The sequence below is a fragment of the Diadema antillarum genome, unplaced genomic scaffold (assembly GCF_040938485.1).
Source record: "Diadema antillarum isolate AM-2024a unplaced genomic scaffold, OU_Dant_1.0 seq00001480_RagTag, whole genome shotgun sequence".
Lineage (NCBI taxonomy): Eukaryota > Metazoa > Echinodermata > Echinoidea > Diadematoida > Diadematidae > Diadema > Diadema antillarum.
Window position 1 is genome coordinate 375,307 of NW_027272219.1, and position 144,179 is coordinate 519,485.

The window sequence follows — 144,179 nt, forward strand, 5'->3', positions numbered from 1 at the left end:
CAATTAATTTGTATCCCCTGAAAGTGACCAGTCCATATTACTATTATTAACAAAATCAGACATCTACAGCAAACTTGAAAATATGAATGATGTACTACTAACATAATAAATTGCATTTCAAAGAGGGGGAAACAGATATCAGGGCAATTTTTATACCTAGATGCATGGCAATGCCATCTATTGCCAAGAACTCTTAACTCTTGCCAAGTGCATGAACAGTGTGCAAACTCTTTTGCTACAAAAACTGCATGATCAGCATGTTTACAGCATCTATCCAACTTTTTGCCCACTAAAGTCTCGTTGACTTTTGTGAGAGCGGGCGATAACAGAATTGACTGGTCAATAATGATGACAGTCAAAACTTGGGCAATGAAGAATTAAAGATACTCTGCACAGATGTCTGATACAATTAATAATGAGATACAGCGTATATTGAGAAAGACCGTTACTCATTCAACTGCATTTACGTGCAACTGTTTTCCTTCTGTTCATGCAATTCAGTGTATATGAATGACTGTCCAAACTCCAACTAATGTGCTCGTAAAACCAAGAAAGACCCATCCATATTAAAACAACTGATTCTTGGCAATGTCTTTATTGGTCATTCTTAATGGCTCAGTACTGAATCGGCATCAATAAATAGTAATGACAATGAGATTCAACATCTTCAAACATATTGACCCACATGAATTTCACAAAGGAAGTTTAAACGACATCTCATGGTTCAAATTTAGTCCATCGACCATAACAAGCTAGAGACAGACACACATAAACGTCAGCATGCATTCCTCATGGGAAGTTTGTTGGCTTGCACAAACAATGTGTTGAAAGCATTTACTCAGTTGAAATTTCCATAATCCATGGACTAAATCTAAACTACCTTTGTCAGTTCTGGCCATCACCTTCAAACAAAACAATGTTCACAGAGACCAATACCTATTCCACTGAGCTAGTTTCATGCTTTTCTCAAGAATCAAAATAATTGTCCTAGAGGCAAAGCTCCCTAGTAAGGATGATGACCACAAATTATAATAATATAATCAAAGTTACAAAGCAACCATACATTACATTCAAGCTAAAGCTGTTGTTTCATGAGTTGTTCTTCACATGAAGTCAGTTTTATTTTATTTTTTTTAATGCTGTAAATAAATATGCATTGTTCTGATCTTAGAAAGAAAATATGTATCAAAGACATTCTTAAAAGGTGCTAGAGTGGTCCAGTACAGTCTAGAGGAAACCCCCATAGTTGGGACTGAATACTCACAAAGCAATCTGTGCCAGAGCAAACTATGCCAGGAAGCATACCACTATGGACCACCTTGCAGTGTGGTCTAGAGCGTGCTGTACCAAGCCATAAAATGGGATTTAATGCAACCATGCCAGAACAGTGCCCCACTGAGTTTGTATACTATTTACATGGATACATTAAGAATGTGTGTGATGTAAGTGGGTAATGATCAACAATTTCACAAAAAGAATTATTACAAGCTCTGTATTATGTAATTCATCTTGTCCTACATAAAAAGACAATGTAATTTGTCACCAGACGTTGAATCTGACTTAATAGTCAATGAACAAAAAAAATTTTGTCCAACAGGTAAATCGTGTGTTAAAGTACAGTCCAGTAAGAAGGATTTAATTATTCAAGCAGCCTATAATTAAAAAAAAAAAAAAAAAATCTTGTATTAGTCAGATTAAAATGAAAAGTGCACGGAAAAATAAATTAAACAACATAATATACACCAGCTGGTATGCCCTCTTTTCTTGTAAACAATGGATGAGCATTCACAAAACTTTGCTTGAATGAGCGAAGTGTGTATCAGCTGTCCAATTGTGGCAAACTTCAGAAATAGAGACTCAAGGCTTTCTGAACCGTGCCACTATGGTTCAGTCTACATTGCTCTGGTTCGTTCTGGCATGGCATGCTTTATTTGAGACTGAACGTACCTTACACGCAAATGATGAAGAGTGACAAGAAAATTTGTGAGGTCATTAAGCTCATCAAAATCATACACATCATGGAAATATTTTGTTTTCCTTGAAATAACTTTGACAATGGTGCTTGGCACATTTCTAATATGTTATATCTAAGCACATGATTATATTCTTATACACATTAGAACATTATCTTCATTTTGCAGAGGACTCAACACAGAAACATCAGTACAAGTCAATAATGCCAAGGTAAATGAAAGTGAATAAATTGATAACACAATCATGCATACATCGCCATTGGTACATGACTGCAATACATACAGCTGATTTTCTTTTTCACATAAATGTATACTTAGGCATCTCTACAAAAAATCAATAAAATACATAAATATAGCAATATACTCACTGTTACATCTCTGACCACAGACAACAGCATGAATACAACAAATTTCAATACGCACGATTCAAGGAAAAACATATTTCACATAGTGTAGAATAGATGAGCAGTGTAATTCAGCTTCAATTGGAGAATGCATTTCATACTCCAAACATGATTTACATCAAGCCTCACAAGACAAAGATAAATTATGACAGCCTCTTCAAATGACAGTGCACTGTAAACAAACTTCATGAATAAATATGGTCTGAACTTTTTTCGTTCATCTGAAGTACTGTGAAATTCTTAACCATGCAACCTGTAGTACTTTTGAAATAATATCTCAAACCTATCTACCTACATATCTACCCTCTCCAGCTATTGCACAAGATGGGTGGAAAAGGACATTTTTGCACTTCCCATAAAGTTATTGACAGATGGTGAACATATTGGTTCTTCATCACATAAACTAACAAAGTGATGCCACTGGAAAAATATGTAAAGATACTTCCAAAAGAAATATGGTAGGTAAACATGGCGAGGCAGTTTAAAATGTAATTCAGAGTTGACTTTTATCTAAAGAGTAAAATTCAGATATCCAGAAAGGTTAGAGTTTCATTAAAATCAGAACTAAAATAAGAAAATAATCGCATTCTCAAAGAGTCGCACGTTTTTATCAGACAGTGATATTGGTCCCAAACCATATACACAAAGTAGCTTGAGGTAATGACGTTATCCACTCTTTTCAAGTAGTTTGCATGTTCACAAATACATCATATCATGTTTATAGTCCAAAATTATGCAACTACCCTCCCCTTCCCCCACAACGAAATACAATGTACATGTAGTAATGCTAGATTTTGCAACACAATAATTGTTGTATTTTGTAAGACTGATGTGTGTATATACACGGCTCGACCCAAATTTTTTCCTCCAGCGGCCCATTCGGAACCACCAAAATCTTTGCTTTTGAAATTTTGGTGGCCCAAAGTGATAACATAAAGATTCATTTTGAATTTTAGTAGCCTGGTCACACCACCAAAAGATAGCCTTTTTGAAAATTGTTTCTCAATGGGGCATGGTGATAGGGCTACTGCTAGTATAGAACCCTAGTTTACATGTGTATACAGCTGTATATACAATGTATATATATTTCACCCTTTTTCTTCTTCTTCTACTTTCTTTTTTCTTTTTTTGCAGGGGCAGGTAAACAGTCACACTATAAATCATTGCAAAATTAGAAAATACGCAGTGCTTTTTATCATCTTTTGTTTTGTTTTTGTTTTTGGGGTTTTTTTTTGTGATAAGGGCCATTTGGCAAAGATTGCTTGTAGATCAGTGGGAGGCTTGTTGAGGCAACACCATTGCCTCAACTAGTAATTACATATGGTTGCTATTAATACCACAGGCTTATGACAACATGTGCAACTTTGGAATGCCACTTTTTTCTTATTTTAAGTCTAATTTTGATGAAACCTATTTGATAAATTCTATCTAGCAAAGTCAACTTGAGCATGGCAATGAATTGCACTTTTACAGAACTTTCCTGAGTGAGGTACATTGTAGCATCACGTTTTCATTGAGTGTGACTGGGCAAGGCAAAGAATCCCAAGTTGTACAGTCACGATATTCCAAATGAGACTGAGTGTCCAGTTTTGCCTGGATGACCATCAGCAGGACACCAATAGCCAGGGGTCCATTTCATGAAGTTATCACATAAAAGTCTTGACATAAATCTCAGAATGGCCCAAGTCACTCACATGCAGCCATGAGAGAAGTCAAATCCACTTTATAAAGTCTGTTTAATATAAGTGTGTCTTATGAGCGAAAAGTCTCTCATAAGACTTTCATGAAATGGAACCCAGGTCAACAGTGTCTTACATCATACCACATAATATATGTAATATAGGACGCTAATACAAGGGTTACACTGCTCTACAAACACCCATTATCAAATACTAATGAATTACTGATGGTAAAGAAAATGACTAGAATGTTTATCGGTATTCATGGACAAGCCTTCTCCTTCACTTGTTTGCGGCTTAAGATTTCACTTGGTAAGAATAGCAGGTGAAAACCAGTAATTGACATGGCTGTTCATATTGAGCATAAATGTAGTTACATAGAATCAAGGAGAACTATATATCAATATGTCTTCAAAAGGCTAAATAACTATAGCATTGAATGAAAGACTATAGATTTCAGGAAGAAAACAGATGCTGCACAGGGCATTATACTACAACATTTACTGAGTATCATGAATGATTTTTGACATAAGGCCTACTCTTAGTAAATACTATTACCATGGGCAATAACATTATGCTTATATACAACCAATAAATGGAAGAACATTTTTGAATGCAGAATGGAAGAGATGAAAAAGGCAAGGCATGTTATGAGTTCTTTTTTTTCTGCTTTCATGGTGCCTATTTGAACAAATTGAGATCCTGTCCACCTATGAATGCTACGTGCCAAGTTTGGTGAAAATCAATCATGGAGTTCTCAAGAAGAAGCTGAAAAAACATAAAAAGTTTATGGATGACCCATGATGCATGCTGGATACCATAAAATACACGACTGGAATAGCTCACTTTAAATAAGCCTTTGGCTCACTCGGATTAAAAAGGGTTGCAAGCAACAGACTGTGTCAGGCCATCCAAATTTAGCTGAAGAGATAACTCCCTTAATACAATTACACAATATCTGATGTCTTATGCCAATATTTTGTGTTGCAAAATGAAGAAAAAGATGAAGAGACAATGAGATCATGCAATAACTTTTCTTCTGAGTTGGAATAATTCTGTTTCTCCTGTCATTAGATGACATGATGAAATAGCATTTGGCAATTTAACTGAATCTACACTGGAAACAGGTAAAATGGAAGACAAGTGTCCGAAAGTGGAGAAAACACAAAAACTTTGTTAAAATATCCACCAAGCATAATTGTAATGGGTAAGAACTTGTGACAAATATCTGAGGAGGCATGACCTTGGAAGACTACCACAGATTCCTTGGCTCTGATAACTATCACAAAGGACTGTACAAGAAATTGTCTTTGCTCTTTGCAATGAAATAAGAACGTGTCTCATACAATGTGCCAAGTGACAACTGATGTTCACCATGAGCTAGTCAAAGCTACGCCAAGTTTCCCATCCACTTTGTGGTGATTGGACTCCATGCCCTCATGGCTTCAACTGTTCATCCTTGCCTTCCCCTATAGTGCTTCACACGTCAATGCCCTCAAAGTACTACACAGTGTGGCTCCATGAACTGGTCTCTTTCTCATTTTGCTAGGAGCAATATGATTCTTCATTCCTATCTTGTCATCCCAGTAGCCACTGCATCTGCTATCAAGTATTCTCAAGAACTGCCACAAAAAAAAACAACTGTGCCACGTCTCCCGCCGACATCATCTCCATCTCGTCGCCCCTAGCAACAGCTAACTTCCCCCAAAAGGTTTTCTTTCATGTGTTCCCATATTTCTTCATGGTAGCTTCCAGATCCTGGGTCTTCCTAGCCAGCATCTTGGTGACGAGTCTTTGGTGGGCCAGCGCCTCACTCCTGTCATTAAGCTGTTGTGTCAGGAGAAGAATCAAGAGACGTTATGGGTAATACTGTAAAGCATGACATATTCGCGGTATGAATTTTTCGCGAATTGGAGCCGATGGCCTTTTTTGCGGCATGAAATTTTCGCGAACTCCCACTGGCATTCAATGCAAATAATGTAGACAAGAACTTTTGCGTGCATTTTAATTTTGCGAATCTTGGCGTTCGCGAAATTCGCGAAATTAAAATGCACGCGAACATTCCTCGTTTTACAGTAGTAGGTTGTAGAAGAAGACCAGCGGATTATCATGGAAACAGAAGAACTCAAGGCTTAACAGACTGATTGATTATTCAGAATATCTTTTGACCTATCAATTCCAGTAGAATTCCCATTCATAAATTTTATGTTTGCAGAGCAAAATCAAATGTGATGTTAGGCAAGTATTGAGAAAAGATTCATGGAAAAAAGACTGAACATGGACGTCATCTTTTCCTACATTATTTAACATCATTGTTGTGCACACAAGATTTTTTTGTTTTGTTTTGCTTCGTTTTTGGTACTGCTTTTGATTAAATATGTGAATGAAGCTGGTCAGCTAGCAGGGCAGAAACTTCAGTCAACAAATCAGAAAGAGAGGCTGTTATTTCTCTCACCAAATCAGCCATGTTCCTGATCAAATCTGGCATGGGCTGTGAGACCTGGATGCCCACACTCCTCGTGGAGCCATGGTGGTCTTCGTCCAGTTCGTCGACCACCAGTGCCTGGATATCAATCGTCTCCTTCAAGAGGCGGCCCAGGGCTTCCGGTCCAGTGTGACCTTGGCATAAAGAAATGGGGAAAGGGAAGCAATTTAGAAACGCACACACTCACACAGCATGACTTCCTTTCCAAAAGTTTGATAATACTAAAACCAATGTACCAGTTGACAAATACTGTCAAAGCTGTTATTTTCGTGTGCAGATATTTTTGCAAAAGAGGAAGTCATAACATATTTGCGAGATGTTGTTTTTGCGATTTGACATCTGGGCTATCAAAAGTGCACTAATGGCTGTAAAAGTTTAATACAATCAATATAAGTTTGCAATATTTTAATGTGTTGTTTAATTTGCAGCTCAACAGCGATTCGCAAAATTCATGCAAAATTAAACCCTCTTGAAAATAACAACTTTTACAGTGTTCTGAATCTGCAGCCCCTCACCCTTTTGAATTGAATAACAAAGAAGAGAAAAATCTCTTGCCCCTCAACCATACTTGGAGCAGTAAGATACCTTAACTAGTTCTATCCTTCCTTCTGTATCATACAATCACACATCCTCCTGGAGTAACTTACTGCTGGAAATGATATTTCTGTAGTTCACTGATCCTTCATGATTGACTTCAAGAATGTCTCATAAATTGTCATCAACACATTGACATTTCAAGCAGGATTCCTGGGCCAAGCAACGACAAAATCCTCTACCAAGTGTGATAAAATCCTCAACCCGTAAATACAATGACTCTGGCAACCTTCATTGGGGTAGGGAGACCTTCAACTTTATTCCAAGCAGCGAAAAGATGCTGAGATTACCAAGCGCAAGATATAATACTGTAAAAGTGGATATTTTCTTGCGTAATTTTTCACGCTTGGCTGGGTAAGAAGAGTTTCGCATGTTTTAAATTCCTCGGAATCAAGACACCAAGTACAGAAACATTATGGCAAGCAAAAATATCTACATGCTTTTATTTTCGCGCTGGTTTCTGGTTGCGCGAAATGCACGAAAATTTCCACTTTTACAGTAAACTGAAGAGAGAAAACAAAAATAACATGATTGACATTTTGAATGACTCTGTCCATCAATACTTTTGAAAAGTTGGTATTCTTTGTGCCCATTTGAACAATTCCTTCTTTGGAAAGGCAGCAGAGCTCCTCTCACCATTCTTTGGTTCAGCTTTCTTTATCCAGGACAGTAGCGGCTTCCGCCTCTTCCCGTTCCTGTCTGCCTCCGTGTTGGTGGCCGACGAGTCTGCCAGCTGCTTACCTATAGATGAATTCCTGTTGAGCTGCTCCTCAAAGGCTTTCCTGAATGCGTCGGCCACGAGGTATGCATCCTGCAGCTCCTCCGTCAACTTGAACTTCTAGAACAACAAGAAAACATGAACAAGGTGGAGGGATGTGAACGGAGAGATTCCCTTCCTGCACAGCGTTAGCATGAACAAGTGATGAGTAGATAAACATTTCTGTGGCAGAGTTTATTGCTGACATGCTCCAAAAGGAGTGGAATGAGGGCAGTGTTTGTGTGCATTGGATTCTACTGAATGGAGGTCATGATGTAAATTGCTTTCAGCAACACAACAGTGCCATATACAAATCAAAACATGAGCAAAATATTTGTGACCTGCAATCTAATAATTAAAAACAAAAAAAACAAAAAAACACACAAATGAAACCAGAACCCAACTTAAACCAAACAAAACCACGGTACAGCTGTATGTGGTAAACAATACAAAGCATTACTTGTTGATCATAAATGAAATCAATATTGTTCATCAATAGGGCAACTGTTACACATGAATTAAAAAAAAGTAAATGAAGCTCGGGGACTTCTGGAGGAATCCCATACCGAGATGTTGACCCAAACCAACAATAACATACCACTGGTAGAGCAAAAATGCTCGATCATCTTAGAGCCATCAAAAGGTACATTGTATCTCATTCCTGGTCCTGGGCATTAACCCATAGAGGACGAGTCCCAAGTATACTCGGGCACGGGTCTATGGGAAATGCGTGTTGTAGCAAAATCAGCCCATCCTCAACAGGTTAATGGGACATCTATACCGTTATAAACCTTTGTCTCCCCTTCCCCTCAGAATGATCCCTCTTGTGTTTGGCTAAAATCTGATTCTTGCTATAAGGAAGACATTTTAAAAGTGAAAATCTGGGAGTGACCCCAATTATGATTTCATATTCCCCCAAAAGATAGTATTGTTGAAATTTCATGTTCAGTCCAAAGATGATTTAGCATAGCAACTTTGGTCAGAGAAAATCTCGATCACAACAGCATCATCTTCAAAGTTTATAAACTTCAGTGTCCTTTCCTCCACTGGAATATTGGTAAAGAGCTCAGTCAGCACAGAGTACCAATTTTTCTTGTCCTTTTTTTTTTTCAGATTGAAAAACTCCAATGGTTTACTTGTTTGTTTGTTTGTTTGTTTGTTTTTTTGGGTTTAACCCTATTCTAACTGGGGGGGTCAAATTGACCCTCCCTCGACGTTTCGCGCCACAATTCCGCAATGCGCAAAGATTTTGCCGCATCATTTCACAACTTTTTTCATTGAAGTCTCCTGCAAATTTTGAGACCAAATTTGCGACGTCCGGGTACACCGTTCTGAAGTTACATAATGTTTTGCATATCGTCGATGGGGTGACAAGACCTCGTATCTCAAAAATGTCAAAAATTTTTTTTTTTTGCTGAATGGTGAAATAATGGGTCAAGTAATGTCTTGGCCAAATCCCAACTGTCTTACTCCAAAAATGAAGCCACCATGACATGTCAAAGGAAAGGCTTTCCCATTCACTACAGTGCTTTGGCCGCCATGTTTTTTTGCTCTCCTGAACATTTGTCATTTTTGAGATACGAGGTCTTGTCACCCCAGCGACGATATGCATGTCAACCCCAAAACAGCTCAAATTCATGATATCGTGTGCAAATCCAATGCAAATTGTGTTTTTAGGTTAAATTGATATAAATTAGATTATTTCAACTTTTAACCATTGAAATTAATCAATTCTAGTGTAGATAAGCCTGAAAAAGTGCCTGCAACAAATTTTGGCAAAAAAACAATAGAAAACAAAAGGTCGAAAAAACAACAAAATACATAAGAAATTAACAAAACAATAAAAAACAAAAGAAATTGATTTTGATTGCGCTATTTTTTTACATGAAAATTGTTTCGATATGTCTTGAGGAATTCTGACACAAAAATTTAGCAATCCTTCAGTCTTTTTGATGGAGTTATAGGTGAAAATATAATTTCATGCACAAATTTGCATAATTCATTTATTGAAAATAGAAAGGAAATATTTTTCTATTGTATGACCATGTAATCTTGTAGTTGACATCCAGCTCTATCTTTAAACAAAATTTCGCAGCTATCGCGCGATCGGTGGCCGAGATCTGAAGGGGGGGTCAAATTGACCCCCCCCAGTAAAAACTTGGTCTCAAATAGCCCATTTAGAATAGGGTTAAATGGAGATGACATGTGTTTCCTGCAGTAAGACAAGATCTGCTCAGAGGCAACTATCTCACCTCATCCTTGATGACGCTGCTCTCCTTTTTAAGGAGAGCTGCAGCCCTGGCACATTTACATGGCTCCAGATCATTTCCTCTGCACAGGCAGGCTCCAAGCATGGCAAGTTGCTGAATGAAAGCAGGCAAAAAAAAAAAAAAAAATCTAAATGAATGACTGAGCAAATAAATAAAATGTTCATCAAAGAAACAAATTAGGGCTCTACCATCAAGAACAACATGATGCAAACAAATTGCCAAATTCAAGAAAACCTTGGGTAACCGTATTCTCAGGCTGGGGTTTACTGCAATAAAAAAAAAAGAAATCCTGAGCTCAAATCCCATCTGGTGCATACTTGAACATCCATTGTTCTTGTACCATTTTCAACTAATATTGTAAGTTTGTTGATCAAGTAGACAACAGTTATATTCAAACTCATGAAGAAAGTCACTACCATACTTTCTGGAGATGTAATTCTGTTTTTTAATTCTAAATCTGAAGTTTGGAAGCATGAAATAACATGAAAATACTTCTAATGTGGTTTTTCTTCTTTACTACTCAAGAGTCGCAGAAAGAATATGCTTAAAAACAAACAACAGTACATCGAGTCAGTTTTAATAGTAACATTAAACATTTATTGCTTGATCATGAATTTTGCCATGAAAATGAATAGAATGTACTCAATCTGTCATCATAGAGCCCCTCTTCTAAAAAATGACCATAGATTAGATCTTGTGTCACTCATCTCTCTTGGTTAGAAACATCCACTTTGGATGATTTTTCAAAGGAAGAATCTTTGCTTCTCAAAAGTCTGACCTCAACTTGTCCTGTCCAGCAATCCTGTCGGGTTCTGTGATGCAAGGTTACTGTTGATAAATCCAAGCCTTATCATCTACTATCTATCAATCTATCTATCCATCTATGTGTATATTTTCTTTCTTTTTAAGTGGAGCATAGTTCTCTTGCCTGCAGATCTGTCCATTTTGCTCTAAAATGTACTAGACAAATGCATAAGAAAAGTGTGAGATAACACTGTAATAATTCAATTTCAGTTGGGTTACAACGAAAAATACAAAATATCAGCCTAAAAGGTTCACTGGAAAAACTACAATCTCAGAGCTTACCTGATCGTGGTTGCTATGTGAAGTTTTGTATTCAAACATTATTACATACGATGACGCCCAGTAATCCGGCCATAGCAGTATCCATACCGTGAGTGTGAATTTGCATAGCTGCATACAATTCAATATTTCTGTTTTCAGTACGACACAATGCGATCATTAGGCTGCGTTCACATAGAAGTATACGGTATTCGCTATTCGCTATTCGGGCACCCAGTACACCATCATCCGCACTGTCAACTCACCATCCCATGCAGTGAGGATTTCTTTCTCCTACATCCCAGCAAATCTTTAATATCAACAATTTCTAAACTGCATCAGAATGTCAGTCTACATGCTTATTTTTGCTAAAGGGCAAATCCAGACCAAAATTGTCATTATTTCATAAACGAGACACGGTATACGCTGCAAGAAAATCGAACAAGCTCGATTCCCACTATGCTATACTATTTGCAGCTATTCGGTACTTTCGAATAGTGCCCTCCTATGTGAACCGGTGTTAGGAAATCCTATCGTTCGATTCAAGCTATTCGCGTGCCCTCGAAAACGAGCACCGAATACCCGAATAGTATACTTCTATGTGAACGCAGCCTTACTAACAGCTAGTAGCACCCTACATACCCACTACTAAATGGGGAGGGTGCTTCATGGATAAAAAGTCAGGTACACAGACTTTTATTATTTCACACTTTTGATCTCAAAATACTCCCAAACAAGTCATTACCTTAACAATTGCCCCAGCTGAACAAGTTTCTTGGTAGAGCCTTCCAATATATTGCAAGCAAATTCTAAATGGTGAAAGATGCATTTTGAGCCCATCTGAGAACTACCATATATTTTAGTTTTAAAACTTACCTCTGCAGCAGCATTGTGGAGGTAGGCCTCATTCTTTGGTGAGAGGTGCCTATCATATTGCAGTCTTTCACTAACATCCATCATGGCCATGAGTTCGCTCCTCTCGCGGATCAGAGCTAAAAATTGTGAAATTTTAATAGAAACATGCTGAATGAAATTCAAAGGAAACATATTTTCTGAGCTTTGTATGTACAAAGAAAAAAACCAAAAAGTAAATATTAAAAAACAAAACAAAAAAACCCCCACCATAATACAAAAGACAACAGCAACATACATGTACTAGCAGGCAGCCCTGCCTTCATATCTTCCTCACAGCTTGGTGACATTCACAATGGGCATTGCACTGCATTAATTAGTCCTCTTGAAGAACCACTACCCTAAATTCCTGCTGACATTGTATGTAAAGATGTTGTCCACAGGACTAAAGAGTTAATCATCATATGGCAGCAACTCCAGTACATGGCACACTCTTTTCACTCATTTTCTTTATTAAAGACAATGAGCACACCTCAGTTTGGATGTCATCCCCTAACTCTTACAAAACAGCATAAATAAACATGATTGTTCTGCTGGGAAGTATCAAAAAAGAAAGAAAGAAAGATAGGAGCATGTCTGATCTGAGCGTGACCATTACCCATCTTCTCTGCATGGAGTCGTCTGACCTCATCTGACCTTGCGTGGAGTGTAGCGAGGAGTGTGGCGTTCTCCATACTCAGTCTACCAGGAAAAAAGACATGCCATCATAGGGGGTGAAGGTAAATTAAATTCTGTTCAAAGTAACATTTATTTCTTTTGCAGCAAAAAGAGCTGCTGAAAACTGCATATCAAATAGAGGTGAGCTAATTATGGTGTAAAATGGAGTCAAAAGGGGCCTTAGCTTTCAATCCAGCAGAATCTTTGTCAAAGAAAAAATGACTCAGAAGGAGGGAAAGCAACCACATAATATAAGGACTACACACAACAAGCGCAGACAAGCAAGGGCTAGGGACACAGAACAAAGAAATCAAAAGGGGTGGGTTAGAAGACAAAGGGTTAGGGTTGCCCCCTATGATCCTTGGGATCATCACTGGCCCACCTCTGCCTTTCTTCTGTTCATCCTTTGCTTTAATCCCCCTTCCATACCTGCTTGGCTCCCTGCCTTTGACTTCTTACCCATCCCTTCTGTTTTCTTTGTTCTGTGTCTCTGGCCCTCCCTTGTCTGTGCTTATTGCATGTAGTCCTTTAGTGATTGCTTTCCCTTCTTCCCTGTCATTTTGCCTCTGACGAAGTTTCTGCTAGGATCAAAAGCTAAGGCCCCTTATGACTCCATTAAAATGAAAATTCATATGAGAATTTATGTACATTGAAGAGGATGCAGCACGTAAAAGAAAAGGTGAATCTGTGTCAGTTAACCTGTAGAGTATAGAGTAGTCCCAAGTATTCAAATTAATGAAATTCTTCCGTCGAGATGTTTTCTTTGCAACTGATTGAAAAATTGCCCTACATCGACGTAAATTTAAGCTAAGTTAATTTGAATAACAAAGCAGTACCCGCTGCATGCGATAAGGATTAGAACCAACACTTGCTGTCGGGCGAAAGCTCAGTGGTCTAGTGGAGATGACGCCTGTCCGGTGATCAGGAGGTCGTAGGTTCGAATCCTGCTCGAGTATGTACGCCCATGATTTTTTATCATGGCTACTACTAAAACACTGATCAATTCAGTGCTTATTTACGTCGATGTAGGGCAATTTGTCAATCAGTTGCATAGTCCCAAGTATACTCGGACAAATGTCTATGTGAAATATGTGTTGTAGGAAAATCAGTCCGTCCTCAATGGGTTAAAGGTCCTATACTTGTGTCCTACCTCTTCCATTCCCACATTCTTAACATCAAGAGCTGATAAAAGTCATAATTTCTTTATGGTCCATATGAAGAAGTTTCAGTGCTTTCACCAACACTGCGTAGCACAAGTGCATTTATATAATGAATACCATGATTACCAAAGCACACAACTACACATGATATACTAGTAGTCTCTTATGCTTTTGCCTGTGATATGATTTCATAATGTGGAGGTTGTACCATCATATCTTCACAAATTTCTTCTGAGAACTACTAGTAGGGGCATGTGAGGAGGTAACTAGTATAACATGCATGTGTCTGACTAATATAATCTGTTCCTTCACGCATGGTTGTGATGTACAAAATTAAATTTCATGCCTTCATTCTCATCTCACACTGCAGGATGAATGTGCATGACATTAAACAGAAATATGCTTGAAAAGTAGAAATAAGAACAAATAATGCATCCGGCAACACTTCATGGCGGAGGTATAAAAAAGGCCACATGTTAGCTTTGGAATGCTTGAAGGAAGAAAAGAAAGGAAAGGCATAGAACAAGAGTAAGGCTGGGAAAGGGCACTGGAGGGTGATAGAGTATGGAGACATAAATATTATATCAACAAAATGAGAGAGAGAGGGGTTAAACTGTGAAGAATGATTGGAATCACTGAACTATAATTAGCCATGATAATGCATATCTACCTGTCAAATCTCTCTGACCATGTCTGCTCACTCATCATGAACGTACTTGACTTGGCGTCAAGTTCAAACTGAAGTGCGTTCACCTCCTGCCAAAGGACACAATTAATTCAAACGTGTGTGACATTGAGAGTCATAGCAGACAGTGTGGAGAGAAACCATACAATCATGGTAAACTGAATGAATAAAACTCTGAATTGGCACATCTACACAAACACACGAATATTCACACACACCCACAAACAATTGCATCACATACCAGCACTATACACAGAGATCCATATCATGCTCACCCTTGCAGAAATATCAAAATTTACAAACTTTAAATACCTGCTGTCATTTTTCTTTGCTAGTGCAGCATAAAGAGGTTTCAATACAAATGTATTCAATCTATGATATCACATTCACCCTCCAACAAAGTACTGGTATGGTCTGGGAATGGGTCTTGTGAGCTTATAATCTTACACTATGTCACCAGTCAGTGCAATGCTATACATTGTTTGCTTGCTTGCTTCTTGTGTAATTTTTTAACCTGTTAGCCTTTTTTTTTTTCATATAAGCTTGTCATTGTTATTTACAAATAGATGCTGAGGTAAACCAAGTGACATTAGCTGTTAATACTTGGCTTGGCTTAACATCTTTGGAACATGCATTGGTCTAGTTTAGTTTCCTACCACCAGACAACACGCTACACATTATCATTGTGTACAACATTCTGTGCACACGATGCCTTAAATGTTGATGTTACATAAGCAATCAATTTTGGCAACTTCTCTTTGGATATCCCACTTGACGACTGAATGCTCTGATAATCTATCATTGAGCAAGAACCTACTGGAAACTGCAGTTTAACTGTACTGAATGACAATTCAGAACATGGAGTCCCACACATACATCTCTGTGTGCGACTCAAATTTTTACATTTACAATCATTGTGTACAACATTCTGTGCACACGATGCCTTAAATGTTGATGTTACATAAGCAATCAATTTTGGCAACTTCTCTTTGGATATCCCACTTGACGACTGAATGCTCTGATAATCTATCATTGAGCAAGAACCTACTGGAAACTGCAATTTAACTGTACCGAATGACAATTCAGAACATGTAGTCCCATACATACATCTCTGTGTGTGACTCTAATTTTTACATTTATAACGGTGCAGGTGAATGCAAGTAGTATTCGGCACAGATCTCTATCAAAACTAAAATAATATTTGTGATCCCAAACACAATGAGAAATATATGACTGGATTTAAACATTTTGTCACTGATCTGGACTCATCACATTTTATATCACATAATTTTGTTTATTTTTCATGATATTGTTTATCTATTCACTCATGACTACTGATTTCTCAATAACCGGTACTGGGTCAAGCTATGACTGTAACCAGAAAAGCTTCACACATCCTTTCCATTAATCTTGTCAACTGGTGGTATTATAGATTAGACTGCGAAAACTCCTGTCCTTAGAGTGTATTTGTAAAGGTATGTGACCTTACTTTATAGTCACTGATTTTTCCGTACCTTTTGTAGAGTCTTGGCCTGATTTTTGGCGACATCAAAACTCTTCTGCTTCTCTGCATTCAGAGCAGCAACCTGTGAAGGACATAAATAGAAAATTAGAGACCTGTACTGAGGAAAAAGTAAAAAAAGAAGTAAAAAAACAACAACAAACAAACAAGGATTTGATAAGACACTGTCATCTATTGCCCTTCTGTTACCTTTCTCTTTATACATCATATACATGAGAGAGAGAGAGAGAGAGAGAGAGAGATAGGGAGAGAGAGGAGTCAGAGTATATGCTAAAAATTCACTGGAATTCAGTTAGCACAAATGAAAGTAATAAGGTGTCATATACTGAGTACACACAGGATTAGTTATTATAGCACATACAGAGTTAGATTTGGCAAATCTTGACTTCCTGTATAAGTTGTTCTTTTCACGAGGGTTTAATTTTTGCCAATTTTGCGAATCACAGTTGAATCGCAAATTTAACAACACATGAAAATGTCTCCATGTGTTAGGGTAAGTGAATTTACCAGGGATGATATTGAGGTCTGTTGACAAAATTGGAAATCAAAATTTTCAGGTGATTTTGATACATGGAAAAAGCAAAATGAGTATAGACTTGAGAAAAATAGAATATGAAATCAGAATTAAATCTACAGAATATCATGCCTGATTTACATTTGCGTTGGCGTCAATTCGCAAAAATGTCTCGCAAGAATGTCTATGATCTCCTCATTGAAAATGAATAAAATAAGCTAAAATATCTGTACACGAAAATAACAGCATATATACAGTACATTGTATGTAGTGTTGAGGAAGACATACAATTGCATCTTATGGCACCATATATTCAAATGATGCATGACTTATTGTGGTTAAGTGAGATTTGTGGTCACTCTAAACTCTGTGAATAAACAAATTTCTGTCCCAGACTTCATCATCTCTTACCTAATGTTTGAACAAGAAATCAACTCAACTCTGTGCACAAGAAATATCTTTGCAATAGATACACACATCACAAATATAACATACATTTTAGCAGCTACAGTATGCACATACCATTATGTGGCTTTAAAAGCAAGTTCCTATCCCAGCTTTTAGAACTATAACAAAGGATTTACGTGCACCTCAATTCATACTTTGAAAGTCTGAAAAAAAAATGGGCTCAACCACATCCAAACTCAAAATTATGCCTTTACATTGCTCAATGAGCATCCTTTTGGCACAAAGGTTGCAAGCTTGTTTTGCAGCTTTGTAACCTCATAAAGGAAGCAATCCTCACTGAATGAAAGATTTTGAAGCACAAGACAAGTACAACACAATTCGCTATCAGCACAAAGTCACAACTTTGACAAATGGAGATGTTTGTAAGAAATATCATGATATTATGAACATGGTGTAGGCCTACTACTACACATCTAGATAAAAGCTGTTAAAATGGTGTTAGAATGACACAAAATTGGCACAATGTGGTACATGCGTGTTTACAGATCATTGTGATATGTTGTGTGTTAAATTACAATGACAGAAGCATGTTTGAAATAGACATAACAACAATGACTCCAACCTGCAACATACATTGTACATGATAGCAATGACTTCAGACAGCATGAATAATTGCTCAACTATGGCACCTTTTTCAGTTGGGGTGAAAGAAGGTAATAAATTTCTCTCTGGTACAAATGAAGCACCTACACAACTTCAAGAGCGGAATAATGTAGCAGGGATGGTCTGGAATCTGGAATACTGGATCAACTACAAAAAACGTCGCTATGGCGACTGGTATGCCTCCGCCATAATGCATGATTCTCCTAATAGGTCTATAGTACATGTGGACAATGTGTGATTACATTTTCACAAAACTGGCAAAATATTAAAATGACATGTTTGTCACAAATGTGTTGAATGTTCACCTTCCTTGACCTAGGTTTAATTGGATGAATAGGAGAGCATGCATTTGGGGATTTAAGGACTTTAACTTGACTTTGACCCTTTCATAGTTTATGCATAGTAATTTTCAAGGTATGGAGAAAAAGTGAAATATCTGTATTGAATAGTAAATTGTTTCCATTTTCATCTGGTCTTTGACCCTAAAATTCATAAGAGAATCACTGTCAGGCAGAACATGCATAAATATGTGACCCGCTACAACAAAATGATCCTAAAGTCGGGCGAGATCGATTATTTGAAAATTGCATGACACAAATCCCTAATCTTTCTGCTTTGAATTGATACATAACACATCATATAAAAATAATCGGCTGCGGAGATATCGATGTTTAAAAGAGAGCATGTCTATATGTCTGGGAAATCACTGTTTCGAGAAAAGCGCCCTAAAAGCTCTCCTTGCGACACAATCACGATCAAAGGACACGCAAGTCAGTTTTCACCTCCGAACAATAGAAGGTAAGCCCTAGCAAACCCCGAAATGCTCATTCAAACACAGCGTCGGCGGTCTCCTCAGCGACCAATCAGTGACCAGGATGGCAGGAGAAGCGGCTGGGCATAGCGCACCCCGCCAGCACGCACCATCGACTGGGCAGTGTGCGAGCTTCACGCTTCGGTTAGCGGCAAGCAGCAATCTGACCAATGAGATCACTCTGGTCGTTGTTAGGGGCGGAGCCTATGTGTGGCGCTCACTCCAAATGTTCAAACCAGTTTCTGCTTCGTTGAAACGCCAAAAAAACATGGCCCAGAAAAACGCTATTTTTTGGTCTTTCCTTTCATCATTTTGCTTCAAAATTTCGACAGATAATAGAAGACATGTCAGACTCTAATAATATGTCAAATTCAGAAAATCGTAAGTTTTGACCAATTTTGAAGCTCTGACTTCAAACTCGATTTTCACGGCTTCGACCGTGCGCGACTTTAGGACCATTTTGTTGTAGCGGGTCACATATGTACTAAGTTTCAAGATAACTTGAACCACTTCCGAGATATGGAGGAAGAAGTAAGTTTTAATCTTTGACCTTTTTGGCCAAAAATACAAAGCTTCCCAGAGAATCTCTATTTGGTTATACATGCATACACCAAGTTAAAAAAAAAAAAATAACAATGCTGGCATTGCATAGATATGAGGGAAATAGTAAAATTTTGAAGTTTTGCCCTTGACCTTTGACCCCTGACCTTTGATCCCACGAACCCATATTCCCTAGATAATCACTGCCAGTCAGTACATGCATACATACTATGTTCCATGAAGATACCTTGAACAAATTCCAAGATGCGGAGAAAAAAGTGACATTCTAACATTTTTACTTGACCTTTTGACCTTTGACCTCATGACCCCAAACTTTCACCAGAGAATCTTAATTGGGTAATACATGTATACACTAAGTTTCGAGAAATTATCTTCAGGCATTGCATAGATATGGGGGAAATAGTGAAATTTTAAGCATTTGACCATGACCTTTTGACCTTTGACCTTGAGCATGTGCACCCAAACATTGATAGGCACAACTTCACCCACTTATACACATACATGCCAAGTTTCATTAAGATACCTCGAAAGGTTTTTTAGTTATGCTGTCCACAAAGGGAAAGACGGACGGACGGACGGACAGACGGAAGGACAGACGACCTGAAAACATAAAGCCTCCAGCACCACTTCGTGGCAGAGGCATAAAAACAGCCACAGTGGCAGAATTCCTCCAAAAGTTTTTTATCAGGATTTTTCCTCCAGCATGCATAGTACTTTCAAAGTGTAGACCTACTTTAACAGGTTCTCATCAGTTTTTGAAAGAGGATATCAGAATGCATAGATTCATAGGGCCGCATTGTGCAGTGAATGTTATATGAACTGATGAAGTGGCAGAACGATTTACAGTAGGGTACACATCAATCTTCCTCCTTCAAAAGCACAGAAAATGAGCAAAACTACTGGGATGAGTGGGAGAATCCTGTCTGGTTTATTGCACATCATAACCATTTAATCCTGGATTAATTTTTGCATAATTCTGACACTGAGAGAAAACACAAAATGAACCATGTGAATTCTCCCTTATTACCTCCACAAAGGAAGGAGGCTATGTTTTCATCCCTGTTTGTTTGTTTGTTTGTTTGTTTGTTTGTTTGTTTGTTTGTTTGTCTGTCTGTCTGTCTGTGTTCAAAGTAACTCAAAAAGAAGAGAACGGATTTGAATGAAATTTGCAGGAAAAGTTGATAATGATACAAGGAACAGATGAGTAAATTTTGGTACTGATTCAGGAAATTTTATGGATTTTTGAAGGATTTTTTCATCTTCTGGCAGATATGGTCAATGAACTTGGGAGTTCAAGCTGAACGAATTTGAAGTTTGCATGTACACGCGCATTAAAGCGCGGTCTCTGAGTGGGGGAGGCGCCACGCAACTGGAAGCTGATGACATAAACAATTAAGGCTTCTGGGAAATGGGCTGATTTTCAGCATGTATGGGTGAGTGCAAGTTATTATTCTTTATGGAAGAACAAGATCAAGTGGTGGAAATTAGGTGCTTGGCAGAGGTCTGCGCTCTCAAAGTGCTTTTGTACTTGCATATAAAATACCAGAAAATCAGCAGCAAGGGAAGCTGTACTCCTAAAATATAGTGCCAGAGATATACCTATGTCAAACAATACTACAATCAGGCCTTGCTTTGTGGGTATATCAAACCAAACAAAGCAGGTAAAGTATATTCACGCCCACATACCGGCCAGCTGTTGACACTGTCAATATATGGAATCAATAATAGGAAAAACAAACACTCTTACAGGTCTATGCAAAAGCCGTGATCTACAAAAGAATATAAAGTAGAGATCAAACGACTAAGCTATTAAATGGGAATCAAGGAAGGCAAATGTGTGTAAAACCAGTAACAACTGTCAGTCGAGCTTCTTGCAAACATGAATTTTGATGGAAAAGCAAGCCAAGGTGCATACATGAAGTGGTATGAGGATGAAAATGTTTAATTTGATGCTAGCATACATTCCACAATGGGTCAGCAGTGTTCATACTTACATGGGAAAACTGAATTTGCATGCATGTAAAATGAATGAATAGAAAGGGAGTAAATTGTTAAAAACCTGAATACAGAACATATCATCATCCCACTACAAATATTATTACTTGTCAATGATACATAAAAAGGAAGTGGGACACTTTTTTTTTGTTACAAGGATGATATAGCCTAGTTCAGCAGAATCTCCATCAAAAAGATAAAAAAGAACAGCCAATGTACAGGTCAATCTTTCTACACGAGGATTTGGGGTCAATTTTTTAATGTTTTGAACGTGTCCAAAATCTTCGACATGTCTCTGCAAATCCCTATGAATAGCTTATGAATACAAAGAAATTCAAACTTGTTACAAACTATTCTAGTAGTAGCAAGGGATGTGAATGCATCTCCAAATTTTCTAATTCATTGGGCATTCATTTGGCATTCTCTCTGATGTGATAAGGCCTTTACCTACACAGCAAGTTTTCAGGTTGCCAGGAGCACCCTTCACTACACTATGTGAAGGTATGCATGTATTTTAAAGGTAAGGCATGATGAGTGATCATCTTGTTATGCAACTCTGATGTTTGTAACAGCCCCTGCAACAAGTCTTTAATAGTTTTATAGTAGTACAAGAGAAAATACAGATATTTTAGGTTAAGTCAGGATAAAACTTGGTTTATCCTTTTACATAATTTGCTTTAAAAAAACAACAACAACACTCTGACATATCTACAGTCGTCCATGCCTGTCTTTGAATGTATAATTTTATACTTTATTTATAATGTATCATGCACTTTAATACAATGTGTATTTTGTTCTTGTTCTATTCATTTTCTCTTCAATTTTTGTATCATGAAAAAGTTGAAATGAATCAAGTGAAATGAAAAAAAAAACTAGAAATGTCGCTCTGGCGACTGGTATGCCTCCGCCATAATGCATGATTTTCCCAATAGGTCTAGATACATGTAGTACATGTGGACAATGTGTGATTACATTTTCACAAAATTGGCAAAATATTGAAATGACAAGTTTGTCACAAATGTGTTGAATGTTCACCTTCCTTGACCTAGGTTTAATTGGATGAATAGGAGAGCATGTATCTAGGTATTTAAGGACTTGAACTTGACTTTGACCCATTCATACATTTAGGCATTGAGTAATTTTCAAGGTACAGGTGTGGAGAAAAAGTGCAATTTCTGAATTGAATAGTAAATTGTTACCATTTTCATCTGGCCCTTGACCCTAAAATTCATAAGATAATCACTTTCAGGTAGGACATACATAATATGTACTAAGTTTCAAGATAACTTGAGCCACTTCCGAGATATGGAGGAAAAAGTTAGTTCAGCACTTTCACTTGATCTTTGACCTTTTGACCTTTGAGGCAAAAAAAGAAGAAAAAAAAAACTTCCAGAGAATTTCTATTAGATTACACATGCATACACCAAGTGTTAAAAAAAAAAATAACCATGCTGGCATTGCATAAATATGAAGGAAATAGTAAAATTTTGAAGTGTTGCACTTGACCTTTGACCCCTGACCTTTGACCCCATGAACTCTACATTCTCTAGATAATCACTTCCAGTCAGTACATGTATATAATATATTCCATAAAGATACCTTGAACAATTTTCCAAGGTACGGAGAAAAAAAAAGAAGTTTTAATATTCTTACTTGACCTTTTGACCTTTGACCTTTGACCTCATGACCCAAACTTTCACCAGAGAATCTTAATTGGGTAATACATGTATACACTAAGTTTCAAGAAAATATCTTCAGGCATTCAATAGATATGGTGGAAATAGTGAAATTTTATGTATTTGACCATGACCTTTTGACCTTTGACCTCATGACCCAAACTTTCACCAGAGAATTTCAATCGGGTAATACATGTATACACTAAGTTTCAAGAAAATATCTTCAGGCATTCAATAGATATGGTGGAAATAGTGAAATTTGATGTATTTGACCCTGACCTTTTGACCTTTGACCTTTGACCTCATGACCCAAACTTTCACCAGAGAATTTCAATTGGGTAATACATGTATACACTAAGTTTCAAGAAAATATCTTCAGGCATTCAATAGATATGGTGGAAATAGTGAAATTTTATGTATTTGACCCTGACCTTTTGACCTTTGACCTTTGACCTCATGACCCAAACTTTCACCAGAGAATTTCAATTGGGTAATACATGTATACACTAAGTTTCAAGTAAATATCTTCAGGCATTCAATAGATATGGTGGAAATAGTGAAATTTGATGTATTTGACCCTGACCTTTTGACCTTTGACCTTTGACCTCATGACCCAAACTTTCACCAGAGAATCTTAATTGGGTAATACATGTATACACTAAGTTTCAAGAAAATATCTTCAGGCATTCAATAGATATGGTGAAAATAGTGAAATTTTATGTATTTCACCTTGACCTTTTGACCTTTGACCTTGAGCATGTGCACCCAAAAGTTGATAGGCACAACTTCACCCCCTAATACACATACATGCCAAGTTTCATTAGGATACCTCAACAGGTTTTGATAGTTACCTTGTCCACAAAATTCATTACGGACGGACGGAAGGACGGACGGACGGACGGACAACCCGAAAACATAATGCCTCCGGCACCACTTCGTGGCGGAGGCATAAAAATTGACAATGCATCAAATCAAAAAGATGGCTCTGCTGCAGTGTGCAGCACATGGCATATTTAGTTTTCATTGTGCTTTGTATCTAACCTTGTCACAATTCAGACAGCCTGATTACAATAGCTGAGTTATATATAGATTTCTGGCCACACATTGATAATAGGATTGCACCTGTTAACCTGAACATTTGTCGCATTCCTTTTTGTAGCTTCTAGGAACTTTTTTAAGTCTACAGATTTTGTCTTTGTTTGCTTACTTGTTCGTTTGTTTTTCATGAAACAGCAATATTAGATAAAGGGGTGATGTTGTTGCCTCACAAGTCTTGTACAGGCTTGCAAACTACATTTCCTTCTAAAGCAACTTCAAAAATATATGCATCCTTCCCCTCATTATTATATATCACAGTGCTCAATGCATTCGAACATAGCAATTCCGCAATAGCAACTGAATAATGCCAGCCGTGGACTACTCACCTGACTTTGCAGAATACGGATGGCGCGGTACTTGCTGTCGAGCTGTGACCTACATGCATCCAGCTCGCTCTGCAGAACTGCCACTTCCTACACCAGCAAAAAGAAAAAAAAGAAGCAAATGTAGAGTTGGCAAATTAGGGGCAATGCTTGAAGAAGGGGCTCACCCCCACGAAGCACACAACAGGCATTGTAAAATAGATTAACTGGGTAAAAAAAATATATATAAAATACACAAACACACACATTAAAATACAAAACAAAAACAGATTCTGTTCACAGTAGGGCAAAGTCATAATTTACAAGTTGATTTAAAATGTATTGATATATAATGGTAAACTTAAAAAGCAATTACTTCTATCATGACACTGATTTTCCATCAAAGTTGATGACTTATCCATGGCCTCTACCTACAGTTGAACCTCTCGTATCCGGACAAGTCAGGACCGGGGCTCATCCGGATAAGGGATTTGGCCGGATACGGGAGACTCAATGCTTTATACATGTACATATACATACACATGTACTGATGTAGCCCGTTGTAGTACCACATGTAGTAATGTGTATACTGCAACCTTTTCATTGTTACACTCAGTAACAGACCCCAAAATAGAGGTTCGTGTTTGCAAGAATGAAATCATTTTCTTTTATAAATTCTTGAGATGATTTACCTAAATAATTACATGTATTAAGAAATGTATCAAGTAGATCTTGAAAATAAACTGTACGAGTCGACGAAATTACGCTTCAAAATGCGATGATTTGGGGATGTTTGGGGATGTCAAAATGTCTGAAGGTAAGCAATTGGGAAGGAAACTTGATGTAATGTATGTTAATCATGTTGGAAGTAATATGTAATTCATGTGTTTGTGTAGGAGTTCTCAAGGAGATGGGAATCCCCCTTTCCTCCCGTAATTATCCAAAAAAAAAAAAAAATTACGGCGAGATTGCGTCCGTATAATAGAGAGATCCGGATAAAGGGAGGCCGGATAAGAGAGGTTCAACTGTACTATCCCTATCTTCTTCTTTTTTTTTCAGAGTACAAGAAAATTTAGCAAGCACAAACAATAAATCAGCTTTGAAAATATGAATATTACATAAAGGTATCACTTAATAATGTCTTAAGTGATGTCTTCTTTTCAGTTTAAGCCTCAAAAAATAAATGAACAATTCAATGAAGTGTGTAACTATTTAAAACCTCAATTCTGCAGTAATCTGCAACTATCTTTTTGTACACCGTCCTGATACACTGCTTCATTTAAAATCACGATATTCATAAATTCAGAATACATACATGAACACTAGATAGACTGTATAATGGCTGACAATCTTTGCAGATGAAAGAAAAATGCATATCCAGAAGGTGCATAATTACATTTTGGCTTTAAAATTTGGAAAGTCTAATGCACTCGTGTTCCAATGAACACAGTTATGACAAAATTCTGATTACAATGAAGTAAAAATTGGGGCCGCAACGTTATCCACTCAATGTGATTTTATGATTCATTTGTTCGGTTATAACGATATTTCGATATCAACAAAAGAAAACTGCCGATCCCTACGACTTTTTAATAATGTATTCTATATTACTGTATTCTAAAATATGCAAAACAAATTTAAGAGTTAAAACATTAGTCATTTAAAACCCAATACACTTTCATATCGTACTTTGGATGGAAGAAAAAATGTTATCATGGTAGAAAATACAAAAAAAAACCCCAACAAATCAACTGGTTGACAGCTACGCTTAATATCGTGCTCAGGTGACAAAGGGAGACACACTATATGGGGAGGAATGGATGAAATGAAGTACCAGAGAAAGAAGTGAGATAGGGCAGTGTTTTCACACAAATGCCAGATGTTGTGAGAGTTTCAATAGCACGCAAACCAGAACACGAACAAACTGAGTGGCACGTAGATATTGATTGACTCAAAACCATCTGGAAAGCAGTACGTAACTTAAGAATGCTGCATTATCAAGAGCACTCACACAGACATATAGTATTAAAGACAAAGGGACTAGAAAACACACACATACACAGATACAGAAAGATACACACACATACACAGACTCAGACGTATGTCCAACGTAGGCACACAAGCATAAACATAAACACGTAGACACACACTCATACATGCGGATGCACAAACAGCCTCACATACAAGCCCACATACGCCAGATTGATTGGAGTGGTTCTGAGAGCCTCACGACCCGGCTTGTACACACTCCAGATTTCTTGCAGCCCATCTATCACTCCTCTTTGTGACATGACATAATAATCAGAATGGTTCCAGAGTTTGTCCAGCAATTCCTTACTTCTGTTGTCGTTTGCAAGCGGTTGACGATGGACTCCTGAACGGCAAAGTATGAAGCTGGTATGGCTGAACCTACATTTCACCAGTCAAAGAGAAAAACATAAAAAATTAAGAGAAATACATGATGCCAGTCAGCAGGAAATTTTTCTTGACCAAAAGATAATGTATCACATATCATGACAAAATAATGACCTCAAAACAGTTTGACTGAAGACTAGTCTAGGCTCAATAAATCAACCTGAATTATTCACATAACCCTATGCTGGCATACACTGTATGGAACACTACTACTGAGAGGTTGATAATATTGTTGGTTCCCCCCTACCATTCTAAAATGATAACATGAACAGTTTTAACCCGTTCCTTCCGCAATTCTTTGAGTGCCTTAAATGCCCCAAAACGAGATTCTTTCTGCCTGTCAATGGAGAACGGACAGGGTGGTAATCCACCTGTGTGAAAGCAGTCAAGCAATGCATTATATCCCTTTTCCATGGTCAACTACACATGTGCCATTGAACAATAAAAATATTGATCGAGTGCGAGGTATGAATAGAGCGTGCGCTGATGGGCTCATAGACTCTTTTGTTCTACACAAAACCAGGCACTTGAATGGGATGACTGGGGTCAGCGAACACAGAAATCTACTCGAGCTCAGCTTTCATCGCTATGTATTATGTTCGTGAGTTTTATATCAAAGCAGGCGCAAACTAAATCAGAAAAAAAAGTAATAATGCTGTGATATACACATTTTTCCAACAGAAAGAGGACATACATTGTATTGGGATAGAATGAAATCTTATCTTTGTATCAAACCCATTTTTCTGGGCATTACAACACAAAGAGACATGAATTTAGGCCACGAAAGTACGCACTCATGTGTTCATCTTGGGAACCTGGTATACCAGGTTCCCGTAAGGAACGGTTACAGCCAGGCAACAAAGTGTACCTGCATGCATGTCATACTGTAAAAATGAACATTTTTGCTCATTTTGTATGACATGAAACTAGCATGAAAATAAAAGTGTGTGGTTGTCTCTGCTTTTATAATTTGTGATATGAAATTTCATCTGTTTGATTTGTGATACCAAATACAAAAACGTTAAATTCATCTCACCCGGCTGAGTGTTGCAAATTATTAATGCGAGAAATTCCACTTCTCTCGTCTGCTGCGTATAACCAAGAAAAATTCAGACAGCGATAGACAGCCATAATGCTTGTCTAGACTTTGTTCTATGCTATGAAAACTGAATCCTATGAAAAGGGCACACAGTACACAGAAGCTTCATCCATATTGTTAACTCAAGAGTTGTGTTGCACCCCCTTGTGTAGCAGCATGCCTAGCAGAGCACACTACATGCATAACACACAATGTCCAATTGGTTAGATTTTAGCCAAATATTTACACAATTACATTTACTGTGATCTTACTTGTGTATTTACACAAACGCACGTGCACACACACAAAAATCAAATAAATAAATTATGCATCTATAAATCAATCAAATATATAGTACTTGGTTTTTATGCACATTTAAGAACTAATATCCTTTAGTTCAAGAAACAAGATAACATGCTTGCACACAAGATAAGAACAAATATCAATGCCTTGAGGTTGACACAACATTTGCTCCTGTCACAATCGCCCTGGCCTCATTTTCTCCATGGACTTAGGGTTATGGTTGTGATAGGGTTATAGGCTTAGTTTGATGTGAGGATAAGGATTAGGGTTAGGGTTATGCTGGTGAGTAGAATTTATGATCTAGTCTTAGTGTGCAGAAAGGACAGTCGAGCAATTGTCGCAGGAGCAAATGTCATAGAATTTGCCTCAGGACCACTTCATCTATCTGCCTACAGTCAGAAAAATCCTGTGGCATGGCAGTTTTTAGCCATAGTACTCATCCAAACTTTGTACTGTTTGTTTTATGATGTATATTGCAGTACCTTTGACTTCAGGGGTATTGCTGAGCTGTTCCTTCTTTTGTAAAAAGTCTTTCATGTGTCTGTCAAACAGAGCTCTCTGCTGCCTCAGCGACGTCCCTAGTGGTACCCCAGCGAATGCTGGAATGTCCTCCTCTCTCTCACTCCTGCCCACGCTGTCATCTTTGTGCAGAACAGAGCCGAGGCTGCTACTCCTTGTGAGTCTCCGTGTAGAGCCGCTCACTTTCCTGCGCTCCTCCTTTGCCGGCCTTCGCTGGCTCTGCAGCAGAGCAGCGCACCCGACTGTTTTCCCTGCTTTACGTGAATCCCCAGCCTGACTGAGGAGGCTCAGATTCTGGGCAGAGACTCCATTGCTGGTTTGTTCTAGGTGGCCTGCACACCGGGTGGGTAAGATGGCACCTGGTTTAAGGCCCTGTCCAAAGCCAAGATCCCCCTCCTCTTCCATATTCATTGCACCATGTGGTATGTGTTACAGAAAACGAAGCTTTTAAAGACTTAAATACAACGCTCACCAGAAAATTGGTTCCCTCCTTTCATAATATGAGGATTCAATATGCGGCAAAAAGTCAGTCGGGCTGCCCAATGACATTGTACCGGTATGCTATTTGACTGGATAAATCACGACTGCATGTCCCTTCTCTGCAATCATCTCCCTCGGACAATCTGCCTGACCTCTACGTTTCATGCTTTCTGTTCCTCCACAAGCATGAGTCTGCTGTTTGGATTCACTACGAAGTCTTCTGGCTGTAGTATAAAAGGTTTGGTAAATAAGAATGATAACTCCAGTTAATGACATTATAGAAATAGGAAAGACTTTGCTGCTACATGCGGTCAGTCATCATTCAGGACTAAGACATCAAACATCATTTATCTTTTTTTCTTTCTTTCTTTCTTTTTTTTTTTTTTTTTTGGGGGGGGGGGGGGGGACTTTGATATTACACTTTTAATACATTATTAAACTCTCAAGCATTCCAGCACTTTGAGTTGAGTATTCTGTTCCACTGAAAGAGAAATGATGACAAAACAGGCCATCAGATCACATTACCGAACCAAGAAAAATTAACTTTGAACTTTACATGCACAACTGCATGCAGGAGATTGGATAATTACAAAGTGTAAATAAAAACATTACGTCAATTAAGAATATCATAATCCCATAATGACATGCGACACTTCTTAAAACTGAAAATTTTTGTTCCTCCAATTATTCTACGACTGTAAACTGCATAAAATTCCTGATTCTTCAGCCATCAGTCTTATCACCTTTAATAATTTCAGATTTTCTTGGCTCCATGTCTGCAGCAGCCTTGTAATGTGGTGATGGGTCACACTCACATATTATTATAATCCTGGGCCCACTGGGGCACTTCTTGTACACAGTCACGGTTATACTGAACGATTCGCATTCATGCTGGTCGCGGTTTAAGAGACAGTGTATTTTATAATACAGGACGTGCATGTCACACTCACAGGCATACCAACTGTATCTATAAAACAGACCAGCATACAATTACATAAGTAAAGAATATTAGCTTGAAAAGATCTCCTAAGATCTTTCTTTCTGATTTTTTTTCTCTAACCCAGTGCAAGGAGTGGGGGCAGCACCTCCCTTCACCCCACCCCTCCATCCCTTCCTCCACCCTCCTACCTAGCTCATTTAAAAAACAAAAAAACAAACAAACGAATAGAAGAATCATTGAGATTATCTAAATTATGGACAGGCACTGAAGCAGACTTGTGCATGGAGAAATACTAGAGAACATCTGAACAGAGTGTAATTTTACCAGAACATATCTCATACTGACTCATGATTTCCATGGTTATTGATAGCACACCTTTGTTGACCCGTCATGAAGAGACGCGCCGCGCCAGTACGGCCGTACCGGTAGTGTAATGTGGATCTTGCCCCGAGTGCCCCGCTCCTTTCGAGTGCAGGTTCCGACACAAATTTCAGCGGCTCTCATCAAGGCCTGCCTTTAACATAAGTGACGGTGAACAATGATTCAGCCTATACTATATGCCGTGACGACGCGATTTTACTTTATTTCTTCCGCATAGAGTATCCACATGACACTACTGACTGGGTGCTTTCACTTCAAAGAGATTCCAGCCTGTCAGGGGTGTACCACTGTCCCTCCCTGCCCAAGCCTGCACGTATCATAGTCATACACTCCATTATCATGCGTAGGATCTTTGGTACAGTCAAAGAGATTACAGACTCCCAGGGTCCGTCGATCGCCGCAGTGTGGTGTCGGATACGATGCATACATACTGGTAATCTTGTATACCGTGTGGGTGGCAGCGAGTGTCGTTTCAAGGGTGGGGTGGATCATGGGCGCGGAGTATGAACTGGCGTCAAAAATTGCGGCAGTGCAGGCTGTTATTACCCTCACGCTTGAATGACATGCAGGTGGTGGTATGAGGGCATAGAAAACTATGTTTCGCAGATATGGCAAATTATAAAGTACTGGGAAAAGTTAAGAGGATTTTATATTTATTTGATGAAAATCGGTTTTGAAATGGCTGAAATATCCGAAAACAAAGTAAAACAAAGTAATCCTAATGAAAGGTAGGTCCCACCTACTCAGTGTTATAGGATTGCTTTGTTTTGGATATCTCAGCCATTTCAAAAGAAAGTCTCTTCTAATAAACTTTGAAATCCTCTTAGAATTATATGCTCTTTCATATTTGATTAAAAAATTCTCATTATCCAAAAAAAAAAAAAAAAAAAAAAATCATCACAGAACGTTGGAAACCTCAACCCCAATCTCAACCGATGGAACTGTACCCCTTTAACCAAAGAGTATAGGCCCTATTACGTGCCCTGAACATGTCTGACCAAGGAGGTTCAAGAGATCATCGAGTCACATCATATTCGATGTCTTTCATGGCAATTGATTTTCGCCCTTCCTATGGTATACTTCCAAAAGATGAGTACAATGGTAAAGAAACGGATATAGAAATTGCGCAAACATGTGCATTGCTGCAATAAAAATCAATAGGCCTATTAGTCGAAATAATAGCTATGACCCTACCAATCAATTTATAAAGAATCACATATTATCAGATGATATAGGATTATGCCATATCAGGGGCCTGTTCCATAAAGAGTTGCGATTGATTTTACGCTCGATTTATTAATCCTAACTTGATTAATCGAGTGGAAGTTCGATATTGAGTGTAAGAGCTGTTTCATAAAGATCTCACACGTGACGTACGCTTAATTTCAAGAAAAATCAAGAGTAACTTTCAGTATATACATGTATATATTGAGCGTTACTTGCGATCAATCGCAAAGTTTTCTATGAAGCGCAATTGCGATTGATTGCAACTTATACGCCCAATGTTTATGAAACGGGCCCCAGTTTCATTTGTCGGAATTGATCTCATTGGCTTGCATTGATCTGGAGACTCGGTGGCGACCTGATGGCGAAGTATGAGTCTTCGCGACCAGTCTCCGCGACCAGTCTCCGTGACCTCTCCTGGTGGGTCTCCCGGGGATTTGCGGGAGAATCAAACAAGTTCATTTTTTTTCTCACTTTTTCCACTTTTTTTTGAGTGTGTTGAGTCTCCATATACTCAGTCTCAGTCTCCAGTTGAGTCTCCATATACAGCAAGACTAATCCGAGACGTGTTTGAGAGTGAGACCAACCGGAGACTGAAGAGACGTTTCACGGCGACGTCTTCGCGACGTCTCCACGACGCTGCCAAACCACGCGTGTCTGAGCGCGTGCTGGCATCATCAAATCGCCCTCACTTCATGTGCTGCCTGAGCATTGCCGAGTAATAGTATAAACTGCTCCTTGTACTTCATGCCTGGGAAGAGCGCCCATCTTGTCTTGTCAGGGGAACATATTACTCAAACCCCAGAGTTTAATCATGTAGGCCTAACTGCCCCGGGTGCACGCCACGAGACGGACACCCACCCATATGCATGATACACTTCAAACCAGTCCTTTTCCCTTCTCAAGAACCAATAGAGGTCATTCATAAAAAGGGGGTAACTTCTATTTTCAAATTACAAAAAAAAAAAAGTTATACGTATTTGTACAGGATCGCATTTTCTGGCTCATACTGGTTCTTTATTTCATGAATGTAAAACATTGAAGGTTTTTTATTTGAATATTATTCAAGTAGCAGTAATTACTATGTTTAAATATAATCATGATCAACTTCCATCATCGTTTAATAACATGTTTAGGTTTAATACTTCTGTCCATTCGTACCCTACTCGTATATGTAGAAATTTCCATCTTTTGAATCCCAAATTATTAGTGACACATAAATCTATAAGACATTCGGGTCCGGACATTTGGAATAATCTCCCGGACAATATAAAGTCCTGCAAAGCATTATTCTTTGAAAGCTTCACTAAAACGATATTTGATACAATCATATTCTCCAAACCAGTCAAGATAACAAATATTCATGGTAAATGATTGTCATTTTTTTGGCAATCTCTATTTCTTCCTTCAACTGCATCTTGCACTCACACCTGCAACTGCACTGCACTCACCTGATCACTTTCCTCCAAGAGAGTTGTGTCGTTGGATAGTCCTTTTTTTTAGGCCTACATCCATTTCAAGCTGAATCGCTTATACGATGGTGGTCTCCTGCATTCAATGATCTCTGTTGTTTACTGAAAAATACTGTATATTTCATTTTTATGTTTCTGTGTATATCTACATTGCTCAATGCAATCACCTATGTGTATCTATTTGTGTGTATACTGTTATCGATTTATTTCACTGCACTTGCTATTCTTTTTCTTTGTACTTTTTGAAATTTGTATTCAAATTGTATCTGATTGAATGCAGAAATAAAAACAAACAAACAAACAATAAAACTGCATAAAATATGCATCCTACATGCATTAATTGCCAAACGCACCCATGGTCCATTCGCACTGCCAATGAAGAAAGGGGGATACCATTGCACAGCAAATCTAAGTGTCGGTAAATTGTTATCATAGATGAGAAATAGAAATAATAAATAAAATACATTGTATTTTGTTAACTAATGCGTTTTCATGGTTGAAACCATCCGGGGCAGCCATAAAAGCTGAGACAAGAAATCCTCGAATGATCTGCTTTATGCAAGACAGATACCACGAGTCGTTCCACTGGCTTGGAAGCAGCTCTTTGGTTTATCTTCTTTACGCCATTATGGTACGAAGATTACTGTATATTCATTGCATCAAATGATTTTGAAAGGGTGAATGGATTCTGTCCCATTCTCAAATATGAAATCAGGGGGTGTGGTATAGTTAGTTGCTTGACAGTTGCACTCAGGAACAAATAAGCTTTATTGTCTCTGTGAATAACAGTGTATTATCGACACCCAAAATGTATTATAGCAGAAGTTCATATCCTCAAAAATTGTTGATGTATATACTCACACAATCATTAGTATTTATTTCCAGACATGGAAAAGCTTGTTAGGCATATTTCCTCTCAAATCTAAAAAAAAAAGGTACATGTTAAAAGAAAACGAATGAAATAATACTTAGCCAAATAAAGACCCCCCCCCAAAAAAAAAAAAAAAAAAAAAAATCGGTGAAAACCTGACCAAGAAGAATTTTTTAAAATTAAAGTAATATTATTATTGTGTCCATGGTGTCCATGGCGTAATTGGTCTGGGTTGAATAATTATTATGAAGTAATAATGCATGCCATCAAATTTCTTCAGGAGTTGTAACGATTAAGGGGAGTATAATATCGTCAGTAATGTATAGTTGCCGAATTTACTAATGGAAGAATGATGAGGTGGTGGCATTATCCAACATGTCCAATTTACATCAAACAAATCGTGAGTGTGACTGGTACCTAACTGGTTTCCGAAAACAAGTTAATTTGACTCATGATTCCGTTTGTCTGTTTTACTTTTTAAAAAATATTTTTCTTGTAATGGAGTCAACTTGAACATCAGAAGTCGAGTTGCTCTTGTCACATTTTATTCCAATGTTCCACTAGATCCGTCAATAAGAAACAAAAAATATTAGCAAAAGTATACAAGATCTATTCTTTTCACTGCAGCAGTGGTAAGCTCGATATCGATGAATAAAAAAGGCATTTTATTCATTCATCTACTGTTTGTTGTGATTGTTATCATCCTTAACATTTTTGATATTTGCAACCATCCACCTCCACAATGTGAATCATTTCTTTTCAGAGGCCGCAGACTACTCGTATATACATTGCAGGCTAATTACGCGTGTATAAAGGGAATGGAGGACCCTTCAAAAAATCCTTGTATGTTTTTGTTTTGTTTTGTTTTGTTTGGGGGGGGGGGACTGCACCACTTTTACACTAAAATTTTATCAGCACTAGACAAAAAATAAAAATAAAAAAATAAAAATCGCCAAACATGATGCTTGTTTGTGCCAGGTTGCATCCATAGTCAACCAGACCTAATCAAAACTCGTGAGAGGACACCACGACATTTTGTTAGTGTCAGTCAGTGTCCGGCGGCGGGTTCAGGGGGGCCTGCATGTTTCATCGATATAAAGAAGTTGCGATTGATCTTACGATCGGTTTATTGAGTGAGCGTACCTTCGATGTTGAGCGTAAGTCGTGTTTCATAGGGACACTCACGTTTGATTTCAAGAAAAATCAAGCGTAACTTTCAGTAGATTGAGCGTTAATTGCGATCAATCGCGAAGTAGTTTATGAAACGCAATTTGCGATTGACAGCAACCTGAACCAAGGAGCTTCTGCAACCCGAAGCAACAGGCTCCTGTAATGTTGTGTCAATTTACGTAGATGGCGCTTTTGAGATCCGAGTGTTGTATGGAGGTGTATCCTATTACCGAACGATTTTTGTTTTATTGCTCCAAACGGGCAACATTATGCAATAATTCAGCCAGAAATATCCTTATAGATAATTGAAGTGCTGATGACTTTAGCTGTAACGAAAATACTTGAAAAATAAGCCAACTTCTAGAAAAAATCCGTATTTCAAATAACCCTTCCACAAAAGTTGTCTCTTTTTACCGACGCAAATCGTATTGTATTACCGAACGTGCGCCCTCTGTATGGAGAAAATTGTACATTGTATTTTCGGTCAATGTTTATTAACGCAGGACAACGAACATCGAAATTTTAGCAATTATTACGTAAATTTGAGGTAAATTACGTTTTGTTTTGTTTTCTGCTGCAGTTTAGCAATTTTCGGCACTAGCTTCCCCTGTGAGATAACAGCGCGTAGTGCAATGAATGCGTATTCGAGTTGTTGTACGCGCTCCATTGACAAAGCACGCGTTCGGTAATAGGATACCGTTCGGTAATAGGATACCTGCCCTTACTGGTTTGTGTACGAGACATAACAGATCTCTACTCTATTGTGTAGAGTTCTCAACATTGAGAAGGGAAATCTTCTGGAACGTTTCGTGCGCATGTGTAGTAGACAGGCGCATGTTGTGCAGTAGACAGAGAGATTTTCGCGCTGACGCCATCTGGTAGCAATCGTTAAAATGTCTACTGCTGGGATGAAAGAGAATGAGAAAGGCAGTTACAGAAAAAGGGGTGTGATGATGATGATGATGATGAGGATAATAACAATGATAATAGTAATAATAATAATAACAATAACAATAATAATAATGATAATAATAATAATGATGATGATAATAAAAACTTACGCTGATTTGTTTCTTTGGTTTTATTGTCTAGTGCAGTATACATTGCAAATAAATGTACACTTGTAAATCGTGTTCCAAGAGATTTTATCTAGATGCTCTATTTACACTCAGCCTGAATTGTTGGTTTGTCTCCTCGCCTAATTATGATTTTGTGCGCTATACAGTATGTCATAAGTCACACAGAGCATGACGATGTGATAAACTTGTTCCCTGCAACTTTTTTTTTTCCTGGATGAAATCGATATTTGTGCTTTATTTGTGGGTTTTCAGATTCTTAAAGAGAGATAAAGAGGTACGAGAAAGAGAAAACACTGTAAGACAGAGAAATACTGGGTGTCATCAGGGAGGTGAGACCTCTCTAGTGTCAAGGTGTGCTTGTGTGTAAGCGTGTGTCGTAATTGTAAGGGTGCGCTGATTCGCTCATCAAAAAAAAAAAAAAAAAAAAGTTCCATCAATGTCCTTCCGGTAAAGGCAGTACGATGAGGAGAAGCAGGAAAAGAACGTATGGAAAGGAAGAGCTAGAAAGAGAGGGAGAGAGGGAAAGAGAGAATGAATGGAAAATTGTTACATAGAAAGTAAAGACAAAAATTTTAAGTGAAATCATTCACATGTCTGCTTTGATGGTGGAAGATGCCTTTCCCATTTTAAAGGTCGTATTTCTCTTTGACAAACATCATGAAATTCTGCACGGTTGAACAATGACTTCATTTGATCAATTCATAACTTTACTTAGCATTGATATTTTAAGTATATAACTAATCATGAACATCATATAATACTTTGTATATTCCGTAAACTTTATTGTATTCTTGACATTCAATATTCAATGTTGTGTGTAAACATACCGTCCCCTCTAGCAAGAGGCAAAACACTCTGTCCCTCGGATAGGACATAAAATGGAGGTCCCGTGTTTGAGAGAGTCACAGCTCATGCACGTAAAAGATCCCGCTTCATTCATTCATCGCAAAGAGCAGGGTGTCTAACCCGGTGAAGTGGTCCCACCCCACATCCAACTGGACCCCATGGAAGACCAGCTTAGTGTATAGCTGAATATGGGCTATCCAGCCATCTTCACAGATGGAAAATGAACAACAACAACAACATATTGTATTCATGTTTCATCATTTTCGTCCTCGACATAATAATAACAGTAATAATAAAGGACATTTATATTGTGCAGCTACTATAATGATATACTCTACTGCGCAGTACTAAACGCTCATATCATATCTCTGGAACCTACATCCTTATACAAGCTTTGCTTTTTAGTAGGTTCCTCAATCATATTACACATAACTTATATGTCCTTATTCATTCATTTGTGCAATTTTGTTTCAAATTGACTGTTGTGTTAAACTTTTTTTTTTCTGAAATAAAAAATGGAATATAAAACTTGCTGTGTGAAATGTGGAATATGGAACAAGAATAAAATAAAAAAAAATCAGCTTTCTTTAGGTTTATCTGATATCGTGGAATCTTGCGGTAATACACCACAGATTTAAAACAGAGAAAAACTAAGCCAATGTCACTCAAGAATATCCTGCCCTCTTTACCCAAAAATAACGGTTGGACTCACATTTCTTTCTCTCTCTCTCTCTCTCTCTCTCTTTGGGGGTTGTTCTGAATAAATGTACTTGAAATATATTGTATTGCTATCATGAAGGAAGTTTCCGGTTTTATTATTCTGAAGAAAACTCTGAATTACTTACCTCTGTTATAATACCAGCTTATGAAAGGAATCTATCAAATTTTCGGGGTTACAAAAGGGACACATGAACTTTATAGACAGAATGAAAACACTCTTGGTTAATTCAAAATTGTATTGAGTAATTATCCATACAACATCACCACACAGTTTGCATGTTATTATCATAAAGATCATTGAAATGCATGTACATGTATACACGACATATTATTATTCACCAGGCAAGTCCTTGGAGAATTTTGCTCAAGAAATTGTCATCTTTCCATCACACCTCAGAATGTCTCGGAGGGATAGTTTTGCACGAACTCCATACTTGCAAAACTTTAGAGGATTTCAGGAAGTTTAATCCCGTGGCTACAACTTAAGAATCGGTTGTGAATTTTCAGGTGATTTATGTGATATATGACATGATATATCACATTAAGTGTGATACACCTGCTGTTGTCTATTTTATCCATAGCAATCTCGTGATATGATTGTACCGTTTCCTTATACTTTTTGCGATGACAGAACCTAGTGACGAATGTATGCTCATCCACTAAAAATAGATTGGCTCCGCTTCTCTAGACCCTGATTGGTCAAACTATTTGACAAATGGGTCATATGATTTAGGAACAAGATTGTGATTGGCTGCTGCACTAAACACAATCGTGCACGTAAACACTACAGCTCTGCAGGGATGCGATTATCCTTTGTTGTGTTGGACATTTATCGCCATGTAGAGCGTCGGAACCGAATGTGAAATCCTGCGATCGTTTTCGGGCATTTTTGCCCCTATCAGTCATCCCCACATCATCAGAATCAAGATATTGATAACCTGCTAACCCGTCCACCTGGAAAAGGTTCATTTAATTCCCCAAACCCAGTAAATTCTCCTCAGAAGACCGTGTTTCTTCGACACCTTGATGCACTGTCTTCATCGGCCTGAATGTTTTGTAAGTGTTCCAGTCTGACGCCATATTGACAACCTTCCAGATACTCAGTAACGCATAGAACCTTTCGCTTAGAATTGCTTAGTTAGTCCTTCTCTATACGTATGTATGCAGTCGCAGCTTGTCACTGCGTCCTCTTAAAGCTGGAAGCTATGTATCAATATATGTTATACTGGTTAATTCTTTTCAAACCTGACTTTTGGCTTGATATAGATGCCGACGAGTGACTTCCTTCCCATATCCCGATCCCGTGGCCGTAATCCGTGTACTTGCTACGCTACGTCTACGTCTCTCGACTTCATCCCGCGCCCAGCGACTTCCCGTAGAAGGCTCTCTGTGGCCTGGACTGGATGGACAAGACTGCTGTGTAACTGTGTGAGCCCCAAGATTTCAAACTTGAGTGGTTGGTCCTACAGTACAACGATAGACAGAGTCGGAAACTGGTAGAGTTTGTTGTGTCTTACTGATTGGCTTGTGCATGCTGTGTAAGTAGACTCGTCGGTAACTGGCCGATGAACGTCTATTGACGCCGCCTTAATTCCTTGTCTGAAAATGCCTCCCAATCCATCAAAAAGTATGGCACCAGTACAAATTCACTCACCGAGCCAGAAAAGGCAAAAGGCAAATACTGTAATAGGGCTTGATGCAACTACTAACACTCATAGAGAGAGGATAAATCTGAATGGCCAGATGGCTGCAAAAGACAGAGGGCACAGCAACAGAGATGGCCGGCCAAATGCTAGTAGAGGGTCTCCAAAAATGGCTCAAATTTCAAACCAGAGACAAAGTCCGACAATGCCACCACACAAACAACCTATCAAGCCTGCTGTATCTCCTTCAAAGTCAAGCCAATATGCAGGAAGAAAGAGCGTATCTCCCGAGGTGGGGTCTTATGCCGGCGCCAAATTCAGTGAAGCTCCAACTCCAGACAAGTTGCCTATGCCTCCGTCGCACTGGTTGAGCACTTTCTCCATGCCAGTGAGGGTATGCAGAGCCAGTGGTGTGACTGCCAAAAGTTGTCCTCCTACCTTTAGTGCCACAAATGGACAATCACCATTTGATCAGATGGCTAAAGATCTGAAAACTCTGCTCAAAGTTGAGTCTTAAAAAGAATGGTTCCAAGTACACTGTAATGGCATTTCCTACTTTGCCACTTGATTTACTGCAGCTTTTACAAAGAGGTGTTTCATGCTATGATTTTAAGTGCTTTTGTATGCCTGTAAAATTTGGAAGTAAGTGGTATTGTAAGGCCAACTCTTGCTATGTTTTGTCGAGAGATCGCCAATTAGCAAAAAGACTTGTGGAGAAGTATGTATGGTGATGTGAAATGTGTGCAAATGTTGACTGTTTTGAATTTGTCACTGTTGACTACAAAGTATGAGTTTTCATGAGTGAGCTGACATATAATGTAGGCATGAAAGCTGGTGCATTGTTGATGACTACAGAATTTGATTCACTCCTTTAAAATCAATGGTTTTCACCTCAATCATTTTTTCTACCTAAACCAGAAATCTTTAAAATCTGTCTCATCTACACGGATGCTTCGGGACGATACTACTGTATTTCAGATGAATTGAACTATACTCTACAATCGTACCTTCCAAACAGGCTTTTTATGGTCTGCATGGTTAGACCTTCTGCCACTTTACAACTCAAGAATGGTTTGTTTGTTTGTTGTTGTTTTTTTTGCATTGTCAAAACATCGCAGCACCAAAGGAGGAGCATAGATTTTTTAGGAGTGAATTTCATTTGTGTCATTTGCAGTGACTATGTGTTGTGATTGTGTAGGTGTGAGATATTTTTAAAGTTTGTGTGTGTGTGTGTGTGGGTGGGTGTGTGTGAGGGAGAAAGAGAGTGAGTTGGTGTGAGTGTGTATTTCTGTTTGTGTTCAAGCACAAGGGAAGCAATGATCAGTAATCTTTTTAATCTTGATATTAAAAGAGGACAGTTTTGCCAATGTGGACATGTTGACTCGCAAAGAGTTTTACATGACGCATTGTTCTTTGTACTTTTATACAAAATTACTGATTTGTAAGATTGTAATTATGTACAAATGCATATATTGTACAAATTGAAAATCTTATGTGTATATTGGGAAGGTACTAAAATATATAGAGAGCCTGGTACAAGTAGCAAGCCCAGATGGAAAATGCAAATTTTCAAAGACACTGCATTGCTAGTTGATTGAATAAGAACAGTGCTCTTAATCTTTCACCTGTGCAAATTTTTTAATTGTCACTTTGGAATTATAACTTTCCCAGACCATTCAAAGCAGCAAGTTGATAACTTTTGTTCTCCTGTTTTTATTTTAAGTATCCCAGGACACATTATATCACCCTCAGTTTCAGTGGTTGTGCATCAGTGCATGTATTTGTATGTCTTTTAATTTTTCCTCTCATGAATGTTGATAATGGACCTAAAAAAGTCAACACCTTGAAAAATGTGTGCTCATGGCTCAGTGGCATCTATATGTCTGTTTAAAAGATTCCATCCCCTTTTGATTTAATGCTTACTCAGTCCTGTCATGCTGGCTACATGGCAGTGTACATTATGCCTAGATAATGTGCCATGTGCAGGCAACCATTGTATGTTCACTCAGCTATACAGTGTACATGTTTCACACCATTCTGTTGAACATGTAGCAAACAAATTTTGCTATTAGATGAAAGTTAAAAAGAGCGCTGTTCTTATTGAAAGGTATACACATTTGAGAGTGAGGGAGAGGCATGTAGAGAGAGAGAATTTTGTAAATAATTGGTGATGGTGCACTTCAAAAGTGCCAAAGATCACCTGCTTTTTAGATTGCCTCAGCATGCAACCTTGATTTCTACAGATGAAATCATGAAGTGTACAATGATGATCATAGATTCTGAACAGGGGAGTAATGAAACAATATCACTTTTATGTTGAGTATGAGTGCACAATTTCTGGAGTTTATTTTGTATCTGAAATAGTACCAAAAAACTGAGGCAATCTAAAAATCATCATGTCAGTTGTAAGCCTTGTCATCATTGAAAACAATCAGAATTATTAACCAATGAAACTTTTACGTGATTGAGCCATTTTCAAATTATCCAAAGTTTTTTTTTTTTAGTTTCACATACAAGAAAAGATGCTCTGTGAAAGTGACAAAGATGATGACAAGGCTTCCAGTGCAATTTATGTGTGTGTCTGACAGTCACAACATGACAGCACATAATGTACATAGAAAACAAACTATTTTTAAGTATCTTTATACCAGTGTCAAAGTGGTGCTAACAGCAAAATCATGAAGGTGTTTTTTCACTGCCCAAGTGATATGATCTCAAATGTTTGCGCCCTATCTGTGCACTGTGTGTTTTCCTGACAAGTTTTGATTTATCTGGATTGCAACATCATGACTGCTTTTACCCTTACTAAGAAAACTTTTGAGACATAAACCAAATAAGAAAACACAAGTACACATTGTAGTTCAGAAAAAAAATGTAGACTTTCGTAAATCACATCAGTGTCTATGGTAGAAAAGCTGATGCTTGGAATGCATAGCACTCAACTTCGCGTGAATGATAGTGATTCATATGATTTACTCAATTATAAGTAAGCCAGTACCAGCTACGTATACAATACCACGTTGCTTGCAGAGCTGCAAATTTGTACAAGCTTGTACATGTAGTTTATATATTTTCTGCCTCTTATTTACATACCAACTGCTATAACAACACTACAAAAGTACTCAGATGATTTTTTTATTTTTAATGCCAAAACTTGTGAAACAGTGTTAAAATCAGATCCATTCCTTTGAACCTCCATCCCCATAAATGAATGATTAGGAAAAATGTGAATATTCAAAAGTGGTGTGTACTGTTATTTGTCAGTGTTTTCATTCATAGGAATGTAAAATTAATGTTCAAAAACGTAGCTAAATTAGCTGTAGCATGACTGATATCAAGCCATGGCTTGCCAAACTCTTAAAGAAGCATGTGTCTCAGGTGCTTGTGAACACTTGCTGGTAATGTGATTTTGGTTACAAGTCATCTCGGTACAGGGTCATTGCCTGAAATAGCTGAAAAATTTCCCTGGTTTTTCTTTTTTTTGTGTGTGTCTGCTTTTGTCCTTTTTTAAAGCAGATCTACAATGTATACAAATTATATTTCCATTTTGAGCGCTTTATGTGTGAATGCTAGATGTTTCAAAACATTCCAATAATTCTTGTAAACCAATTTAGATGATTTTGTTTGTAACATGGCTAAGAAACACCTCAGTAAATTACTGCAAAAGCAAAATATACACATGTATGTGGAACCTGTTAAAGCAGAGACATTTCTGCAGCTGATGTCTTACCTCCAGGACAATCATGCAAGTCAGTATTAAGATGTATTTGACCTGCCACTGTCTGATCAGTGTTTGAAAGACTAAGACTGAACCAAGTGCTGGCACTCTGACGGATCCCTATTGCATCAGTGCTTCCAGCGGGGATCCCGATGTCCAGGCAGTTGCAGTGGAGAGCAGCACGACACGGGCGGAGAAGTGGACTTCACCTTGAGAATCAGCTTCTAGTCCTCCAAGAGATTTCGTCCTCTGGACCAGCGCGCACTTGACTGTCCAGGAACGTTTGACCAAGCCTGGATGTACCAGCCTGAGAAACTTCTTCGAAGTTACCACCTGCTACTCGGCAATGCCTGATCCAGCTGCAAAGCTGTCGTATCGGCAACCAAACAATTCTCAGCTTTCTCTCTTCACCCTTCTTTCATCTTACCTTTCCCTTTTTCTCTTCCGGCCCTCTTTAGGGCCACCAAATAGCCCAGAAAGAATCTGAATTTTACTCTCATTATGGGATGTTGTGTGTTTGTGTGTGTGCTTTATGTATGTCTGTCTATTTCAAGAATGCAATGCGAAATGTCGTAGGTACAGTCAAACCAGCCTTAGCCTCTTGCCCTATGCAGCCACTTAAAAGATTCCCCTGAGAGAGGTTCTACAATTGTATGTGTGCAAGACCTTGTCTGTGACAGCCATCAGTCTGTAACTATCAGCCCCTTCTTTGTCTCCCTTGGGTGGCCACTATTGATGAATTTAACTGTACATGTTGTACTGTCTTTTTTTTTTCAACTTTCTGATGTGTCATACAATGTACACCATGCAAGTGTATTTTGGTCCTTGCAAATGCAAAGAAAGATATTAATCATACCACTTGCTACTTATTGTGAGGCAAAGAAAACGGTACATTGGCCAGGGCCCTGTTTTATCAAAAGATACACATATAATTGATTTTAAATTTCCTTAACACATGGGCTGCCATAGACTAACACTATGACAGAAATCAACTTTATAATCAGTTTTTACTCTTCATAAAACAGGGCCCAGACCCGAAAACCAAACTGATTAACTTAAAATAGTGGTGTGCTCTAGATCTAGTGTTGCAAGAACCATTAACTTTTTGTTCGGAATTTTTTTTTTCATGGAAGGTTTTTCGTGTGTGTGTGTGTGTGTGTGTGTGTGTGTGTACTTGTGTGTGCATGCATGTGTATGTGCGTGTGTGGGTATATGTCCACATGTGGATGTATGTGTGGGTGTGTGCCTTGTTTTTTATTGTTGTGTTTGCAACTGTCTAAGTTGTTGTGCTAGTAATCTGGAAGGTGAAAAGTTGAAGCTGTCTGCAGTGGCTCATGCAAGCAATGAAGGCCCCAGTGTGTTCTGAGTGGGCATCTACGTCAGAACACTGCACAGATGGGAAAAAATTAATTATCTTTATCTTGTTTTAAATTTCTGTGGTAAATCTCAACCTTCAGCTCACCAATCCGCACCTATTTCAGGACTACTGGCTCTAATGACGACATTTTCACGTTCCAAGAGTTTTATTTTCTTTTCAATTTTTTGGCTCCCCAAAGTTTGCCAAATATAAATCACCAACTGCAGGTAATGGTAATGCACGAGTTGCTATTTTCAGGTCTCCAAAAAAGTGATACATGATCCGTAGATGACCTTTTCACCACTGCTAGAGAGGTTATGTTTTTGCCAGTATTGGTTGGCTTGTTTGAAAAATAATTCAGAGAGCTGTGAACAGATTTGGATGAAATTTACAGGGAAAGTTGATAGGGACACTAGGAACAGATTTCAATTGTACAGGCTAATGTATTGATTCCCCATAGGCTACTGTAGTATAGTGGCTGTGCAACTGCATACTGTGTTTCTTGTCTGTTGTGCGATTGCTTGCTGAGTGCAAATGCTTGCTTAGTGCTCGATCTTTTGCTATTAGTGCAGTTCACTTTTTTTTTAATATCATATTCTAGGAGTCACTACCAGTACACACTACAGTTTATGCCTTCTCTAGATAAGAATTATAGATAATGATTTTATGGATTAGCTTTACTGTATTTCATGGAATACCAGGGAATATTGCATTGTTTATAGGCCATTATTACACTCATCTTCGAATCATGCAATATTGGCCGTAACTTGTGCAATATCCCCTTTTAATTATGCCATTTTTATCGCCATCCAATATAATATGAATATTGATTTCATCCAGTTTCAATTCTTGCCGGTGAGGAAGTGTTAGGTGAGATAATGAGAAAAATCTTCTGATATTGAGCACATACATTGTGTCATTGTTTGAGGAATTCAGAGTTTATATAATGAAAATATTTATTTTGAAATGGCCAAGATATCCAAAACACCGATTCTAATAAAGATGGGGCCCACCTTTGATTAGGACTGTTTCACTTTGTTTTTGGATATCTCGGCCATTTCAAAACCTACAATGTATTTTCATCAAATAAACTTTGAATTCCTCATAGAATTGTGTGCTCCTCCACATTTCATATTAAAGGGTGTGTACAGTTCTGGTCGAGGTGAGGATTTAGCTTTTAACATTTTGCGAGATATTCAGAAACCACTCTATGAGATGTCAAAGAGCATGCAATTCTAAAAGGTATCAAAAGTTTATGAAAATCGGTTTTGAAATGGCGGAGATATCCAAAAACAAGGTGAAACAAAGAGATCCTTATAAAGTTGTGGCATGTCGCCTTTTATCATTATCAATTTTTTTGATATCTCAGCCATTTCAAAACCAATTTTCATCAAATAAATGTTGAATCCTTCTTAAAATTACATGCTCTTTCATATTTCATAAGAGGTTTATCATTACCTCACTTAAAAATGTTCAAAACATGAATCCCTTACCTCAACCAGTACTGTACAGTCCCTCTTAAAGGACAAGTTCACCTTCATAAACACAAGGATTGAGAGAATGTAGCAATATTAGTAGAACACATCATTGAAAGTTTGAGGAAAATCGGACAATCCGTTCAAAAGTTATGAATTTTTGAAGTTTTTGTGCAGTAACCGCTGGATGAGAAGACTACTGCAGTGTGTAATGTCACATGCGTACAACAATATAAGGACAATATAAAGAGAATTTCACAAAATATCATCTTTTGAAAAAAGTACACATTCCCTTGACTCGTTACCGACATATGTTATGGGTAATATTATTCCCCCTGCCTTTAGAAAGCGACAAGTCAAGTGCTCTTTTATTATGCAAAAAAAAGTGAAAATATGTTGAATTTTCTTTACATTTTCTTTATACGGTTGTACGCACTACAAGCTGTAGTAGTCTCCTCACCCAGCGGCTCCAACACAAAAATTTTAAGAATTCATAACTTTTGCATCGATTGTCCAATTTTCCTCAAACTTTCACTGATGTGTTCTACTAATATTGCTGCATTCTCTCAATCCTTATGTTTATGAAGGTGAACTTGTCCTTTAAAGTGGTTTCCAAGTATCTTGCACGAACTTAAAAGCTGAATCCTAATCTCCACCAATGCTATACACCTCCCCCCTTTAGTCCAAAGTAACTAGTAAACTTTCTCTTTGTGCCAGTCTGCCTCAAAAACAACCTGGGCTTTCTTGCATAAAAAGATGCAAACTGAAACATAAGTCAGAAAATAAAAGGTAAGTCAGGCATCAGCCAATCAGAATTGAGTACATGTATTCAGAGACATACATGTATGTTTAATTTTCTGATGTACGTATGTTAGATCTCAACTGTGCAACAGGGCCCAGCTCATGGTAGGTTTGCTGCTAATGTACCATATGTCCCCCCAAAAAAATTACAATGGGAGCTCCGCAATGGTATCTTTAAAAATAGTGAATCAATCTAAATACAAATTCAGGGTATGAACTATAACTCATTGCCCACATCTTACAGAAAACCCCATTCGATTTGCTTCAGTGGTCAAAGAGAAATGAGGAATTTTGTAGAGGATGTGAGGAATCTCTTCCCTCCAAGTTTTGTCTATTGTATTCACTCACAAGAAGCATCGAAGTGCTAAACTTGGAAGAATCAGACTCATGACATGCTTTCAATCCACATTTCTCTGTGACCGCTTAACCAAATTGAATGGGGTTTTCTGCAAAAGAGAGCTAAGATGTTATATTTCAAGACCTTGAAGAAGCATTTAGACAGTTTAATCATATTGGGTATTATCAATGCAAAAATCTGATTGTAATTTTTTGGGGACATACAGTACATGAACTAAGAATAATATGTTGCATTCACTTTCTTCCATGAATGGAGATGATTCAGAGATTTATGGAAAAAAAAGGTAAGAATGTAACAAAAGGGTCAGCTACTAGGTTCATGCAGCTTTCTTTCTGATGTAAACAATTCAGGTCACCCTAAACATGTTGCATGTTTTGAAAGTTTACACAGCAATAGCTGTGTCGACGTATGCACCACATAGTGGGTGTGAATGCACTATTTGACCCAACCTTGTACAAGAACATTCTACATGGTTCTTATCAGTGTAGTTCCTGTGACTTGCCAGGTAATCACAAGGTAAATTCCGTTTAAAAAGAAACAAACAAAATAATACATGTCAAGCTTGTCCTGGAAAGAACTTTAAGTGCAGCTAACCCACCCTTACAGGAACAAACAAACCGTAACACCTGTGCACTCCCACGCAGTTGGATATGAGTCATGTCTAGTTGCCTTGGTGATGGCTGTTCAGGACCTGCTGGATGGTTTGTGTATTATGTGGTGTGTGTGTATATGTGTAAACTAGCAGCTATCACTGTTCAGTGTATCAAGAATATGTGCCAACGATGACTAAATGTCATGCACTTTGTGGCGCCAGGGCTCACCCCTCTTCCAAGCTAGGCTACGTAATCAAATAATGTAATTATAGTCAAAGATACTAACAAAAACAAGGCTCTGGTGGGAATCTACAGTTGATACCCTTTATTGGGAGAACCAAAATGGATAAGCCTGCCGGTACATCCCGGTTTAAGTTGACTGCATATAAATTTGGGTCAAATTTGCAAACCCAGCAAAATTGATTATAAAGTTGGTTTCTATGAGTCTATGGCAGCCTGTGTGTTAAGGAAATTTATAATTGATTGTATCTTTTGATAAAGCAGTGCCCAGAAGTATTATCAAAATTATACAATGTACATACAAAAGTTAGAGAATTTGAAAGGTTCACGCTTTCACCAGTTATATTGATTGCAAATCACATTTGCAAAGTAGGTGAGTAATAACTAGTTATTGCCTCACAAGTCTTGCGCATCTTCTCCAAAATCTAATTTCACTACACTACACTACTGTAGGCTATGCAGAATTGTGCAGTACATGTAGTAATTTAGCAAGTGGTTCTACAGTGTAGGTAGCTGCTAAATTTACCAAGTTATTTGTAGTACATTGTACATATTTATGTACAAAGCAAAGGGAAAAACTCATTACAATATCACCTCATTCAGTTTCCTCTTTCATAGACTACATCAACAATTACCAGGGTTTCAAAAATGAAAGAAAACATAGAACTCTTTTGAGATGATTAAATCTCTAGTTTTCCCCTGTCCAGTTTTGAAGATACATTAACTGTTCTGTTCTTGTGAGTGTGAAATGCAAGAAACATTTTGAAATCAAATGTTCTGGAATGAAAACTCTTTGAATTTAAATCAGTAGAAACCTCCACAGCCACCCTTTACATGAATGTGTGTGCGTGTGTTCACATCATCCAGTATTACCCTGTTATAATAGTGTTAACCTGTTCCTCCCGCAATTCTCCAAACACCTTCAATGCCCCCAAATGAGATTCTTTTTGCAGGTTGACAGAGAATGGACAGGTTGGTAATCCACTTGTGCAAAAGCAGTCAAGCGGTACATTCACCTCCTTTCCATAGTCAACTACATGTGCCATCGAACAATGGAAATATTGATCAGGTGCAAGGTATGAATGGAATGTGTGCTGATGTGCTCACAAACTCTTTTGTTATACATAAAAGGTGCACTTGAATGGGGTCAGCGAAATCAAATATCTACTGAACTCAGATTGCTATGTACATCTTAATACATGTACAAGTTTTACAGCATAACAAGCGCACACTTCATTGAAGAAAAGGCAAATAATACTGCGATACACACAGGCCACTGTGTAAATTGCAGCCACTGCAGTACACTGATCAACTGCACTGATATGTAAACTATCTTATTTGAACAATTTTACTAGTCTTTTTTTCAAAGATTTGTTGGAGGGATATAAAACAGATAAGCCATGCACTGTTACGAACCACTAGTGAAACTAGACTTGGAATTTGTCAAGACTGACAAATTAGGTGATCCGATTTTTTTAAAATCAATGATTCGAGTCCTGATCGCAATAGGCATGACCTATTTTTCATCTGTGTTTAGAGACATTGGCCGTGTGATGTTTGGATTCTCATTTAGAAAAGAGAGTCAGGTCTGCCATCTTTGGTACCAAATTCGGTATACACCATAACGAAGATACAGAATGAAGTATATTTGACCATTGACCCCACTTTGCACAGCCAAAATGGCATCTGAGCAAAAAGTGGTTAATTTGTGAAATGATCCTTGTAAAATGGTCTTTACGTGTGCAAAATATGGGAAAAATAGGACATGTATTTACTAAGATACAGGATGAACCATTTATGACCTTTGACCCTACTTTACATACCCAAGATGGTGTCCGATCAAGTAGTTGTAATTTCATGAAATAATGTACGTGACATCAACTAAACATGTGCAAAATACGGGGGCGATAGGGTATGTTTTTCTTGAGTTATTGCAAAGAAAGTTGCAGAAAGAAAGAAATATCTTAATACATCGAAGATAAGCTTTAATTTCAACCACGTTTTTTGACGTAATGCCGACACCGTATGAAAAACAAAGGGAACACTAGCGATAGCGTGCAGTCTCAGCTACAACATTTTAAAATCTGGGAGAAATTCACCGAAGGGTAAGTGAGCTAGTGCTCGATAAAGACAATCATATCAATTTTCACATCTAGAAAAATTCCCTCCTATAGAGATAACACGTCATAACGAAGATAAAGAAAGAAGTACATATGACCTTTGACCCCTATCTGCACAGACAAGATGGCATCTGAGCAAAAAATGGTTGTTTTGTGAAATGATCCTTGTAACATGGTCTTTACGTGTGCGAAATATGGGAAAGATAGGACATGTATTCACCAAGATACAGGATAAATCATTTATGACCTTTGACCCTAATTTACATATCCAAGATGGTGTCCGATCAAGTAGTTGTTCTTTTATGAAATAATGTACGTGACATGAACTAAACATGTGCAAAATATTGGGCTGATAGGGCTTGTTTTTCTTGAGTTATTGCAAAGAAAGTTGCAAAAAGAAAGGAATATGAAAATACATCAAAGATAACCTTTAATTTCAACCAAGTTTTTGGACGTGATGCCGACACCGTATGAAAGAATAAAGTGCACATTTACGATAGCCCAAAGTCTCAGCTACAACATATTAAAATCTGGGAGAAATTCACCGAAGCATAAGTGAGCTAGTGCTCGAAAAGAACAGTCATGTCAATTTTCATTTCCAGAAACACTGCAATCCCATATAGATAACACGTAAACTTGTCAAATTTGACAAGATTACTTTCAATCAATTTTTACGAGGTGATGCTGTCATCCAATCAAAATGTTGTTATTACATTAATGGAAGAAAATTTAATAAGCTACAACATACTGAAATCTGGGTGAAAATTGGCCAAGGATAAGTGAGATACGCTCGAGTGAACTTGAAATTTGATGACATCATTTTGAAAATTTACTTTTTTTACTCTATTAAGAAATTTGATATCTTTTAATCATTTTTTCAGTATCGCCACCCCATGAAATGACATGTACAACTCATCAGCTTTCAAAATATGTAAAGAAAATGGGGGGTCAACGTCCATCCTGACGAGTAAAATCGGATTTAAAATTGGCGTTTTTTTGGTATAGTTGCACTGTATATCGCCATTGACGCGCGCGCGGAATTTCAACTTTGACGGGCCCGTATGACGTCATATCGAGTCGTATTGACTTGAAACTTGGTAGAAATATTCCTTGACATTTCAGACATCCGATAAATCTAAAAAAACGGGAAATTTCTACTGCATATGAGCTGTGCGTGCGTATATGCGCACGCGCGTACATGCGCGCGCGCGTACGTCCAATTTTTTCAATTTTTCAAAATAATGCTCTAAATGGTCTGAAACGTGTGCAAAAAAAAATTTGAGGTCGATTTCAGCATACATATATTTTAACGCGCGCGTACGCGCACGTTTCAAGAGAAAATGTGAATTTTGAGAATATGAGTAGAATGCGCATAACTTGAAATATATGTGATGTAAATTTCATTGAAAAACTCCATTCCATTAATGAGATATGATTGAGAATGTGTTTTCATATGATGACATCATGGTGACGTCACGATTGACCAATCACAATGATATTTTAGATTTGTCGTCTTTGGGACATGATACATATATGGTATGAGTTTGAAATTGATATTCTGAGAACTTTCTGAGTAAGTAGATACACAACTTTTGTCCAGAAATAAAGAAGAAGAAGAAGAAGAAGAACCACCAACAAAGAATCAGTACAGATACAGAAGGTGATCCAAAGGATACTCGGATCACCTAATAATGGATCACTCGGTGACAGAAATAGCACCATTCTCTTCAGAGCTGCTCAACTTGGAAAATACTGCCACCTTGAACTAAAGCCTCTCAGTGCATAGTATACAATGTATACCATTTCCTCAAGTGAGGAGAGTTTGATATGCATAAAATCTCTTTAGGTGCCCCAGGGGTAGACTGGTACATGTATATGTTATTGTAAGTGTGTGTGATATCCTCTTAGATAGACACAACAGCTGCAGTATGAGTGCATATGTACACATTTACCACATGAATGTAAAAAGAAGCAACAGAAGTACTGCACCGCACGACAAACAAAATATCAGGGGAAACCAGTCGTTTGTTTTGCAGAAAGCTCCTTATATTCATAATCGAGTTTTTACATGTACACAGAAGCAAAGTCGTAGTTCTACAGAGTAGACAGAAACTGATTTACAAAATACATAAAAGGAAATTGCTGACAAATATTGGTTATTACAATGTGATGCTTTTTTTTTGCTTTTCTTGAAGCTATTATGAGCAACAAGCTATTCTTTCTACAAAGGTAGCTGTACAATGAGAAAATAATGTGTGCAACTTAAGAGAGACCCCTTCATGTACATGTGAGCAGATCTTTTAAAAACAAATACATGTATTTACAGGCATTTTGATATTCACTTGTCTAGAAGATTTGTCCTCCTTTTTATATACACTGTAAATGAAACATTGATTGTTGTAAGTTATATAGGTCTATATCAAGCTGCCTTGTACAATGTGTCATCAAGCTGCACACTTTCTTAATACATTTGTACCTTTCCAACCTCTAAAGTTATCAAAGGTTACCAGAGAACTATTCATTGTCAAAAATTTCCTGGCACATCTACCTAAGATGTGTATACATGTACATGTATTAAGTAAATAACAATAATTTTCACAAAAGAGTTCTGTAATGTTTTCCACTGCTGATTATCTAAAACATGAAATATACAACCAAAGTGCATTGACCTTTTCAGCAAAGTTTTACAAACCACTAGCAGGCATAACCCTCAGCTGGTGATAAGTCTCTCTTGTTAGGCCATTTCCTCTGTAATCATTACGTACAGCATGTATCTATGTTGTATAAAAGGGAATGCGTACCAATTAACCTCTACATGCATTCTTCTGATATTAGTGTCTAAGCTTTCTCATCTTGTTTTGCTTCTACAACGTACTATAGCAATGTGAGGTAAATACTACAATTGTCTATAGGTAGGGCTCGACATTAACAGTGGCCCAGTGGTCACAGAGCCACTTAAGTTGATGTTGGGCCACCAAAATTCCTTCTTGATGGCCCAATCGGGCATCTAAGGTTTAGAATGAATATTTGTATCTCTTTTTATTTGGGGCCAGATTTTTTTTTTTTTCCGGGCTACCAAAATTTTATATATTTGAAGATTTTAGTGGCCCAAATGAGCTATCAGAAAAAAACAACAACAAAGTAGGTGTCTAGCTCTGCTATAGGCATCACCAGGTTGAATGACCAGAAATGCTTTTACTGTACAGTGTTTTCAAGTGGCAAACTGTACCTGAAAAACCTGGCAGACAACAAGTATGACACAAATCTTGGCTAGTGTGCATACAGTATGTACATTATGATGAAACCACACAGAAAATGCCTCAACGCAAGTTACTGCACAACCTTGGTTCAAATTACATGGCAAGTTAAGTAATACAAGGACAAGATGATTTAATTGACAACTCACAGCAGGGCAATGTTTGTTTTTGATTAAAAAACTATGAAAAATCAAGAAAAAGAAATGTAAGAAACAAACAGAATTGATAAATTCCAAATTGGCAGTGGTTTGCTAACAATTTCCACTACAATTCTTGCAAGTAAAATTCATTCATTGTAAGTCCTAAGTAGCCATGCTTCCTATGTATCTGGTATGTACAGCCATCACACATTACAACATGAGTGTCATGAGGCAAACATATATTGCGCAAGTTGTGACGAAATGTGCGCGTGTTTTCTTTGAACGCTTCCTCTTATTGCGACACCTGAAACTACATCCACTTCCTGCTAGTCTGACATGAGCTATGTACACAATGACATTATCTTTAATAATGCAGACAATGCCTGACATTGGGCTGTGAATATTTGGTATACACAACAAACACAGCATTCTTAAATGAACTCACAGTGTATCTGCACTGTAATGGGGAATTCCCTTAATTGGGATTTGCCCCCTTTTTTCAAGCCCCAACAAAGGAACTGCTCCTCAACATACAGACATTATGAAAGGTCATGAGTTTAAGAGAGCTATCAATTTATATGCCATGCACAGGTAAATACACGTTAGGTACTATGTACACCTAATTTTATTATTTTATCTATTTAGTGCTCTTTTCCTACTCTCAAGCAACCTAAATATATTTGTATGTACATATCATCTTTGTCCCACAACCATATGAGAATTGGCAAAGAATGCAGAATTGCTACACAAAGATATATTTACATGTTGGTTTTCCCAAAACTGCACAGCAGACAAAGCATAGCCTTACAAAACAGACTGACAATTTAGATGGCATATTTCTAGGTTGCTTTTTCTTTTTTCTAAACCCAATTTCTGGACACATATTTTTGTGTCAACCTACAAGCATGTTCCACCATTTATTTCAGAGTGGTTCCTTGAAACACAGTATCATAGCTCTTTTTTAATGAGGAACCACTGAAGTTACCCTTCTGTGGGTCATACTTTTCAAATATGCACCCCCCCCCCCCAAAAAAAAAAAAAAAAAATAGGAGAAGAAGAAAGAATGGGGGTGGGGGTTGCAGTGAAACTTGAACTATTGTTATTCATCATTTACTACTATCTTTTTTCATTTTAAAAACATTTCTTTTAAAGCCACTTAATAGACTTATATGCCACTTACCAGACAGACTTACATGCATAACTTTGTACAGTCATAGTTTGGATTAAACATTTCATTACTGCTATACACAGCCTTCTCATGCAAGAAAGAAATAGAGTTTAGAGTTCCAGTAGTGATACACAAAATAAATTAATTAAAAACACATGGACTAGCATGACTACTACAGTCAACTCTGCACAAATTGAAGTCACACAAGTCACATTTCTATTATATCAAAGGTCTTGCGTCAAACTGTGAATGCATGCAGTAAAATCACATCATGTAAGTCAAATATTGCCTTGTTGGTCTGTACATATTCTTAGGTCCAAGTGAGATTTGAACTATGCAGTGCTGACTGTATTTCATAATCTAACTAAATTTGCATTACATAGGCGTGAGATCACTGAAGACCCTCTTGCCTCACAGCAGTCTATGTTGGAGATGGCACTGAGCTGCTACGGCAGTATCTCCGGGTGTTCAGTTCCAGCTCCTTCTGCAAAGAGAAAAAAAGAAAGAAAGGATGATTGAAATAGGTTTATTGTTTGTACCGTCTTCATACATTTCACTGTCAGTCTTGTATGCATTTCCTCAATTAAATCTGCTATTTTCAGGCATTCGATTCTCTCAGGGAGGGGGTCTCACCTCCCTGATTCTCTGCACTGAGACAGCATAAGCAAAACATATTGTTATCATAATCCTCATTTCATTTTATCTTCCCTTTCTTTTTTTTTTTTCTTTTTTTTTTGGGGGGGGGGGGGGGGGGGCAAAGTTAGGTCCTGGATCTTTTACTTGACTGTGTATGTGACTAATGAACAGATGATCAGCAAAGTCCATTGCACTTCCATGCTATGACTGAAATGTGGCAAAGAGTAAGAAGACAAAAAAAAAAAAAAAAAAACATTCAGGAAATATGGCCATTGCTAGCCTTTGCAATACATAGCATTCATGAAATATGCATACAATGTATCTAAAAATCACTGTTGGGTAGGTAAAATGAATAGCTGCATGAGAGTTTATGCTCATTTATGAAGTATGGAGACACATTAGTGGGATTCATATATATGCATGCCAATTAGCATGATACAACCTCAAAATTTGCATCACAATAATCCAACCAATTATTGCGATCAGCACCGTCATGCAAATCCCAAGATATCTTGCGCTGGTTTCTGAATTATCCTGATAATTTGCCCAGCAGCATCGGTGTGAATGCTGGACCAAATTATCTTGAGATTTTATATCCCAGTTAGTCAAAAATGCAAGAACAAAGGGCAAAGAGAAGCGCACACAGTGAAGCACACTGTGTGCTCAAATTAGCAAGATATTTCTGTCTGTGTGAACACTTGCAAAAAAATCTCCAGATTTGGATCGCAGTTGTTATCCTGCTATTTTGTATGTGAGAATGCTTGCAAAACTTGAGAGATATGTATAGCGATTATTATCCTGCTATTTTGTATGTGTGAATGCTTGCAAAAGTTGAGAGATATGTATAGCGATTGTTATCCTGCTACTTTGTACATGTGAATGCAGCTAATGATGCCTGTTGGAGCACATATAATTTTATGTCCCTTGTAGTTCCCTGCCAAGCGGTCTACAGAAATATAATGCCTTCTAAACCATGAAGCTGACATGACAAGCAATGTTTGTCTTGTGTTTACAATGTGGACTGCTACAAGTTGTATGTGTGCAATGCTTGCAAACATGACTTGAAAATTAACAGTCTTTGTCCTGTAACTGGGGATCCATTAACCAGGGCTGCACACTAACCCATTTTTTTCTACTGGTCCGACCTGTCTGTCGAACCAGCAGGTACCCAGTTTTTCCACTTTTAACTGGTTCATTCCTGAAAAAGTTACTGGTCCTACAGTGATTTTACTGGTCAGGGTCGTCGGACCAGTGCCAGTGTGCAGCATTGCTCAAACTGTTGTAACAAGCAAAAAAAAAAAAAAAAAAAAAAAAAAAATGTTGTGTCAACTTGTTTTTATTTTCATATTGTATTTGCAGAAAACCAGTGATGATTCCAGTGATGTTTGTACTCAGCTGCATTGTCATTCATACCAAAGACTGTGTGTTTTGTGGGGGGGGGGGGGGGGGGCAGGAAAAAACCCTGCATCTGCCTTTTGCACAAGTGTGTCACTCTTTGCGTAAAGGTTTCTGCTTCCTTTTTAGGTACTCATTGAAGACTAATGGTAGTTGACAAATGCAGTTGGGACTATCAAGCTACTATCTCTGCTTGATGTACATTGTACTTCATTGGCCATTTCTCTTCACAGCTGTTGCAAAATTCATCAATTTTACCTGTTGTTTCCAAGATCTAATTTTGTCTTTACTCATAACTTTGAACGATGAAACCAACTGATCAGCTGTTTTTTGATGAAAGCTGTGATATCATCTATGATCAGCTGTGCACCCTCTTCCCTTGAGATGTTTACCAAATAAAGGCATACATGTACCACACTTAATGCTGCACAGTAATGATAATGGCTGCATCATGATCATTCATTTTGATGCTGGCAGATGATGCAGTGTTCTTTGTGGGATTCTAGAGAATGATACTGCAAAAGCCTATAACAATGCATGCACTACCAACTCTTTACTGTCTATGCTTAAGGTAAAACATCTGTGTTGTAACTGCCTTAATTGATCAGGCAAGTTGTTGATCTTTTCTACAATGAACAGATACAGACTTCATCTGTGCAATCACCAAAAATTTCAAAATCACTACGATTTCAGCATAAAGTTCCATGATTTTGCTGCTTGTCATTCAAACCATGGTACATTGGTTAAGTGGGAAGAAATAAGCCAGAAAACATAAACAAACCCAACCTTGTGCACAAGTTTGTCATTATCTGTAATTGCATCATTTATATGTTACCTCCATAACCTTGAACTCTTTAGGCCTATCCTAATAACCAAATCAGGGTGCTAGTACATAAGCACTTGCCCGATTGCCCGGGGCAAGTAAAAACCAAAGTCGGGCGAGTATTTTGGAGCAATGAGAAAAAATGCTTGCCCGAATTGGGCAAGCAAAACGTTTTTAAGTCATTTTTATTTTGCAACATTTATGCGAAGAAGTCCCAATGCAATCCAACACCAACACTCTATTGAACCAAGTTTATAACTCCCCACATGTGCTGTTTATTCAAGTGATTGTGTTCTATCAAGCCTTTGACTTTACAAGTGATTTTCTATCATTTTCTTATGTCTTTGGACTTTCTTTTTGGGCAAGTAAAATTTATGTTCAGGCAAGTGCTCTGCAACAATTTGAAAACATGCTTGCCCGACCGCGCAAGTGGTAAAAAAATGTTATGTAGCACCCTGCAAATCAATTGCCTTTCTGCTTGAATTCACTCTATTCATTAAATCCAACTTGAACATCAAGTGGCATCTCATTCATTGATGCCTACTCACGTCAATGCATTTTTTCTTAATAATAATAATAATAATAATAATAATAATAGACATTTATAGAGCCCCTTTTCCACTGGATTCTTGAAGAATCTTTTTAAAGAAACAATGAACATAGCACATTCTAATGTAGTGTCTTTGAGTTCATGCTGTAACTTCTCTCCCTCTCTCTCTCTTGGTGAGTGTGTTTCTAAGTCAGTGTGTCTTTTGTTTATGCCCCTGACTTGCATGAGTCTCTGGTAAGCAATTAATGTACTTCACAATTTGCTGGTGTCAGGACATACAAATGTAGATTTTCGTTTGTTTGTTTGTTTGTTTGTTTGTTTGTTTTACCATCAGCGCTATTCATTGGTTTATTGAAAGATATCATGCAGTTCACAGAGCAACATAGATGCTAGGAAAAAAGAAGAATATAAAAGAGGAGTATAAAAGGTAATACTATGAGGCTAGATGAAGAATAGAGGGAAAGATTATATCATTAGTTATCAATATGCTTTTGGTGAAATCAGTTTGCCTCCACAGAGAGAAATCTAGATGCTGTTTTGAAAGACAGGATTAGAAGAGTACAGATAGTCAGAATAATGTCCCATTGTCCACTTTCATAATGAAGTTTTAACCCTAACTAGGCCGGGCTATTGAGGTAGTTGATAGAGCCGGGGGGGCCTCCCAGGCCCCCCTCCAGATCTCGGCCGTCGATCGCGCAATCGCGATGAAAATAGGCACACACATTGCCTATGATGTAATCTAAAATACCTTGAAGTTACTTTTTCAAAAAATTATCATTTAAGCTAAATTATGCTAATTTATGCATAATGATGCATGAAATCAGACAATCTGGTATAAATCACAAAATAAAGCTCAAAACAGGCACATTTTTTGTGTAAATATCCTTTTTAGTGTCCTTAGCAAATGTAATAAAAAAGATTGTGATATCAGAAAAAAATTCTGAAGTATTTCATTGTTTTTTTAATTTCTTATGTATTTCGTTGTTTTTTCGACTTTATGTTTTCCATTGTTTTTTAGATGAAATTTGTCTGCGACAACGCTCTGAACAAGAAAATATGTTATTCATTGATTTTAATCAATAAAACACCAAAATAATCATGCTTTTATGAAATTTGCCTGTAAGCACAGTTTGCATTGAAATTGTACACGAATTCACGTTTTTGAGCAATTTTTGGTCTGACATGCATGTACATATTTACGCGTAACTTCGGAACCGCGCCCCCAGGCGTCACAAATTTGGTGTCAAAAGATGCGGGAGACTCGAAAGAAAAAAGTGATGAAACGTCGCGGCGATAGCTTTTTGCAATTGCGATATATCGCGCGGAACGTCGAGGGGGGGGGGCCTCGGAGGCCCCCCCGGCCTAGTTAGGGTTAAGATACTTTAACCCTAACTTACCTGGGGGGGGGGCATAAATAATAAAAACACGGAAATACATTGTACATAAAAAATTGATAAAACAATAAAAAACATAAGAAATTAATTTTGATACTGAAATTTTTTTTTACGCACAAATGTTAAGAATGTCACTAGGAATATTTACACCAAAAATCAGCATTCCATAAGCTTTTATAAGCCAATTTCAAACGAAAATGAGGTTTTTTGCATATATTTGCATAATTAATTCAAAATAGAAAATGCAATTTTTTTGAAAATTTAACTGAACAGTCTTGTAGATTACATCCAGCTTTATGTTCATGCAAAATTTTGCGGCGATTGCGAGATCAACAGCCGAGATCTGAAGGGGGGCCATAATGCCCCCCTCCCCAGGAATTCAAGCTTGCTAAATAGCCCAGGTAAGTTAGGGTTAAGAAGCTTTGAATGGGAAAGAAAGACCAAAATATGATGTATCATTTCATTACAAAAGAGCAAGGACCGATGAAATCTATGCGTGTGTGTTTTTAGAACGTAATGTCATGATTCGTTATTAATGACGGTAACTTGAGAGTTTAACAAATCAGCATTACACATACAGTCAAACCTGTCTATAGCGGCCACCCAAGGGAGACGGAAAAAGTGGCCGTTATAGACAGGTGGCCGCTATAGACAGGTAATCCAATTTTAAGTGCATTGCTTACTGTAAGCAATGCACACAATTATGTGCACACAATGTACATGTAATACATTTTATCATCGTTGTATCCTTACATGTACATGTATGTGTGTAAGTATGCATACACCGTGTGTTTCATGCATTTAACCATGCCGCTGTGCGAATATGAAATTGTTGCACAGTAGCATGTTTATTGTCGTGAAGAAAGCTTAACAATCGTTCATTATTATGACTGAATGAGGGATGAATGCAGCGGTGGCGATCACTGAACGTTGCCCACACGGCTACCAAACAGAAAAACACGCTGAATTATCGGCTTGGCTACGGCTCCAGTGGGTTTTTGGCCGCTATAGACAGGTTAAAGATAATAAAAAGTTTTGGTACCTCAAAAGCTTCCCTGAATTTCCTTGTCTTGGTTTGTGTTTCAGGTTAAAGTACGTTGTCTGTGAGAATTACTCGCCCCAAAGTGCTCTCATGTCTTAGTAATCATGCAATAATGGTTTCGTACCAGAGCCAACGCTGTACAGCGTCGATAAATATTGTACGAAACCACTGACTGCGACCAGCAGCGTGCAGCCCATTGTACGCATAGCGTAATGGGGCTTCGCATTGTAGCATTCAGGATCATGACAGAATTAGTATCGCGGGTAAATGTCAACTTAAAATCCAAAAATTTCTTCGATTTGAAGACTTACCAATTAAGTTGAAGTATTGAAAACAGGCTTCGAATACCATGGCTAGCGCATGCGCACACAAACATCTTATCCGTTCATGGATTTGAAATTTGTGTGAATGTGATGTGTTCGCATGCACTGGCTGTAGTATTCAGTGTACTGTATGTAGCTCTCCTAAGGTCCTGTCGACCGAGTCACATTCAGTCATCAATTCGAACAGAAAGGGACTATAGGCAGAACCAAACGTTGCCCGAAGCCTGTTTTCAATACTTCAACTTAATTGGTAAGTCTTCAAATTGAAGAATTTATGGGATTTTAAGTTGACATTTACCCTGCGATACTAAATCTGTCATGATCCTGAATGCTACAATGCAAAGCCCGATTACACTATGCGTATGGGACTGCTGGTCGCTATGCGTATGGGGCTGCTGGTCGCAGTTAATTGCATGATTACTAAGACATGAGAGCACTTTGGGGCGAGTAAGTCTCACAGTGTTAGTTATATGAAAGGTACTTTAACCTGAAACACAAACTAAGACAAGGAAATTCAAGGACACTTTTGAGGTACCAAAACTTTTTATTATCTTTAATATCTCCCGCAGGAAACAAAATTTGTGGCCGCTGGCCGCGTTAGAGAGGTGGCCGCTATACACAGGGTCTTTAACAGGGCTTTTCTCTCGGGGGGATTTTTCAGTGGCCGCTATAGACAAGTGGCCGCTATAGACAGGTAACCGCTAAGGCAGGTTTGACTGTATATTGTAAATTAGCTGATCCTTACTATCTTGTTTTGTTTTATTGGCAAATGGAGGAACACACAGTGAAATGACTACTGAGATGAACTCTAGCATGCAGGAAACTCACACCATTTTTCCAATGGAAGCAAGTGAACACACACAAATATTTCATAATGAAAATCCCTTCCCCTAAAGTTGTGCATAGTACATGTACATTATATAATATATCTTTCTTATACACTGCCTGATATGTCACTGAATTAATTCTTATAACAATACAGATCCCCCAACCTATCTGAGCACAAAATCAGTCTTGTCCAGAAGCCAGATTGATATCAAATTTTTGACTGGTCTGCAACGCATTTCCTTCATGAAAAAGAAGAATCTGGCATAAAATACAATATAACAAGGACTAAAATCTGGGAGTTTTTTTCCTCCATTTTTAGAATGGTTGGGAGATCTGCAATAAATATTTTGAGTATGAAGACTTTCTGATGACTATGCATTAGAGTGCCAATTATTAAATGCCATTATAGTATGGATTAACGCACACTATAGTACCAGTATATGTTGCATTACACGAGAGTGAAGATAAAAGAAAGGCTAGGCTTGATAAGTTTCAGTATAATATGTGTGGGACTGACCAGCCTTAGGTCTCAAGTGACCAGTAGCCTGTGAACAGAGAAGAGAACAGAATGCACGTATTACAGCCCCCAAAAGGTGAACATGTTTGCTCTTTTGGAATTATCTTCATTCATGAAATCAACTTTCTTTTTCAAACGTTTGAAACTCAGTTTCACTTCTCAGCATCATGCATTTTCTCATCCAAAATACACACAATGAATATTCCAACTCTGGGTGTGGAAGTACACAGCGATAGAAGCAGTCAACTTTGCAATGCACCCAGACATTTGAAAACAAAACTATTCTGAGACGCATCTTTCCTTAGTGATTCTGCCGTTTCTGAGCATTTCACTGTCTTTCTTGTTGAAATGAGGTACCATGGTCAACACAGTCTGTAATATCTCTGCACAGATTGAGAGTATTCAAGTGTGAAGAATATTTCATGTATTTAAGAATAAATGTGCTAACGAAGGGTGTCAATCATACTTGAGTGTCAATCATATTTCTACAATCTTGATGACTTTATCATATCCTGTATTTTCACTTATTTGTCTTAAAGCAGATTGAAAGTCGGCAATAGACTCCAGTAATGGACATCTCATCTGAATAGAATTTCTTCACAGGTGTCTGCATTAAAAAAGTATTGAATTAATATTCAGTTCTACCTATGAGTAATAAAAATGCCTCTGCTCTCTTCAATGCTCCCGTTGATGAATGGTAATATGAAAAACGAGTGTAACGATTACGTGAATTACAGGTTGATGCTGAGGAACTGCAGAAAGCTGACATTACATAGTGCTGTTTTTATGCAAAGTGAAAACGGACTGGATTTAGAATATCGAGGGTGCATTTCCAAATGCCCGTTTGTAAGGTCCATCTGATTATCCAAGTTGAAATTAGATTTATCGACTGTAATTTCACTTGGGCACAAGAAGTATCCGAGGATACTATACTAGTAGTTTAGAGCTTCATAGAATGATTGCAAGACAGACTGACACTGACCATTCACATGCATCCTGCCTAACTTTATTTTTCAAGAAGCGCAACCTACACTTTCAAAAGTTAAGTAAAAATGTACACATTAAATGCATACGTGACCCAGCCCCCGTATGAAGGCTAATGTGCCCTCAGTTTGTCCAAAATTAATAACTAGCTGACAATTTGGCTTCATTGATGTCTCATTTCTTTGATGGGTGAAAGGAATTTAGGGTTTTACTATAGGAGTGAAAGAATCATTCAGTGGGCCTTTCAGAAAGAGTTATACACCAGTATGTAAACGTGCAAAGGGTAGCGGACAGCAGAGCATTCTGTACCTAGCCATGTGACAACAAACTGTTTTGGGACACACCTTGCAGTCATAAATCCACACCTGGTGCTAATGCTGCTATGTATGTCACTTTCAACATTTAGTTTACATTTCATTTTTATCAATGACTCCTTTCTCTTGTATGTGTGGGTATGTATGTTTGTGAGTGTCATGTGTGTGTGTGGGGGCCGTCACTTTCAGTTGCGCTCCATCCCCACAGACTCTCACAATGATTAGAGGAACAGAGGTTTCACTTCCAACAGTCAGCAGCACAGCACAGTACAGATCGGCTATGTGCAGGAAGCCTCGGATATTCTGTCACTGCTCAGTGCGATGGTCTATGCATGGTGTCAGGACCAAGGATGAAATGTTGGAGGTAGTTTGGGTTTTTGTCATAGATGAGTACATTGCAGAGGAGTTGGCTTTATTGTCTGTTCTAGTCTAGTTTATTTGTCTGTTTTTGTTTTGTCTTTCCTGTGCTGTCACTTCTAATCCCAGGCAAGTGAAATCTAGAGCCATCCCATGGGTCACATGACTCACTTTGATGTGCTGTAACCCTTCCCTTTTTTTAATCAATAAACACAGTAAAGATAACATATGAGCTCCTGTTGCATGGTTATCACACTATGTTTGCACTCTTAAAGATAATATAAAGTTTTGGTACCTCAAAAGTTTCCCTGAATTTTTGTGTTTCAGGTTAAAGTACCTTTCATATAACTGACACTGTGAGACTTACTCGTCCCAAAGTGCTCTCATGTCTCAGTAATCATGCAATTAACTGCGACCAGCAGCCCCATACGCATAGCGTAATGGGACTTCGCATTGTAGCATCCAGGATCATGACAGATGTAGTATCGCGGGTAAATATCAACTTAAAATCCAAAAATTTCTTCAATTTGAAGACTTATCAATTAAGTTGAAGTATTGAAAACAGGCTTCGGGCAACGTTTGATTCTGCCAATACTCCCTTTCTGTTCGAATTGATGACTGAATGTGACTCGATCGAGAGGACCTTGGGAGAGCTACATACACTGAATACTACGGCCAGCGCATGCGCACACAAACATGTTATCCGTCCATGGATTTGAAATTTGTGCGCATGTGATGTGTGTGCATGCGCTGGCCGTAGTATTCAGTGTATGTAGCTCTCCCAAGGTCCTCTCGACCGAGTCGCACTCAGTCATCAATTTGAACAGAAAGGGACTATTGGCAGAACCCAACGTTGCCCGAAGCCTGTTCTCAATACTTCAACTTAATTGGTAAGTCATCAAATTGAAGACATTTTTGGATTTTAAGTTGATATTTACCCGCGATACTAAATCTGTCATGATCCTGGATGCTACAATGTGAAGCCCCATTACGCTATGTGTATGGGGCTGCTGGTCGCAGTTAGCTATGCGTACACGTGTTTTGTATGGGGCTGCACGCTGCTGGTCGCAGTTATCATGCAATAATGGTTTCGTACAATACGTGTACTACCTCGCCGCCCGTACGGCGGCTCTGGTACGAAATCATTATTGCATGATTAGTAAGACATGAGAGCACTTTGGGGCGAGTAAGTCTCACAGTGTCAGTTATATGAAAGGTACTTAAACCTGAAACACCAACTAAGACAAGGAAATTCAGGGAAACTTTTGAGGTCCCAAAACTTTTTATCATCTTTAAGTTTTTGTTTAGGACAACTGGAGATAAATTGTTTTGCACCATATCATTTTGCATAAAAGGAAAATGGATTAAGGAGTAACAGATGGAGAGCGGAAAAAAAAAATGATGTATTGACATTGGAAGGGAGGTCTCTATGAAGCCAGACAAACTTTGCTTGGTCATATGTTTCTCTCATATACTTTTGATGGGAAGGAGGGGTATGTGATAACCATAATTGTGTTACAAGCAGCCACTGTATCACCCAAAGACTGCCTCCACGCATTGCACTTGTTATTTTGACAAGATGTTATCTGTTCCATGACATTTGCTCCGGCAACAATTGCTCCCATGAAATATCTGCATGCTAAGCCAAACATAAATTCTACCCACACACATAACCCTAACCCTAATCCCAATAACAAACTAAACCTAACACCTGATCACAACCCTCACCCTTACCCTAAGTCTTTGGAGAAAATAAAACAGGAGCAATTGTCGCAGGAGCAAATGTTGTGTCACCGATGTTATCATCCATTTGTGATTTCATGTAACATCTATAACAAAACTGACTACCACCTGCAAACAACTGCACAGGTTACTGGTTTACAGTCTGAGGTTTAAGTCTATCCAAACAAAAGGCAGACACAATAGATGGCAAAGATTATTTTTTCCTTCCTCATTCTTGGCTTTGTCACGTACTATCTTCTTAGAAATACAGACTGTAAGGCAACAATGCAGCCAAAAAGTCTCTTATATTTGTAGCTGGTGCTATGAAAATATGCCACACAATAGCGAACCCACCACTTAAAACATCTTGTGCATTGAGTGTCTTCTAGTGTGGTGCATGAATCAGCACCACCTGTTGGCAAACTGAGACTACTGGTGTAAAAAAAAAAAAAAAAAAATCAGAGATGGCCAGACAGAATAGAAACAGAGGTCCTGAGTTCAGGCTTTTGCCTGCATGAAAACTGGCATCGCTGAATAATCTGGTTCCCCCATTGCTACACCCACAGTATGGCCCAACGGTTGCGTGTGGTCAAACCAACTTTGTGACATTCACATGTGTGTACTGTAGAGCATGTTGTATGTGTTCATTAGTAATGTTATAATAGTTACGCCATCTAGTGTTTGAAAGCAACACATGTATATAGATGTTCGATGTATGTAAGATTCGGACACTCTGTCATGCACGGGAGGCAAGGATTAAACAAGCATGAACTGGCAGACAACTGGTGTAGACAATTAGTTTCATTTAAGTGTGTTCCTTGTTTCATAGTTGATAGGCATGAAACAACATGGTGTCAGGAGTCAAAACAAAGAATTGTCATGAAAAGTAGGTTTGTAATTGTTTAACTGTGAGTTTGTGTGCCTGTCGGCGTTGACGGCTCCGTCGACATTGATTCCCGTGCACTAATATGGTCGTGTACGCGGAGGTAAGGATCTGGCATCGTAGTTTGTGTACTATTGCGACTCGGTTGGTGAGCGGCAGGACACTATATGTAATGAACGCTCGATATGTATGCAGTGTCATTGTCTGTACTTGTGCGATGCCCTATTTGATCTGTGTCACTGAATTCTCCGTCAAAATTCACAGTGTTTTTTGTGAAGGAAGTAACGAAACTACAAGTTGTAGGACAGTGTGAAGTTTGATTTGAGCACGGCTGTACACGTACAATGTATTGCTGTATATAGTGTATTTTCTAAGGCTCTATCTCACGTCCACGAGTATCTGTGTGTGGACTGTGGTAGCTGTGCTGTGTAGGACTGTGTTTATATACATGTATGTACGCATTGGTTACGTTATCCCTTTTATCCCTAACCGTATGCATGTCGGTCATACAAGCCAAAGCCAGGCAAAGGTCAATGTTTGTTGCCCTGATTGAGGTTCAGACAGTAGTGCAGTTAGTGTATGTATTCAATTAAGTCACAGGTACAGCCAGGTAGTATACGTTTCACAGTCGTCATGGCTACCAGTAGTGAACATGCAAGTGACAATACAGTCCAAGGTCATGCAGATGATAATGCCGCACCGGTTAACCCAAGTAGATCTAGCACAAGTAGCAGACATAGGTCAGGTGGAACGAGGGCAAATGTGCAATTGCCCAGACCACTCTCCTTGCAAGGAGATCTCAAGAAAAACTGGACCATCTTTAAACAAATGTGGGATAGTTATGAAATTGTAACAGAGCTAGAGCATGAGTCAGACAAAGTTCGTATTGCACATTTTATTATGGCAATTGGAGCTGATGCTCTACAGGTGCACAATGGTTTACCCTTTCGGAATGAGGGGGAAAAGCAAAATTTTGCTCGTATCATTGAACTGTGGGATGCCCATTGTTTGGGAAAAACAAACCTTACATATGAAAGGTACAAGTTTAACCAGTGCTCACAAGATGGTCAAGAATCTGTTGAGAATTTTTATATCCGACTCAGATCAGTAGCAAGCACCTGTGAATTTGGTAATCTCACAGACGAGTTGATTCGTGACAGACTAGTAGTAGGTGTTTCGGATGAAAATGTGAGGAAACGGTTGTTACAAGAACCAAATCTGACGTTGAGCACATGTTTGGATATTTGTAAAGCCCACGAATCCTCAAAGTTACAAGGTGACGTAATGCAGGCCGTAAATGATCCCGTTGCATATTCAGTACACAAGTATCCTCAGCCTAACCATGGTCGTAAACCACAAAGACTGCAGAACTCGGGCAGGTTTCGGGGTGGAACACAGGTGCGACCAAATGTGATTGATTGTTATTACTGTGGTCAGAAACATGCTAGAGATAAGAATCAATGCCCTGCTTGGGGCAAACGATGTAACAAATGTGAAAAGTTGAACCATTTTGCCAGTGTGTGTAAACAGGGTACTACACAAGTTCATGATGTCGATTATGGTGGTGACCAGGATGATCAGTCTGAGGAAGACTGTCTTGTAGTTACATTGAGTGATGAAGTCAATCAGATTTCAGATTCAAAGTATGCAAAAAAGATAATGGTTACTATGGTTGTTGATAACAAGGAAACTGTTGCTATGCAAGTTGATTCGGGAGCAACTTGTAATGTGATCCCTAGGAAGCATGTTCCCATGGATACAGTCGTTGAAGAAAGCAAGCAAGTTCTTACCATGTACAACAAGGATACAATGCCTATCTTAGGAAAGTGTAAGCTGCACTTAAGGAATGCAAAGAATGGTAGGAAATATTTAGTCCCCTTTGTAGTGATAGACAGTGACACTATCAGGCCATTGTTGGGATCTAGTACAGCACAGCAAATGAAGCTGATTGAAGTGAGGTATGAGAATATTCAACAGGTACAAGCAGACAAAGTTGAAAACATTGTGGAAGAGTACAAAGATGTTTTTTCTGGCCTTGGTAGTATGCCAGGGAAGGTACATCTCACTGTGGACCCAGAGGCCAAACCAGTTGTTATGCCTCCACGAAAAGTCCCATTAGCAGTCAAACCATTGCTTAAGGCAGAGTTAGACAGGTTGGAGAAGTTGGGGATCATAGAAAAAGTGGAAGGTCCAAGTGACTGGGTGTCTAGTCTGGTTGTAGTTAAGAAGCCAAATGGAAAGATCAGAGTGTGTATAGACCCAATGCACCTCAATAAAGCCTTGAAGCGTGAGCATTATCCCTTACCATGCATTGAGGATGTGTTACCACAGCTCACAAATGTGAAAGTGTTCAGTAAAGCGGATCTCAAGGAAGGGTTTCTCCAGTGTTCGCTTGATGACGGGTCAGCAGCATTGACAACCTTCCAGACTCCATGGGGACGATATCGCTATCGTCGTCTTCCCTTCGGTCTCTCGCCATCCCCAGAGTTGTTCCAAATGCGCCTTGACCAGTGTCTCGAAGGTCTGCAAGGTGTCATCGTCATAGCCGATGACATTCTGATCACTGGACAAGGTGACAGTTTTCAGGAAGCATGTCTTGATCATGAGCGTAACATGAAGCGATTCCTTGAGCGTTGTCAGCAGCAAAACATCAAGTTGAATCCTCAGAAGTTTGAGTACAAGTGCGAGGAAGTCTCGTTCATTGGACATCGCTTAACGCGTGAGGGTGTTTGTCCGGACCCAGACAAAGTTGCCGCATTACTCGAGATGCCCGAACCGGAAGATGTACCTGGTGTCCAAAGATTCGTTGGTATGGTTCAATATCTAGCCAAGTTCCTGCCGGCCTTGTCAGCGACCATTGAACCATTGCGTAGACTCACACATAAAGATACCCCGTGGTCTTGGGGAGAGGTACAATCAAATGCGTTCTCCGAAGTAAAGAAGTTGATCACTTCTGCGCCCGTGTTAGCGTACTTCAATGAGAAACTTGCACTAGAGGGTCAAGGTGATGCTTCGGACAAAGGCCTTGGGTTTGTCTTGTTGCAGAACGGCAGGCCAGTGACTTACAGTAGCCGAGCGCTGACAGATGCAGAAACGCGCTATTCGCAGATAGAAAAGGAACTCCTTGCACAGGTTTTCGGACTGGAGCGAAACCACCAGTATGTGTATGGTCGCAAAGTCATCCTCTGGACCGATCATAAGCCATTGGTGTCAATCACAAGGAAACCGCTCGCATCCGCACCTAAAAGACTGCAACGCCTACTGCTTCGTCTACAGCAGTATGATGTAGAAATTTTCTACAAACCCGGACGAGAAATGCATCTTGCGGACACATTGTCTCGTGCGTATTTGCCGAACACTGATCAGTCGTTGGCCGAGAAAGAAGCAGAGTGTGTACACATGGTAGATGGACTTGTATCCATATCGCAGCAAACGCTGGACATAATCAAACGAGAGACCATGCAAGATGATGTATTGCAATCGGTAAAGGGACTAATACAGTCAGGATGGCCTGAAGACAAGCATAGTCTACCGCGTGGGACTGAGCCATATTTCTGTATTCGCGATGAGTTGGCCTTTGAGGATGGACTCATTTTTCGTGGACAGCGATGTGTTATTCCCACGAAAGCGCGGGCACGCATCAGAAAACGGTTACACTGTGCCCACACGGGGCTACAATCGACTCTGAACAGAGCGCGTGAATGTGTATACTGGCCGAATATGACAACAGACATTCGCGACTATCTTTCGCATTGCGAGGTATGCCAGATGTTTTCGCCAGAGCAGCGGGACGAACCACTTCATAGTCATGAACTTCCGTCGCGCCCATGGCAAAAACTGGGAATTGATCTTTTTGAGTTTGATGGAAAGGATTTCCTTTGCGTTGTTGATTTCTACTCCGACTATTTTGAGGTGGAACCGCTCCCTCAAAGCAAAACCGCACACGCCATCCTTGTCAGACTCAAGCGAATGTTCGCAGGGCATGGCATCCCTGATTGCATCATATCAGACAACGGTCCTCCATTCAACTCGCAGGATTTCGCGAATTTCATGAAAGACTATGAGATAACGCACAAGACCAGCTCACCTAGGTACGCGAGAAGCAACGGTTAAAGCGGAAAGTGCCGTCAAAATCGCGAAAAACCTGTTACGCAAAACGAGTGCAGAGAAAGGCGATTTCCAGCTAGCACTTCTCAATTGGCGCAATACACCTACAGCAGGACTTCATAGCTCGCCAGCTCAACGGCTGTTTGGACGTCGCACGCGTACCCTAGTTCCAACGTCTACAAACCTGTTAAAACCGCAGACTGTGGAGAATGTGGTCGCGAACAAAACGCAGAAGCAACAAAAGCAGAAGTGCTGGTATGACAGAGGAACACGAAATCTGCCTACGTTGAGGAAAGGGGATGTAGTGCGTATGAAGCCAAATCCAAACGCCCACGATAAGCGCTGGATTAAAGCTCAAGTGTTGGAACAAGCAGACGTTCGATCATATACCGTCAGAACGGAACACGGGCAACAGTATCGCAGAAATCGAAAACATCTCCGCAAAACGAGTGAAGTCTTCAACCACAAAGCAGAGCTTTTTCCTGATATACGCATCAATCGCGATGGTGCGCAGAGTAGCGGGAGTTCTGGGATGCAGCTTCCGAGTAGAGATGCTGGAAACTTCAATAGCGAAACAGACGCAAATCGCGAAGCGAGAGCTTCAGGAAACGTGAATCGCGAAGCAATTCCAAGTCGCGAAGCGAGAGGCACAGATAATTGTGCTAGAGCACCTCCACAACCAATTCGACGTAGTTCGCGGCTTCGACGACCGCCATCGTACATGAAAGATTTTCTTATGTACAAGTGAAGACCCTTATGATATACTCTTTTATTTTTAGATGTCAAGGGATTTATTTGTTGGTTTATATGATGTTCAAGCAAATATGGTTTGAATGGTGATAGTTACAGAATTTGTGATACATGTTTATGATACGGCTTCTCAGTTTCATGATACGGCTTCTCAGTTTCATAATACCCCAATGTTGAACGAGTATGTTATTTGTTATATCGATACAATGACACAATACCCAAGTATAGCACACACCAGGATGCATTAAGTATGTTAATGAATGTTGAATGTTATTAACACACAATGTCATTACAACACATGTTACAATGTTGGATTGTGTGGTCAAATTTTTATTGAGAATTTGACAGAGTAAATGGATATTATGTGTGAGGAAGCATAGTGAACAAAAAAAGGAAACATTTGGTAGTTGAGAAAGTTGAAAAAAAAAACAAAAAACTGCTATATTATGTAGGCTTCAAGATTATGAAGAAATTGGTTAAGTGGAAATAATGATGTTAATATAAGCTCATATAATTTGATTTTTTGGTATAAGTATATTTTATTAATTTTGTTAATTTTATTAAGTTGATTTGTTTCATTAAAGAAGGAAGGGTGTTGTATGTGTTCATTAGTAATGTTATAATAGTTACGCCATCTAGTGTTTGAAAGCAACACATGTATATAGATGTTCGATGTATGTAAGATTCGGACACTCTGTCATGCACGGGAGGCAAGGATTAAACAAGCATGAACTGGCAGACAACTGGTGTAGACAATTAGTTTCATTTAAGTGTGTTCCTTGTTTCATAGTTGATAGGCATGAAACAACAGAGCATGCATCTTGCAGCTAGACAAACTGTGCAACATACAAATGAGCATTCTGCACAGGTTCAGTACATCTATCTGAGAGTGTCCATTATCATTAGGTTTAAAGGGACTGTACAGTACTGGCTGAGGTAAGGGATTCATTTTTTGAACATTTCTAAGTGAGATAATGAGAAACCTCTTATGAAATTTGAAAGAGCATGTAATTTTAAGAAGGATTCAATGTTTATTTGATGAAAATTGGTTTTGAAATGGCTGAAATATCAAAAAAAGTGATAATAATAAAAGGCGACAGGCCACAAGTTTATTAGGATCTCTTACTTTCACCTTGTTTTTGGATATCTCAGCCATTTCAAAACCGATTTTCATCAAATAAACTTTTGATACCCTTTAGAATTGCATGCTCTTTGACATCTCATAGAGTAGTTTCTGAATATCTCGCAAAACATTAGAAGGTAAATCCTCACCTCGACCAGAACTGTACACACCCTTTAATTGTGTGATTCTTCTTGATTACAAAGTGCATGGTAGAGGACAGGGCTAGTTTGTCCCATCTCCCCCCCCCCCCCCCCCCCCCCCCCCCTCCACCTTGTGATGTCCTACTGCACCTAGTGAGAGACCATTGCTTTTCGTTTTCTTTAAAGAAATCCCACATTTATGTATAACAGGGAAAAGTGCATGTAGCCCCTGTAATAAATCATTTGGAGCAGAATTTTTTCCCCAAAAAACAACTGAGTTCATCATGAAAGGACTACGCAGGGAATATGATCTAGAAATACTCAGGATTCTTCAACCAGCTATATTTCTATAACTGCAACTTGGCTCACTAATCAAGAGGGTTCTATGAAAGTAACAGTCATGAATGTTGATGCTGTATCTCAACATTTTGTATCGGGCTCTTCAAAGAAACTTAGTCTGTAAACCCTGCATGTGTCACATTCATAACTCATTTCCACCACGGTGCCTCATTCACATTTATTGGCCCCCCCAAAATTCATCTAATCAACTGAGTGCATGGATTAATCTTGCCAAAGTTTTTTTTTTCTTTAAAACAATGAAAGGGAGCTAATATTATAGAACTGAGAAAGCTAATTCACGGGTACCTGTTTTATCATACACTTGTATTTTGAATTCCAGAATATGCATAGTTGATGAGATTTCAAATTAGGGTGTGATGTTTGGTGTTTGGTGGTAATACATTTTGCCCACGAAACCCTTCTGATAATTTGCGGATGAGTATATTGATACCATGACGCTTAAAGGGGAAAGCTAGTAACTGATCAGTGGGAATCAGTGCGAATGCTGGGGGATGATTGTTCCAATTCTTGTGGGATTCATTTAAGAATACATTATATATCTATTGTTGTGTGAAAATAATTTGCTTCAGAACGGTCTCATATTCAAGTAATGTACCGCTTAGTGCCCCGTCACTGACCAGGCATGCTAACCTGGAAACATTAAACTGCACATTACTTGAATATGAGACCATTCTGAAGCAAATAATTTTCACACAACAATATATATATAATGTACTCTTGAATGAATCCCATAAAGATTGGAACAATCATCTCCCAGCATTTCCACTGATTCCCACCGATCAGTTACTAGCCTTCCCCTTTAAGGTTTGACTAAGATAGCATGCTTGCTGCTAGATGAACAAATGCATTGAATGAATGAATGCTGAATGAGATGTGAATACATACAGCAAAGTCAGTGTAGGTCCCGCATGAGGAGGCGGTGGAGAGGGTGCTCATGTTAGTGGACTGAGTGTGGCCGCCCAATACCGTACTGGTGCTGAAGGCCGAGGACATATCATTTCCGTTCTTCTCAGCGAGGACCCTGCGGTGGGCCAGTCGGGCGGGGGTGTTCCTCAGCGATTTAGGGGTCTGGGGGAGAAGGAGATAACAGTTTGGTTTTTTTTTTAAAAAGACACTGAAAACAACTTAGAAAAAATATTCTCAGGAGCTAAATTGCATATATTCAAACACATTACAAACAATGAGACATCATCTCATTCCCAACTTTATGTCTTTTATTACCATGTCACCAATCCGTGTGATATAGATGACTTAAACCGAAGCATTAGGAATACAAAGGAATGATGATTTTCATTTATGATAAATTGGCAATATTCAAGCATGATATCACAGAGGCAGACACTCTTCTTTGTCTGAAAGCCACTGTAAATTTGCTGCTAACTCTACACTAGCCTCCCAATGTCTCTCCTCTCCCCTATCTCTTCTGCTGCCTCACAATGGCTCATTGTCTTTGCATTAACCTTTCATGATTCCTATGTAAATTCATGTGATGTGCATGGAAAAACAGCATCATGTGTGCAGACCCACACAGTACCCAATATGTTTCTAGCACTCTGTCTCCGGCTCAGCTCAAGGTCAAAATATTGTTGTTTTGTTCCTTTGCTTCTTTTTTTGTTCTGATTTTTTTTTTTTTTTTTTTTTTGTGCTTGTCAGTTGATTTTGGGAGAGAAGTGGTGGCATGAAATGTGAAGACATTTTTTATAACATTTATTTATCTATCTATTTATTTATTCTATTTTATCGTATTTTATTTATTCATTTATTTACATTTTTGTGTTTTGTTTGTTTTGTTTTGTTTTTTTTTTTTTTTTGGGGGGGGGGGGCGGCCAAGAAACATTTTCATTACTTCAACCCCCTCCCCAGGCATAAAGCTAGATCTGCCCCAGCTTCCTTCACATTTTCATACATTAGTGGGGGTCAGAGAAACAACATACTGACAAATGCATTGGGGTAGTCATTATCTTGATAAAATATCATAACAGAGGTAATAATGATGAGATGACATTATTCATATGAAGTCAGACAGATGTTTTGCAGCATTTGATGTATCATCTTAACGGCTTATTGCAGCTAGAAGCGCATGAAGGTTTACCCTTGAGTAATTTGTTTGTCAGATGTCACAAGAGTGAACAAATGACTCTTAGAGAAAAATTGTGTAATCCTCCTGAAATGGTATTACAAATATCATGATTAGATCTAAAGCAGGAGACTTTGAAGCCATTTGGATGATTCAGAAGCAGCTTCAACTTAAAGCAGACTATAAAGATACATTAAGTACTTTGCTGTCAATTACTACCAGGGTGGTCCATATATTGCAGGTCAGCATGTTGGTTGGAAAAAGAAAAGTCTTCAAGTTGCGAAAGAATGAATGTGCTCAAAGCCCCTTGTGGCCTGGGGTGGCCTGAAGCTAGGGTTGTAGCTTTCAACCTCAGACCATAGTGAACGAGTTGTAATTTAGGCCGGGTCTGAAATTGATATCTTGACTATTATCATTACTATTATTTTTTTTTTTTTTGAAGGGGGGGGGGGGTACATTTATGGACACACTGACTTATTTCAGAGAATTTTTTTCTTTGACACATTGTCCATTGTTGGCACGGTGCCCAACATGTCTCACAAAAAAAAAAAAAAGTTAAGTCTGCCAATGCAATATGCTAAAACCCTTCATGGACCACCCTGCTACTACGAACATGCTCTTGGAGTTCAAAGGACTATGTTTGCTGTAAAGTAAAGTAAAGTCCTACTACGAACATGCTCTTGGAGCTAGGAGTACAAACATTGCTGTAAAGTAAAGCAAAGTAAAGTAGATTAAAACTGATTCCTGTCAGGAAGATCTGATAGAATAGGAAAGATTGCAGGTCATGGGGTTACTTACTGCAACTCTGGCTGTGTATGAAGGTGAAGGGAAAGGAATGTGCGGAGGTTTAGTGGATGACTGTGCAAGGCAGGGAGGAAAACAAAAGAATGAAAGGAGATATATAGAGATCAGAAGCATGCTTGTGAAAAAGAAAGAAAATAAATTAAAGGATAACAAGATTGGAGTCTGCTGAATTCTCATTGTAGGCCTTGGTGTAATTTACTGTCTGTACTGGTACATACAAAAAAAAAAATTAAAAGAAAAAAATTATGAACACATGCAGACATAGTAAAGGCTAAAATCATCTAGGTGCTCACACCTCAATTGCCGAGTGCGACTTCTGGTACAAATGCAATAAGAATACATGCAAAGAGCTTTCTTCAAGTGCATTTCCTTTGTATATTATAAGCTGCGATATCATCAGAATTTGATCTCTGCTGTTTTGCATACCTGTAACCTATATTCTGTGTTTCCATATCAATCTGGCAGCCTGGGGTTCCAGTGCATAGTGGGCGGCGAGTTAGGCAGATACAACTAAAAGATCCTCTTGATTTATTAGTGTAATGAATTTCAGAAACAAGCTCTATTGATACTTTTATTTCAACTGTGCTCATAATGACTCAATAAAAAATTACGATAAAAAATCAAAACAAATCAGAAGGAAAAACATACAGAGTTTTGAAGTGGGATTACTTGAAACTAGACACAAGCTGTGATGAACGGACATGATGAAGGATGCTATGAATAGTGATTTCATGCAGGTGATATTGAGGGGCTTTCCATTTGCACACCTGCCATGATCCGTAACACAAAATTCACTGACCATGATGCTTCCTCATACATATGCAAGTTACGTTCTTACAGACCAAGCCCATTTCACTTGTTCAATGCAAGCTACACTGGCCACACAACTTGGCCACAATCATGGAGCTCCAATTCCTCACCAATACTGGGAATACAGCTGCAGGATTGGGGCGCTGACGCGATTTTCAGTTTGATGCATGTATAGAATGGTTTCAGCGTCAAATTCATGTTACAGATCGTGATGGTTATGTAAATCGTGATATACTGATGCAAGGACATGCAAGGACACATGCATACCGACAGAGAACAGTGGTGGACATACAATCCGTGAGGGGGGGGGGGGGGGGGGGGGTGCACAGGGACAAGCATCCTTGCGTTTGGTCTCTGTCTTACCCTAGCAGTGGAGATGCCCTTGGGTGGCTTGGAGCTGGCTATCCGTGGGGACGGCATGATGCTACTGTGAGCAAGGCCAGGACGTGGTGAGGCTGGGACACCTGTCCTGTTCATCTGTGGCAGAATGATAACGATGGAAAACTATTGCAACCTTCCCTTTCAATTGACTGCAAATTTCAAGGGGGGTATACAATACACATGCCAACATTTTGCAATGTGAGTCACATTTTGTGATTCACATGATATTGTAAAATTGGCAACAGGGCAAAATATTGCAATGTATAATTATGTTTCATTTTTGAAAAGGGATCTCATACTTTATTCTAATACTGTTCTGTAATCCTCTCTCAGGAATTAAACCACTTGAAGAATTGTCCTAGTGCACATCAGAGTTCCCAAATTATATGGTTTTCTTTCAGAAAATTATAATAACCAGAAGACTTTTTAAAATGGGACAGAAAATGTGGAGATGTATGAAGTGTCAGGGGGTATCCCAAGCAGACATAGGGAACAGGTGCTGATGAGATATTTACAACTAGTATCAGTCACAAAAACTGATGCGTCAACTCAACAAATGGTTCAAGCTGACTGGCTGTTGTAAATTTACTGCTATGGGCTGCAGCTCAGACACATTTGGTGGCTTCACTCTCTCTCCTTCTTGTGCACAGCACATCCTCACTCACCCCTCTGGGTCTCTTGTTTGGTGTCTTGGAGGAGGCCCCACCCAGGAAACGCCTCTTGACAGGCGTGTTGGGCTTGCTGCCGTGCAGCATCTCATCCTCCGTCTGCTTCTGGCGGGCCCGCAGCTGTGGAAGCACATCACATGGGGGAGAAGGGTATCATGTAAATTTACATCTCACATCCCTATGAACAGCATTACAGAAAAGTTAAAAGGCAATTAGTCTTATAAAAAAAGAGTAAAATTTTAAATGCACAACAGTGAAAATTTGATCAAAGTTGGATATTTATCAATGAAGGGATAAAATTGTATAGTTTTACTAAATTTCACAAAGCAGGTCTCAAACCGTAAATATGAATTTGCACATGAGTGAGTTGATGATGTCCTAACTTCATTCCGATTCTGATGAAATTTGCACTGTTGTGCTTATAAAACTTCACTCTTGCGTTCTTATTTGACTAGTCCGGAATTTTCCTTTGACACATCACAAACTGTGCTTGCAACTCCTCACCAGCAAATCGTAAAGTTGTGTGCTAGCATGAATACATCCTTTAGGAAAGATTAGTTTACATTTTTACATCAGCATAAACAAACTACAGACATCCTGTTGAAATGCTGGAAGACCAAGCAGATTATCCATGTCTTAGTAAAGGTGCAAATCATGCAAGATGAGGAAGTGAAAACTGATGAAGGTTTGAGGATGCTGCTCTCTTGAACACATTTCTCCATTTCTGGCAATCAAGAAACAAAACAAAACTATAATTTATGCTCACATATGAACTCATGTTTGTTTTCACTTGTTTGCTCTGGTCAGAACAAATCGTTTCTGATCATGCATGTTCCATAGGAGAGGAAGATTTGACATACCCTTTCCTCTTTAATCACTTTCTTCTGGTTCTCATGGGCAGCCCACTGGGCAGCGACATAGTCCATGAAGCGACAGCCGTCCACCAGAAAGTCTCGGCCAGTCTCCTGCTCAAATTCAGCGATGCGCTCACCAAGATTCGCCTCAATCTGGAGTAAAAATGCCCAGGATAAAACAATGCTATCAGTCTGTGGATTAGTGGTACACAATGAACAATATTCCCGAGCAGGAAGGACTGTAAGCATTCTTTCTTGGGTGAGCACTGAACTGATCTGAGCAAATACCTTTTTTTTTTTCTTTTAAGCTGGAAGAAGAGCCATAGTCCTTTACAGGATTTCCAACCATCAACAATCTACAAATGTAAGAACAAAGCCTCAAACAACACTAAAGGAATGTTTTGATTGAGAGCACACAGCATGGTTTTAAAAGGGTTGAAAAATGTAATGTAAACACAATCATGCAATGCATACTGTGAATCAAGAAGAGAAAATGCTCATTGAAACAAAGATAAAGATAGCACTTGGGTAGGCAACTTGCAGACAAAATGCATGGATACACGTTTTGCCACGAGAAAATGACATAAAAACATTGTTTCAGAGGCTGGCGCAAACAGTCTGAACATCATACCTTGTTTAACATGAGCAGTTACAATAACTGCAACTTGCCACAAATGTCTATTACCTAGGGATCCATTACGAGCTACTAACAGCTACATTAGCCTCTGTTTAAGTGACCATTTGGATTTGAAACGATCTGTCTACTTTATGAATATGATACAGTGGACTCCATTATAACGAAGTCCTTGGGTTTGGCAGTTTTCTTTTGTTATAGCAAAATGTTGTTAAAAGCAAACAAAAAACAATAAAAAACATAGGGCCGATTATTTTGCGGCCTAAATCTTTATTTTGTTGTAACCAGAATTTCATTCTAACCGCATTCGCCATAACAGGAGTGTACTGTAGTCAAGACTTGATAATCGTAGTGCATGTCATTCACTATCAATAAATGTTTGATAAAGGGCCAATATATACATTTTTTTAATTTTCAAACAATTTCATTCAGAAGAAGTACCCCCAGACAGATGACCACCCCTACTTATTTGTAGAAGCTAGCCGTCATGATGTTTTACAAAATGATTTAATTGTGAAAGGCAATGCTCAAGTATGTCTTTGAAGACAGAATGGAGCCACCTTGCAGTCTGCAGCTCTACTTTGTCAGTATGATGTGGCATATTGTGAGCCCCGCCCATGAAGTAGTAGAGAATCACTGTATTTCATGAAACTGGGTTCGGGGGGTTACCTTGGGCAGGTCCTTGTTGAGCTTTCTCCTTATCCTCTCTTCTTCCAGCAGGTTGCCTCCCCGGTTGTTGAAGCGGTTTGGATCGTTGGCTTTTTTCTACAAAGAGAAACAAGATGTGACTGGTGAATGTTTTTTTTGGGGTGTGTGTGTGTGTGTGTGCTGAATGCAAAGTATATAATAGTTATTTATTATTGTGGGTCTCCTTTGCAAGAAGATTGCTATGAATCCACCATGAGTAAATGGCTTAGTATTGTCTGGCTGTCCATTTTGGTTATTATGCTTATTCCTCTCCAAAAAAATGAAGTATGGATTGAGTCAATGCTAATAAAGTTAACCCGTTCCTTCCGCAATTCTCTGAGTGCCTTTAATACCCCAAAATGAGATTCTTTTTGCCTGTTGACAGAATACGGACAGGCTGGTAATCCACCAGTGCGAAAGCAGTCAAGCGAAATATGTATCCCCTTTCCACGGTCAACTTCATGCGCCATCAAACAAAGAAAATATAGAGCGTGCGCTGATGGGCTCACAGACTCTTTTGTTCTATACAAAACCAGACACCCGTATGGAGTGACTGGGGTCAGCAAACACAGAAATCTACTGAGCTCAGCTTTGATCGCTATGTACATTTTCATACGAGTTTTACAGTGCAAGAACAAGCGCAGACTAAATCAGAAAAATAGTAAACAATGATATGATATACGCATTTTTCAAACAAAGAGAGAAGAAATGCTGATAGAATAAAGTCTCATCTTTTTATCACACCCATTTCTCTGGGCATTATAACTCAAAGAAATATTAATTTAGGCCATGAAAGCAGGCACTCTTGTCTTCATCTTGGGAACCTGGTATACCAAGTTCCCATAAGGAACGGATTAACCTTGCATAAGTTAAATCTCTTTGGACTGAAGAGATAGCTTCGCCTTAGAGAAAATTCGACTTATGAGGGATTAAAATCAATAGAATATAAAGAGAAGACGACTTGAAAAGACCTTTGACTTAGGCGATTATTCAACTTATGGGCAAGTCCAAGATAATGTCCCCTCAGATGCTCAAAATTCATCTTGATTTAATCAAAAAGTTATTGATATCATGTTGTAGCCAAAGAGTTAAATTACATATTTCCAGCAAAGAAAATATTTAATTATGCAAATTTATGCAAGAAATATGGCCTTAATTTGCATAAATCAAAAACAAACCTTACGTATGGGACAAATTAAAAATATTCATCTAAAATCAGTTGAATTTGTCCTTGACCTAGTTCCTTTATGGACATGACCCTTGTATGAGCTAGTATGATTTCCAATAGGTAAGACAAGGTCAGCACATTAATTATGCAAATTATGCTCTTTCCCAGAACGAAGTGTCCCATACGTAAGGATTTGAGTATGTTTTTTTAAGTTTTTTCTGAAGATTTGTAACATTGACCAATCATACTTTAGGAAGTTCTAATTTATTCATTTTAACTCCAGATTAGCAAAACTAAATGTGGAAATTTAATTAGTCCTTCATCTTATAACTAATTAAAGTTTGCTTACGTATGGGACAAATGCCTTACGTATGGGACATTACATGCAAAGTAAATGGGAAAACCGCCTTTTGACATGGATGCTATATGTCCTTACATTTGTTTGGTTAATGGTTATCTTTGCACCTACTCTGAAGGATATGTCTGTATATCTACCTCTCCTACTTAGTTGACCTCAGGGAGAGTGTAAGAACAGCATTATTGAGTCATTCTATGATTAAGAAAGGAAAGTAAAGAATATTCATTTATACCTGTATTTTCTTATTTTCATTACAGGCTGTGCAGCTGGTCGTCAATTAACATTCCTCCTTTTAACATTCTGATATTGGACATTTTCTTAATTCAGTTATCATTTTCAACTTTACCTCTCTACAAAATGACTTTGTCCTAGAGAATGGGATTCTCTGAGTGTCATTTTAGGTGCAGTACACTGTTCAGCATGTACTACAGGCTGTACAGCCTAAAAAGGGAAATCAAAACAATTGTGCTTGTGGCGCTCATCAATGACAACATTACAGGTCTTACTGAAAAAAAAAATCACTTGAGGTGACAGCAGGTAACTTTGTCATTACTTGAGCTGATAGCAAAGGAAAAACCCTACGAGAATACTTTTTACTTTGATATGATGTTTAATATTTCAACTGCACACCCTCAGAATATGTCATGACTTATCAAGGTCATGAACATGATTCTGAAAATCCTGTAAAATGAAGACTATAGTTTACATTTGCCATGAACCACAATATCAATACTGGTTCTGTGGTTGGAGTGCTAATATCACAAATTTCCCAAACCAATAGGGAATTCAATTTTCTTTTCTATATTGTGTTTGAAGAGACAGATGTGCTCTGAGACACCTTCATCAACTCATACTTACATTGTACTTTGTACCCCACATCTACACAATTATCAACAAGCATTGCAATCTTGTAGTGTATGATCAAATTAGGTTATTAGAATTTATCAAAATTGTAAGTTTCAGATCAGTGAGTTACTTAAGTGTTTCAAATCTAGAATTACATTTTCTCTTAAGATTATGTACAAATGATAATCTTTCCTGTATCACTACACAAGCATACAGTATGTATGTACAAAGTATAAACACAAATTTTGTCGTCTTTGGTTTCATAGACCTGAAGCCAAGCAATTTGAAAAAAAAAAAGCCAGCATTGGCACATACATTCTTCTATCTCTTTGTTCTACCAAGGCTTTTAAAATCTAAAAGTTTCATTAAAATTTGATTGATTTTGCAGAAGCAAAAATTCACATGGCAAAACATGATGATTACAGAGCAAAATTAATCACTCTTCTTGTTGTTGTTTTGTTTTGTGCTGCATCTCAAACAATTACAAAGCTCTATAAAAACTTCGACAACTTGCAAGGTAAGCCTAGAACTACTAAAAGTACCCACTTCAAACTGTATTTGCAAATTACTGTACACTGTACATGACATTTGATTTTACAGTTGAAATTATCAAGACTACAAATTAGGCATGGTACATGTGCATGTATGCTACATCAAGGTCGCAAGCTAGAATACTTTGCACATTTTTTTTTTTTTCATTTGATAAAAAATATTGACCAGAGTATTACAAATGGGCTAGAAATAGAGTGTCAGTATACTGTATCTGTATGTGTAGACATCATGAGGACAGTGTTAATGCATGACGGATTCCAAACTAAGACATTTAATTGTAAATTGGTAATTACTTTTATTTGTCTTATTTTAGCTTTTGTTAGGTATCTGAACCGGGAAAGTACCCACTTAGAAGTCTATTTCATTTGTTACATGTTGTAGTATGATTTGTGGAACAGAATATGACACTATGGGAAAATTTAAAGTCATTCCCATGAATACACTTGTGCACTAAAGACAAATGTCCCATACGTAAGTTGAGCCATGTCCCATACGTAAGGTGTACTTTCGTTAATTAAACGAACTTCATGAAAATATGCGCCATTCTTTTGCAGTGAAACTTTGCTGAAAGACACTTCAGTATTGTACCTTTCTTCACTTCTAAATAGAACTTGATCAGTAAGGTACTTTCAGAGAATTTTCAATTCAAACTTTATTTTGAAAAATCCAGTTTTTCTCTGGTCCCATACGTAAGTTGGCATGTTTTTCTTAATAAAATAATTAACCCAAGGTCAAATGACATCAAAGTTCAACACAATATTCTTCTCAGGGCTACCAGTCCTCCTGATGATTAACAGTAAAATCCAAGTGCTCCTTCATTACTTTTCAGAGGTTTGAAATCTCTGAATGTCCCATACGTAAGGTGCGCGATATCTTGGACTTGCCCTTATGCGAGGTCAACGAAGCAAGGTGTTGACTGTATTTGTATTTAAAAAAGAAAAAAAAAGAAGAAAAAAAAAAAGAAGATTTCCCCGGCTACCTCAAACTCCAGCATCTTTTTCCACATGTCCTCTCTCCTCCTGACAGCCTCAAGGAGTTCCTGGTTGCTCTCGTAGTAGTTCTTGACCTGCACCAGGGCCTCATCGTGGAGGGTCAGCAGCTCCTCTGTGATAACATCTGAGTTTGACAAAGAAGGAGAAATATTAAAATCTTGATGCGGTTCTTCTCTGAACTCACTGGTACACTACTGTTCAGTACATTGAGTTGTTTTGTTTTGCTTTGATTCTTTATGCTCTTTCTTTTTTAAGGAAACATTATACAGATGATGGATGGCATGGTAGGCAACACACAGAATGTTCAAACCAAAGGGTTTTAAATGCTTCAAGATAGGCTATCAGTGTAGTAATTCTCATAACCTCAAAAAATATACCTTTAAGACCCAAGACTAGAACATCCTGTACATAACCGAAAATTAAAAGAAATAAAATAAAACAGTAATCAATAGTTTCAGTCAACATTCTCTGAGAACAGATACCTTCAATGTGTAACCAAAGCTCTGAAGCTGAATTGTTGCCTGCATCCATATTCTGCTGTTGTGATGTAATCTTTATAGTGCAATCTTCTTGGCAAGGTAGAAATAAGATAATGCCCACCCTCTCCCTCCCAGCAAATTTCACATAGCCAAAAAGCAGTGATATGAATTGAAATATTGCTTATAGCTGTAAAATTCTTACCTCCGTCAAGGAAGGAGAAGGTTATGTTTTCATCAGCGTTTGTTTGTCTGTCTGTGTAAAAGTTGTGGACGAATTTGGATGAAACTTGCAGGAAATGTTGATAATGGCACAATGAACAGATGTTCAAATTTTGGTAGTGATCCAGGAATTTTAATGGATTTTTAAAGGATTTTTTATCTGTTGGCAGATAGGGTCAATGAACTTGGGAGTTCAAGCTGCGTGTATTTGAGGTTTGCATAATCTATGCGCTCTAAATCGCATACTCTCGCGTACTCTGCTCAGGCGAGGCACCGCGCAGCTGGAAGCTGATGACGGAAATAAAAGGCTTCTTTATTGGAAAATTGGGCGATTTTCAGCATGCGTGTGGGGATGGAAATGAGCTACTTTGCTTTTATAGTTCTTAATATTATCATTGTTTTTTGGGGTTTTTTTTCAGCTATACTATTCCACATCCTCTTCCTTTCATCTAGGAAACCATTACCCACCAATCTGAAGGTGACATACAATTTGGGCATTACAATATTACTGTACTGATGCCACAGAGGTAGCTACAAATCAAGATCAATCGAGCAAACTGGATCAGAAGTGTCATCATAAGCAGGCAGTCCAACCCACCGTCGTAGAAGGCCTCAAACTGGTTCCGCTGCTGCCGGCTGTAGAAGCACTTGTTCCACCATGACTCCAGCTCCTCACGGATCGCGTCCACAACTTTCTTCAGATTCTTCTTCTTCAGATCTTCCAACTTGGCGACCTCCTCGCGCAACTAGGGAAGCAGACATGAGACAAATACAGAGAAGCCCCATTACAAGGAGGTCACCAGGGGGGCATTTCATGAAGCATTTTGTTGTACAAATTAGTCAGACAAATTTGCTCTCAACCAATCAGAGGCAAGGATTTCAGTAACTTTGTCAGAAAAAATGTCTGACAAAATGCTGCATGAAATGCCCCCCAGGATTACCTTGTTGAAAGACAAGACCTTGTTCAAAACTTACTAAAAAAAGTGACCAGCTACCTTGTAAATACACTAATGCAAATTTAGGACCGCCGAATTCACCTCATTAAAAGTGGTACCTCGCTGGAAGCAAGCTCCTTATAAAGAGGTTTCCATGTACATCATGTATATCAAGGGAATGTCTACAGTTGAATTTGCTTTGTAAATGTGAAAGTCTGAAGAGGGCATCCATCCCAGATGGGGAAGTCTATTCTGCTGCATGGGACATTGAGTTGCAACTTGTCTTTGTGTGCTGATGAACAAATGTTGCTATCTTGGATCATTTCAAAAATCTGATATTCCATTATTCAAGTGCTTTGTTGGGAAGTTCAAATTTTCTTTCAGAATGAGGGCAAGGAACTTTAATCTTTCCAACTTTCTGTCTGTTTCTCTTTCTCTCCCTCTCTCTCCATCGCTCTCTTTCTCAGTAAAGACAGAAAATAAAAGGACCGAAAATACAAAAACAGATGAGCATCTCATAGTAAGAACATACATCCCTACCTAACAAAAAAAAATAATATATGAGGGACACTTGTACATTACAACAATCCTAACACCATATCTCAGTTGCTATGTTAATTGAAAAGGAACACCAGGACCACATTTCATGCTGTAAATTCTAGGCTGCGTTTATCTAAAAATTTTCTGAGGCAGAATCGCGATCCTGAACGCGTTTGAGGCATTTTCGGGGTTAGATAAACGCAACCATGCTTTCAAACGCGTTTCAGATCACGATCGCCTTTCTGCGAGTAGATCGCAATGCTGTTTTGAAATGCGATTATATCTCAAGGTCAACACCCAGCTGTTTCTGGTTGTGTTTTCTACCCATTTGTGTGTGAATGAGGCATGTTTGGTGGTATGCAGTTCACCTTTATTTCCAGGGTCAAACGGCGCAAAGCAGCTGCGCAGTGACAACACTTGAATTGCAATATATTATTGTATGTTTAGATAAACGCTGCACCCTAAGAATCGCGTTTCAAACCATGTTTGCAAACACCATTCTAAACGCATTTGGGTCAATCCATGTCAAATCATCCAGTGCTTGTCACCCGACCCCCTCCGATTTTCTTTAAAATCGCACCAAATGTTCCCCGAAGTGTCTGACGGAAAATTCCAAAATATTTTGCCCCAAGGTCAATTGGTTGCTAAGATACAGCCTCACATAGCAACCAATGCGCATTCCAAAATATTAGTTAAAAGAAAATTACGCATTTTTGATTGATTGTGGTAGCATGGATATTTATGCAAAGGTGTTCATTATCTGGAAATTGAGAGAACTTTATAGTCTTTGCAAGAAAAACTGACTGTGACGTGAAATTGACTTTTCGTTAACGTGCACGAGGTCACCGAAAATGGTGTTAAATGTTAATTTCGAAAATTTTAATGCATATTTAGAGGCTAATATCTTCCACATTTTATCACCTTAGGTTCTAAAATATTATGCTGTTGAAGGCTTTGACTTGCTCAGTAATTCTGAAAAAAATCAGTGGATTCGTGCCGACAGATTTTACGGAGAGCGCCCTCAAAGTTGACAAAAATGAAAAATGTGCCAAATTCAAGGTCACGGATCACCCTTCGTCCCACCTAGGAATGGCATCAATTTTTGTGTATTGATAGGCATTTACCTATATTATCTTGGGTTACCAAAGAAATTTTGCTACCGAAATGTTCAATGGTAAATTTACCCCACTGAAAATGGTCGTAAATGGTCGTAAACGGCCAAATTCCCATGAAATATCACATATTGGGTTTAGAGGACATTTCAAATGTCCATGCTTTCAAGATGAAAAGCCCTAGCCCTGTGATATTTCCTGTAGGGGTAGTCTGTTATACATATTTTAGTAATATATACCACAAAACACTTTTATTACATAATAATGACCTTGAAATTTAACCCAAAATTTGATAAAAAACAATTAGTTGCTCCATTTTCCTCATTGCACTGCATGTAATATGTGTTTTGAAAAACTTTTCACAGAGCAATATTTCAAGAATTATGAAAGCTGACAGCCTACCATATTAAGGCTCTAAACTATTTGTGCTCTTCTTTCAGATTTAGTATCAATTTGATCATGAATGTCATACCCTTGACCTTGAAGTGCTTCTAAAAATAGCTGTAAATTTGTTAACTACAAATTACACACATGACAGGTATTTTTATGGCATGATATACTTGTGATTCTTTCACAAACACAAAAGTTTTTTTCGTGTAAATGTTGTATACTGGAATTAATCTATACGTGCTTGCAAGTATGTTACAATAAACTACTTTGTTCTGACAATGACCTGCAATTTTAATCACAAAAGGGGACAGTAATATTTTGTGATTTTGTGTGCTTTTCCTATGGAAAACAGTGCTTTGTGGTGAAACTCATAAAAACTTGACCATTTTTACTACCTATCACTTTGATTGATTAATTCTATTCAAATTATGGTAGATAAAGTGGGGTATGACAATTTCCAATTAAAAAAAAAACACAAATGCTGTAGAAAATAAAAAACAAAGAAATACATAACAAATTTTCAAAAACAAGAAAATACATCAGAATGGAAATGATTTTGGAAGTTGTCATAAGTTACAGAACAAATCCCCCCAAAAAGAAGACTCTCAGTGCTTTTAATGTGCGTTTCACAGGCTAGAATAAGAATCTTATGTGTTGGGCGCAATGTCCATAATATCAACTATTATTATGTACCGGTACTTAAATACAGGTCTTTATGGGCAGGAATAGGCATTTCTCCTGATTTTGAAGGTCATAAATTCAGGGTCATTGTCAGAACAAAGTAATTGGTTGTAACACATCTTGCAAGAACCTATAGATTTATTCCGGTATATAACATTTACACCATAAAAAACTTTTGTGTTTGTGAAAGAATCACTAGTATGTTATGCCCTAAAACACCTCTCGTGTGTGTAATTTGTAGTTAACAAATTTACAGCTATTTTTAGAAGCACTTCAAGGTCAAGGGTATAACATTCATGATCAAATTGATACTAAATCTGAAAGAAGAGCACAAATAGTTTAGAACCTTAATATGGTAGGCTGTCAGCTTTCATAATTTTTGAAATATTGCTCTGTGAAAAGTCTTTCAAAACACATATTACATGCAGTGCAATGAGGAAAATAGAGCGACTAATTGTTTTTATCAAATTTTGGGTTAAATTTCAAGGTCATTATTATGTAATAAAAGTGTTTTGTGGTATATATTACTAAAATATGTATAACAGACTACCCCTACAGGAAATATCACAGGGCTAGGGCTTTTCATCTTGAAAGCATGGACATTTGAAATGTCCTCTTAACCCAATATGTGATATTTCATGGGAATTTGGCCGTTTACGACCATTTTCAGTGGGGTAAATTTACCATTGAACATTTCGGTAGCAAAATTTCTTCGGTAACCCAAGATAATATAGGTAAATGTCTATCAATACACAAAAATTGATGCCATTCCTAGGTGGGACGAAGGGTGATCCGTGACCTTGAATTTGGCACATTTTTCATTTTTGTCAACTTTGAGGGCGCTCTCCGTAAAAACTGTGGGCACGAATCCGCTGATTTTTTTTCAGAATTACTGAGCAAGTCAAAGCCTTCAACAGCATAATATTTTAGAACCTAACGTGATGAAATGTGGAAGATATTAGCCTCTAAATATGCATTAAAATTTTCGAAATTAACATTTAACACCATTTTCGATGATCTCGTGCACGTTAACGAAAAGTCAATTTCGTGTCACAGTCAGTTTTTCTTGCAAAGACTATAAAGTTCTCTCAATTTCCAGATAATGAACACTTTTGCATAAATATCCATGCTACCACAATCAATCAAAAAGGCATAATTTTCTTTTAACTAATATTTTGGAATGCGCATTGGTTGCTATGTGAGGCTGTATCTTAGCAACCAATTGACCTTGGGGCAAAATATTTTGGGATTTTCCGTCAGACACTTTGGGGAACATTTGGTGCAATTTTAAAGAAAATCGGAGGGGGTCGGGTGACAACTTTTCTGAAAATTGGATGATTTGACGTGGATTGACCCTCTTTGAAACATGATTCTCTCTCTCAAGTTAGATAAACGCAGCCCTAGAGTCATAGGAATTACAAGAAGTTCTTTCTTTGAAGAAATGATGATGTGGGCCAAGTGGACAGTGTTGGTGGTTTCCCCGTTTGCTAATGAGCAGAACTGTCAATGTTTTTCCTACTATCTCACAAACTGAACTACCGCTGTCTTATCCAGTGAATTCTATGCTTACGGTTGTGAGTGTGCTCGGTTTGTGTCCCTCGAGTTTGCTGGCTGACACATCTCTCTCCTCCTGCGGGATGGAGAGTCGGTTCCACAATGCTGTCACTTTGTCCCTCAAGTCCTCCGCTATGTGCTTGTTCTCTGTGTCCTTGAATTCAAGCTGGAGAAGGGGATTCAAGACATTTTTTCCTTCATAACAAGTGTGTAAAGAGTTTAACTTTGACCCGTTGAGGGTGAGCTGATTTTGCTATAAGTTCAACATGCATTTCCCACAGACATCTGCCCGACTGTAGTGGGGATTTAGTCTTCAATGGGAGAATAACATGAAACAGTCTTGCCTGTGACATTTCATTTGATTACATTTCATTTACAGCAAAACCATGGCATGAACTAATATACATGTATACACTGTTGTACCATCAATGTACCAACTGGACAATGCTCAAATTTAGTCTCTCCTGGGGTAAAGGAACTACAGTCTCTAAGTTGTACTTATAAGGCATTAGTGTTCCATGAGGGTAGCTCTGATATGCATTATGCTTCAATTTGTTTCCTATTCTTTTTGCTTATTTGTCTGTTGAGGATAAGTCATTTAATTCAAAACTGTGAATGAATTTTACCATCGTTACAAGTCTTCAAGAGCTATTGGCCCATAGGTTAGCGTCATGGAAGTGATAACCATCTTAATATTGTGTGCATAGTTTTACCCTATGACCACATGTTTCATGCAGGCATCTATAAATTTCTCAAAAGTTGCTCGGTAATTATTTAAAGAAAACACAACCATGATGAAAAAGAAAGAAGAGGAAAGAATCCCACCTCTTGCTGAAGATCCTTGAGGGCCTGGATGTTCTCCTTGGAGAGGAGGAAGGACTCCTCCTCCTCACAGATGACCTCCCTCTCGAAGGAAGTCTCAGGACCCTGCTCCAGGTGGTCCATGAGGACCAGGATCTCTTTCTTGGTGCTGGTGAAGGTCTTGTGCCTCTGGTCCTACAAAGACAACAAAATGTCACCAATTAAAAGAAGTCTTTTGCTCAAGTCAACTACTATTAAATATCCTAGTCTTTGCAAAAGCTGGAACTGTAGGATTAGCACATTAGCACAGGATGTAAGCTAGATGGGCACAGTATGGGTTGAATTCAAACTGAACATGTTTTTGTGATGATACATTTTTGGTAAACTCACCAACTGTCAAACCTCAAACTGTCAAACTGTCAGAACATAGAATTGCATACCACTTTGATATTTTTTCAAAAGACACAAAGTGCTATAGTAAAAAAAAAATTTTTTCGCATGCATTTTGATTTTGTGAATTTTACAAGAACCAAGATTTGCAAAATAAAAATGCATGCGTCCCCTCACAAAAGTTCTTGTCAACATTACATGCATTGAATGCCAGTAGCAATTTGCAAAAATGTCATGCCGCGAAAAGTTTATCTGGTCAAATTTTTGCAAATTTCATGCCACAAACTTTTCTTGCTTTACAGTATCTAATTTTGAGGAGGGAAATTATTCCTTGCCATTCATCTATTTTTACTGTACAAGAACCTAAAAAAAACCCAAACAAACACACACTAACTGATTTTACGATGTCCCACAGACTCTACTGAATGACCAACCATTAGGCTTTCTGCAAGCAATGGAATTAATTGTCAGAACGGCAAATGGAGTAGTAAGAAGCAAACCTTCTCTGTGGATAGTGTGTCAATGTGCTCCTTGAGAGTCTCTAGCTGTTCCTCGGTGGGTACTGTGCCCGTGGGGATGTAGTAGGGCGTGGTGCAGAGGATGTCGCACAAATGCTGCTCAACCTTCTTCAGACTCTCGAGTGACGTCATCCGCTCCTCCTTCTTGGTGCTGAGGGTATCCACCTGGAGGCGCAGGGCCTTCTCGAGCTGGAGAATGGACAGCCCCGACTCCGGCTACACGTATGAAAATTTAAACATTCAGAGAGGTACATGCATGAAAATTTAAACATTCATATAGGTACATACATGTACATGAGAAGTTACAACATTTAGTGAGCTTTTCCACTGGGGATTTTCCAGGTCAGACATTCATTCTCAAGGTCTTAACTCTTGATGCGAAAGAAAATTGAAAGTAATGTGAAGTGTCAAACCGAGAGTTGCATACGCATTCCAGGGCACAACATTAACTTTTTCCTCTGCTGGCCCGTTTGGGTCCTTAAAATCTTAAAATCTGATATTCTAGTGGCCCCAAAAATTAAGAAATGTATTGAGTATTATAGGAAACAAAGCACTTCACATAGAATCTCAGTTGCCTAATCGGGCCACCAAAAGATAATCTTTTTGAAAATTTGATGGCCCCGATATCAACTATTAGTCTCCTCGGGCCATCGCTAATGTTGAGCCCTGCATAACTAGTCTCTGCCTCCTGATCTTCATTGTATCCATGGCAAGTGAGAGGATTGGGAAATACCAGGTAATTACTACTCAATAGATCTTGCCAGGGCTCAAGTCAAGTGTTGTTTAAACACATTATTTCACTGAGTTTTTATTATTGCAAAGTTTGTGAGTCTGATTACTTCAGAATTTAAGAACATGCAAACATATCAACTCTGATTCCAACATGAATGTGATGTGCACACATGTACTGGCGAGCAGTGCACAGTACAAAGTGTACCATGCATGATAGTACTGTGCTCCACAATCACGAATTTAGCTTTTAAAATTGTAATGTCATTTTTCTGATGCACATGAAATTAGACTGGCTATATACAGCATAAATGGCATAGGTGACAGCCCTTCCTGACTCACCTCAAATGGTTGCAGACCCAGCTCCAGGCTGAGTGATGTGACCTTCTCCTTGGAGGTAGTGACGCTCTTCAGCAGCCGCTGCTGCAGAGACTCCTCCTCCTTCACCATCTCGCCCAGCAGGTTGCGGATGTGGAGCAGCACCACGTTCTGCCTGTCCACGCGCTGCTCCTCGCAGATCCCGATCTCGTTCCAGATGTCGCGCAGCTTGTCCAGGGCTTGCTCCAGACACTGGCCGATCTCCATCTTCATGCTCTCTCTACAGATCCACAGCGGTCAAAGTACAAGCAAGCACAATATGAATGTAAGTTATTACTCAACTGTCACTAAAAACTGGTTGGAACAAGACATTTCCTCCAAGACAAGGGACATGGTTGTAATTTGGCATTCTGCACATTCCATGTGGCATGATGGTAAATTTGAATTTCTCGTTCTGCTGTTCTGCTGGATTCACAGTAGGAAGCAGTAATGTGAGTACAGTATATCCTCTAACTTTAGTGACAGCGAATCTGTTTTTGTGATCCTTCTCTGTCATGAAAAGTAAGGCTAACAGGCTTCCATGCACAAATTTAACGTTTGTATGGTGCCGTAACTACTGCGTGTGTATAGGAGTCTAGACTACCATTGAAAGCCGATGCTACCAAAAATGAGGCTCGGCCTCCTGCACTGACCCAGTCTTACATGTAATATGGCAGAGCTACACAGTTTCACATGCAGTGCACGCATTTAAGGCCTGTGTTTGTTTGTTTTTTTCTGCAGAAGTGGTTGAAAGGTCACCAAAAACGAAGCTCGACTAGGTCCACCCCAACACAATTTGGAGGTCAATCCATACACAAGACTGTTTTGTTTCATCATTCTGGAGAATCTCAATGGAAAACATGTCACCTCTGATCTGTCATTTTTCATCCATGTGCAATTCAAATCCCCCCCCCCCCCTTACTACTGTATGCACTGTTTTGACCTGAAAATGACACTTACCTTTGGTTACAGAAATGTGTACATGTGATGTACTCTGTTCACCTGTTTACCTGTCTTGTTGGGCTTCTGGAAAGACAGTAGTCTTGTAATGCCCTCCCACTTTCAGCAAGTTTCCACTGTATGTCAACCTGATGTGTTTATATTGCAGTAATGACTGCTACTAATCAATGACATGTTTCCGCTTCTCAATGATGCCACTGCGAACCAAATTCGGCAAATCATTGCCATCAATGTTGCCTGATGCCTACAGAAATCACACATTTACTGATTTGTTACTCACTTGCTATCTTAATTGTGCTACTCCCCGATATGAACCATGTGTACACCTAGTAGGCACATTATCTGCTGAAATTAGCCAGTCACTCTGATGGAAAGCTTGTATCTGATGTGATGCTCTTAAGCCCAGTTGTGAGAACTTGAAAAATCAAACGCAAGTCACCCAAATTGTACGCAACTCTGCATTTGAAGACAAGTCCATTGCTGAAAGGGCGTTTGATTTCGTACACATAATATCAAACACAACTTTAACGTAAACCGGTGTATGTAGATTTATCAAATGTAACTTCCAGGCGATAGTGTCTACTTGCATTTGATGTGCAGTTGCGTTTGATTGCAACTCGAGTTTCTAGCAAGCAACTGGGCGGGCCCGGTCCAATAAACGTTGGTCAGTAGCCAGCATACCCTGCCTGACTGTGACAATTCATCACACTTGCTGGCTAATTTCGGCAGAATGTGCGCCTACGCCAGGCATACATGCATAAGATAAGTAAGAAGCAAATCCCAAAATGGCATTTGAAATTTGTGCATGCACTCGGCAATATTTGGCAATATTTATTGCCGAGTTATTGAGAACGATAGCTGGAAATTTCTGGTATCAAACAGTCAACTTGTGGTTCCTTTGGAATCTACAGCATTTTTCCTGTAATCGTGAGTGGGATTTCATACTATCATAGAATTTCAGTGACGAAATGTGATTCAAATATGCATAGATCTGAACATTAAAGGACAAGTTCACCTTTATAAACATAAGGATTGAGAGAATGTAGCAACATTAGTAGAACACATCATTGAAAGTTTGAGGAAAATCAGACAATCGGTTCAAAAGTTATGAATTTTTTAAGTTTTTGTGCAATACCCGCTGGATGAGAAGACTACTGCAGTGTATGAATAACTTAGATGTCACATGCGTACAACAATATAAGGAAAATATAAAGAGAATTTCACAAAATTCCATCTTTTGAAAAAAGTACACATTCCCCTGACTCGTTACCGACAAATGTTATGGGTAATATTATTCCCCCTGCCTTTAGAAAGAGGCAAGTCAAGTGCTCTATTATTATGCGAAAAAAGTGAAAATATGCTGAATTTTCTTTTACATTTTCTTTATACTGTTGTACGCATAATGACTCACAAGCTGTCGTAGTCTCCTCATCCGGCGGTCCCAACACAAAAATTAAAAAAATTCATAACTATTGCATCGATTGTCCAATTTTCCTCAAACTTTCACTGATGTATTCTACTAATATTGTTGCATTTTCTCAATCCTTATGTTTATGAAGGTGAACTTGTCCTTTAACTATCGTCTATGGCGAGGTGCTAGGTGTGGGTCACCCAAGTATACAAGTGAAGTGTAATAATGTGTGTCATCATAGATTTTACTAACTGCAACCAGCCCGAACACGAAGTATTTAAAACTCATACATCAAGTGTACATGACATGAACTGTGTGAAGCTGACGAAGCGCTCTAGGCCGAGGTTAAGAATAAAGATTTCGGTAATCATGTAGAAATGCACACCATGCACACCTACCATTTCCTTCCTTAATTTGTCAATGAAAACTTCTTTCGGCTATCAGCAATGTCAAGATGGACCATATCTGAGGGTTTCATGAAATTTCATGGCCAATTAAAAAAGAAAAATAGCTAATTTTGACTCAAAAGTATGCCGATCGACTGTAGTGCTACTGTTGTGTCACTGTCGGCGTAGCACGATGGATGACCGACTATCTAGAAGAGCGATATAAGAAAGTATCGATCGTTATAGTCTGTGATACAGCCGCTTGTTCGGTGTTTAACCACAATAATTACGTTGGCTTGACAGTAAAAAGTGGAAAAACAAATCCCCTTTGAATTTAACTTCCTTCTCATCTTCTTCTTTTCTCTCTCCCTTCCCTTTCCCTCCTTTGAATAGCCTTTACCTTTTTCTTCCACTTCCTTCTTCATCCTCCTATTCCCTTGGTTACAACACTATTCAAAATAAACATTATCAACTTTTGTCATTCATACAATCAATACTTGACACAATTTTTAAAGAACGGACGTCTAAATCCTTGTATAAAAGTAAGCCCTATCAATTTGAATAGTGATAATCAAGATAGTGGCAAAGAAATTAATGAGAGAAAAAAAAAGAATTCCTAAGATGCATCGGGAAAAAATACACATACAATGTATTCCACGTGTAGTGTTCGATATTGTTGATAAGTGGCTAATTAGAGACTGTCAGAATCGATCAATATCGTTCTGTACGAAATCAATGCACTACGTACATTGTAGGGTTGGGGGTACCACGTATCGTCACCCTAAGGATCTGTAGCTTGTTTATTCTAAAAATATAACACAAATCCGCCTAATTCTTACCTCAAATATGCCATAAATACTGCAGTTTTGAATGTCGTGACCGTCTCGTTGATTATGAATCTCCGTTTTAAAATAGCGCAATTTTAGTGCGTGCGTTCCGTTTTCTTCACGCAGCTAAAAAGGGAACCTTGCGATCGGCACCCCCTCCCCTCCATAGGTATACACGTGAAATTCACAGGCCATAGGTAATACACGTGAATTTCACAGCCATGCGTCGTTACTGAGCGGATGTGTAATTTTTAGCTTGGTTTGTTTGAGTTTGATTTTTGTTTCTTCGTTTTTATTGTCTTTATAGCTAATGACACTTAATCCCGCGCGTACCTTTTCGTTCTATACGCAAACAGCCATGATACGCAGGGTGCTGATGGGAAGGTGCCCTGCCGATAGGTGGTGCCCCAGGCCCAACCATACTAACGTTAAGTTTACGCCGAGACAGCTCGTGACCGATGTACTTTTCAAATCCGATTTTTCATTTTTCTTCCCTTCTTTGTTTGGCTTTCTAATTCCATGAAAACTCTTTGATACGGTTCAATTTAGCATCTCCAATAGCTGCACAAAATTTAATTGACAAACGGCGAAGCGAACAGTAACGTTAGGTGTGTATTTCTAACGTTACATGATTACCAAGAATGGAAGATTTCATTATGACTTGAATACAATGCCAATAAATGGGCATGGCATTTAGACAATGTTAGAGATATTTACAAGATTTTCGCCAATCCCAATAGATTCTGCCTATATTCACTGCATAAGTGTAGATACATGTAGTAGGAGTCTTATAAAGGATACAAAAGTGTACCGGTTTATGGCGCTGCTAGCTGCTGTTCCCATACAAGCCCAGCCAGACGACGCACGCCATATGGCCATGCAACCAGGCCATGTCCACACACATGCATACAGTCCACGCATTATCATTGATTATAATGGGCCGGTCGGGTCATCCTCTCTCTTTAATCGAGAAGATCGAGGAATCGAACCCTCTGTTTAAACCCTTTTGTACCCATAGCATTTACAATCTGTAAAACATGAATAACATTGAGATAGTAATGAAATTGGTGTGGTATGTATTTTACCTGCGTTTTGCTTCCATTGTCAAGGATTTTCTGGCGTCCGCGTTCGTCCAACTGTTTGCCCCACCTTTATACGCTGCACACAGCAGGTGTTGTGTTTCGTATGTTGTTACAGTTTTGAATTGATCGCTGAAGTGTTTAGGAGCGAGTCGATTGGTCAATGCCGAGCGCCACAGGCGCAACGTTTTTCTGTAATTCCGTAGATGGCGCTGTTCATTTTTTTTTTTCCAGAGCCATATGAATATAAGAACGACCCAAGTCCATGGAAGATCATTTCGAGTAAACTAAAAAAAAACTTCATATCTTTTTTATTTGTCCAATAATATTCTATTTAACTGTGATGGGAAGGCAACATTGTATATACAAATTAGAACATATATTATTATGACAATTAACATTTTACATTAATTGTGGAGAGGCCATTTTGTGTGGTGGACTTGGGTCGTTCTTTGATTCATATGGACTTGGGTCGTTCTTTGATTCATATACATGATATTCTGCTATAGAAATGGGAGAAGGATGAGAGAGGGCGCTATTATATGAATGTAAGAATGACCCAAGTCCTTCATTCTTACGTTGATATAAGATTTAACTCATTCATTTCAGGCACTTTCGGGGGTAATTAGGATTTATCATTTACACACAAGATGAGTCCATGCATAAGCTACAATTTCCCATGTCAAACTAAATTTGGCCAAAAATTGGACTTGGGTCGTTCTTATATTCATATTAGTCCAGTCAAAATAGGGTTTCACCCACCACTAATTGCAACAGTATGAATTCCACTGCAGTGCAACTTGTTATGGGCTCCTAAACACCATACTAAAAGTCCCAAGAAATCCAATGGGGTAAAGTGGCTAAATTTGCATAATATGCAAATTAGCTCCATAATGATAAAAATACAGTGTTTCCATGAAAACTATGCTTCTAGGTTTCAGATTGGAAAACCGAAAGTGTTTTAACGTATGTTTACAATGTCAGCTAGTGCGATGCAAACATTTCCATGGACATGATCTGGGCCTCATTTGCATAATATGCAAATTAGCTCCCATAAAATTTGATAAAAATACAGTGTTTCCATGAAAACTATGCTTCTAGGTTTCAGATTGAAACACCGAAAGTGTTGAAACTTATGTTTTCAATGTCAGTTAGTGCGATGCAAACATGTCTATGTACATATTCTGGGCCTCATTTGCATAATATGCAAATTAGCTCCAATAATGATAAAAATACAGTGTTTCCATGAAAACTATGCTTCTAGGTTTCAGATTGGAACACCCAAAGTGTTGAAACATATGTTTGCAATGTAAGTTAGTGCGATGCAAACATTTCCATGTACATATTCTGGGCCTTATTTGCATAATATGCAAATTAGCTCCAATAATGATTAAAATACAGTGTTTCCATGAAAACTATGCCTCTAGGTTTCAGATTGGAACACCGAAAGTGTTGAAACATATGTTTGCAATGTCACTTAGTGCGATGCAAACAATTCCATGTACATAATCTGGGCCTCATTTGCATAATATGCAAAGGGTACCGAGCCAACGGAATATTCAAATACACCAAAGTGCCCGATATGAGCATATCAAGAGTGTTCAAATGTGACATTTCAGTTTCTCTTCACCAAAAACAAACTTTTCAGCATTAGAAACCTAGCATGAATAATTTTAAGCGAATAATAGTTTGTTATCAGAAAGATAATGATAGCTTATCCATTAATTACTTAGAATCAAATAATATAAACAACTGTCAACATCTATAACTTGTCCAATTTTGTAATTAATGAACTCTATTTGGAGAGGTGCTTATTCGAATCTGGATGATTCAGCTCTTGCACCCTTGAGGGTTTTGAGATATTGAAGATAGCACAGTCAAAGGAAACTCTGTGGGTAGTGACCAAAGTTACCCCTATCGATCATATCCCCACGGCCATTTGCAAAACATGCATCAACCAACGCGATTTCCGTTGTTCTAAGCGTACAAGATTTTTTTTTTAAGTCGTTTGGCCGTCTAGCAAAGACTATTTCTATGAAAGTATATCTTTAAAAAGTGGTGCACATGAGTCAAAGCGACTCGGAGGGAGGTACCCGAATTTATCCCTATACCCTCACAGCCCGGTACAAAACACAGTATATACACGTGAATACACCCTCTATAACCCTCTATAACGTCCTTTTCGTTTCATTTCCATTAAATTTCAGTGGAAGTTATAGAAGAATTATTGTTCTACAATATCTATAAGATGAAAAGGTGAAATCCTAAAGGCAATGAAAAACATGCAGTATATACAACAGCGAAAAAAATGTTCCATGGGTACATGCCTCTGAAAAGTTCTTCCGCCTGTCTAGCACATACTCTTTTATTTTCGTAAAATGCAATTCAGGTAATACAGGAGACGTTGCTTTACAATATCTATATTGTCAAAAAGTTGGACATTCAAACGCAAGCCCTTGAGAAGTGCCCAAATCACCCATACCTTGACCTTCGTGGTCCCAAAACAGGTTAACAAAACATGCATTATATGCCGAAGCAAATTCAGTTGTACATGCACGTAGAAAGTCGTTTTGCCGGGTTGTAAATAAAAACACTTTACTTTTCATGATTTTTAAATGGTAGAGACACTGCTTTACAATATTCATATAGTCAAAGGGGTGCACACTCAAAGGCCACCGAGTGGGATGTGTTCAAATCATCCAACCCCCAGGGCAATATAGGAAACATGCACTATCATTTAGCACGAATATGTTCCAATTTTCCAACGGTTGTACAGCAAGTGCCCTATTGTTTTCAAGAAATGCAATATAATTGAAAGAAGAAAAAATTGCTCTACCTTAACTTTATTGTCAAAAGGGTGAACATTTCAAAGCAATCCCTTGGGAAGCGTCCAAAATTACACCTCCTCTCAAGCCCCGTAATTACAACACACGGATACTATGAACGCAAATACTGATGTTCTTTGGTACATGGTTTTAGAAGTAGTTCCGGCAATACAGCTACACACTTTTATATCGATGAATGTCGTGGAAATGATAGAAGAAGCATTGCTTCACAATATCTATTCAGTGAGAGGATGCACATTAAATTCCAATCCTGTGGGATGTGCCCCAAAGTACCCCACCCTCACGGCAATATAGAAAACATTGAATATCATTAACGCGAATATACTATATGTTCCAAACGTACATGTTTCAAACTTCGATCATGCCATGCAGCATGGGCACTTTTGTTTTCAAAAATACATTGTAGTTAATAGAGGAGACATCCCTTAACGATATCCATATTCTCTAAAGGGTGAACATTAAAGGACAATCCCTTGGGAATGGTCCAAAATTACACCTACGCTCACGCACCCTTAAGACAAAACACAGATATTAGCAACGCAAACACCGTTGTTCTAGCGTGGATGGTTTTAAAAGTAGTCCCGGCAATACAGCGAATACACTATTTATCAATGAAAAGTTATGGAAATGATAGAAGAGGCTTAACCTTACCAGATCTATACAGTGAAGAGGATGCACATTAAATGGTAACCCTGTGGGATGTGCCAAAAATATTCAACCCTCACGGCAACTTAGAAAACATATAATATCATACAACGCGAATATATATATGTTCCAAACGTACATGTTTTCAAAATTCCATCGTGCTGAATAGCAAAGGCACCTTTGTTTCCAAGAAATGCAACTAATTAATAGAGGAGACATTGCTCTACAATAACTATATTGTCAAAAGGGTGAACATTCAAAAGTAATCCCTTGGGAAGTGTCCAAATTCACATCTACGCTCACGCCCCCTTATTACAAAACACAGATATTAGCAACGCAAATACCGTTGTTCTAGCATGAATGGTTGTAAAAGTAGTTCCGGCAATACATCAAATACAATTTTCATCGATGACAAGTTATGAAAATGATAGAAGAAACTTAACTTTACAAGATCTATACACTTAAGAGGGTGCGCATCAAACGGCAACCCTGTGGGATGTGCCAAAAATACTCCACCCTCACGGCAATAATAGAAAACATATAATATCATATAACGCGAATATATATATGTTCCAAACGTACATGTTTTCGAAATTCCATCGTGCCGTATAGCAAAGGCACTTTTGTTTCCCCAAAAAAATGCAACTAATTAGTAGAGGAAACATTGCTCTACAATAACTACATTGTCAAAAAGGTGGACATCCAAAGGTAATCCCTGGGGAGGTGTCTGAATTTACACCTACGCTCACGCCCTTTATGACAAGATACGGATATTAGCAACGCAAATGCAGTTGTTCTAGTGTGAATGGTTTTAAATGTAGGTCCAGCAATACAGCAAATACGCAAATTTGCTTTACAAGATCTACACAATAAAAAGGGTGCTTATTGAAGGGCGACCCTGTGGCGTGTGCCCCCGAAATGCCCTTTATCCTCTTGGCAATATAGAAAACATATAATATCATATAACGCGAATATATATGTTCCAAAAGTACATACTGTCAAAATTCGATCGTGCCTTACAGCAAGGGTATTTTTGTTTTCAAGAAATGCAATGTAATCAATACAGGAGACATTGCTTTACAATACTTATATAGTTAAAAGTGATGCACATTTAAAGCGGCCCCTTGGGAGGCGCCCAAAGTTACCCCCTCAACCCCGCGTCCCCATATGCAAAACGTGCATTGTGCCAACGTGAGTACTGTTGTTATGAATGTACTCTTACAGTTACCGCTAATTTGCATTTTATGTAAATTATTTTTGTACGACCAATTCGAAAAGGCATCTATCGTGTTCATTGACCTACAAAATATAAGTTTATACATTTAAATCTTTAAAATTGGATAACGGGAAGCTGAGATCTGTCAATTTCCTCTCATTTCAGGTGCTAATTTGCATATTATGCAAATTTTACTAAATTGCCCCGCTGGATTTTTTGGGACTTTTAGTATGGTGTTCAGGAGGCCTCAACGACTTGCTCTGCAGTAAAATTCCTACTGTTGCAATTAGTGGTGGGTTACCCCCTAAAAATCGCTAGATTGACTGGACTAATACTCAATTATTTTTGACACTGCTGTATTACTCTAATCTTGTACATTATCTTCATTTACAGTCTTGCCTTATACACGATTTAGGAATACCTGAAGCTACTTGTACAACTCACCGTTTTTTTATCACGCTGACTTATCCTTTTTGTTTGTTTTGAATGTCAAAACATGAAATTTGAAATTCGTTTGTTTTAAAACAAACAAGGACTGAAAGGCCTACTCAAAACACATAAATCCAAAACAAATTCCCACTGCATTCTATCAAGACACTAGTAGATATGCAAAAGTTTCATCATTCACCATATTCTATGCAAGAAAAGAACAGAATTGGGGGACGTTAATCACTTAGAAATGTATATGTAAGTATGAAAGACACCTAGTAATACCGGTATAGTGTAGAATATCATTACATTAATTGGATAAATGTGATGATTTACTGGATAACTGGTAATTATTCTAAAAAGTGTATGAATTAGTAAAATTGGATTGACACTCGAACACTCGGAAATGCATGTATACCGGACAAATATAATGATTTATTCGAATTTCATTTAATCTGTTAGAAAATGTGAAGGAGCATCCTGGACAAAATAAGGAAATGAGTCATTGGTGATTGACACTTAAACACTCAAAATTATGTAATACATATCCAGGAAAGTATAACATTAGTACAGTTGATTAACACTTCAGCAATCAGAATGTATTACAGTGTATGTGTACTGCGTGGGGAAATGTACAGTGATTAATTAATTTTGTGTAATTATTGTCAACCTCACAAATCTGTTGTAAATATAGCCATATTGTTATTTGTTCACTGTAAGTGTGTAATTACCTGCCATGCAGTGCCCAGAATAGGACAACGGACCTGCCTATGTCAACACGTCCTTTGTTTTTATACACTTTTCAATAAAGAGATGATTACGACGACATGAAGTCCCCAATATAGGTTTGGATTCAATGAGATTATCATGACATGTAAGTGACAATAAAGGTGAAGATAAAGGCTTTCCGGGAATATTCTGATTAGCAATTGAGATAGAGAGAAAAAAAATAGTTATTTTTACATACAATTGTCATCATTTTTCATTAAAAATATATGTTATAAGATTAACTTTGTCTAGGGAAAATTGATTTCGTATAGGCAACAGTCTATTATGTGAAATAATCAAAAGCATGAGTAAATTAATTTTCAACGCGTGAAACTATCATCTAACTTCAATGCAATCCATTTTCCCCATGAAAATCTTCTCATGAAAATCCTTTGACCTCCTGTAAGTATAAAAGTACTGGAGGCATGCATATCAGCAAAAGTAGGGGCCTGCTTTGCGCATGAGATAATACCCACAACTCGTTTAATCTTACAAACGTATTAAAGGAATCATGTAAAATAACTCTACTGAAACTCCAACTTTTTAAATTTGACTCTTAGGCAAACCACTTTTTATGTGCAGCAATGTGTTTAGATATTATATTATTATTATTATCATTACACACACACACACACACACACACACATATATATATATATATAATATACATGTATACATATATATATATATATATATATATATATATATATATATGTATATATATTGGTTGTTCTTTTTTTTTCGAAATTCAACATCAATATTGCATCCTGAATGCGAAGAATGCGATTAAAAACCTGTTCCTAAAAACATGGCGGGATGATGGATTTTAAAGCCATTTCAGAGGTTTAGTATCATTCAAACACACACACACACACACACACACACACACATACACACACAAGAATCATAATAACAATACGTATATCAAACATTATATGATTGTATATATACGACATATTACGTTATGTATATATATATATATGTATTATATTATACATAATATAATATTTAGTAATTATCCCTATTTCATTATTTTACGATCGACTTCGGTCATAAATTTGTTTGATAACATACATTGAGCTTCAGAAGAAAAGCTGCAGCTCACTCTCCTTCCCCGCTTGTTTTCATCATTCATCTCCCTCTCCCTCAGCTCTTCACTCACTCTCATTTAAATGGCAAAACAAAAGCAACAAAATCAACACAATTAATGAAAGTATATTTGCGTCAGTTACGAGTACACGGTACTATGCATTTCTCTTATACGACAGTGTGGGACGAAATATTGGCACAGATTATGTACAGGTGCATTATGCAAATAGACAAACTCATACATGAAAACTGTGTACATCTATTAGCGATCAAAATATCTTGGCAGGCACAAATCAGTATCAAGCAGAGTACATCATATTCCTTTAAATCCACTTAACATTAATAAATACATTGAGCTGTTGTGCGTTCTCTCATTTACAGGAAGATAAAGCAATCGATAGTTTAAAACCGTATTTTAATGTGTTTTTTTTTTTGTAGCTGACACAAGACGTTGACATTCTGTGCTTTGCAACTGATATTGGCCTATTGTCTGATATGTAACGTGCTCGAGCCTCGAGCAGTCATAACAATGAAAAGTCGGCTCTCCATGAGTATAAAAGCTGACTTGGGGCCTATATACATTCGTCAACCTGATGAACATTATCCAAGAGGCGGTGTCCATACAGGCAGTTAATATTATGCATTGTCCACACGAGAACATTTCAGAGGAAATACATACAAGGAAATATCATCACAGCTATCTACAAGAAAATTATTCTGTTTATTGTACAGTTTTAATCTTCCTCATATCACTACAGGTGGAACACATTCAGGTTTACTGCATGCTTCTGTTGGTTGTCCTTATCACTCTGGCATATTTGAGATAATCATATCGATTTCTCAAAGATCTTGGCAGACTACAATCATCTTGTAATGTCCATAAGGAAGATTTTAGTGCGTGGAATACTAGCATTCTAGTCATCGTGCGTCTCAAGATTTATAAAATCAATAATTGGTTCACTGATTATTGTGTTTACCGAGCGGTAATGCCATTCAATATACTTCCTATGTGCAATGTACACACCAGTTTACGAAGTGATGATGAGCGTTCTGTTGTTGGCAGTGTAGTCTTACGTCAATATTTGATTTGTCCATTCAGGTCGAATAATACACAAAGATTATTTGAAAACCAATGTTGTGGTTTTACAGAAAATGTGTGTATACACTTGCATTTTGAAAAAAAAAAGATCGCAATCGATATAAAGTTTTGTATAGTATGCAAAATTTGAAACGTTAGCAACAAAAAAAAAAACTTGCATTCAATGATTCGAATGACTATTCAGTGGGCTGGTTAAACTACAGAATACTAATCATATCAAACGATATATGAAATTAACGTTGAAAAATTGATATACCAAGAATCATCCGAATGCTAATATGACAAAATGTTGACAAGGTTTAAGTAAGTACATAAGGACGGTTTCACGTATATTATCAGCAGGCCCATTTGATAAATGACTGTGAATGAATGGAAATCAGTCCTATTCATTACGGGCAACAATATTGCTCTACTGTAACATGCTATGGGAAACTGCACTATCACGCGTATCCTAAACTGCCTATACCCAGTCTCCAGTGTTCTATTTTGAGTTGAACTATATGGGATTAGTTTCACGAAGAAACATTGGTCTCATGTAGCATATAAACTCAATAATGCCCAAATTCAGTACCCACAAAATAATGTACAGCAATGCAATTGTAATCTCCCCTGCATGTTGCTGAGTTCTCATACTACAATGTTTGTTTGTTTTTTCTGCCAGAGAGTCAAGTGCAGCTAACTTATTAAACTCATGTACTTTTTATCTCCTTTGCGATCCCATCTACAGTACAGATGCTACTTTACATCCCAACGCCGTAACGGTGTAACCATCTACAGAACTTCTCTAGCGCCCGCATACGGCAAGTGCCTTAAACACGACCGAAGTGGCAGATGAAACAACTTCCTTCTCAACATTCCCAGATTGCCACGTTCTTTGCGTTTGAAATTCTTGGAATCAAGCGGCCCTACGCTAGTCTTCAAGAAACATGTGTGTCCACCGCATCTGCCTTTTAAACAATTACAGGTTTCGTGGTGATGAATCACCGGACGTGAAGTTTATCATACCAGACCACGTGACCTAGCGATTAAGGTTTCAGTGCTATTAATCAATATTTGCCAACTCTCACTCTCGTACTTTGACAATATTGAGGGATGCTACTTTCGAATGTCCTGCTATATATACAGGCAGAGTGTCTGCTTGGGTGCATGCTATATAAAATTATCAATCATTTTCATCTTAAGCATATACAAGCAGGTTTGGTTCGGAAGTAGCACATCTCGGCGTCAAAATGTCAAAATGCAGACATTGTAGGCCTCACACCTGTGGTATCACTTTGTGTCGTACCACAATACTACAATCGCGGAAATCATTTTAAAAGCAAGCCACACCAGCATTACATGAGCTAATAATTGACTGTAACTTTTTAGAGTGATCTCTCTACAAAACACACCTCGATGGAAGCTGGGTATACTTTTTTTTTTCAGATCTAGAGGAACTATGTTTTATTTTTTAGAAGATTCGAATAACAAGTGGAATCTTTGAGTGTTTAAACCGTGAGTCCCTTTATAAAACATACCCCACGTTGCAATTTCCAGGACTGCGCTGAAGCAAGTTGATTTACTTCGAGATGAAAGACGAACGAAATGGAATCTTACGTGTATTTACAAATGTTTCTTTTGTACGGAGAATTACCTACAGGCGTGTGACCTGCTGTAGCCTCTAACAGACCATTGTGTATATCGAACATACGGGGGAAAACCCGGGCCTACACGCAGTAGTACTGAGACGGGTGTTTCAGACGTCTCAAACCTTCTCGAAGCTCCTGGACAAAGTCCTTTGGTTGGAGAACAACGACCAAATTTGTCTCTGTAGACAGTTTTTCCAGCCTTTGTTTGACCTGTAGATGGAGGAGAAGAAGGTGGAGGAAGAGGAGGGGAGGAGGATATGAAGAAGATATGGATAAAGCCGAAATAAACTCATGAATACAACACGATATACCTGAAGGCGAAATACGCTGTATTGGAGTCAGTTAAACTTGTATGTTCGCATTATTCCCTTTTCCTTTCTATTTTTTTTTTTGCCCTTTTACCACAATAATGATTGATCAGCAGTACAGAGAATTATCATGTCGTTCCATCAGCTTTCATTTACAGTAATCAGCAAGAGGGAATAGTATTATGAAGTGAGGACAGGGTATAAAGTGATTCAAAAAAGTAATGATGGGAAGAATGATTGACAGCAAAGAGACACTCAAATGAAAAGAAGAAACAAAGAAGATAATAATCAAGCACATGAGGATTGATCTCAATAATACAATACCTCATCATGAGGACATTTGGCGATGGGGACACGCTGATTGGCTAGTTCTGTGACAATCCACTCGCAGCTCTTGCCGTTGATGGCGCCCGTCGTTCGCAAATTTATTCCGCCAGCCAGGGCAGGACCGCCCACTCCTTTGACCTAATGGGTAGATACAGGACAGAGGGAGAGTTAAGTTGTAGCCTTGTGATTTGATCAATGTGATTGGGAAGTTACAGTCATAATGTAAATGGAATTAGAATGATGCCAGCTGATCAGTCTCAAATCATGCACACCGAATTCTTGTGGAATCCAGTGACAATTACCCATTGTCTTTGCGAACTAGCGAAAGGAATTCAAATAGTGATTCAAAGATACACAAGGAATTACTATGCCACTGGGTATTGTACTTCATCGTGCAAAATCTGCACAATCACATAACTGCTTGGTACAATTAAAGGGATGTTGTAGTTTTAGTTGAGATGGGGATTCAGATTTCAACTTTTTGAGAAATTATTAGAAACCCCTAATGAAACATTAAAGAGCATACAATTCTGAGTTGAATTCAAAGTTTATTTTATAAAAATCGGTTTTGCAATGGCTGATATATATATCCCGAAAACAAAGTGGTTCTAACAAAAGATGGGTCCCATCTTTTATTAGGACCAGTTTGTTTCTGGTATCTCAGCCATTTCAAAACCATTTCCATAAAAAAACACTTTGAATTCCTCTTAGAATTGTATACTCTTTCATATTTCATAAGAGGTTTCACAAGACATGCAAGAGGTTTCTCATTATCTCACAAGAAAGTTGGAAACCTGAATCCCTATCCCAACCAAAACTATACAATCCCTTTAAGGCTGAGAAAATAGACAACGGATTTTCAATGACAATCCCTATTCAAAATCTTGCAAATGATGACTCAGTCAGGGACGCTTTGTGTCGCTTCGTTCTCTGACATGATTTTAGATATTAAAACATTCACATGATGGCCCTGTGGAACACTGAGTGTAAATTCACAATGTCATGCTTCATCACTGTGCCAACAGTTAGAATGTTGATATTTGTTCAGACATCATTCTCTTGAGAATGACATTATTCTCAACACGTTTTCACGTAGTGGGGTGTATTTTTTTTCTTGCGTTTGAACATCATCAAACAGACCAGTGAGCAAAGTTCGGCAATGGCTGATATTGAGTCACCACAATGTACAAGTAACACAATGCCTTCTCAAGTCTACCCGCTTTGTAGTAGCAATTAAAGAATTCAGGTTGCCAATGCAACCAAACAATAGGAACGATGATAAAACATGTAAATGTAGGATAAGTGCATTCAACATGAACGAATGAATGACAAAAGGAATGAACTAGAGAGTGATTTAGTGATTGAATGAATGACTGAATGAAGGAATTAGTGAATGAGTGAAAGAGTGGACGAGCTGATGCGTGAATGAATGAATGAATGAATGAATGAATAATTGTTACTGCCACGATCCTTACCTCATTCTTGCTCACGTCGAGACCCCAGCTCTTCACGTCTGCCGCCTTACAAAGATTCTTAATTGACGCATGAGGTAGGCGACTTAACACCAGCACGATCTATTCCGAATGGCATAACAAAACCAAACAATAAAAACATGGTGTCATTCTCATAAAATACCAATAACGAATTCTACATTGTATATGAATCTAAACACGAATATGTATAAAACCGTGTTTGTGCGTGCTGAGGTTCAACCACCTTACTAGGTCCACACCAACGTAATTATATAGGTAATATGGTCAAATAGTATACACATCAATACGGCCAACAATAATATACCAAGCAACTCACACTGCCACTACACACTCAACCAAAATATCATCGTCATCATTATCTATTCGCTACTACCACTGTCACCATCGCGTCTTAGGCTGTTATACCTTCACCGTCACAATCATCATCCGTCTCCACCACCATCATCATCACTGCCACCACCAACAACACTATATATCTACCACTGACATCACCATCACCATCACCAACACCGTCACCGTCACCGTCACCGTCATCATCACCATCACCATTACCATCATCATCACCATCACCATCACCGTCACCGTCACCGTCACCGTCATCGTCACCATAACTTTCACCTTCAGAGCAACGATGACGTCCTTCACACAGAAAGCTGCCACTGTGTCAAGTTTTGTTTTTGTTTTTGTCTTTTTACTTCTGCTACCAGTCTACCAATTTCTTAGTTCATCTCAAGATGTACATCTCACCCTGCATTATCTGCTTGCCATCTGAGGCCGAGCTGGTGCATCAACATCATGACTTGATGAAAATATTTCGACCCGAAAGAATGACATATCCACACTGTTACCATAATGTTTGACATTAAAGGGGATGGCTAGTAACCGATCAGTGGGAGTCAGTGGGAATGCTGAGGGATGACTGTTCCAATCCTTGTGGGATTCATTTAAGAGTACGTTATATATCTACTGTTGTGTGGAAATTATTTGCTTCAGAACGGTCTCATATTCAAGTAATGTGCAGATTAATGATCCGTCACTGACCAGGCACGCTAACATGGAAACATTAAACTGCACATTACTTGAATATGAGACCATTCTGAAGCAAATAATTTTCACACAACAATAGATATATAATGTACTCTTAAATGAATCCCACAAGGATTGGAACAATCATCCCCCAGCATTCTCACCGATTCCCACTGATCAGTTACTAGCCATTCCCTTTAAGGATTGACACTCTTTTGAGATGTTGGGGGATCATGATTATAATTATTGAGTATACAACAGAATACTGTATTTTCTGTAGTTCAGTGTGTAGATGCAATGTGCAATGTGCAACGGCGAACACCTCAGAAAATCATCTCAACATACACTCACATACCAAGTGGCGAGTGTCACACCGTGACCGCACACAAAAGCTATAACTAAAGGACAAACCCTACCTCTTCTTTGGCAGACGATCTGATGAAAGTGTGCGCGCTCTCACAGTCGTGCACCAGCATATCGTTCACCTGCGCCAATCTATCCCCGACGTGCAGTTTGCCGTACAATTTTTCAGATAGCTCCTTCTTCCATCCGGCGACCCTGTCCAAATTACACGTAGTTTTCATGTACATGATATGAATTAATATGCATTAGCACTGTCCTTCACAACTTTATGCAAGCATTAGTGACAATGTATGGACATAATTTATACCTGGTATAAGGAGAAGGCCGGGAAGGCTAAGCACCTCTCAGAAAGCAGCAGAGACAGGCTATAACCATCGCAGAACAACACACTGTCTCAACATTCCATTGCTCTTCTGCAGCAGAATCTTGCCTCCACGGAATATCGGTTAAAGTTCCTTCCAATATGATTGTTTGTTTGTTTGTTTGTTAGTTTGTTTGTTTAAGTGTCTGTGTGTGTGCATGTGTTTGTGCGAGTGTTTTCTGTTTGTTTTGCCAGTGCTGATGGCTCTCCCCCATGATCTTTAAAATATCATATTTTGGATGCTGATGGTGGAAATGATAATCAATCCTCTAGATATGGGACACCTTAAAGTGTAGTGCCAAATCTGAGCAGCCTGTCCCGAGTAAATGATACCTTATTAATTCTGAAATAAAATTATTCCAAAGTATAAAGAGCATTTTTTGACAACCCTGACATTGACAGTGATTTGTCGCAAATTGACTGAAATATTCATGGACACTAATAAAATCCTTCACTTTTGAAATTCGTCTAATGGGAACAGCGAAAGGTAAACCACAAAATATCGCCTAATGTATTTTAGCCTCAGACATATCAGGGTATACCATAGTTAAATTTCACTTGTACTATGACTAAAAATTGTAATTCAACATATATTTCAGGTGTGAAACCTTTCTACATCCAATATCAATCGAGTTGTCCGCTCGTCAGCAGACTAAAGATCAAAATCACTGAATGGTTTCTACTTTCTCTCCCTTTTATCCGCTTTCCCCACTTCTTTCTCCCCCTTTTTCTTCTTCTTTTTGTACTTCGATTTCTTTGCCCACTGTTTCTCAAATTATCAATATTCTGTTTTACTCACCATACTCCACCGTTGATGACGACGAGCGCTAGTGAGTTGTTGATATCAGCTTTCTCCATACAAACTCGTATTGTCTGGCACGACTGCTCGTACTGAATATTTCTGTTAAAAGGAAAAGAGTATGGGAGAACAGGTTGAGCAGTGATTTTAGCAAATTATAGAGTAATAACATACACACACAAAGTTGTGCCCCTTGCGATTCCCTCGATATCATGTATCGATATTGTCTGATTTTATGTATGATGGTGATGACACAAATACTTTTCATATACACATAGTTAAGTTTTTAAACGACATCTCTTCAACGAAAAGGAGAATAAAAGTATAGGAGAAAAGAAGAAGAAAGAATAAAATGAGAATGAGATGATGATTGGATATTGACAAAGTTACCCAATGTCCTTCCAGTCTGTTTCCTGGTTTGGCTGTGGTAGCGGCCTCTTATCGATGAGCGTTTTGGTGGCGAGTCTTGCCCTGTAATTGTCGGAAGGCACACAAACCTCCTCCGATGGGGTGCTCCCTTCCTCCACGCTCTTCTCACCAGGTTCTGCTTCAATCAAGCTCTTTTTCCGATAATTTGACAGACGATCGTATGGAGGATCCACCTGAGCCTCGGGGTCTTCATCAAGTCTATCGTCTCTCTCGGTCTCCTCCGTCCCTTCCTCTCCGTCGCCAACATCCCTGCTCTCGCGTTTGGGGCGGACCGCCGTCTTGATGTGCCTCAGTAGACTGTTCCGAGATGCCACTCCTATCGGCTGCGACCTCCCTTCCAGTTGTCTGGCAATGTCTTGCGCTCTGCTAGCTGTCTTCCATCCAGCCACGGAGGCGTTCCTCTTCATCGGTTTTGGAGGAATTGGTTGGGGAAGTCCCTCCGCTATTGCAGCCGTGTCCTCAGGCCCACTGGGCTGCCGCTGCTTTTTAATGAGCAGCCTGTCGTAGTCAGGCTCTCCAGTTTTCGCCGGTGGATTAGGCCACGTGGATAGTCTCATTGTGACGATATTCTGGCGGATCTCCTGCAGCGTTGGCAGTGTTCTGGGTGCAGCTTCAGGTTTTTTGCTCTCCTCTTCTTCCGCGATTACCTCGAAGTCACCTCCGGTTGGCTTCAAGAGCGCGTCGTACGTAGATTTAGTGCTCGAACCCACGAATTGCTCTTCGTAGCGGTCTGTAGAGACAAAGTTTATATTGGTGAACTTGTACGTCTGTTCGTTTCGATGTCATTGTTTATTTTTCACGAAAAGCCACAAACGATTTAGCTCAAGAGGTGTAGACTTTTTTGAATATTAAGCTGTTACAGGCAAAATATCTACAATAGGATATAGATTTTCTATAAATCTTCTATCATTCTCGACAAATGACCAAAACTGAGTTTCTGTTCATGATCCAACTTTTATATAGTCATAGTTAGACTCATGCAGGTACATTATAATTCAGATGTACATTGTACCAGAATCAGAGAGAAATTTTACTTTAGGAAATCCAGTTTTAGTTGAGTTGATCATTTGTGAATATACTAGTAGTGCGGCATCGTCAGGCCAAGAACCAGATATCATCTCTGATAAAGTAGAATCCTGGAGGAAATGTATCCAAGTGACTCTAAAAAGGTAGACATGGATCTTCAAGGATAGTGTAGTTGTAAATCACTCAGTATATAGGTCATACATTAACCTCTTCACCAAAAGTAATTTTCATACCTTTTGAATACCTCTAATCTTTTTTTTCTTTGGAGGCACAACCCCAGCACACTGTCCTGACATAATAATTTATATCACTTTGTTCATAGATAGTTTTCAACTGAAACTGAAAGACAACTGAAACCCCCTATTTGATTTGGAAGAATCATTTAATTTGGGAGAAGTGGATATATTTTCTTAATCAGAGCTTAGGTCTTTATGTTCAAGCTAAATTTGATGAACACGGTGTTCAATGACAGAGTTTTCCTGTCAGATTTCTCTGCTATTTTGCTCCTTTGATCTTGCCCTTTTTATTGAAGTCAGTGATATTCGAATTCCCATGCATTCTCCTGATCCTTTGCAAAACGGTCACTTGAGATCTGAATTTGTTTGCAGTATAACCTAGATTTGGAATTAAGATATTGTTTGTCCTATTTTTTCGATTTTTTTTTTTGGCCTATATTATCCTAGTACACATGATTGTGTGAAAAGAGCGTTTTTACGAGTTACATCTGTCAAAAAGTTGTCTGTGAAATTAGGTGCTATTATATATTGTTATTTGTCATGGTGTAGGTTTGGAAATTACTGCATAGTGTGATGCGTCTGTGAGCTTTGTTTTACCTTTATTAAGAACCATACGTGACCGTCGGTACGGCCCTTCGTTTCAGCGGTGTCCCCTTCTCCACCTTCAACAGCGCCATCATGATCGAACTCGGAAATATCCATCTCGATGACCGTCGGGAGCAGCTGGACGGCAGCCGCATCAGCAGCCGTGGTATCTATTCCGGTATCCACTCCTGTCTCTTGCCCTTTCTTCTCGTCCTCTTCTTCCTCCTCCAAAACTTGGCTGGACATCGCCGAACATCTCGGGGTGGCTGGCTCGCTCTCAATGCCGCTATCTTCATGCGACCGCTTCTGATGACAAGAACATCATGCAGTAGAAAGATATCGGATCAAGCAGAAACCAAAATAGGTATTTAAATACAAAAGAATAGGTAATGCTGTATTCCACATTCACATGTGCTTTCTTTAATATTGGGCAGATACCCAGTATATATATATATATATATATACATATATATATATATACATATATATATATATATACATATATATATATATACATATATATATGGCTATATATATATATATATATATATATATATATATATATATATTATGTTTGCCTAATGTGGTAAGAATCACTGCAGCATTTATAAATATTTATTTATAAATGCTGCACTGATTCTTACCACATTAGGCAAACATAATATATATATATATGTATATATATATGAGATTAAAGGACAAGTTCACCTTCATCATGTTCATAAACATAAGGATTGAGAGAATGCAACAATATTAGTAGAACACATCAGTGAAATTTTGAGGAAAATTGGACAATCGATGCAAAAGTTATGAATTTTTAAAATTTTTGTGTTGGAACCGCTGGATGAGGAGACTACTACAGCTTGTGAGTCATATGCGTACAACAGTATAAAGAAAATGTAAAGAAAATTCCACAAATTTTCACTTTTTTTCGCATAATAATAGAGCACTTGACTTGCCTCTTTCTAAAGGCAGGGGGAATAATATTACCCATAACATTTGTTGGTAACGAGTCGGGGGAATGTGTACTTTTTTCAAAAGATGACATTTTGTGAAATTCTCTTTATATTTTCCTTATATTGTTGTACGCATGTGACATCTAAGTTATTCACACACTGCAGTAGTCTTCTCATCCAGTGGTTACTGCACAAAAACTTGAAAAATTCATAACTTTTGAACGAATCGTCCGATTCTCCTCAAACTTTCAATGATGTGATCTACTAATATTGCTACATTCTCTCAATCCTTATGTTTATGAAGGTGAACTTGTCCTTTAAAGCCATTTTAGGTTTTAATCTCATATATATATATACATATAGATTATGTTTGCCTAATGTGGTAAGAATCACTGCAGCATTTATCGTTACATGACACTTAAAATGTAAAATGTAGGTTTTATACGCTTATTTAAGGTAAATATTGCATCAGTGATGAAGATGGCTATGTTTAATCAAACGTTCCTCCAAGTTTCTCTTTCTACAAGTTTAACAAAATCGTACGTCTAGGCAAGGAGTGTGTGATGCTTCCTTCGTTTAGGCTTATCATAAACGTCACTATTTAGAATTGATAAATTACCATCATTATTGGCAATAACATCATTAGTAGTTAGCTAACATGCCACGATTAATCTGAAGCCAACTCCAGAACAAGCAATTAGATGAAAAAGGAAAACCTTATGAAGCGTAAACGCCACGGTATCTTTATCCCTTATGATATCGTATAAAAAAGCTGTGGTGTGGTGGTCATAATATTCACGTAAAAAAATTCATCCTGGCGTGCGATAACATTCCATAAATATAATAGTGTTGTTGATATTTATATAGTACGTGCATTATACTTCCTTTTGGTGTTACAAAGTCCATTTCTACGCACTGACATGTGTTATATACAGAACAGAGACGTACATATGTAATGTACTTTGCTAAGCATTACAACCTCTTTGACGCACAAGCACACACACACACACACACACACACACACACACACAACGCTTCCCACGTTCTGGAAGTCTCGATTAGTTTTCTGTAAAGTTTGGCAACATGCACCATTATCAGAGGAAGAAGGATATGTCATTAAAAAGATCATCGAAATATCCTATAATATTGTCTTGTAAAAGATAGGAAGCAGCTTCTAGCAAGTCACACTTTGGTGTAGCCTTTTTGTTAATGTGGCATGACTGATACTTGGACTGGGGACCCTCTCTCTTATTCACAATCAATCAGCCTATCTAAAACCGGATGTCTTTTGCACAGCAGTTGAGATGGGGGAGGGGGGGGGGGGCAACATTTTACTTCGAACTGAAATCAATTTAATGAATCTAAAGGCATGGATTTCGTAAATTGGGAAGTCTGTGCATGTAGAATAGATCGCAACTCTACTGATGTACTTACAGGCTTGTTCTCTCTGTTTGCCACGACGTGTTTCTCTTCTACTGCCTCAGTCTTCTCTTCTTCCGATGACCCCTGACTTGCCAAGGCTGCTTTACGTTCAAGAGCGTTGGATACCTTGTGAAATGCTTCAACCCATCTCATCAGATCAACGCTGTGGAGGATGAATGCCAATGAAGAACTCTTATCTCACGATGACTGAGACACTCAGATTCACTAATATATATATATATATATATATATATATATATATATATATATATATTATATACATATATACAAATATATTATAATCTTCGCTGTATCTGACAGCGACATTCACCATCTTTACGATGTAGCTGTTGTTTTTTAATATGTAGAAGGTAAATTCAGTTAAAAGCAAACATTCCCCATGGCGTGTTGCAGCCATTAATGTTCCTAACAAATTGTATTTTAGTATTTTCAAATCTTCCAAATCTATAGGCCTCTCAAAGGAATTGACTTATAGAACTTTAAGAGTGAAAAACAAACAAACAAACAAACCTATACCACAAAAACGGTTTGAAAGTCGATCTATTGGTTACATCATATTTATTCGAAAACAAGGACAGAGCAATCTAAAGCTGTATACTTCATGAATGGACGATTTGAACTTCAAATAAATCATTTAAATCTCTGGAAAGACAGTAATGAGATTGAAAGATGATGCTAACACCTCATAACTTTACCATGTGTTTGTACACAAACTGACAAAGTCATATTTTTGGTGATAAGTTACCAACTACCACCCCTCTCGTCGTACAATTATCATATAGCCAGATTATATTTGTATTACTTTATGTCAATAATTTCATGCCGGCATATGTCGTTTTCATTTAAAAAAGGAAGTGTAGTGACGGTTTCATCAGGGTCCCGTTTCATAAAACTTGCTATCAGTAACAACTGTCATATATTCTATGACAAATTTGTTCTTAACCAGTCAGATGCAAGGATTTTAGAAGCTTATTACAACTATTGTATCTTGTTATTGAAAACAAGTTTATGAAACGGGGCCAAGGACAATAGGACACTATACGTCTTGTGACGTGATTACATCACCACCCACCCTTTTCTTCCTGCTATAATGTGAAGTTTAGATGTCCTAATTTCCTTGTTCTATACCACATCTTATTTTTCTTTTCTTTACCATCCTGTGTATTTGACTTTAATCTTTATATCACAGCCAAAGTAGAAGCTCAGCTGGACGATGCTTGCACAAGAACATTATGGGTTCTGCAACCACCCATGACATGCATGAACCGGATACATAAATATTGTCGAGAGTCCGTACTGCACTGGGCAACAAGAGCTCAGTGGAAAATCAGAATTGGAAAGTAATAAAAAAGGGCCGTAAAACAGATATAGGCGAGCAGTGTGACTGACAAACTACTGCAATGACATTGCTAATCGTTTGCTTTTACTTCTAGCGAAATAAATTACGAGGAAAAAAAATCTTTGCATTTTGCATCCAAGAGCACAACTTAAAATAGATCATTAAATTTTGCTCGGTTATTGTATCAATGTGTTTGTGGCTGACAAATATCTTTAATTGGGTTATGTGGAACTGCATCTTGTGTCTATGAATTGGAAACAATAAGATCAGAATAGTTAGAAGGATTAAGCGTGCGAAGTCAATACATACAGATGCCACCCAATCGTGGTTGAGGGTTAGATATTACCTTTTAGACGGTTTCAGGTATCTCGGCATGCCACCGTGCACAATGATAAGGATGCACTGGGGTTTTCCCGATTTACCGATCTGCATGTCAAGCGAGTGGATGTGAATGTTCGTCGTGAAATGCATGGCAGTCACTTTGGAACTCTTCTTTTCCCTCTTCAAGAAAGCCTTTTCATCCTTGAATAGTTGGAGGCAGAACAGGAATGGACCCGTCGTCTGCAACACGCCAAATCGCTTACCATTTTTCTGGACAATCAGAGGGGAATTCAATGTATCTTCTGAATAGAAATGCCTTTTTCACATCTATTCGGAAAAGTTTTCCCTGTATCTGCACTTTTGTCGTATTACGTGCTCTACTTTCTTGAACTGTTGTAAACTTATTCAAGAACGCAGAATATCACTCTAAAATGGTCTGAGACACTCCTTGAGAGTAAAGAAATCTCTTCATTTATCATGATTTTATCACTTGGAGAGAAACAAAATGTAGCAATGAAACGTGGTCACCAATGATAAAATAATACCAATTCTCTCTTTTCGTTCAAGAGATTTACTTTCTTTGAGCCACATAGCCCTATTATTTTCTGCGGTGTGATGAAATTACTGCTTACCGTTAACATTTTAATGTGCGACAGTGTGATTGCCATTGTATCGTTGGTTTGATTTTTGATTTGATTTTTGATTTTATTGTTCCACATCTCAAACGCAAATAACATGATACAATCAATTGAACATAAGACTGGACATAGCGTCGAATAACAAAGAATATAAGAGAAGACAATTTTACAAACATGAAATGTGGGGGACCTACTAAAAAGCATCTGTATCAACAATATACAAGAGTTGTAGAGCATATTCACACAGTATGACAGCATATCTCGCATATCTCCTAATACCCCTAATCTATGGTGTTATACATACATGTATACACACCATGCCATGAATTGAATACAACATTATCTGTACTTTTCACACCCTGTGATAGTCAATCATGTTTGCTGCTCGACTTCAGGTCATCAAGGTGCAGCTCACATGAATGTTTCTAAAGACATTTTCTTCTTTCGAGAGAAATTCCTCTTAGACAAGCCCGCTTATTATATCACATTCCACGAGAAGGAAGTACCACGCAGATTTCAGCGTATGCATAAGAGTGTGTGAATCAGCCTATTGCTAGCAATCAAACTCACCGGGAATAAAAGAGTCAGGCCTCCTTCCACTGTTTGATGTTCTCCCACTGTCACGTATCCCTGGCAGAGTATCACACCCTCATCGCCACCGCCTTCCGCGTCGACCTGACGCGACTCAACCTCCGAACTTTCTCCTGCCATTCTCGACGTCGACCCAAATATTCTGCCGATCAGACTTCGACCCTTTGCCGCCGGCCTCGGAACTTTTCGACTTGACGTCGAACACGGGGAATGCGACGCTTGCGATTCCAAATAACAATCCCCCTCCGTCTCAGCACTACTCATTATAGGAGTGCACTCATCCAATCTTTTCCGTGCAGAAAATGTTTTCAATCGCTCGAACAAAACAAATTCGTCAAACTTTGTAGGGTCACGCTCAAATGGCAAGATATTTGTTGGTCTTTCTTTTTTTTCGATGAAGTTGTTCCGTCTCCCACACATGCAGGGCACAACCCCTCTGCGGCGTATGTTTACCGATCAACTCCCTATATTTGCCGTCTGACCAAATATCATACTGAGGAAGTCTTCTAGAGAGATGATTATCGCTGTCTAACTACCGCGAACCAGAGTTAGAAAGGGACAGATAGAGAGAGGGAGAGAGATAGACAAAGGGGAGGATTAGACGATCCCTACAAGTTATCCAAATCTAGTGAAATGACAACAGGAAATATTTGCTGTAGCTAACTGATAGAAACACACAACTATTCGAAGCGAGTATGGGGAAGGCCATGATATTCTCAACATTGCTGCAAAAGTCCCATTTTTTCTTCGGTACCCTGGGCAGAGAAAGTCTTAAGTCCATAGCTGCTGTACCAACTACACCCGAGTTTTACGACTCCTTATTTGCTTATAATCATAATTCTCTCATGAAATACACTTCCTGTTCCTTGAGGGCTAGATATACAGAAGCACACACACATAACGCACATACACGCACACACACACATTCAATCTGAAAAAAAAAACTTTTAAAATCTAGCTATGCACATACCTCTCCTTCCTTCTTCACAACGTTAATATAAGGTATATATTGTATAATATTATCATTAGATATACACTACACATGTATATCTATCTTGGGTATGGAATTAGTCATGTGAGCACTTAGGCGCAAACTTAGTCCGGCTTCCAGACCCTCCATTTGTACAGTACTAGTTTGCTGTACAGAATATCGACGTCCTCAACGTCGAAAACTGAAGCAGGTTTCGGGGGATTTGCCCTGAATACGGTGACTTCGTCGCCGCGGTCGGGGCGCATTTTGTAAGAGGAGTCCAGTTAGCAAAGGGTCTGGAAACCAGACTAGCGCAAAGTATGTTTGTTTCGCAAAGCCCCTTCTAGGGCTCACACCTGTAAATAAAATAGAAAGTCCCTGACCGCTTCACAAAATCGTACCAAAGATACTAGAACAAATGAAGAAAACAAATTAATCAAAAATCAGAAATGCAGTTTGGCAAAAAACTGAATAGCTGCAGATATTGAGTATGAATTCCTCTACAAACTGCATTTTAGTTGGAAGGTGAAAGCTTTTATCATGGAATTTGAAGTGACTATATTTGATTGGGTGCATGTACAGAAAGTAGGTGATATTTTTAGTAAAAAGAACTCGTAGTCTGGCTTTGCGAACCCTTGGACAGAGTTTTAGCTGAAGAACCCCCTTGGAAATTTGATGGATGAAAGGGTATATCTCACTTATCCAGGTTTGTGAAGATGAAACACCTCATTTCTCCCAGCTATTTAACAGAATTTTTTTAATTTTGAATTTTAACACACGTCTCTATTGGGAAATATTTGCCCGTGTGAACCCTCTTAGGAAAAGTAGTCTGGGCCTTTGATTTAGTGCAATGTCGCCCTCACGTGAACACATAACGTAAAGATGCTTCATCATGTAATGTAATGTAATTTCGACACAAGAGGAAGCCTGTAAAGTGTTATTGTTTGTTTGTCTGTATTTGCAGTAAGAATCTCCACACACCCACATGTGGAAAATAGTGGAAAAGGCTGGCTCGTTCGAGATATTAGATCATCGTTTACAATCATGCAATGATACTCGATCATAATTGATCTAATAAGCTCGAGATCTGAGAGTCATGTTTAAACTTTGAAAGAAATAAGAAAGCTCATGACTTGTGAATTTTCACACGTTTTTCACTGAACCATGACATCAGTCGCAACCACGTATGCAAATTAGATAACGTGATGATTTTCAAAACTCAAAACTCTCCCGCTTTACTAGACACAGGTTCATGTAATCACATCTCATTTTGATATTTGATTACGACTTGCGTTCCTATTTCTAATTTGCATATGGAGTTGAAATGAATAGGAACAATGGATGTATTTTCATTTCGCTTTTCAGACGTTGATGCCCATTAGTGTGACATAGCACACCAGGGGTGAGTTAACCTCATAGTCTTGTCATGCGATTTACCTGAATTCAGACTTTAGAAAAAGGGAGAAAAGGGAGGCCAGACCCCATATGAAAGAAAAGAAAAAAAAAAGGGGGGGGGGGGTGGCTCCTCTATTAGCTCCATTGTTTGTCAGTGACAAACACTTCTGAACGTAAGCTTTGTGTTGAATATACCGAGCATGACTTCCCTTTTGCTGAGATCTTCTGTTGCGGTTTACGCACTGATTTTGTGTCTTGTGTAACGGCAGCCTGGTGAAAGGGTCTCATGACATCATAGGGAATACCCTCCGAGAAAACGACATTTTTTTTTTTTTTTACTAGGCCCATCCACTCCAGTCTAAGTTTTCATTATTCTTGGCAATCGCCAAAGCGAAGAAAAGTCAGTTTAAAGATTTTTTTTTTTTGTCCAATAAAAAGTTCAGAATTAAGGCGCATATTAGGTTTGCGTGAGCCAACTTTAGGGTATGATTCCTTGAAGATTTCAGAAATAGAAGTAAAATGATTTTTCCCCCGAGACAAGACGCTGAATTAAGACTTTGCATGTCCGCGGAAAGATGATGGAAATATAGAACAGATAATACTATATTGGTCGATTGATTGATTGATTGACTGATTGATTGATTGATTGATTGATTGATTGATTGATTGATTGATTGATTGATTGATTGATTGATTGATTGATTGAATGATTGACTGATTGATGGAGTGAATGAGTGAGTGATTGAGAGAGGGGGATAAAAGGAAAAAAAGAGGTAGAGAGAAATGGGTACAACAAATATTAAGCAGCTTTAGATCTGTGACGCTAAGGTTACGACGCGCTTTTCAGTATTAGGCAAAATTGTTCTGCGCATGTGCAACACAGCTATTCCCATGTTGCGTAACCTCGGAGGAGGCGTGTCATAGCATTAGCGTCATAGATCTAAAGCTGCCTATGGACAGGGACAAAATCAATATTGAATGATTGCACGAGAGACTTCAAAACATTTATGTTGCTGGTAGACCTATGAGATTTCTTTTTTGGTTAAAATGAACAATGCAATCAAACCGTCGCAGCCAACACACGCAGTATGCAAAGAATATGATACACGAGAGCCCGTTGATGCAATTTTCTAAATTTTTACATTTCCCGAGGTTTGTGCAAATCCCGGCTCCACAAGGACATTATCGTATAACCGGCAGTGGAATTTTTCAGACTCCAGTAGCAACTCGGGAACCTACAGTTTTACAAGCTTTAAAGCTTTTATGTAGGCCCCATCATATTTCTTATACTTACTAGTGACATTTTCATACGATGTGACCATGTACATTTGTGTCAAGTATATTTTCTTTTTCTTTTTCTTCTACAATCAAAAGACATGATTATATATATTTTATACTCTTGTTTTGTTGTCAATAATTTTGTAATGTCATCATTGAGAAAATGGAAATATGAAATAAATTTGAACTGAACTGAACTTCATGAGCGGTGGGGAAATCTTCCACGTTAGGAGCCACCCTGTTTCCTTCATGTGTCTTTCGGGTAAAAACTTTTTTGAGGAGATTCCCATCTTAGTGTAGAATTTCCATCTTGGTTCCGGTGCCATCTTGAGACCTTTTGCAGGCATCGTGCTAATTGCATTGCTTCAGCTGTTGATTGGCTCTTAGTTGATCAAGTTCGGGGCCAACTTCACATGAAGTTGCAAATTCCATATTTGTGTTCCCATCTTGTGTCAATTTCGGGACAGTGTGACCCCCACCCCTAGCTGAAATCTGAGTGCTTCCAGGCAGTTTGAGAACTGACTAACCATAGAAGACAAGTTACCAGAGGTAAATGTCTTGCCTGTGGATGAAATTGTATCATTTTGTCTGTTTGTCTGTCTATATGTTTGTTTGTCTTTCTGTCTGTCTAACTGGCTGGATGTGGGTATTATCTGTAATCGACTATCTGTATATATCACGATTACAGCTAGTGAGACTTCCGTTCAGAAGGTAGACAACACCTTCAGGTATGGTTATATGCTAAAATAAAAGACAGTATATATTTTTTCCTTCAACATCCGTGCTATGACGTCACAGAATGCTCCTCACGTACCTTTCTTGAAATTTATCTAATGATAGTATATCCATGTATATTGTTTGGAAATGAAAATAAAAAAGGAATGACTGAATGAATGAATAGATAGTGTTACAATGTCACAGTGTTACAATGACACGCAGCTGACCATAATAAAGTATCGTTTCTGGGACCGATGGGGAGCAATTTTATTTTTTATTTTGGATTGCAAATCAGAACAAAAATCATTTATGGCAATGCCCATAATCACCATCAATTTTCAGAGGAAGATAAACATAATTTACAATGCAGACATAGTAACATTTCAATCATCTTGCATTTCAGACAAGTACTTGCCGCAGAATATCCTGTTAAACCAGGGAGTTAACTGTAACGAGCTTGCTCTATAGTAAATCCTTGGATTAAAAAAAAGAAAGAACAAAGAAGTAAGTAATATTGTCATAGTAACTCTTTGGTTAAACACATACTTTAAACATCTCTTCCTATCGCATAAGTTACAGTATAAGCAATCATACGCGATCATTTATGCACACAGAATGACGTATACAAGAATGAAAGACTCAATACAAAGAAATATATTAACTTGTGCTATTACACATGCAGTGAACAGGGATTGTCAAGGTATAGAAAACATTGCGCAGCAGTACCAGACGCGAAGTCTTTAGTACAACAGGGGCTTGCAAATACATTGTGACCAAATAGTTGCCTCTTTTTGAAATTTTCACACTGCACGGGTGCAACGTACTGTGAGTCAGCCTGCTGGTTAGAGTACATAATACATTGTATTTTTTTTTAAAAGACAGAACACCATGGATATAGGTCTTGCTATATATTCATGCAATTTTCATTCAAAGGAGAAAATACTGGACCCTGAATATTTGCAATTGCAACCAAATACCAAGATCCTCAGACAAGTTGTTAAAGCCCTCTCTGAAAAATCTGTCTATTTCTTTGGTTCGTTTGCTAGAACACAATTATCATCTAAATTTTTACAGCCTGAAAATAAAGCTACAGTATGCTATTTCTGAGGCTTTGACATTTTACTCTAACTGAATGAATATAATATAAGTGCATATTAAATATCAAAGATGACATAAATTTAAAGAGGTGAACCTATTGGAACAAAACGATTCCTATGAGATGTCGTGAAGACTCGCACAGTGGCATTACTGGTAATCTTGTCCACTGAGCTACAACTACTACCGTGGCCTTTGAGAGCATGATACTAACAATATACATGTTCATAGTATGATAATGACCAAGTATGATATCAGTGCTGTTGGTATGGCAGTGATTGTCATTCTCGTTATAGATATCATCATTGTCATTAGTCCGATTATATGATATATACCATCGTGGTGACAGCATGATTTATTAAAAAAAATAATGTCATATCTATCATGGCTAACTTGTTCAGCGTTGGCGCTGCTGATTCAATCTGAGTTGTAATACAATGAATGTTGAACTGTGAAAAATGAAACAAAAAAATATCTAACAGATATATGGAACAGCACATAAAAAACTAACAACATTTTGATGAACCTTAGGTCTATCATTAATTGGACACAATACAATAGGTAAATACAAGAATTTACACACAGCATGTACATGATTCATGTACACATAATTTTATATACATATGCATTCCAATACCGATGATATAATACACATACACACATGTACATAGATATATAACTGAGCTGAAAATTGGTAGAATAGATACGTTTCAGAGCTCTTTTTAAATAAAGAGTTTGTGGATACCGACTACCTTATAATCAAGGCGAAATCATTCCACAGCTTTGATGCAGAAGGCCCTGTCACCAGCTAGAATTGAGATAACTGAGTAGCTGAGTTGAAGGTTGTGATTTTAGGATCTGAGATTTCTGTCGGGGTGTATGCAATTGAGAATTGGGTTATGTACCAAGGGGCCTGATTGTTAAAAGATTCGTATATTCTTCATTATTGCTGCGCCACGCAGGTGCTAATCACTCTGTCTGTGGGAAGGGGGGGGGGGGGGGAGGCGTGTAGAACTCCTTGCCAAAGGATGTAAGCCCCTCGCAGGATTCAAACTCAAGTCTATGGCCTTTAACCACTTAACCACTTTGCTCCAATCTATTTCCGTTGGTCATTCAAATACTAGAATTCGTCGATATTTTTTTCACGCTTAAAATGATATGTATGTTACTTTACTAAGGCACACATTACAATATTGAATTCAGAAGTATTTAAAAAGTCCATTTTTCATCGAGCATCATCTCTCATTTACATAAAAGTATATACAAGTGATTAATAGGAACGACCGAAATCAGATTATTGTTGAGTCCTCTTTTAACCTTCTTTGTAGTCTTCCACGCTCAAAAACTCGAGCGATATAGTTGTATCTCCCCTACTCTTCCACTCAGCGTAAACACAAGCATGGCAAGCATTTGTAGCAAATGCTGTCCAATAAAACTAAAATGGCAATCCTTCATCAATCCGGTTTCCTCTTCAATGATATTACAATCAAATTCAATACTGTTTCTGGCTTTTCTAGTTCTTAATTCACTTTTTATGCCTCCGCAACGAAGTGGCCGGAGGCATTATGTTTTCGGGTCGTCCGTCCGTCCGTCCGTCCGTCCGTCCGTCCGTCCGTCCGTCCGTCCGTCCGTCCGTCCGTCCGTCCGTCCGTCCCGTTTTGTTTTTGTCGATATCTCAAGAACCGTGTGGTGGTTTTACATCAAACTTGGTATGAGGGTATATCCTTGGGGGATAATACTTTGTGTGGATTTTAGGGTCACAGGGTCAAAGGTCAAAGGTCACAGGTTATTTTGTGGAAAAAAAAATGAAATTTCATGTTTTTCTCCATATCTCGCAAATGGTTCAAGGTATCTTCATGGAACTTAGTATATATGATTGTACCGATGGGCAGTGATTATCTAGGGAAGTTGGGGGTCATGGGTCAAAGGTCAGGGGGGTCAAAGGTCAAGATCAGCTCCTCAAAATATCACTACTTTCCTTAAAATGCAATTATGCCTGAAGTTTTTTTTTTTTGTATGGCATGTATTACCCAATATATATTTTTGGGGAAGTTTCTTGCCAAAAGGTCAAAGGTCAAAAGGTAAAGGTCAAGTGAAAGTGCTAAATTGCACTTTTTCCTCCATATCTCGAAAGTAACTCAAGGTATCATCATGAAACTTACATATTTATGCATGTTCAACCTAACAGTGATTCTCTTTGGAACTGTGAGGTCAAAGGTCAAAGGCCAGGTTTAGATAATGCTATTTTCGCATTCAATACTGAAATTATACTTTTTCTCAATACCTTGAAAATTACTCAATGCATAAACTTATAAAAGGGTCAAAAGTCAAGTAAAAATCATCAGTTCCCCAAATACCTGCACTCTGACATTTTAATCATTCATCCAATTGAACCTAGTTCTAGGAAAGTGAACATTCAGCTTATTTGTGTCAAACCTGTCATTTTAATATTTTGCCAATTGTGTGAAACTGTCATCACACATTGTCAAGACATTGTACTATAGACCTATTAGGAGAACCATGCATTATGGCGGAGACATATCAGTAGCCGTAGCGATATACATGTATCTAGTTTTGCATACATTCACTCTTTGTATCAAGGTGATCCGAAGATACAACACTACTACTGTAAAGTTCTTCAAAATGCCACTTAAATATTCTTATTTCCTTCTGACCACTGCTTCATTACATCATAGATATCTTGTGTATTTCTGTTACCATGGGTAACGACAGAGGAAGTCATGTACAAGTTTTACAACATGACTACAACCTTTATCGTGTCTTTCGAGGCAAACTAAATAGAGTGCTAGATTTATGTCATTTTCATTCTAGACCCAATTTAAGTATCTGAGTTATCCAAAACATCACAAAATATAATCCAGAAAGTTATGTGATTATTTACATTAAAGGTTAAACAGGAGGAACAGGCACAATTTAATATCAATAAAGGTCGTCTTCAGATTGAGATTATAACATTTCAAATCGTGCTTTGTCACTATTCAGTTCACAAATTGGAGAATTGTTCGATTTCTCTCCTTCTCCGTCCTCCTCTGTCTGTCTTTGATCAGACAAACAAATGAGAAATTGGCGTTTCAGTGGAAAACAATATCAGAATAAATTCTGGATATTTCAATAGGAAAGAGTTTATATGATCTTAGCATTGGTAATGGAAAATAAGCGTAATTGTAGGTGAAAAGAATGTCGTGTGATATGCGTCATGCAATAAGGATCTCACTGAAAATGTCGCAAATGATGCGCATAATAAAATGAAATGTGCATATCGTTTGAATCATGAAAAATTCATCATTCGTTTTTTTTTTCTACACACGACTCAGAGAACCTTTTCCTTAAAAAAAAACAGACAAGGGAGGAGAACAACAACAATAAACCCAAGACATTTAGAGAATCTATAAGTTTAGTTAAAATACAAATGAGAAAGGTCTGACATTAAAAACTTCACTTATGCAGCCAGGAAATATTACCATGGATTACTATCCGCTCCTTGCCGTTGAGTTGAATTAGTTCCTAGCAATCTGTATATCATGGATTTCATGGATCCATGCGTCAAGATCCCTATGTAAAACCTTGTTAAAGTTTATGGATATTTTTTCCTCCCATGCAAACTACAAACAAGCTACTCTTTCCCCATTAAATGCACATCAGCGCTTGAAATCGCCTTGAATACAACATGAATACAAAGCTGCCAAGTAAAATACACATTCAAATCGTTAGTAGACTCCTAAGTTGAGAAGCTATGAAAAAAACTGGTTTCATAGCGCTTCAGCCATTGGTTGTGAAGATGTGTGCACGCCGAGTATAGTTCTCATAAAGTTGTCATTATATGCCTGCGGAAAGTGTTGATTTTCAATCCAAAATGTACACTTGTGTAAGAAATATCAGTGGATAAAGACACAAGTGTGAAATACATGTATTAACTTAACAGGTTCGCAGGAAGTACTAAACTCCCAGCGCTTACCCAATCATGGTTGCCGACCGTAAGTGTATGTCGATAATCGACAATAATGGGGCTATAGCATAACCACTAGGGAGTGACTTGCATTCAACTTGTAAAAAATACGATTGCCAGGGTACGATGGGGAGGACGCTTCAGAAAAAAAAAATACAAGTCGTACTTGTACGATAATTTTTTTTCTGCACCTTTGATCTCAAAATACTTCAAAACAACCTAATATCGTGGCAAATCGCGTCAGCCAAACAAGTTTTGCAATCCGTCTAATGTCTGGGTACAACCTCATTGCGACATGACATTTAGCACTCAATCTGATCGATCAAGATGTCTCCGTATGAGGGAGGGTTCTCATGCAATTGACTTCTTGTCTCAGTATCATCAGTAGTACTGCGACCCGCGCCTCCTTTGTGCATCTGCAAATTTCTTCACCAGATCGCTGGGCTGGACAACCATCTGAAGAAAATTTGAATCGCCAGACATGATCTCCTCCTTCACGAAGTCCTGAGATATAAAGCACACACATAAAGTAAAACTTGAATTACTAGCAGTCATTTACATATTATATAAATATATTCATATAGAGTAATGATGGATTGGCGAAATGTGTGGTGAAATGTCTTGATACCAAAGTCTCTTCTGTACAACTGTACATGGAAGAGCCCTAGCCAGCTTAAACACAATACAATTTTGGATCTCTCTTCAACCAGTCAACGCATAGTAATGTTCATCTTAAAAGTTGATATCTTGTGTGTTCTCTCTCATGGTATACGACTTGTCTGTGGCATTACTAGAACTGTTATACAGCTATGTATTTACAATAGAAAATGAAATGATTTTATTCAGCAGCTCATCCACCAACAACTGCGCCAAACTGATCCGTGAGTAGTGGTAAATGTAAAAATAACGTTTTTGTTTTTAGCAACTTCATTCTATCATTATATTTGTCTGTTTGTTTCACATCAGCCCTGTGATCGCTTTATACCTGGTTTGTTCCGCTCTTTACAAGAGGAACCGGCTTGTTGGCTATTTCTGTGATGATCCAGTCACACTCCTTCTTTGATAACGCTCCTGGTGCCTTGGTGTTCAAACCAGCCTCCTGCACTTTTCCACTCTGGACTTCCTTAATCTACAAAGGATTACAAGATAAAAAAAATAATACATGTGGATAGATATAGGAATGTATAGATATAGGTGTGAGATATAGCTACCGGGTACATATGTGTACTAATAAATAGATAAATAGAGAGATAGATAGATATATAGATAAATATCATATATATATATATATATATATATATATATATATATATATATATATATAGAGAGAGAGAGAGAGAGAGAGGTAGATAGATAGATATCCCTGCTAGAAAGAACACAGTTTCCCAGTGTGAGAAACACAATGTGACGCACAGTGTGAACACAGTGTAATATCTCTTCACACTGTTAAATTCCAGCATTGTAACAGTGTGAACACAATGTGAGTCATCAAGTCACAGTGTGAAACAAACCATTACTATATAATTTGAACACTCTGTGAAAAGCACACCACAGTGTGAAATCCTCTTCACACTGTTAAATTCGAGCGTTTTCACATAGTCGACGATGCGAACACACTGTGAACACACTGTGGGACACTGTGTTCTTTCCAGTAGGGTAGACAGATAGATAGAGAGAGAGAGAGAGAGAGTGAGAGAGAGAGATAGATACATGCATATACATAATTATAGGCCTACACAAGTATATGCGCACATACAAACACACATCATCACATAGACAAAAAGGTATGCATATATAGATGATAAGTAAAGGCAGATGTGGGGAAGAGAGGGGGAGAGGGGAGTGAGGAAAGGATAGAAACAGGATGGGGCGGGGTGATGCTGATAAAAAAAACCCTCTCCGATATTTTGTGTCATGTGAATGTTTTTAATAGTCGTTACATACTGAACTTACAATTCATGTGTTACTTTACATTGTCATGGATTTATGTTGCAGATAAAACACTGTATTGTATGGAAACTTGATATATGAAATGAAATGAAAATGAAATATAGAGATTATCTACAAGGCTCCTTACACTTCCAGACTGGCAAGAAGTCACTTGTAAACCTGTTTAGGTGCACTTTTCATGCAGATACATTTTTTTTTTCCTTTTGAGGTTGATGCATGTAAACTGAAGAATGTTTCTCCACAACTTGTTTCTTAAATCGCGCATGGTCAGTCGATGTGCGGAGGTGTTTTCCAAGCGAATGTTACCGACAGCAGCCTGAACGGTATCCCTCCTCTTCTATGCAGGAAACACTATTGAGGAGGTGGATAATAGCCTGGCCTTTTATATCATTGTTGTAGGCCATCGTGCGTACCACAGGACCGTATACGGGTACTCAAACGTGTAAGTGAACAAAAAAAGATTAAAAAAAAAAACCCTGTAGGAATGACAAATCGTCATAGACACCGTAAAACCTGGGGATTCTCTTACTGAATATTTTCCTTCGATTGTTTGATTTTTTTTTTCGGGGTGGGGGAGGGGGAAGGGGTGGGTGTTGACATGCCTATAGCCATCGGGCTACTGCATGGATGATATCACCACCACTCCGTCTTGGTTGTTTTGTACACTGGGATGCAAATCAGTGTGAAAGCAAGTATATAGAAGAAAACTCAATGACCGAGTGTAAACGCAAAGATAAAAATGGACGCCATCATTGAAGTGAAATATCTATCAAGTTCTTATCGTTGCTAATGACATGAATATCTAGTCACTGTCAATAGGACAATTCCCTTTTCACAATGTAATGATCTTTGAACCTGACTGCTAAAACATGTTTATTAAAGTAGAACAATAATTATTTGCTCTCTCCCTCCTTTCTCTCTCTCTCTCTCCCTCCCCCCCCCCCCCCTCTCTCTCTCTTTGTGTACAAAAATGATAAGTGTTGAGCGACTGGCATGACCTAGAATCAATGGACCCTGTAATTGCAGGCATATTTATTCACAGCAATTGATACAATGAAAAGTGCGTCGAGGGATAACCAAGACATCAGTTATCAGGACGGGGTCCATGAACATTAAAGACAACAAAAATCTCACCGAGGAAACTTTTTTTTTTTCATGAGATTTTACGTCATTTACCGTGACTGTGCTGTAGCTGACGAAACTTTTTAAAGACAAATGTGATTCAACAATGCCACTTACATATAGAATACTAGAGTTGAATAGATGTGATTATTTTCGTGTTATTGGCTGCAGCATTTTACACCGATATTACTTTACAGAAGCTGAAAAAACAACAACAAATTTTGTGGTCGTTGTGGCTTGATATACTAAATCGTTTTCATGAGACGAAATGAGGTGTCAGGAAACCTAAACAATGGTGTTATTATAAACACACTTATTTGCTACATTACTGGAAAATCGTCTATTCTATACGATGAATCGTCCCTCTGTGTTGCCCACTTTGATAAAGTCAAATGAAGGAAAAACACTCACGCGCTTACACACACACACACACACACACACACACACTTACACACACACAAACGCACACATATATATATATATATATACACACACACACACACACACACACACACACACACACACAAAGAAACAAACCTCGTTTTGCTTGACCACCAGACCCCAAGCCACTGAGCTATCAGATCTGTTTGTGGAGATGATGCAGGCTTTGCTCAGGCGAAATAGGGTTACAGCGATCTGGGGAAAGCAATTTTATGAAATCATTCTAATCATTTTATGTAGTTTTCATCATAACGATGTCATCTCAACAACTTTATTTCGTTGTATGTTTATTAAAGTTCAGTCAAAAATTCATAGAAATGAATTATATTGTATATCACATTTTGTGCATTTACTCAAATAATAAAACTAATTGTAAAATGTAAGCAAATGCAAAATCTTTAACATGTAATTTGAAAATCAAATTACTGAAAGTGACATTTTTAATTTGATGGAATGTGATGAACACTCGAGAATACACTCGTAGATAACGTTGCACGGGTGCAGATTCCCGACTCATTAACACACGAACCCGTATTACCCCCTTACGTACAGTATAAGATACCGCTCCTGTTATTGTTGTTGTCGTTGTTATTGTTGTTGATGATGATGATGTGTTGTTTTGTTGTTGTTGTTGTTATTGTTGATGCTGTCGCAGCTGTTGATGTTGACTTTTCTTTGTTGAAGAATTGATGTAATGAACCTTCCAACCAACCGATGCCAGACCCCACGTATTTTCTTAAATGCGATATTATTTTATTACACATTAGCCACAAGCCTAATCTATCTGTCTATTTTTTCCGCTTTTTTTATGCGAGGATCCCCCAGTATGGTCAAATAAAGCTGAAGTAGTTACCGTATTACTGGCGGAAGACCGGACGAACTCGGCGAACAGGTCGGCATTCTTTACCTCCTGGCTGTTCACCTGTTTTATCTTGTCTCCGACGTGAAGCCTTCCGTACAAGTTGTTAAGGTCCTTTTTCCAACCCGCTACCCTGATGCATTATGACCGAACAATTAGATAATCAACGTCATCATCGTCTCTCCTGACCACGTGATAGGTCTACAAATTTTCCCGTCACGAGAAATAAAGGGGGCAAAATTTGAAGGGAATTACTTCCTCTATAGAAGGATACTACCGTGATACCTCTCTGGTAGTAGTTATAAGATCTTAATACAAAGTCATTCCAGTTTTCATGATACATGTCATTTACATTCGTTTAAAGCACTGGGAGGTAGGTAAGTTGTACGGAATGTCAATACCATACTGTATATTCTCCTATGGAAGATATTTTGAACATATATTTCGAATTCTTCTGCTAACGTCCTTGGTCCAGATATTTATATTCATCATGTCTCTCTTAAAACATCAAGAGGAGACAAAAACAGAAATGCTGGAAGGGATGAGGTAAAAATTGATAACACCGTCTTGAAATACTACTGAAGACAGCTGAAGACACAACCAAAATAAGGCGCTTAGTGTGCAGTATTCTCACTGTGCTTAAAGAAAGCATCTTAATCAGTGTAATAGGCAAAAGGTTCTCAGGATCTGTTCACTCTCGTTTCCTGTACTCACCAGGTTTCTTCCCCAATGGTTACCAGCACCAATGTGTCGAGAAGCTCAGCTTTTGTAAATGTCACAACGATGCCGTCAAGGTGTTTGCTCTGTTGCCACCGCAGTTTTCTACCAATGAAATAGACGTGAGTTCACAGTGACAAACATTTCTCCTGTGTGATCTCATCATAATTGCATCAATGATGTCAACTGATATTTCATCCATAATGTGCTAAAATGACATGGCAATAGAAAGTAAGGAAGAAATGCCAAAATAATACTACAACAATAAACTCTTTTCCAGCTGAAAGACAATTCAAACAATACATTCCTCCCAAATAACTCCCAAATAACGGTGTATCATTTTTTGCCCATGTTTCAACAGAAAAAAAACCCCCCAACGGTCAGGATTGACTTACTCAATATTATGAATGTCATCGTTGACTCCATGAGTTTGAAAATGTTCTGGCAAACTGCTCATATCGAGGAAGGCTTTTGGGATAGAGCCCGATCGTGGTATGTTTTCATAATCTACGGTCCTACTTCGGTGAATCCGAACGTAACAATCGGAAGGCCGAGGTGGCAAAGGAGGTGCGATCGGCGAGTCTTGGCTATTGTCGATACAGGGAGAGCTTTTGCATCTTTCTCTGCGTGTTTTTTCAGGCAAGATAACCGATTTTCTAGGTAGAACAGGTCTGTCGCCATCGTCAACGTAGTTGGTTTCATTGGCGTCATTCTGACGGGTCTCAAAGGGATGGATTATTTGGGCGTAAACTGGTATTTCTGGTGCTTCTTCGCAATTGTTCTCGTCAGTTCCTTGCTCAGCAGAACCTGTGTCAGTAAATTGATTTGTGCAAAACGTAAAGAGTGTTAACATTTATACAAATTATTCAAATTAATGAAATTCTTACGTAGAGTTGTTTTTATTGCAACCTATTTACGTCGATGAAGGGCAACATGTCAATCATTGTCAGTATTTGTTTTCACATAAAAATTGTAAAAAAATCGAAGCCCGAAAGGTTCGAAGATTAATGGTTTTGTTACGTTGGTTCTCTCTATGTTGTTGACTAGGTAATACCTTCCAGCCATTATCTTGTTCAATGTTGCATTCTATGTATAGATGATGTTTTCTATTGTACCGGGCTGTACATATTTCAACACGCTTACACGCGGTAATAATATCTGTGATAACTGTAATGGATAACCTGTCAGAAACGTGACATGAAGAACAGTGAAGGAAAAAGAGACAGAAATTGGAAGAATGAGACCAAACACGTGGAAGTATTGATAGTGATTCACTCTTTATACATTTCCTTTAGTATATATCCAACTTACCTTTGTCTCTCTGATCCAGTGTCCAATCGTCGTCTTCGTCGTCGTCCATCTCGAAGTCAAAGTTTATGTTCTGCAATGGGCAACTGTCATAACTTTGGTTTCCCGTTAACGAATGTGAAGACCGAGAGGATGCCGAACTGTGTCTGCTACCACGCTTTTGATGAGAAGTCAATTGGATTATCATTGAAGTGAACCCCCAAAAGGAGGGAAAGAAGAATACAACTGAATTTGTTGAAATCCATATTTTGGAAGAAATATTTGATAAAACGGCTTCGAGATACTGAATAAGGCATGAGGACGCAAACACATAACAAACATGTAGAGAATTAGACATACAATACAATATAATGTAGACATACAAACATAGTAAAATAATCTGTACGTTTTTCATACATTCTTTCACATTTATCTATTCATTCCGTCAGTCATTAATGCATTTCCATCTCCAACAGAATCATTAAGATATAAACTTTTACAAAAAATATGGTCGGCATTTGTTTTCAACACACACAACAAACGGAAATCATAAGTATATAATCATAACATGTAGGTATAAACATTTCATGAAAATGCCGAAAATGAAGTAACATGTTCAAAAGGCATGACTTCTATTGGTTTATTCCAAGCAAACATGATTATGAAAATAACATAATTGACATGCTATAATACATAGTAATATACGGAACAGCAAAACTCAATAACCCGACTAAACAACACTACAGCTAACTACTGTACTACCAACGACGATAACGACAATAAAACCTAATTAGCCCTGAAGAAGCACCCCGGACAGTTGCATAAAAAAGGAGGGAGAGATTAAAACACACACACACACACACACACACACACACACACACAACTGATATTATGGCGTGAAAAGTAGAAAGTGTCGATGTCTGAATGGATAATCGAAATCGCTGAGAAAACGATTGAAGTTAGTTTTTTTTTATCTTCCCTATGTCTTGCACCTATTGATTAATGCGCTACGAGGTCTTCAATTTCATAGTATAAATGTATACATTTTTTTCGCCAAGGAAGGCATCTTTAAAAGAATATTAGATAAGATAAATGAGAAATCTAACATCGAAATCAGCCATGACTGTTCCTGTATTGATTTTCTTTAATTTCAGCAGAATTAATAAACGCTCCACTGTGACCATGTTAACATATTGACATATTGATCTGTTTTGTTGTTGCGAGTAACTTTGGGGGATTGTGCCTTCAGTTGTGCTGCTTCAAAGCTTTGGAATAAATTACCTGAGAAAATGTAGAAGGTCCCATTACTTGGTGTCTTCATATCTTTGTTGAAGCCTTACCTTTTTTTAGAAGCCTTTGATTGATTTATTTATTTTCTGTGTGTCTAATCAGTAACAATGTTAGGAGCTCTGTTACATCACAGCGCAGTATAGAGTATATCTATATAGTAGCTGCGCTATATAAATTTGTCTAATCATTAATCATTATTGTGAGAACGATGTTAGAAAAACTTACTTGGATTGGAAAGTCTGGGTCAGCAGGTCTCTCCTCTTCCGTGCTTTCATAAGAAGACTTTGTGTTTTTACGATTTCCACCTGTTTTACTCATTGACGTAGAAATGTCTTTAAACACGCCATACCAATCTCTGAGGTCTTTCCTGTTAGAAAAGAAAGATACAAAATTGTATTCCTTATATTTCTGATTGTCACTATGAAAGCAAACAAAAATGTTTTTCTTGAATTCAAACAGACAAGATTTCAAAGGTTTAAAAAGGTAGGGAAACAGAATGTGTCTTTTTTTTGGTTTATTTGGTATGTAGTAAAAGAATAGTAATTTTGCAAATCTGGACAAAACTAACATGATTAACAAAAATATTTCCTTCCTGTGTACTACTTCTTTTCTTTTTTCACACAGTACAAGTTGAAATGAAAACTTGACAAAGACACTTAAGTTTGTCAAGCTAAATAGAACGGAAGAATGTTACAAAATATATGATCGAATTTACACACATTTTTGCACACTCACACACACACAGTTAAAAGTGCAAAAACTAATACATACATACATACAAACACACACACACACACACACACACACACGAAAATACATGCCACATACATGGATTCTGTACGTATCTTTTTATATTTTTTCTATTTCTATTTTCTGTAGAATATAACACAATGTACGAAAATCACAAATAATTTTGCGTGCACAGTAGTTGACTGTATACCACAATATAGAAAATATGGAGAGGCATTTAACGAATTAAAAACATGCAAAAATATCATTAAATTCAATCCAATCTTGTGACATTACCCATACTTCTCAGGAGAGCTTAATGCAGACTATAAGAAATGTGACTGTTTGCTTGCTTCTTCTGTGATATATTCCTCTCAACTTCAACATTAAGCTAAATGTTTAAGGTGAAGTGTATGCAGAACAAACAAAACACCACTTATACTATTAAACCAACTGGAAAGGGTAAAATGTCTTTACTCACTCATCATCGATTTTGAAGTAGTTTGGAAATGCTCCGTGCATAAGTATGAGCACGTGGTTCACCTTCCTCCCTATCTGCATGTCCAAACAATGGACTTTGACGCTGGATGTGATGGCAATATGAGGGGCCAATGTGGTGGAACTCTTCCTCCGACCTCTGGGGCGGCCGGAGCTTTTCCTTTTCCCTTCAAATGTCTTCTTGTCCCTGAACCCCTCGAGCGTGAAGCTCCCATTTAAAAAAGACCACAGGACGAAGAAATACCTGTCCGATTTCTACACACAAAATAAGCAAGATATTCAAAAGTGATAACGGTAATTGACAGCCCTAACATAATATTTCACCCAAACAAGTTTCGACAGTGTTTTTATGCTCTGTCTGTGATATCTCTTCGGTCTGTTGAAGAACTCTTATATTTCTAATGTCTAAACAGGATGGTGATGACGGTGCTCAGTCGGAAGCGCACCTGCCTTGTTCAGGTTCGAGCCCAAAATGAGTCTATGGCTGAATAATGTGTTGTGTAAATATGCTGCCCCTCCCCCCCCCCCCCCCACTGTAGAGTAAGAGGCAAAATATAAGTTTTTTTTTTGTTTTTTTGTTTTAATCCCTCGGATTGGGCAGTGAGTGACAGAGTCATGACTTATACACGTATAAAACAAAATCCCACTTCATCAATTCATCGCAAAGAGCAAGGTGCTAACCCAGCGAAGTGGTTCACCCACATACCCACAAACAAACAAACAAACAAACAAACAAACAAGCAAACAAACAACAAAGCGTTACACAAGGGAAAATAGTGATTAATCGCACAATGAAAAAAAAATAAAATGAGATTTATGTCAATTGAGTCACAGTTACATGTGTGGTTGCAGCTTCCTTGAACCGTCATTATTCTTTTTTGTGAAAACACGTGAAACATTAGAAGATCCATAATCTTCTCGTTTACGCCAGCACTTATTTGCTGTTACTCTCGCTATCAATATAAACTTGAATATGCTGTAGATCTTTCACTGTTAGGGAATGTACTTCCATGGTATATCTTCAACAAGGGCTTGAAGCGTTGAAAGGGTTTGGTTGATGAAACAAATTATCCTTTTACTTAGATGTTATATACAATCTCTCTTTTTGTTTTTTTTTTATAATGGAATGTAATTATGTGCATAATTATACCCCTGTTATCAAAATTCACATGAATATGCTCTAGGTGTTCAGTGTTAGAGTATATACTTCCATGGTATCTTCAACATAGGCTTGAAAGGGTTTGGTTGATGAGACAAGTTATCCTTTGATTTTACTTTGATATTATATACAATTTATGGTTTTTTTTCTATCATGTAATGTAACATGAATCTAAGTTTTGTGCCTGCGTGTGACTGTCTGCATAATTATATTAAAGATATGGTAATTTAGCATGGCTTTTTTCTCTAGTAAGGAACTTGCAACAGTTTTTAAAAGCTGTTTTAAGTTTATTCAATTTATGTATGATCGAGATTGATAAACTGAACGTGACTGAAAAGAACTTTGTATACCCGTTTTATGCTAATTTCGTCGAAATGGTGAAAATAAAGATGCTCTCGTTATTGTCCTTACTGATTGGTGCATGCGACGGGGCTTCATTATTAATTTTGTAGATAGAATGTTTGCCTGTTACAATCATAGAGGTAATCATAGAATCATCAGGAAATCGCTGGAAGAAATAGAAACGGAACCAAAACGGACAAATCTATATAACATTGCAATACTACAGTCGCTTGAACAACAACAACATCATCATCAACAACAACGACGATACCAACAACAACAACAACAACAACAACAACGATAACAACAACAAAAACGTCAACAATGCCATGGTCAACGCCACACTCCCCTCGACACTTTTCCTCTTTTAGAAGTATAGCTTTACAGCAAGGTGACTTCCTCTTCGATTGTTGTTGTTGGCTTTTTATCACACTTAGGGGGTAACTGTTTATTACTATGATTACTTTTTTTCCAAGTTGTAAATCATCACCTGACTTTGCACAAACTTATATCAAAATATTGCTTGGATTGCGGAACTTCCTAATAAAAACCTTCAAATATTTACCAAAAATACACATACACACACACGCGCGCGAGCGCGCGCGAGCGCACACACAACAAAATACCGGAAAATCCCTTCTTTTGTTCATTTTTTTAAATCTCAACAATGTAATTGGCAGTCGTTAAGTCATCATCTCTGACAAAATCGTTTGATTTATTCATTTGTTTGATTCAGAGTTGCTTCAACGTAGGTATCAGTGTCAGTGGCAAACGTGTCAATAAAACTGCAAGGGGGTAAGTGTGATATTTGAACTAATATGTTCCTGTTCTATTTCCTATGACCTCTTCCCGCTGACAGTTTTGCCCAGGAGCATGTACCACATATACAATATCTGATATCACTGTTCAATTTACAATGACATCATTGATGATGCCCAATCACGTTGTTTGTTCTGCAAAGTTCACAATGTAACGCACAATCAAAAGTCAAAACTATCGAACTTGAACTCTGAACGATCAAAGGAAGAAAAAAATGAAAACGGTTGTGAATAAAGCTTCAAAATTTTAATCCTACCTTATATTCTACAGTGATGCCACCATCGATTTGCTTTTCTCGGCCAACAGTAAGGTAGCCCTGGTGAATCTTATCCCGCGTGTCATTTGTGTTGTCTGCCATCTTGACTCAACAAGATGCGTAGCACTCTTCTGGCGTTTAGTCCCCGAGCAGAAAACAAACAAACAAACAAGCAAAGAGATCATCAAAACAAACAACCAAAGCCATCAAATTTATCGTTTCATAATAAGTCAGTGATAATAGGCTGATCTTTTTACCTCTGCCAGTGCATATTTTATTCTGACGAGCTTTTGAAATGGGACTGCTAAGCCCCCATCCTTTTGAATTTTATTCATACAGTGAAATTAGCATCAGCAAAATGATCAAACTATAAGTCCTGATTAGAAACGCACTCTATACCAACTCCTCAATATGGCTATCTGTGCTAATAACAGAAAGCATGATTACTGTATGCATGGTACAGAGAAGATGACTAATCATTTTCGGTGATTTTATGGCATTTTATGGATGCATTTTGCCAAAAAAATGTCGTGAATATATGTCAGGATACCATACACTAATGTACACATTGCATTTTTTGATTTCCGATGACTTCTCAATTTTATGTTGTGATAATGATTTCGTGGGTAGGTATGTATTTTATGACAAGATATCAACTAACATTCACCCGTCTTTCTCCGTATAAGGAAAATTTCAAAACTGTTTCGAAGCCATGTTCGCATCAATATACAAGAAAGCCTTTAATGTTTGATATATAGCCACATCGATGAGTTTGCTTAATTGGCTCCCACACACCAGCAAATATTGATTCTTCTTTTTACCGTTGTTTTGATCAATGCGATTGGCTCAGAAAGATGAATATTTGGGCTTGTAATATGTCAATATTCCACCTATGTAAACAGGGAAGTGTAACTGAGCAGACTATTTCACTTCCTTCTATGACTTGAGGAATTGTGTAACATCACGCTACTGTTCATAGATGGTGACCAAATTTTGCCGTTGTTCCTCAAAGCTACTGACGCACTGCAACGTCATTGCTTCCTCTTGGACCTGGTTTCAAAAAGAATGACGAAAACTGGAAACGAAGTATAGTTCCATTGGAAAAAGTTTAGCTCCAGTCTGATTGACTAAATTTATCACAGACGCATATATATTTGTCAACGAGTACTACACACGAACCTTTGTCTTGCGAACGAAAGCTGGATGTGTCAATCTAAAATTGTGTCCGATATCTTCTTATCTCATTTAAAAAGATTATAAAGACTATTGACTACATGAAAATACTCATTGTAAGTTTTGTTTCTTAAATAGTGTTATGAATATGTATAGACGATAACTGGCGGGGGAGGGAACATACCGAATGTTCCACCCGAAGGGTTTAAACCCTGAGGGTGGAACGTTTGGTACATGTTCCCGACAACAAAAGTCATCATCTGTTATATTATATGGGTTAGTCAAATACCATCAATAATCGGTCATCTGCTTTTTCACATTGTATGGAATAGGCAAATTTATCCTATCCATTCCATGAAAAATATGATCGTTCAATTGTTTGGTATCGTTTGTCATTTGTTCCGTGAAAATGTTTTTCCATGGGAGAACATTACAAAAATATTCTCTCAATGGGCGAACATAACCAATGTGCCTCCATCACTTGACTGTGTTTAGCCAATCCCTAACCGGTATTTGACTAACCCATTTAATCTTGTGGATTAGTGTAATGTATTCATTGCTTTATGTGGAGCTTATTCTCTTCTCTCTTTTTAATCGGAGTGCCCAGTTGTTTATTTACATAATTATTCCTATGCATGCATATACAGTAAGTGAAAATATATATATATATATATATATATATATATATATATATATATATATACATACATCTAAATATATACCAAAAGATATATATACCAAAAGACCAAGATCAGTGGTGAAAATGAGCTGCTTGGTGGATGTCTGCGCTCTCAGAGTGCTTCTCTCGTTCCCACTACAAATCTAAGATGGGAAAGTCTCTCATTTGGGGAACTGGCTTCTTGTACAAGATTTGTTCTTTAGTAAGTCTCCTCCATATTCTTTACAATTTAGTGCTGCTTCAATTCACATTGATTTCAGGATTATCAAAACATCTGTATATTAAGTGGATGTGGAAAATAACTTAATGAAAATGAAATTAAATGAAAATGACTTTACAAAAACGAAAAGCTGACTTGTAACACTTGATGTCCCCGTTATATACAAGCATTTCTACAGCTGCTATGTATACTTGCTTCTGATGCAGTTATAGTTACAAACGCGACAGAATTGTGCACATATACTTTATACGGTCCTCATAAGAGAGAAATTAGAAACCGGGCTGAACGTAAAGGCATTGACAATTCTATAATCCAGGGCAATTTCTCCTTCTCATTTAAAGTGTGTAATTGTGGAAGGGACTAAGGCTTATCTAGGATTTCTTGCTTTGTTTGTGATGTTTCATGTTGTTTTTAATAAGTTGTGAAATGCTGATGAATGAATATTGATTTTTCTTCCCCTCGCAACGGGGAGATGGGCCCCCTACCTTAAAGTGTGGATTGCGCAACATTGTAACAATCGCTAGGATCTTCTTCATAACAATGTTTGGAATGCGCAGACTCAAATTTTTGATAACCAGTCCACCGAGCAAGGGTCACACAAGACTGAATTCCTTCAAGCAAGGGGTAGTTGTGTTTGTGCCTGCTGAGAGGCTGAAAATGAAGGAAAAGTGTATGAACGTGAGTAAAAGAATTCAAAACGGGTGGATCGAACCATTTTCACCTCCAGTTTTCCCTATTTGAAATGTGATACATATAGTCTACTGCCCTACGTTGGCAAATGGAAACAGATTATTTATTCATCTTCATCTGAGTTGATAATGGTGTCAGATTGGACATGGTCGGCTCTACTTGGGCGCCATAAGTCATCCGCAAGTGGGGACAGATATACAGAAATGAAATAAGTCAAGATACCAGCCAACACTGACTGTTGATCTGCAAAACAGATCCATTGTGTTCGATGGCGAAATTGATGAGATGTTCTCTTGTCATATATCATTATCTTTACTTTTACCAAAGTTGATTGGCACATGATGCGAAATTGTTCATAGGCTTAATAACCCAACGCCAGTCAGAATCTGAATATAAACATCAAATCATAGTCACGTAATAGCGGACCATTTGTAACGTTCTTCCCATGGGTATTATACACTGTACATCATTCTTAGAACTGTGTCCAATGGGAGAAGCATCTATACAAATAGCAAGGTCGGAAGAAGGTGCAACGATATCGAAGCTATAAACGAGTATTTTTGTGCAACGCTAGCAAGAGTTGAGCTTGATGGTGATCCTGGTTGATGATGATGATCGTGATGTTGGTGGAGATTAAGATGAAGGCATGCGTTTCTCTCAAAATACTCTAACTTGATTTGACCCATCGAAGAAATGTTGTTTGTCTGCAAAATACAAAATGTTTTGTTCTGATCTCAGCGTTTGAAATGTTCCGTCGACGTCGTGTCGGGGCTTTGATACCATCTCAATAGCATTTCCAACCCTTCCGCGTATGACAACTTCATTACAACTTGGACACGTTGTGGAATAGGAAGTTTACTACACTTCAGTGAACTTCATTCTCTAGTTCGTATAACATTTATCACCAAAATATATCTTGATACCTTGATATCTTGATGCAGTAATCCCTTGAAACAGCTTGTACATGAAGCTATACTGGGATGAACTCGAGCTGTGTGTCGTGAGGGGGTGTCATTCAGTGTATGTACAGATGTCTCACTATCATACAATAAAATGTGAGTATGAATGCTGATTGATTTTGCTCTTAATTTCACTATGGTTAAAGAAAAGAACCTGTGACTGACCTTTCTACACGCTCGAAGACAACTGTCACATTCGAACATGATATACCTTCCAAACAGATGGACTTGTGGACATATTTATAGGCAACGGAAAAAGAAACTCAGGGACCATTAACATGCATTGATCAAATGTATTGTCAAGTATAGAAAAAACGATCAGCGTCCAGCTGCCAAACCAAGATGAATGCTCAATGTTATTAATATTGTATCAATATTGTTTGAAGGAAAAAATGCACAAAGTAAATCATATCGCAATATAGCAGTCAATGGCACAATAAACTTCGTGATTAACAACATCATGCGAGTGACAATAGTCCTTTCCTATATACACATTGAACAAAGAACGAGCTGAATGCTATACAAATTTGAAGAACGTAACTTGGAACAGGCCTTTGATAAATTAATCATCTAATTTTGTGGAACATCTCACTCTGTTTCTTA

General features: G+C 38.2%; 3 protein-coding genes and 1 pseudogene across 3 annotated transcripts in view; all 4 read right to left on the reverse strand.

Moving 5' to 3' along the window:
- Positions 1-487: 487 nt before the first annotated feature.
- LOC139709912 (coiled-coil domain-containing protein 125-like) lies at positions 488-30,595 on the reverse strand. The gene is made up of 12 exons (XM_071621870.1): positions 30,299-30,595; positions 28,467-29,207; positions 26,527-26,597; positions 24,213-24,299; positions 16,153-16,224; positions 14,624-14,709; positions 12,735-12,817; positions 12,101-12,216; positions 10,145-10,255; positions 7,772-7,973; positions 6,512-6,675; positions 488-5,883 (listed from the first exon to the last, which is right to left on the reverse strand). The coding sequence occupies exons 2-12, from the start codon at positions 28,912-28,914 to the stop codon at positions 5,776-5,778; spliced, it is 1,548 nt and encodes a 515-aa protein (XP_071477971.1). The 5' UTR covers positions 28,915-29,207; positions 30,299-30,595; the 3' UTR covers positions 488-5,775.
- A 24,199-nt stretch (positions 30,596-54,794) lies between these two features.
- LOC139709913 (protein regulator of cytokinesis 1-like) lies at positions 54,795-97,127 on the reverse strand. Its single transcript, XM_071621871.1, has 13 exons — positions 97,010-97,127; positions 92,326-92,581; positions 91,237-91,470; positions 90,371-90,541; positions 89,562-89,711; positions 84,932-85,079; positions 83,623-83,759; positions 79,702-79,797; positions 78,405-78,551; positions 77,542-77,664; positions 76,859-76,972; positions 73,690-73,872; positions 54,795-55,040 (listed from the first exon to the last, which is right to left on the reverse strand). The coding sequence occupies exons 1-13, from the start codon at positions 97,024-97,026 to the stop codon at positions 54,978-54,980; spliced, it is 1,839 nt and encodes a 612-aa protein (XP_071477972.1). The 5' UTR covers positions 97,027-97,127; the 3' UTR covers positions 54,795-54,977.
- Positions 97,128-104,136: 7,009 nt separating this feature from the next.
- LOC139709914 (uncharacterized) lies at positions 104,137-119,202 on the reverse strand (annotated as a pseudogene).
- A 6,875-nt stretch (positions 119,203-126,077) lies between these two features.
- LOC139709915 (uncharacterized) overlaps positions 126,078-144,179 on the reverse strand; it is a 20,367-nt gene continuing 2,265 nt past the window's right edge. Inside the window, exons 2-11 of the mRNA XM_071621872.1 lie at positions 139,856-139,986; positions 137,263-137,534; positions 136,278-136,419; positions 134,787-134,940; positions 133,871-134,282; positions 133,473-133,580; positions 132,753-132,891; positions 131,996-132,094; positions 129,372-129,515; positions 126,078-128,890 (exon numbers count right to left, since the gene is read on the reverse strand). Coding sequence (XP_071477973.1) covers positions 128,768-128,890; positions 129,372-129,515; positions 131,996-132,094; positions 132,753-132,891; positions 133,473-133,580; positions 133,871-134,282; positions 134,787-134,940; positions 136,278-136,419; positions 137,263-137,534; positions 139,856-139,957 — 1,695 coding nt within the window. The 5' untranslated portion in view covers positions 139,958-139,986 and the 3' untranslated portion in view covers positions 126,078-128,767. The remainder of the gene's footprint in view (positions 128,891-129,371; positions 129,516-131,995; positions 132,095-132,752; positions 132,892-133,472; positions 133,581-133,870; positions 134,283-134,786; positions 134,941-136,277; positions 136,420-137,262; positions 137,535-139,855; positions 139,987-144,179) is intronic.

Bases quoted from the DNA above. Each gene is read 5' to 3' on its own strand.
- LOC139709912 (XM_071621870.1), bottom strand. From the start codon at position 28,914: ATGAATATGGAAGAGGAGGGGGATCTTGGCTTTGGACAGGGCCTTAAA. The intron at 16,225-24,212 runs GTGAGTAGTCCA...TGTCCTTCACAG, and splicing joins TCCGTATTCTGCAAAGTCAG to GTTGCTGCTCTGAATGCAGA. The intron at 7,974-10,144 runs GTGAGATAGTTG...TTGTTGTTCTAG, and splicing joins GCAGCGTCATCAAGGATGAG to AAGTTCAAGTTGACGGAGGA.
- LOC139709913 (XM_071621871.1), bottom strand. The intron at 78,552-79,701 runs GTAACCCCCCGA...TTTTTACTCCAG, and splicing joins TCAACAAGGACCTGCCCAAG to ATTGAGGCGAATCTTGGTGA. The intron at 76,973-77,541 runs GTGAGTGAGGAT...ATTCTGCCACAG, and splicing joins CAAACAAGAGACCCAGAGGG to ATGAACAGGACAGGTGTCCC.